Below are 144,179 nucleotides of genomic sequence, written 5' to 3'. Positions count from 1 at the left end.
GACAGGGCCACAGATCTGGAACACTTTACCTGCTGAACTGAAACATCTGACAGATCTGAAAGAGTTTAACCATAAAATTAAACAATGGCTCAAATCGAACCAAACCTGTGAGCACTGATGAACATTTCTTTGTTTTAATGTTTATATTTTTATTAATACTGTATGCGTAATTTTTTGTAAACTTTTGTAGACTTTATTTTCTGTAGTTTGTATGTGTGAGGGACCAGGTCTGCGAATTAGCTGTTAGCTATTGACCTATGAACATGACATCGGTTAATGTAACAATGTTTGTTGTTCTGTCCCTATCAAATAAACAAATAAACAAAAGTCTAAAAACACCTCAGAGGACATTTTTAAAAAGTTTCTTTGAGTGCAGTCTCGATACCAATGAGAAAACTGGCTCTCATGGAGGACCATCCCAGGAAAGAAAAAGAAGAGTTCCCTCTGCTGTAGAGAAGAGCTTCATTAGAGTCTCAACAATTAGCTCAGATTGGAGCCTACATCAATGCTTCCTCTAACTGAAGCAGCAGAAGAACACGTCAGCATCAGCTACCAAGATTCTGTGGCTACCTTGAGGAACAGATGAGGGTATTTACATCCATCCATCATCTATACACCACTCATGAGGGTCGCGAGGGAGTTGAGTCTATCCCAGCTGACTTAGGGTGAAGGCAGGTCTCCTGTCATAGGACATAGAGATGAACAATCACCTCACATTCACACCTACGGACAATTTAGAATTATCAGTTCACCTCAGCATGTTTATGGACTTTGGGAGGAAGTCAGAGAACCTGTAGAAACTCCACACATGCACAGGGAGAACATGCAAACTCCATGCAGAAAGATATGAGCGTGCTTCATAAAGTTAAAAGGTCACAGTAGAAAGATTGTTGTTGCATTATTTTTCAACATTGTCTCCTTTAACTTGGCCCACTGATGTTCAAGCTTTGCCATCCCTTCACGGAAGAAAGTCCCATCTCGAAACCTCCGGCATGCATGACCTTATCACCACTCTGCAAGTGCTGACCACACAAGTGAGATCTCTGTTTGGGAAACAGAAGTCAGACGGTGTAGGTTGGGTGAGTAAGGTGCAACAGGTCAAAGTCACATTTGGCTGCTTCTGCCACACATGCCGTGAGGACAGACACTTTGTCCTGAAGTGACATTAGTCAGCTCCAACCTCCTTTTTTCTTTGATTACTTCTGACACTTGAGTTTTTCTGGACAGTGAGATAAGTGTTTATATTACACAGTTATGCCCCAGAATGTGAGTTGTGCCCCTTGTTGCCAGATGAGGCTGAACTTTTTAAATTATCCTCATATATGAAGCATATTTTATGGTTTGTTTTTAATATTCAGTAAAAACCATTGACTGGGTAGGTGTGGCACTGTATACAAAACTAAATGACACCCCTAACCCCTGCATTGACAGGGCTCTACCTCCTCAGAATAAATACAGTAGTTTGAAGTTTGTTTTCAAAGTAAATAAAGCTTTTAATTGCCTAAACCCTTCGGCAATGCTTCTTAGTCCCAAGTGTCAAACCTTTCCTCTGTAAAGATTAAACAAACGCTTTGAACTCGGTTTAGTTTGGACGGGGAGGTTAGGAGAGAAGACAGATGGACTATGGGACCTTTTAGCTTCTTACCACAGTCCAGCTCTCTTCGAGTCTTCTCACTCCCTCTCTGGCCATATTAAGAAAATCACTCAGATTGGTGGAGAGCAGGGATGACAAATTGAGAGAGACTGAGAGAAACCTGGACCTGTTCCCAGATCTTCAGTTCCTGTTGGGTAATGACTACATGGGGGCCGAGGCAGGATGAGTCTCTGCGTTCATGTAATCAGAACAGGCGCATATTTGAGAGTGAGCTGCAGTAAAAGTAAGATAGATACAGAAATTACACAGGAGTGTCCGGCATCACGACAACACATACACAGTCTTTAAAAGGAGACTAGACTGATCTGAATGAATCACAGTTCAGGAATCTATTACTAGTAGCTAACGGCTATTTTGGCAGGAGATGCATATACACATATCCCACAATCACACAACACCTCTATCATCACTGCACGGACTAGAACGTGATGTAAGTCCAGCTCTGAAGGAGGGTGGTCTCTCTTTATGTGAATCCCATCTGAAGCTCTGTTTCTCCATAAAGTTTCTTAATGCCCCCACCCATGTGTTAATATAGGTTGGGGACATTTAACAGCCTGGACAGTACACACATGAGTACATTTAAACACTCTTGACGCCCTTCTCCATCTACAAACACAGCCTTTTAAGGTAAGCTCTCCCCGTCCTTTCTCTCGCTCTGTCTTTGCCTCCTCGCACTGACTCTGTTTCTACGTCTTTCAGCCTCCACCACCACCACCACCACCACCCCCACCACCCCCTCCCACTGTGTTTCTGCCCTCCATATTTCTCTGGCTCTTTCCCCGAACAAGCATTGCTGGATTCCCTCATGACCGGCAGTGCCTCTCTTGGGTCCTCTGCTCTCTTGAACTCATCTAAACAGGCAGGATTCTTGTGTGCGCCGGCGATCAGGCCAAACAAGCCCAGTGAGGAAAAGAGTAAAGCAAACAAACTTGCAGCGATGCAGAGAGAGATGTCTCTGGATAGCAGGGGGGTATTTTGGTCTTGTACCAGGGTGCAAAAACAGCAAATGCGAGTCTTAAATTTGCCCCGGGGGGGCTTTAAAAGGTGAACAACCCCAAACTGTTTGTAGTTTGGTGGATTTGTGTGTGGTATAGACATGGAGAGATGGGCTCCAGTAGTTTTGTCCATATAAGGGGGGTAGGAATGTGGAGAGAGAGCAGCTATGAATGACTGATCTCTCTCTCACCCTCCCTCTATCTGCCCCCCCTGTTTTTTCCTCTCTTGCGCTAAATCTTCTGCATTTCTGTTGCTGCTTTCGCACATAACGCTCATGCATCAGTGTCTGTTCAGTGTTCGTCTGCATACCGCTCACCTCCGGGTCAGACATAGCTGTGTTTCAGAGGCCGTCTGATCCCGATGACATCATCTTGTGTGTTACATGTGTGTGTTTGAGACGTTTCTTGCTCATCCTGGTGAATTATGTGCATGACGTCACCGCTGCAGAAAAACACAGGTACAATCCGCACACCTGTGTGATTCATCTGCTGTGTGTGTGTCATCCGCATGAAATATAAGGTGACAGCCGTCCCCTTCACCTGCATCTGGACTGGATTCAGTGGAAACAGATGTTGAAAGAAACAAATAATGATGTCACCCCAGATGAGCGGCAGACAGAAGTATTTGAAAATGATGTATTCCTTGTGGACTGTGCGTGCGTGTTACTGCAAGCAACATAGATAAAGTGGGGCGACTGAAATCAGAAACCACTTCAGGGAGAGAAGAAGAAGAAAGCCGAGAGGAGGGGGGGGGGGGGGGGGGGGCTTTTAAAATAAAGTATTTTGGGTGTTTGAGTTGACCCCTGCAATGTGATCCAGAGTTCACCCCTCTGCTTGTTCTTTCCTCTTGACTGTTCAGTTTACTCTTTAGCCATGCTACCACCATGTCTCTGTGTATGGGAATGTTGGTTTGTCAGTTGGTTGGTCCACATCTTTGACTAAGGCTAAAGTTGCTCACCAAGCAAGGATTGGTATAAAATGAAACAGTATTCATGATCCCCAGTGCTGGGCTACACCATCCCTCCATCCATTTTTGTTCATTCAACCTGGGTTGGGTCTTGGTGGCAGTAGGCTAAGCAGGTCATTCCAGACATCTATATTCCCAGTAAGGTTTTCTAGGTACTTGATAGAGATCCTTAGGTGTTCCCAGGCCAGATGAGCTACAGTGCGTATCATAGGTATTCATCCCCTTTGATGTTTTACCCTTTTATTGCTTTCATAAATCAATCATGGTCAATAAAATTTAGCTTTTTTAACAAAAAAATTTATTGAAAAAACTCTTTAATGTCAAAGTGAAAACAGATTTTCATAAAGTAATGTTAATGAAAGAAAATTATATAAATAAAAATAATTGTTTGCATAATTATTCACCCCCTTCAAGTCAGTATTTAGTAGATGCACCTTTGGCTGCAATCACAGCAGTGAGTCTGTGTGGATAGGTCTCAATCAGTCTTTCACATCTGCCCACTGCAATTTTGCTCCATTCTTCTTTGCAAAACTGTTCAAGCTCTGTCAGGTTGCGCGGGTATCGGGCATGAACAGCCCTTTTCAAGTCCAGCCACAAATTCTCTATAGGATTGAGGTCTGGGCTTTGACTCGGCCACTCCAGAACATTTACCTGGTTCTTTTTTGACCATTCCTGTGTAGCTTTTGCAGTATGTTTTGGATCACTGTCTTGCTGGAAAATAAATCTTCTCCCAAGACGTAGTTCTCTTGCAGACTGAAAAAGATTGTCCCCCAGGATTTCAGTGTATTTTGCAGCATTCATTCTGCCCTCTATCTTTACAAGCCTTCCAGGTCCAGTTGCTGAGAAACATCCCCACAGCATGATGCTGCCACCACCATGCTTCACAGTGGGGATGGTGTGTTTTTGGTGATGTGCAGTGTTTGGTTTCCGCCAAACATGACGTCTTGTCTGATGGCCAAAAAGCTCAGTTTTGGTCTCATCAGACCAAAGAATCTTCTTCCACTTGACCATGGAGTCTTCCACATGCTTTTTGGCAAACTCTAGTCGAAAACATCAAAGGGGGTGAATACTTATGATAGGCACTGTAGGTAATCCCTCCTTTCTAGGTCTACCCTGGATTGAGATTGAATGGGGAGATAAGTAGTGGAGACAGACTGATCATGGGACGATTTAGCTACTTACCAAAGTCCAGATCTCTATGAGTCTTCTCACTCCCTTATTGGCCAAATTTACAAAATCAAGGGTCAGGTTGAGGTGGCAGCAGGCTAAGCAGGGCAACAAGACATCCATTTCAACAGCAATGTTTTCCGGTAACTCCTGGTGGATCCTGAGCTGTTCCCATTCCAGATAAGAGATGTACTACCACTGGGTTTCCTCCCAGTTAGACATGCCCAGAAACCCTCCAAAAGAAGGCATCAAGGAGACATTCCAATGCGATACCTGAACCACCTCAGCTGACTTCTTTCAGTGCTAAAGAGCAGCGACTCTACTTTAAACTCCTTCCAGATGTCTGAACTCCACAGCCTAGCTCTAAGGCTGAATCCAGACATCCTACAGAGACTTCCCATTTCAATGTGCACGTTCTAATTTTTCAGTCACTACCCAGAACTCCCCAGGGTTGGAACCAAGACTGACTGGTAATTTGGGAACTTTACCCTCCAGCTTCAGTTCTCTTTACACCACAACACTCTGGTACAAGAGCAACATTAATGTTGATGCTGCATAAATCCATCTGTCGATCTCACGCTCCACTTTCCTGTCCCAAATGACTTCAACTCCTTTGTTTGGGGCAGCAGCTGACCCCAACCCAGAGGGAGTAATCCACAAGTTTCCAGCAGAGAACCACAACCTCAGACTTGGAGATGCTAACTCTTATTTTGGCTGCCTTGCAGTTGATGGCAAGTATGCATTGAAAGTCACTATTCAATGAAGGCGACAAAACCTATATTATCCACAATAAGCCAAGCAATAAGCCGACTTTGAGGTTCCCAAACCAGATATTACCTATGTATCAATCCATCACTAAATTTGAATGTCCTTCTGAAGTTCTGAGGAACTGTTAATTTCAGACTAATGATCTAATAATTGATTGAAATTTAAACAAGATCATGTGTTGTCAAGTCATGGATGGACTGTCATGAAACACATTCAGACATTCATGTTTCCCTCCTGAAAGAAAACTTTGGTGATCTTTGCAGTTTATCCATTTACTATGACACGACCAAATACTTGTAAAACTGACATTCACATCAGCTGTACTTTGAAATAAAAGACAGCTGAGGATTTGATTTGAATTCTAAATTCAGTTAAAGGTCTAGTTTGTGATTCTGGAGAAACATTGCTGGTATTTAGCTAGTTAGCATCTTTAGATAGTTAGCATGTGCTAAATGTTCTGTCCCTCTCATACATACTGTCAGTTATCAAGCAGGTATTAATAATTAGACAGGCCTAAACAACAGTCTCTCAAGCTAGTATAAGTGGACAAACAGGTCCACTGATAATATGAAAATGTCAGCGTAAAGACATTCTCCACAAATATGAAACAAATGAAAATATTAAGTTACATAGTACCATGTACACCTCTCAGACTGTGCAGAATATGTTCACTTAGGGACCATATGTTTTTCCTCTGCAGCCATGTTTCTCCCGACCCATAGGACAGGTGCAGTCTGAATGACTCATCAAATTAATACATTGCAACAAAGAACATAACATTTTTAGCCAAACATTACTTTTAAGGTGGTATATGTTACTCATACTTTAAATAGACATAACCTTTTTTTTAACCTAACCTAACCCCTATAACAACATTTATTAGATGTTTAATCAATTTAAATAAATGTATGAATTCAAACATTAATAAAACTATCCGGGCTGCACAGTGGCTTGGTGGTTAGCTCTTTCACCGTCAGCTAGAAGATCCCCTTTTCATGTCTCCACCTTCCTGGGATCTTTCTGCATGGAGTTTGCATGTTCTCCCTGTTCATGTGTGGATTTTCTCCGGGTACTCCGGCTTCCTCCCACAGTCCAAAAACATGCTGAGGTGACTTAGTAACTCTAAGTTGTCCGTAGTTGTGAATATGAGTGTGATTGTTTTCTCTATATGTAGCCCTGTGATAGACTGCTGACCCGTCCATTTGTCTCCTGCCTTCACTCTAAGTCAGCTGGGATAGGCTCCAGCCCCTGAGACACTAATAAGGATTAAGCAGTGTATAGATAATGTTTAGATAGATCGATAAAATTATCCAGAAAGCAACATTAACTTATATAAAATCTCAACGATAACTGTCTCTCAGACACTTACAAAGCTAACAACCTTTAACTGAGCACTGAGATGCTTTCTAGCTGAGACTGCAGAATCTAATGGAGTAATTGTTCTGAATAAAAATGTTAATGTACGGAAGTCAGTGCCAGGAGGAGACAGACAGAATAGCAGAGTAGACACGATTTTAATAATGCAAAGATTTAAATTATGAGAAGAACAATTAGTGCTGTAGATGGTGTGTTTCTGGTCAGGCCCAGTATAATACAGGCTATATACACATACATATAGAGGTCTAAATGCACTATACCTCATTCTTTACTTCTCCCTGAAATGCTCAAACATACCAGGATTCAGGCAGACTGATTGGAGGGCTGCTCCTGCATGAACTGCATGGCATCATATGATCTCATTACTGAAGCAGCTGAGCCTGACATACAGACCTGCAGAGACACGACGAGCACACAGAGACACAGACAGCTTATGTGATTTAATACGCACAACATAATTATATATGCATTTTTACAGTCTTTGTCTTTACTGTCTTCTGAATTCTATTTAACATCTTGTCTTTTGTCCAATTCCTGTCTTTTTTCTTTTGCAAACACACTCGTCATGCCATTATAAGAAAACAGAAATTGGGGCTGAGGTGGAATGGAATCATGTTCGAGTGCTCAGACAAGCTTCCTTTATAGAGTTTACTTGGAATCATTGCTCAATATATTAAAAAAAAAAAACACCAAGGGAAGCATTACACATGAACAGTATCAGGCCTCAACCTCCTCCTCTGTGATGTCGATTAGTAGGAGGTGAGCTGGAAAACAAATAGAAATAATGATAAGAAAGACTAAGGAGGAATGAGTCACCTGTTTATGTTTTCCTTGCTCTCGGTCTCCATGGCAACCCTTCAATTTCACTTCCCCGTCAACAACGTGGGCACCAAATGCCCATTCAGCAAAAATAAAAATTCCCCTTCTGTTGCACAATCTGACAGAGTTCCAACAGACAAATCTATGTCGTCCTTCAGCCTCCAGGTGCTGCCTCAATGCCGAATAGTCAGCTGACTCTGGGGCTCTTCCCTCTTACGGCAATTGTTATTCTCAACAGACGGCTAAAAAGTCTAAAACCAGTGTTGTGTTAGTCCACTGGCTTTGCTTGTGGCTTCAAGCTTAGTGCACACACTTCAGATTGGGGTGAAATCCTAAAAGCACTCTCTTAACTAGGTGCTGAGAAGTTTGTTTTTTTAAGACATATGGAAATACCATGGGTTAAAAAGTCACATTACAAAGAGATAAAAATGTATCTGCTTACTGTTTTGCAGATGTTTCTTTCATATATAAACAGCTTTCTGGGCCTCATGCAACTGTTTAGATGTAATACCATGAGTGACTACTGGGGTAAAATTGGCAGCAATGCTAACAGGCACCACAATAACCAACAATGACATTGACTTACATTTATTTTGTGAGACTTTTAACCTTAACCATAACCATAACCATACCCATAACCAGTACTTGCCTAAACTTTTCCCTGAGCTCGATCTTTAATGGCCCTGTCACACTCTAGCGTATAGAGCCAGTGTATGAGGAACGTATGGACTTTTGGGCATATGCTGACATACGCTGAAACACGCTAGGGGTATGCTGGAATACGGTTCTAGTACGCCGGGGTACGTCGGGGTACGCTGATGTACGCTGACAGCCAAAAAATTTTTTGAACATGCACAAAAATTTTCAGCGTATGCCGACGTATGAATTTTACACTCCTCATACGTTCCTCATATGCTGAACACGCTAGAGGTACGCTGAAGGTACGTTACTCATACGTCGAGTACGCTTCTCATACGTTGAAATTGAGTGGGTCAGGAAACCTAGCTTCAGAGGAGTGTATAATGAACGTGTGTCTGACGTGTGTAACGAATGGCTAACGTTATGATGGTAGTTCTAACGACAGTCTAACGTACTCAACTTATGCCTAACGTGTTCTGAGCGTACAGCCAACTTATCCCATGCGTATTACATGCGTATTTCCAGCGTATGGGGGGTATATAAAGTCTCACATTTCCAAATCTGTATCAGTTTGTACCAGCAGTTCAGAGATGGAGGTTGCTGTGCTACAACATCACCAAGATTTGTTACAGTTGGCAGTTGAGTATGCTAGACACAGAAGAAGAAGGCGTAGAATGAGACGTGCAATCTGGGTGAAACCTTGGATTGGAAGGCGGCGTCAATTTGGCCTTTATGACCAGCTTATGGTTGAATTGAGAAATGAAGATCAGAGAGCCTTCAGGAACTTCCTACGCATGCCTCCAGAAATGTATGATGAACTGCTTGACAGGGTTGGTCCCAACATCACCAGCTGTGTACGCTCCTCATACGTTAGGCTGACGTTCCGCATACGTTCCGCATATGTTTCTCATACGTTGGAGGTACGCTGATATACGTTACTCATACGTCGGTATACGTCCAAATAGACATCACATCACATACGCTGGCATACGCTATGCGTACGCTACTCATACACTGATGGTACGCTAGGCTCACGTTACTCTAACGGTCATTAACCGAAAATTGACCTCATATGCTGAAAAGTTGTGCATATAAACAATTTTTGGAAATATTCGATACGTTCCTCATACGCTGGCTCTATACGCTAGAGTGTGACAGCGCCATAAGGTCCTATATTGTGTTCTTTTTGTCAGCAAAGTCTCATGTGTGCCTAAAATTTAAATTTTTAGCATAAAACTACTCTAGATGGTTCATTTTATACAAATTACCACATAGAGACCAAAAAGTCACTGCTAAAAGGTGTAAAATCACTGCAAAGACTCAAAAGCCCAACATGTAGACCTAAAAATCAACACAAAAAGAGACAAAATCTCTGCAAAAAGAGCAATATCTACCACAGGATGCAAAGTCCTCACAAAAAGATGCAAAACTACTACAAAAAAGCCTAAAAGTCACCTTAAAAAAGTTTCTCTCTACGGTCACAGTTTCTCGAGCACATAAATTCACCTGTTACTCTGCACAAACACTGCAAAAAAGTTGGACTACTTGAGTAATTCAAGTATACGTTGTCAAACTAGGAACTGATTCTATTGAAGAATAAGGATATAAAAAGCTGCAGATTGTAAAGCTATAGGTCTGGAAACGTGAATCTGTGTTTTTGAGATTGTTGTGGTCAGACGCCATGGGTGTAACTTTAATTTCTGAGGTATGAATGTCGACTATAAAGCCTTATATCACTGTCCACAAAAACTCAGATAGGCACATGGTACCAATGTAGAAAGAAAAGTTTCTAAAAAGGGGTGACTGCTTATTCTTGTTTTATAGAAAAAGGAAATTTAACTGACTAAAATAATCCAACAAATTAAACAAGACGAACTTTCAGCATTATCAGTTATTTCAGTGCGTTTTAACTATACAAAGCCTCAAATCAGCCAGAATACAGTTCATTCTTATGAGAACCTAAATGATCTCCAATGTGTTTGTGAAAAACTGCTCTTTCTTTTTTCTTTTTCTTTTTTCCCCGATGTTGAATAATTGGTCTCGAGTACTTTGAACAATGTCAACTTTTGTATTATGGAGAGATTGGGCTGTGCTAGTAGCATGGGGAAAAAGCTAAATGGCTATTCAGCTCTTTGACTGTGTTGACGTTCTAATTGTGTACAGGGGCTCCTTGACTTATGCTGGAATTTTGTTTCTATGGTGCGATGAAACTCGATTTTTGCTGTAAGTCGGAACTAACATAATATGACGTATGTGGCGTAGAACTGGGGAATATAAACAAAGCCGTCTTCCTTGTATAGCGGCGCGTGACGACGCATTCGTCCGCTCCACTTGCCAATTAGTTTCGTGCAAAATTTGTTTTAACGTCGCAAACACCATATGTAGGAATGATGGAACAAGACTTTATTAATAAATTTAGCAGAAATGGTGACACAACTACGAAATATCGTAGGTTGAGGACGTCGGAAACTGAGGACCTACTGTACATGTAATAAAAAAGAACCTTGTTTAGCTACTTTACCACATGCTAACGGTGTAACAAACAACTGTACAACATTGTCTTGATATGCGAGATTACCCAGAACATGGAGAAGTTAACTGAGAAGTTTTAGTGTGTAAACGTAACCAACCAGTGACTAAAAATGAAACTTAGGTGTTAATTTCATGAGACGTGAAACCCAGTCTCTCAGGTGAAAGTCTTGTGTAGCACCCCCTCTCCAACCTCATGATGCTAATTCTGTAGCTCTTTGAAAGTCCAAAGTTTCCTGCTACCTCATACTGTTACTTTAGAAAACACATTTCATTTAAAATGCCACTGACAATCCAGCTTATTCGTGCAGAAATGGAATTTTGAGGATTTTTAAAAATCACAATCCTACACTCGAGCACTTTTTCACTCTGAGCTCTACTTCAGTGCAGACTTCAAGTGTTGTGCTTTGGGTTCATTCTCTGTCTTTTGCCATCCATACTTCAGGAGGAGAATGAAGACAAATTTTGCTGCAGCTACGATAAACTCGAATTACCTTCGACCCTGTGTTTGGACAGCTCACTCACACAGACACCATGTACGTCCCTGACACACTTCCGCTATGAGAGTAACACACAGGGTGTTAACAACCACACCCTCCTGCATTAGAAACACTGGTCAGCGGGTAGCTGTGTGTGTGTGAAGTTATATTACACAAGCTGTGAAGAGGAAAATCTTTTTAGACATCTTCATTGTGGGATTCTGCCTCCCTACAAGTCCCTGTAATGAAAATTCATACGTTTTAGTATGACGACTTGTTCTAAAAGTTTAGTTAATTATTACATTTTAGTCAAAAGACTGTGTGTGTGTGTGTGTGTGTGTGTGTGTGTGTGTGTGTGTGTGTGTGTGTGTGTGTGTGTGTGTGAGGGTGTGGTTGGCAGAATGAGCAATTCAGTGCTGATAATGTGTTTCTTCAGTGTGGTTGTCAAGCGAGCAGCATGCAGCTGAATAAACCACACAGAAGTCATTGTTTTGACAACAGGATCATTGTTACCATCAGTGTGGTTTGCTCCACATGGGTTCAGCATAAACTGATGCCACTAGTAATTTATTGCCTTTCTCGAGATTTAAATTAATATTTCAACAATTCCTGGAAGTCCTGTAGATGAAAAATAATTGATTACACCCTCATGTCTGGAGATGTGAGCCAGGAAAAGTTAGCATGAAAACAGGAAGCAAGTGAACTTGAAGATGAACGTAGAGAGCTGTGTCATCACATCGGAGCCGCTTAAAGGCCCAGGAGCCTGTGTTGTAATGAAATGTACAAGCTATAACCTGCAACATGAGATCATCCTTTCTCCTGTTCATTTTGACTTTAACCTGTCAAAAGAAATGTCAGCGCTGCAGAGCTCAACAGCTTCATTTGCAATTTGTAAGTGATAGTCGTGAAATGGGATCCTGTTTCTTGTAAAATAGAGACCAGAACATACAGTTGGCATGATCTTTTCCTTAATTAGCTACAACCCTAGAATTAAGAAGCACGCACAGGTATCTTGCACACTCTGAACCCACCAGCAGGCCTTAAAAGCATGCTATCTTTTTAAAAATGCCAAAATGGCCCCTTTTCCACTAAGCTTCCAGTGCTAGTTCGGAGCCAGAATCTGACTTAACACCTGTTCTTTGTGTTTCCACCACCTAAGCTCCGGCTCCAGGCTCCAAAAACTGGTGCTTAGCAAGCACCAGCTCTTTGCTGGGCCACAGTTAAGAAACGTCAGGGGCTGGGGCTGGATTACCAACGATCAACGGAGGAAACACAGAACTGCCATTTTTAAACACCCGAGCAAATAGTGTGTGTAATACAAGCCTAAAAAACTGATTGAAATGTTCAAAATAACACAGTGATGTAATGATGACTTGTAATGTGCATCTGTTTTCAGAATTTCAAGGTAAAATGCTGATTGTTCTTAACGTTTCAGCTTGGCAGATGTGGAAATTCAGTGTATTGATTTTTTATACACAGATGTTTTGGTGGTTTTTAGTGCCTCAAACAAAACAAAGAGTTTAATGCTGTTGCAAATAGGTATTTCTTGTAAAACCCACCAGCAGACCTTAAAAGCATGTCACCTTTTTTAAAATGCCACACCATTTATCAAAGCCAGACACTGTGAAAACAAAAACAACCACCAGATTGTCAGCTTTCCAACAGAACACGCAGTTCAGTTTGGAAAATTGACCAACTCTAAGACTAAAATGTGGTATCTTATCAAAACCCATCCATCAATCCATCCAATATCTATACACCACTTAATTCTCATTAGGGTCACAGGGGGTTGGAGTCTATCCCAGCTGACTTAGGGTGAAGGCAGAGGACACCCAGGACAGGTCACCAGTCTGTCACAGGGATACATACAGTGGGTACGGAAAGTATTCAGACCCCTTGAAATGTTTGCCTCTCTGTGTCATTGCAGCCATTTGCCAAAATCAAAAAAGTTCATTTTATTTCTCATTAATGTACACTCAGCACCCCATCTTGACAGAAAAAAACAGAAATGTAGAATTTTTGCAAATGTATTAAAAAAGAAAAACTGAAATATCACATGGTCAGAAGTATTCAGACCCTGTGCTCAGTATTGAGTAGAAGCACCCTTTTCAGCTCGTACAGCCATGAGTCTTCTTGGGAATGACACAACAAGTTTTTCACGCCTGGATTTGGGGATCCTCTGCCATTCTTCCTTGCAGATCCTCTCCAGTTCTTTCAGGTTGGATGGTGAACGTTGGTGGACAGACATTTTGAGGTCTCTCCAGAGATGCTCAATTGGGTTTAGGTCAGGGCTCTGGCTGGGCCAGTCAAGAACGGTCACAGAGTTGTTCTGAAGCCACTCCTTTATTATTTTAGCTGTGTGCTTAGGGTCATTGTCCTGTTGAAAGGTGAACCTTTGGCCCAGTCTGAGGTCCTGAGCACTCTGGAAGAGGTTTTCCTCCAGGATATCTCTGTACTTGGCCGCATTCATCCTTCCTTCAATTGCAACCAGTCGTCCTGTCCCTGCAGCTGAAAAACACCCCCACAACATGATGCTCCCACCACCATGTTTCACTGTAGGGATTGTATTGGGCAGGTGATGAGCAGTGCCTGCTTTTCTCCACACATACCGCTTCGAATTAACACCAAAAAGTTCAATCTTGGTCTCATCAGACCAGAGAATCTTATTTCTCATAGTCTGGGAGTCCTTCATGTGTTTTTTGGCAAACTCTATGCGGGCTTTCATGTGTCTTGCACTGAGGAGAGGCTTCCGTCGGGTCACTCTGCCATAAAGCCCCGACTGGTGGAGGGCTGCAGTGATAGTTGACTTTGTGGAACTTTCTCCTATCTCCCGACTGCATCTCTGGAGCTCAGCCACAGTGATCTTTGGGTTCTTCTTTACCTCTCTCACCAAGGCTCTTCTCCCACCATTGCTCAGTTTGGCTGGACGGCCAGATCTAGGAAGAGTTGTGGTCGTCCCAAACTTCTTCCATTTGAGGATGATGGAGGCCACTGTGCTCTGAGGAACCTCGAGTGCTGCAGAAATTCTTTTGTAACCTTGTCCAGATCTGTGCCTTGCCACAATTCTGTCTCTGAGCTCCTTGGGCAATTCCTTCCACCTCATGATTCTCATTTGCTCTGACATGCACTGTGAGCTGTAAGGTCTTATATAGACAGGTGTGTGCCTTTCCTAATCAAGTCCAATCAGTTTAATTAAACACAGCTGGACTCCAATAAAGAAGCAAAACCATCTCGAGGAGGATCAGAAGAAATGGACAGCATGTGAGTTAAATATGAATGTCACTGCAAAGGGTCTGAATACTTCTGACCATGTGATATTTCAGTTTTTCTTTTTTAATACATTTGCAAAAATTTCTACATTTCTATTCTTTTCTGTCAAGATGGGGTGCTGAGTGTACATTAATGAGAAATAAAATGAACTTTTTTGATTTTGGCAAATGGCTGCAATGACACAGAGAGTGAAACATTTCAAGGGGTCTGAATACGTTCCGTACCTACTGTATAAAGCTTACCAAAACACCTGAGAGCCTCCAGGACGCTGCAGAAACATCACCTGGAAGGACTTGAAATGATTAAACACTGACTGGGAGCATTTTCATCGACTCATTTCTCGACATGACCTTGATTTCAGTGCAGGCTTCAAGTTTGTGGTTTATTGGTCCGTGCTGCACCTTTGACTCCAAATTTCAGTTTAACTGATGATTAATTTGGGGTTTTAAGACGAGGACGTGAACCGGGGATTTTCTGTCTGCAAGGCGACAATGCTAACCACCATCCAATGTGCAGCTCCTTTGTCACAATCACTTCTCATTTTTAAAAAAATGCCAAAAATAAAACATTACCATGAACTAGACTCAAATAAAGTAGACTAAAACAAAAACTTCAGGGATTTTTCAGAGGACCTGAACTGCAATTGTGCTTACAGAGAACACACAGGAGACGGATGTGAAGGTTCTTTAAAATGAAAGTAGAAAAATATTCTATGAAAAAAATCACTTTTTTTCCAGTATTTGTTACATCTGTGGGCACTTGGGAGAATGTTGTATGTGACGATTCCAGGTTTTATCAAAGAATTTAACTCTTTGCTTTTTTTTTTTTTTTTTTTTGGGGGGGGGGGGGGGGGGTATTATAATTGTTTTACAATCGGAAGATATTTTTGTGTTCATACTAGATCTAGATCCAGGTTGTGCTGTTTCCATAGAGCTACAGGACTTTATATTACAGCGAAAAATAAATCTACAGTAAGTAAAAAAATGTGACAAGAACAACACCCAAATCTAACATTAACTGCTTTAACTATGTTATGCTAACAGATCTGATCAATCAGCTGCAATCATTTCTGAATTAGAGCACCTGAATTTAGCAGCTGACACCATAATGAGCCTTAAAAAATGATTGACTCAGTTTTCATAGAGAGAAATTGATGTTTTTTTTGTGTAGATGTCAATTAAAGCCTAAGATTTTTTTATTTTTTATCAACTGATTAAGGTATTTCTGTATTGATTTCAGCCCTGAGTTGCAGCCAGCTTGGCTCCATCCAAACCTACAAAGTCTGTGTGGAACTAGTTAATAAATAACATCAAGGATTTTGTGAAGTAGACTAAATCCGGCACCCAAGAAGAACACTTTGTCTGGACTGAGATATAAGCTGTTGATAAGTAAGCTTTAAAGGACAAGTGGAGTTTTTTTTCTTTTCTTTTTTTCTGTTTTTGAGCCAGGCTATCCAGCTATTTAACTTTGTCTTCCAGTATTTATGAAGCTAAGCTAACGGCATCGGCATCTATCTTCATGTTAAATGTATATAAAGGGTATTAATCTTCTCATCTAAACTGCAGTAAAACAGTGATTGAGTGTATTTCAGGTCATTATCGACCTTGTTCCTGCTTATTAACAGAACAGAAGTGTGTTTGTTTTGCAGCTTGGATCTAAATGGAAAATTTTGTCCCACTTTTATTTCTGTTGCACTGTGTGTGTGTGTGTGTGTGTGTGTGTGTGTGTGTGTGTGTGTGTGTGTGTGTGTGTGTGTGTGTGTGTGTGTGTGTGTGTGTGTGTGTGTGTGTGTGTGTGTGTGTGTGTGTTGGTGTCTCTAAGTGTCTGTCATTGGTCACCAGAACCAGGCACAAACTCTACGACCATTTTTGGTCCTGGCTCCCTTTCCATCGTCATTCCGTCATTGCTGGTCTTTAGACACAGGAAAAGTCTGGAGAAGATACAAAAGATACTGAGGAACCAGACAAGATAGAGCGCTGCTTTCTGACCTTCATGTGCAGAGATGACAGGGTGGGAGGTTATCCTGACAAATCCCCCTTTTAGACGTGTGCTCCTTTCTGTTAATCTCACAGTACTTGAATGCATCAGCTTCACATCTCAAAGAACACTGCTCGTTTTTCTATGACCGCTGCAATCACACTTGGGTGGATCTAATTAGATTTCCATGTCATTTTCAACACAAGTCCAAACAGCATACATTTACACTTGAAGTTGGAGTCAAGTCAAATGATTTGGCTTTTGTTTTTTAAATTCCAACATCAATGTCCAAAAAACGTAGCAGACAGAAAAAGATGCAGCTTGTGTGCCAAAATAAGATGACTTTACTCTACTATATTTGCATCTACCAGTTAGATTTACATCGCACATCCAAAGAATTTGCAGATTTGTAAACCATACTCTCTATAAAGGTTGTTAGGTATTTGAAGTACTATGTGTCACCTAATGTAGAACAGAACAATCAGAAAACGTTTTTATATGTACAGTAAAAAATGTCCAAGTATAAAATGTAAAAATCTAGCAAAAAAAAAAAATCATATGTGTATTCTATGAAACCAGTGAAATGCTTAACCGGTGTGTTAAGAACTGTAAAAACAGTAGTGTGAGTGATGTTGCACTTCTGGATATTGCACATTGCTGAACATATATGGAAATGTAATGATTTAAAGTAGTGCAAAAAGTACACACAAGGTGCAGCTTAAGTAAACATTTGTAATTTCAGTATATACAATAGTGTTCAAACATTTAGAGTCACCTAGAAATGTCCTTGTTTTGAAAGAAAATACTTTTTTTTTTCAATGATGATAACATTAGATGAATCAGAAATCCAGTCTAGATATTATTATTGTGGTAAATGACTATTCTAGCTGGAAACAGCTGATTTTTAATGGAATATCTCCATAGGGGTACAGAGGAACATTTCCAGCAACCATCACTCCTGTGTTCTAATGCTACATTGTGTTAGCTAATGCTATTGAAAGGCTCATTGATGATTAGAAAACCCTTGTGCAGTTATGTTAGCACATGAATAAAAGTGTGAGTTTTCACGGAAAAACATGAAATTGTCTGGGTGACCCCAAACTTTTGAACAGTAGTGTATGTAAAAGCTGTATAAATACAAGGAGCCAAAGAAACAGAAGGTGCAAAAGGCATAGATACACTATAAATGTAACCATAAGTACAGTTTAATCTCTGAGTGAAGCTGCAATGACCTCTTACATAAAAGTGGCTTCAGTCTAAATGCCATCACTTGAACAGACGAACGAATCCAGCAGTGTTACATATCTCATGTCTGAAAATGGCTTCAGATATCTGCTTTGTGTTTATGTCACCAATGAGTGTCTGTGTTTCACCACTTCAAAGATTCAAAGATGTGTGAAGACACCAAACATGATGCCAGGACCAATGGGACAGAGTAAATCCTCCATGTCCTTCCCTGACTCCCACAGTGTTCAACAGTCTTTGTAATGTTGAGTGATGTCAGACCGAGCCGTAACAACAAAGTCAAGATTCCTCAGCTGGAGAACAACATTTGTTTTGCATTAACTTTAGATATGAGCTCATTGCTCCTTTTTAGGAATTACCAAAGTAGGGCACAGTGCAGCGGTGACTGTGGATGTGTAGTACACTGGTGCCCCCTACAGGCCACTTTGTAGAATGCGTTAACCTGCTGCAGTGATGTGAGCAGCTCCTTAGTAACAAATAAACAGTCAGATGGTTGTGGTTGTATCATAGTTGATGGTGATTTCAATTAATAATAGCTTTGTTAAGTAAGAAAAGGAAATCAACATTAGTCACACAAAATGAGCAACAAAGCCTCAACACTGACATATACAACCAGTCAAAAGTTTGAACACAGCTTCTCCTTTAATGGTTTTTCTTTATTTTCATGACTATTTTCATTGTAGATTCTCACTGAAGGCATCAAAACTATGAATGAACGCATATGGAATTTTGTAGTTAACAAAAAAAGCGTGAAATAAGTAAAAACTTGTTTTATATTTTAGATTCTTCAAAATAGCCACCCTTTGCTTTGTACACTCTTGGTATTCTCTGGATGAGCTTCATGAGGTAGTAATGGTTTTCAGTTCACGGGTGTGCCTTGTCAAGGTTCATTTGTAGAATTTCTTGCCTTCTTAATGGAGTTTGGACCATCCGTTGTGTTGTGCAGAAGTCAGGTTGCTCCACAGTTGACAGCCCTATTGACAACTGTTAGAATCCATATTATGGCAACATCCAATCAGCTGAGTGAAGAGAAACGACAGTCCATCATTACTTTAAGAACTGAAAGTCAGTCAGTCCAGATAATTGCAAAAAGGCAAGAAATTCTACAAATGAATCTTGAGAAGGCACACCTGTGAAGTGAAAACCAGTTCAGGTTCTACCTCATGAAGCTCATCCAGAGAATGGATGGTCCAAACCCCATTAAGAAGGCAAGAAATTCTACAAATGAACCTTGACAAGGCACACCCGTGAACTGAAAACCATTACTACCTCATGAAGCTCATCCAGAGAATGCCAAGAGTGTACAAAGCAGGAATCAAAGCAAAGGATGGCTATTTTGCTTTGAGAAAAGTAGCCACTCAGAATCTAAAATATAAAAACATGTTTTGACTTATTTCACACTTTTCTGTTTACTACATAACTCCATGTGTGTTTACTCATAGCTCTGATGCCTTCATTGAGAATCTACAATGTAAATAGTCATGAAAACAAAAAAACACATTAAATGAGAGGGTGAGTCCAAACTTTTGACTGGAAGTGTCTTTGTGCTACACCACTGATCTGTGCATTAATGTTATTTTCCACATCCAGCTGATTTTCATGTATAATTTCTGAAGATACACACATGGAAGAATCAGTGCTCTTGAATATATTTTATGCATTTTTACTTTCTACTAATGTCTTCTACATGTTTGCATGATCCCCTTTTTTGCTGTAAATCTGCAAATTTACTCACTGTTGGATTAAAACAGGTTTGTCTTGTCTGACTTTATCTGGTCAAAAAACGTTAAGAGATAAGGACTTGTAAATGGAAGTTATGAACTTACCTACCTATTGCAATTGTGAACGAAAGGTTAGCAGCACCATGTAAAGACCACGTATATGTTAGAAGTCATGAGTTTCCAATGACTTCTACAGCTTTTTTTTTTTTTTTTTTTTTAAGGATTGAAACACAAATGTCTTTGTCAAAAAAGCAATAATGCATTTTGGCTACTTCGTAATTTCATATTAGGATTTCTAGAAATAACAAAATCTGCTTAGTGGAAAATAAACATACAACTTGAAGTATATGTTTTGTTGATTTAGAAAGCACTGTTAATCAGATTTTCCTCTCAACACCTTGTGAGTAATTACAATTGACTACAGCTGGTGACTCCCCAGAGCCTGTTTAAATAAGGCCCATTTGATCCACTCACTAGACACAGCTGCAAACAATACAATGGGAAACTCTAAAGCAAATTAATGACCGGAACAAGTCAAGAAAGTCACTTGGAGTCATTTCAAATGAGCTCCAGATCCCAAAATCATTTGTGCAAGCATTATTTGTAAGTATAAAGTGCATAGTCCAGTCATGTCAATGCCACAGTCAGGAAAAACACAAATTATCAGATGCTGCTGAGAGACAATTAGTCAGGATGGTCAAGAATCATCAGAAAGCAGATCTGCAATGAATTAGAAAGTTGCTGGAACACAGCTGTCGGTGTGTTTTACTTGATACACAGTATTATTCTCTGAGATTGCTTTGCTGTAAGTGGAAAAATAGAAGTAGGATTACCACGCTAGTTTTCAGATAAAGAAATGACAAATGTGGCCTGAAAAAATGTTTTAGATTGGTCTCCCTAAAGTCCTGACTTAAACCCCATCAAGAACCATGATGACAAAACAAGTGTTTGTCCGAAAACTCGATATGGAAACCTACAAATCCATGAAAGAGCCAAAATGCATGATTGTGCTTTTGTGTTTTAATCGTGTGTAATAATCACAAGATCATGTGTACAAGAAATAAAAAATACAATAAAGTATATAAATACAACATCCCATATAAAATGGCATCTGAATACATGTACAAAACAAAGCTCAGAGGATAAAAAACGACAGAAATTGGTCAGGATTTCTTGATAGCTATCATCTAAAATTAAAGAATTTTGGTCCTGAATCAGAGAACACGTGTATAAAGTTCAGCACAGATATGATGCTGTGTTTGAGTCTTGAAGTCTGAAAAACTATGGCAGCTGGTGATTATTTCAGTGTTCTTTTTTTCTTAAAGAGAAGAACCGAAGCGAGCACCTCCTATCCATTTAAATAACCCTAATACTACTTTAACTACTCGGCAATCTCATATAAAATCTGAGCTCAAGAGTGTTGTAGGAATCATAAAATGAAAACAATAATAAACTAGAGGAGACCTCAGTAGAGGGCAGAACCACGCCCATGCATGATACTCTGTATCAATTTTGATCATCCTACATATATTCCTTCCTACTTGATCTGCTGACCTCTAACTCCACAACTGAGCAGGGGACCTTAGACCGATCTTCAGTGTCAAGTTTGATCATCCTGACTTCAGCACTTGCAGAGATATCTGAACGGACATACCCACACACATGCATACTTACCCAGCCAGCCAGATGCCGAAGCGAATGCATTAACCCCGCTGACGTACACGTCAGGCGTGGTTAAATATGTGGCCTTTGTGTTTAGCTGTGCTTCAGTCAAAGTTCAAGCAACATCAGTTAAAAAGGGCATGCTATTATTGCACATATGCACCATGTTTGTATTGATGAAAATTAGTCCTGAGGTAAGAGTCCCCCTTTACAGGATTTTAGATGTAGTTTTATAATAAGAAAGTTGGAGTCTGGCATGTATTAATTACCCTCTAAATCTATTCAGCTATATTTTATTCTTATTACCAATACACTTATTTTAAAAGAAACTATATATTGCTCTTTGTGGACTAAATTCTAGGTTAAGGTAGTTGTAACGTGGCTGTAAAGTAGATGTCGCGTAAAACTACATTTCCCAGCATTCAATTGAAGCGTGTCAACGGCCGTTAAATACATTTCATCAACCGTATATTTAAATATTTTTATATATTCCCAAATTTATATCACAAATGGCACATTTTGAATAAAAAATAACGTAGTAATAAATATAAAATATACTAAACCCAGACAGGTCATGTCCATGTGACGAAGCGGAAGCGGCTTCATCTTCCTTTCCTCCATTAGGTGAGTGCGTGGTGGGAGCGCGTTTTCTTCGGCTCTCCATCAAAGTGGCAAATTAAAAGTTATTTTTCTCCAATCCGAGCCCCAATTTAACCAAGTAACGCGTCTTTATTTGTTAATTTACAGATCGCAACCATGGGCCGCCGACCAGCCCGCTGGTAAGTCCTCTTCTTTATGGTTTCAAAGCCGGGCCGAGGGAGCCGCAGTCGGAGGAAAATGGCAGCGGCTCCGGGTCCGCACCATGTGGACTGTATGAGGGCAAACCGGCAGGCCTCTAGACACGCCGTGGTTCAGTTATAGCAGTAAACACTTGGCTTTCTGTTAACTGTTATTGTTAGCTGTAATGAATGGTAATACTCCCCGAAAATGTCATAATGTCACTTCGCTGATAGGTAGTGTTAGCTTGTTGAGGTAACGTTAGCTAGCATTAAGCTAGCAAATAACCTAGCGCTGACACTAAACTCCAGAACCTGCGTGTTTTTTTTTACTCTTTATACGAAAATCTGCGTTACACCTGCGGTTCAGAAAGCTTTGTATCGTCAGGTTAATAGTGATTTTGCTTTCTGTAAGGAAGCTGGTTTAATTTAGCCCTGTAAATGTACTAGCTGTTGCAAGCTAGTCACTTTAAACATCAAAAAGCATTTATAATATTTCTATTACTTCCCATCATCACTCTTGAAAAATACTTCCACTACAGTTTGATTTGTATTTTAGGTCCACAAATGTTATTAAATATTTCTTATGGATGATAGCAGGACTGTGATGTTGGTATATTCGTCCTTAAGATGAATAGACCTCTCAGATTAAAGTTAAGTTTTAATCAAAAGGTTGCTAAAATTGTATATTTTTCGTTCTTGCCATAGAGCTTCACTGCTGATAAAAAAATAAATAAAAAAAAGCGATCAGGGATCCCACTGTAGCACTGAGACACATGTACGTTATATTTACAAAAATGCGCTTTACATCAGTGGTTGTGTCTAAATTGGGGGTTTGATTAAAAAGTAACAATAAAGTAGCCCTCATCTGTTGTCCCATTCTGTGTTAAAGTTGATCAAAACTGTTGCGGATATTATTGAAATGGTAAATTAAGGAGCAGTAACGTGTGTTGGAAAGCTTTCCACTTACATGTAGAACGTGACCTCTTTAAAGTAACTATCTTTTAATAGCAGCTTATGGCCCAGTAATAATAAACACATTTTACTGTTTTATTTTAAGTTGCTTAGACAAAGTCCAAGGCACTAAACGCGATGTGAGTGTGAGCTAATCACAGAAGGAAATTGGGCCTTAATGACCTTAATTTGTGAGAATCAAAGCTCCTCACATTTTATAAAAAACTTTTATTCTGAAATTTCTGTAAAATGATGCAGTTGTCAGATTAAATCCAAACACTGCTGGATCCAATGTGTCAAGATCCTAAAAATGCTGCTGCTGTAGGTCATTTTGACTCAGTTCCTCAAACACTGTCCTGCTGAAATTAGTCCCCAACAAATGCGTAATGTCCTCTTGTTTAACAAATGTTTGTTTAAAAGTACAGTGTCCACTTCTCAGAACGTTTCAAGGCCTGTTTTTAAAAATCAGCTATATTTGCTAGCTGTTTAAACCTAGAATGAATGAGTTTGAGGTTACAGAAAGAAAAGACTCGGACAAGCACTGAGTTTTAAATAGTCTTAAACCATCTAAACCCCAACAAGTAGTGAATTTTATTCTCATCATACTTGTCACTTTAGTTAATTTTTCCACTGCGATATAAAGTCCTGTCCTACATTTATTTTAGTTTTCAAATGAGACATGTCGATTGGAAAGATTTTAAGAAAATGTAATTTTAAGGTGACATGAATTATCCTGACTGAACCTCCAATCACACAAGATTAGTTTAAGGACAATAGGAAAAACTAAAAATCAACAATTGCTTGTTTTTATGTTGTTTTTAAAAATAATGATATGTCATTCTAACTCATCTGTAGGTTTAGTGTTCAGAAGGTTAATTAGATTTACTGACTGAAAGATTCATTCAGATTAAACTGTGATAGTGTCTTCAGCTAATATGTCTAAAAGGTTCCATTTTGTGTCTCCCACAGCTATCGCTACTGCAAGAACAAGCCATACCCCAAGTCCCGTTTCTGCAGGGGTGTGCCAGGTAAGCTATTTGCACTCTTTACTCATCATTAGTGTTGACTTCAAAATGTAGGAAGTCAGCGTTTAGTAGCTGCTTTTTTGGCCCATTAATGAATAATATGATGCTGTTTTGACTTAAAAGTGACCGTGTGGCAGTGGTCTGTTGTTTTTTCCTGCAGTCTATTAAGCCGACCAGTTCTGCTCATGTGCACTTCTGGTGTGCAAAGGCTGCAGACAGCGACTCTTTGGTTGTGTATGTCCTCAGCTGGGAGGTGCTGAGTGCTTTAAGGGACCACTGAGACAAACTATCATTGTTGCTTTTGGATAATCCATCGCCTGCTTCTTATGCTGTTACTGTTGGTCGCAGTGATCTGAATGTCTGAATGTAAATCTTAAGAGTGTAAAGCTTAGATGTGACTGTATAGTTTAAAGAGCTGTTACTAAACTGTTGCCTGTTTGTTTTCTCTGCTCTGTGTAGATCCCAAGATCAGGATCTTCGACTTGGGCAGGAAGAAGGCCAAGGTAGATGAGTTCCCTCTGTGCGGCCACATGGTCTCTGATGAGTACGAGCAGCTGTCTTCAGAAGGTGAGCAGTTGAGGCGTCATGACCAAACTTGCAGATGTACATGCAAACAAAAACTACTACTACTGTCCCCAAAGAGGATGAGCTGCTTTTCTTCATTGTATCATTAGAAATGGAATTGTTGGGGTCTTTTTGAACTTTATAAAACATAAACAGTTCAGAACTTCTCCTGGAGCTTCACAGACTTCCAGGGTGCAGTTTGATTAGTCAGTAAATTGGTAAATGGGATAGAAACAATCTGACGATGAACTGATGATGAAAATAGCCCTTTTTCCTTCCTCTGATGTGATTATGTGTTGGATGTATGTTTTGGGATATGAAGTGTATGGTTTTATATGCAGAAATAGCAGCGTTATGTTTTTAGGAGGTTTCTGCTTTGCATGTAAACACACTCTACGTACATAATGTACAGGATGCATACGAGTGTACAGTACTTCAGGTGTTTAGATGTAATTGTGTGTGTGAGAAACATTTGCATGTGTGTATTAATAAGGTTTTGGTTGTTTAGAGTAGGTTTTCTTCCTGTTTTCCGTATGTAGTTGTTCATTGAGGTGAGCTGTTGTACATTCATTGTGCAGAAATACTAGTGTCCCTTACATTCTACTGTCACCTCTGCAGCTCTGGAGGCTGCCCGTATCTGTGCTAACAAGTACATGGTGAAGACCTGCGGTAAGGACGGTTTCCACATCCGTATGCGTCTGCATCCCTTCCATGTCATCCGTATCAACAAAATGTTATCCTGTGCTGGAGCTGATAGGTGAGAATCTTTCATCTTTGTATAATTCTTGCTAAATGTAATGATTTGAAATTTAGATTCTGTATTCATATGCACGGCACAAATGTAAATGTGTTTAAATTGCCTTTTGTTCCTGGAGTTTTCAGCCAAGTGCTGTGGGATGTTTCGGTAATGTTTTGTTCTTGTGGCTCTCAGGCTCCAGACTGGTATGCGCGGTGCTTTCGGTAAACCCCAGGGCACCGTGGCCCGCGTGCACATCGGTCAGGTGATCATGTCCGTGCGTACCAAGGCCCAGAACAAGGAGCACGTGGTCGAGGCTCTGCGTAGAGCCAAGTTCAAGTTCCCTGGTCGCCAGAAGGTAATGCTCAAACCTTGTTGATTGCGATTTTGTTTTGTTCCAGATGAAAGCTAGCTGAGTTAGCGTGCATCTGTAATGCTATCTGATACAGCTCTGCAGTCTATTAAGCCGACCAGTTCTGCTCATGTGCGCTTCTGGTGTGCAAAGGCTGCAGACAGCGACTCTTTGGTTGTGTATGTCCTCAGCTGGGAGGTGCTGAGTGCTTTAAGGGACCACTGAGACAAAGTTCCCTCAGCCAATTGAAACTGGCCTTAAATTCTGCTAATTCTAAGCCTGGGTTGACTTCTGACTTTGTTCTTACCTTCAGATTCATATTTCTAAGAAGTATGGCTTCACCAAGTTCAACGCCTGCGACTTTGACGACATGATGGCCGAGAAGCGTCTGATTCCTGACGGCTGTGGGGTGAAGTACATCCCCAGCAGAGGCCCTCTGTCCCGCTGGAAGGCCCTGCACGCCAACTAGAGCTGCTGCAAGCTTTCTGTGACCAGACAACCAATAAATGTGGGTTTGATTACAAAAGTGATTGTGGTCATGGCTTTGATTTCCACTTATCAGGATAGATGCACTCCCAAACTGTATCTAGACTGGGATGTTTAGTACGAGGTGTGTTCGGACTTTAAAGGTGAACTCTGCAGTTCTGGAGAAATGGCTTTCATTTAAATGACTGGACATGGATCATTACTGCCAGTGTTCCCTGATTTAATACTTAGATGGCAGCTCTGTGCAACCAGGTAAACAAGGTGGAATGTAATTCAAATCAGTGCACTGTGTTGCAGCCATAAAACAATCTAGTTTCAGTTCAGTGGCATATTATTGATCCAAACCTGTATAAAGGTCACGACACACACAACATGAAGTTGCCGTTCATAGTGCATATATTGGCATATAATAAACACTAAAACAAACTTGTAGCCTAAGAAACAAATTACATACATGAAAAAAGAAATCTAACTTCTGGCGTAGCACCTTGAGATGGTAGCTGGGCTTCTTGAATGGATAGGATACCATCTGAGGTCGCTGCGGTCGGTACGTGGGTACCTGGGGTCGCTGGAGGACCTTGAAGATCTGCAGCACATAGGATTGCTGGGGGTCCTTGGGCCAATTCTAACAGAATACAGCATCTCAAATTGTGCCCAGTGGCCCAACAGATGGAGCTAAACTGAAGTTTGACAGTTCCTGTTAGATGGGTCATTCCAGAATTGGAGGACATGTGAACTTCCAAGATTTTTGATAAATAAATCTTTTACAATTTTCTGCTACATATTTATCAATAATGGGTAATAAACTATCAAAGGCTTGATTGGATCAGCTTACACATCAATGGCACTATTTTTATTCCATGTTTTGTTGTTTGTTAACCCTAATCACAGTAACAGGGTTGCTAATCCATGCTAATGTGATCTTTTTCTCAGCAGTAGAAGCTACATATTTAGCTAGCTGTTACTGCTGACCAAGAGGACAAACTTGACTGATGGAAAAAATAATTAGTCTGACCTGATAATATGAGGTAGAATGAGACATTCAATCAAGGCTGACAATGTTATGAAAATATGAAGAGAGGACGTAGCTTTGCTCTGCCCATTCTTTAAGAAACCAGTTTGATGTTAATTCCAGTGTTTCATGTGATTCACGGTTTTCTTTTACCAGCTAAAAATGTTATGCTAACAGGGTTATTGTGGGACACATGCTCCATGCATGATAATTATTATTATATATTATGTTGATTAAAAAATGTTCCCATAATTACAAGAGACATCAATGGGGAAAATGACCCCAAAAAATGTGATTTCAATTTCATTTTAACAGTTTTATTTGAGATTCAGTTTGATCATCAGTGGAGTGAGACAAGAGAAAAATGGCATTTTAGGGGGAACTCCAGATTTATGTGGTATTTAAAAAAATATTTTCAAACATTCTTTTCTCCTTGTTTTTTTAGATTTGGTCTCAGGACAAGTACATTTACACAACAACTGCATGTTTTACTATTTTGTAAACGGATTACTTGAAATTTAAAGTGGGATGTAAAATGTCTTCAATTCTCTAATGACCCTTATGCTAGTGGACTTCTTTAAAGAAAAGTGACAAAATAAGAATTCTGTTACTCTAAAGATTTAACAACAGCCTCAACCACCACTGGATCCTAGAACAACCTCATAATTGTGGTTGGACTCATAGACACTGTTTCCAACTCCTCAGTAAGGAAAGTGGCTGTTGGCTGTCCTAAAAGTCGTTAGAAGTCGCTAAATGACGTCATCGCCTAATTTGCATATTTCCCGTATGAGAGAGGAATAACGTTGTGGAATAGACCAAAAAATGAGTATAAAACACCCAAAATATGTTTTGTACTAGAGGCTAAATGCTGTGGTTTATTTTAGCATGACAGTGAAGAAACATTTTCGTTTATATGGCTCCGTAAGTCTGGATGGGATCTGTAGTGACTTTGCGCATGCGCGATTCATCTATCGTCTGGCCGCGGAGTGATGTGGGTCTCCCCCTCCCCTCACTGAGACTGCTGTGGGGTTACTGGACTGACAGCCTGTGCTCTGGGAGGGGGAGAAGTTCACAGCAGCACCTGCTGCTTGTTGAAAACCGTAACTGCAGAATGAGCTGAGTTTTCCTATCAGAGTCTCCAAAACGGTAGAAAAAGTCGCTAGATTTGTCGCTAGTCGCTTTTGACCTAAAAAAGTCGCTAGGAGCTTTGAAAAGTCGCTAGATTTAGCGAGAAAGTCGCTAAGTTGGCGACACTGCTCATAGACTGTCTGTAGAGTCTATGATTGGACTGTATTTTAGTGCCCTCTGTTGCCACATGTGAGATACTATCATAATAAATTTCCTCTTACAGTAAAGCGGCTTTTCATTTAAAAAAGCTGAAACTGTGTTTAAATAGTGATGGTAACTCTGCACCTTTTAAGAAATGAATTATTCTGTGAAGAACATCATCTTGTTATTCTGTATCATGTTCTGTGTCACTGCATGTCCTTATATGATCAATTTAACCCTGATTGTTCTGTGTCTGGTCAGAAAATCATATTCATGGAGGTTCACTAGAAGTCCTGCTAAACAGCACCAAGAGAATAAAGTTTTTTTTTTTTTAAATGCCTCAGTCAAACAAGTAACAAAACTTCTAAAATACTGTAATGTGTTTATCTTACTGTGTAAAGTTCCCTGAGATGACGTGTCTGTGCCAATGAATTTTCATTAATAGAGAATTTGACACATGAATACGATACAGTAGATGTTATTAAAGTGTTGATTTTTTTCAGTTGACTGAACAAATCATACAATAATACTGTAGTTCTACATGTAACACTAATTTGAGTTGTCAAGCAAGTTTATTTAATAATAATAATTTACAATTGAATCCTGTAAAACAAAAAACTTTTGCAATTGTGCATTTCCTTGGCAAATGTGTCATTTGACATTAATTTTGGGTTCCTGGAAGTGCAATGCTTAACCTAGTTAACCAGTAAATGATATAGGTGTAAATGTCTGTGTAAAATCTCAGCAATCCAGCTCACAATAATCATAGTAAAAGGAACTAGACTCTTCTCTTGGTTCTTGTAGACATTTCACTTCTCATTCAAGACACTTCCTCAGGTTTAACTGACTGATGAGCACTCTCAGATGTACACCGATCAGCCACAACGTTATGACCACTGACACGTGAAGTGAACAACATTGATCATAATGGTACTATGTGGTGTTCCTTGGATTTTGTCATCCGTGTTGATGAGACATAGGCTACGTTCAGAATGCAGGCTCAAGTGACCCAAATCCGATTTTTTGCTCCTATGCGACCTGTATCTGATCTTTTCATGACAGTCTGAACAACACAGATTTGATTTTTTCAAATGCGACCCATGCCACTTGGATATGTGGTCCTAATTCCGATACGTATTGGATCTTTTGCCATGCGACTTCAGTCTGAATGGCCAGGTCTCATTTATCCAACCTATACGTCATTGGTACACGGCAAACATCTGAAACCCAAATAATCGTCGTCCCAGAACAAGCACACTTACTCATGCATACGGAAATCCCAAATGTCAGTGGCCTACCCCTGCAGGAAAATGCACCCCACCACATCGCAAAAGCATCAAACAATCAGCAATATCTTGGGGAACATGACAATCACCCAGGATGGTAATTTGACCTCCAAACTTCCTAGAGCTCATTCTGATCAATCATCAACAGGATGCAGTGGAACAAATTTGATACTCAAAGGTCCCACTGCCAACGTCCTGGTCCAGACCCCATAAGACACCCTGAGAGGTCCTCATGTCCATGTCCAATGGTTCAGAGTATTTTGGACCACATAAGGGGGAACAACACTATATCAGGCAGGTGGTCATAACGTTATGCCTGATCGGTGTATGTTATCACCTCCAGCTCACATGATCAATGACTTACTGATAACAGAGGACTCACATATCTTGATGAGTGAATGGTTGTGAAACTGCCAGGTCAGAGGTGATTTAAGACATTAATGGTGAAACTTTCTGGGGAAAGATTTCAATTGGTATTGCAGACCCCCTGTCTTGTTTACATAGATTGCTTCCTTTACTCCTCCCTCTAATTATCTCTGTTCTCTGTCCAGACTGGGAACATTGCTGTCATCAAAGGAGTTTAATTTATCTAATGGGTTGTGCTTGTGGAGCCATTGTTTAGTCTTCTGTCCCTGCGTTGGACTGCATATATGCTGCTCAGCTTGTGTTTTGGTGTTTTATACTTGTGTGAACCACTGTTTGTTCACATCAGCCTGTTTGAACTGGAAAAGGCTCTTGGATGGGATGTGAAACGGCTTGAACAACCAAAAGGAGAAGTCCTGCTTTTTACTGAAGCTCTTAGGATATGTGTGAACAAGGGCCATTTAAAATCTGCTCAACAAAAACTAACTGAAAGTCAGAAAACTAGAATTTAATATCTATATTCCTGTTTTATTCATTAAGTGCAACCTATGATATCTGTTTTTCTGATCTTTGGTCCTGCTAAGAGAAGTTCTTGCCCCAACATAACTCGTATGCTGGAGCCTGCAGTTAGACTATCTGTAGTCCCACCCACAGGAAACCAACTGGCTGGGCTAACTTTGACAATCATTAGAAAGGAGGAGCAAGAAACAAACAGACCCTACAAGCTTAAGAAACAACAAAGCGGGTAAGTTGCTGCTGGTTTTCTTTGACTTACTCTAATTCTTTGACTACCGAAGCTAAGGAAAAAAGAATCCTATTGGAGAATGTGACCTGTAATCTGATGCCTGTGTGTTACTGAAAGAGAGTCCATGTGTGTGTTCATGACTGAGGCAGATAAACAGCGAAAGAGAGCTGAAGGAAATACTACAGACTCTACAAGCTAAACATATGTTCAGCTGAGACTTTGTATGTTGCTGATTTGGACATAAAACACAGGAGTGATTCTAACAGAAGCTCACATTTCAGCAGATTTGTAGCTGTCATCTGTCAGTGCTGTTCAAATGGAAACAGATTTCCTGTAAACTAAGACAGACATTTACTGGTGTATAGCTGCCTAAAGCTGTCACATATTTGTTAGTTGGAAAACAGAAGTGTAACTAGGAGTGGTAAACCCCATGTTGAACTTGACCATAATTCTGTTGACATCAGGTTAGTTTGACTCCCGAGCCTGAACAAACTCACCAGATCAGAGCAGCGCTACAAGCCCTTCCTGCTTCTTAATCTGCTACAGGTTTTCAGGAAAAAGTCAATAAACTAAACTAAACAAATAAAAAATAAAATGTCAAACCTTGTGTGACCATAACCAAAAAACCATGACATAAGTAATGTGACTCTGGATATTATTTTTAGGAGATATGAACAGCTGTACCTGTATCAACTCACAAAATAGCTCAACAAGACTCAGCAAGTGTTAATAATTATTTTTTGTTTCAGTAGAACTTGGCTCAAAATAAACTGTGTGACATTTAACTCTCCATGAAAAACAACCTTGTCGCTTTTGCTCATTAATGTATCTATAATTTGTGCTGACTCTAAATAAATAGTGTGACATTTTAAAATATACTCATCTGCTGTCTTGCAAAGTGATAAATGAAAAATTGATAGCAATCGCATGTCTGTGTGTAAAATGCAGAGCTAGGATAGCATACAGCTAAACTACTACCATGTAGCTCTGAGTGAAAAACAAGCCAAAACACCTTTCCATCTCACTCATTAATGTTAATTTAATTTGGTTTGACTCTAACTAGTTATGTCTCATTTAACAAGATATTTATTTAATGTATAGAACCACGACCAACTATCTGTTGGGTCTAAATCAACTGTGTGAAATTTTAAAATACAAGAGAAATTGATAGCATTATCATTTTTGGATGCTAAAGACAGCTTAAAGCTTAACAGCTTTCATGTACCTCTGCATGAAAACCTCCTCATTAGTCCTTTTTACATTTTTGCTCATTAATTTTATTGTAATGTTCTCCAAGGAAATAATATGTCACTTTAAAATACACCTGTTTACTGTTTTGCCAAATAGTGGTGTAAATTAATGCCACATTTCGAATTTGTATTCTAAATGTGAAACTACTTGATTAGCTTACAGCTAGCATGAAACTCCATTCAATTCCCTATATACACCGCTTTATCCTCACTTGGGTCGCAGGGGGTGCTGGAGTCTATCTCAGCTGACTCGGGTGAAGGCAGGGGACACCCTGGACAGGTCACCAGTCTGTCACAGGGCTACATATACAGACAAACAATCACACTCACATTCACACCTACGAGCAATTTAGAGTAACCAATTAACCTCAGCATATTTTTGGACTGTGGAAGGAAGCCGGAGTGCCCGGAGAAAACCCACGCATGCACAGGGAGAACATGCAAACTCCATGCAGAAAGATCCCAGGCCCAGGCCGGGATTTGAACCAGGGATCTTCTTGCTGCAAGGTGAAAGTGCTAACCACTACCCACATTTAGTAGAATTTTTCCAGGCTTGTAATTGGAATGCAGGCTCATAATTCTTTGTACAAATCAGGAAGCTCCACTGTAGGTGCTGAGTCAGTTAGAAAACAGGAAGATTCTGGGACCAAAATATCCATACACAGATGTATTTAAATGCACTAATTGTTTATGCCCAACAAACATGTTTCCATTGATCTGGTATTTCTCGGTTGCATCACCCAGCCTATTTGCAGCCACAAGGTTTTCATTTGTGTACTTGTATTTTTACTAGTTAGTTCGAAACTAAGCTAAATTATAAGCTGAGGTAAATGAATTTGAATTAGGCAGTGGTGACTGGTGCTAAAACTTTTTGAGGAACACAAATGAAACAAATGAAAAATTGCATCATCAGTACTGCAGAAACATCAGATGAGTGTTGTGGAAAAATACAACACGGTTTGATTTGTACAATAGTGCCACAAACTGAATTGGTTGGTAGCTATATGCCCAAATTCCACAAAAGTATAATTCTCTGCCCATGTACTTGTTATAACAGTTTATTTCACACAACTGGTATTTTTTGACTGGCAGAGTATGGTTTTAACTGTTTATCCCACCCAAAGTACTGCTTTCTTTGCAGGTACTTCTCCATGTAAAGGTTTATTCCACACAAATAGTATTTTCTAACTAACGAGGTATAGTTTTAAGGATTTATTCCACACAAAATAATACTTTCTAAAGTCCTTAAGTGTGCCTACATTCCTACATTCTCTCTAGTTTTAAAGGTTTTTTTCAACCCAAATTCTACTTTCTGTCCTGTAATTTCAATTCCTAAGAGATGCATGCTTAGCAAATAGTACAGTTAGGTCATTATCAGGTAAAATAACACTGGAGGCAGTTGCTATGGAGGTTATAGTCACTAGATCTCAAACAGATATCTGAAAGTTTGAAGAAATGCGAGACAGGACCCTTCTTTGGCAAGCTATGGATAACTCTGCTGTCCAACTGAAGGCATCAGAATTGTTTTTAATATTAAACAAATTAAACTTGATTCACATTGTATGTACTATGATTGTTGTCCATCTTGGCCAGAAATGCAGTCCTTGCTTTGATATGTGCCACTTCCTTTGATATCCAGTAGGTGGCACTGTGGTAAATAAAAACAAAGGTCCTAGAAATGCACAAGTGATGATGCCAGCTCATATCCTCGTCAGGGTTTGCTGAAGCAAAGCTGTTTAGCTCAGTTTAGTACTGCTAGAAAGATGCCACCAGTCAATGCAACTGAGTTTGTTTATCATCATCATTGTTAGTTATTCAAAGGCAAAACCTTTTTTTTATCTCTTCGCCTGGTTCCACTTGAACCGGCCTCTCTTTTAGTGCAGCAAAACCAAAAAGTATGCAGTTTTGTAAATGTTTGATAAAGTTTTCACTCCTGATTCTTGTCTCTTGCAGCTCAGGGCCATGAGGTCATCTTCCCTCCTCCTGCTCTTCTTCCTTGCGGATGTGAGCGATGTTCTTGGGGGTTCAGACTTCAGAATCTGCGCCTTCAACCTCCACAGCTTTGGAGAGTCCAAAAGCAAGAACAGCGAAGTTATGCAGACTCTTGCCAGGGTAAGATAAAGATAGAGGTGGATTTGTTGAGCATGTTTTGACATTTGACCTTTGTCTTAAATATCACAGATTATTTAGTTACTATTGTTACTATTGAAACGCCAGCGTATATATCTTTACTTCTTATTCTAATATTGTTGGGTAAAATTATTAAATTATAGGTAAGCAAATAGGCAAAATGGGCTCCAAAATGTTTTTTGGGGGGTTCCAGGGCTTTTTCGATTGTTTGGCAGCACCACATGCAGCTAATATCTGATACATCTATGACTAAACCTCACTAGCACAGTGCTCACTAAGCTATATCAGAACTGGTATCCTCCTGTTGTCCAAGATTTCAGCATCTACTCCTGTGTTACACTGTAAATCACGTTCCTGTGGCTGTGTTGCTTATCTCTTTCAGATCATTACCCGCTATGATGTGTGTTTGCTTCAGGAAGTGAGAGACAGTAAAGGAAAAGCTTTGCCACAGCTGCTCAACAGCCTCCAGAGGTGATTATCCAGTCGCCATCACACTAAAATCCACATTATTGCCTTTCTGTCACTTCAGAGATAAATACACTTGACACTGATTTCCTGGAGACTTATTCAGACATCTAATCTCTACCTTTACCCTAACCTTGAAGTCTTTATACTACATTTTAAGGATTTACATCAAGGAGACTTGTATTTTGTCTTCAGAAGAGAAGGGAGTGTCCACAATGTGATAAAGGTTTATGTCCCCCAAACAATATTTGGCAATATTTGGCAACTAACTCTCTGAACCTCAAGTAGTTTTTGTGCGTTTTTTCCCCTCCCATCATACTTTCACTCAGTTTGATCTTAATTTCTTTTGCTGCAATATAAAGTCCTAAGCCTCTATGGAAACAGAACAATCGTGGCTACCTTAAAACCTTAAAAATGTCTTTTTTCTTGAAGCATAAGAGTTGTAATGCTGAATCCTACAAGAAAGAGAAAAAAATTGATTATTTCTTTTGCAATTTATAAAAAAACATCCAAAAAACGGGAATCAACATGTGCAATGTTTTTCCAAGTGCCCACAGGTGTTACCAGTATGAGAAAACGGTGACTGTATATGCTATAGATCTTTTCACTATAATATTTTTGCATTTTTAATTTGTTTTCATGCTTTCCTCCTCTCTCCTCCTTGTAAACACAGCCTGCAGCTCAGCCCAGATCCAGAATTTTAGTAACACGCAGCTGAGTCACTAATGGGTTTATTGTGGCATTGTGGAGTACAGAATTTAGTGTTTTTTACAGAATCTTTTTAGCGTAAATGGTATATTTTTGGCAATTTTGTTCAACAAGACATGTAGAGTAAAGCCATTTCAATGACGTTACAATTACAAGCTTAGATTTGTTTGAGTTTTCCACTGGATTCAGGCATGTGGGTTCTGTAAAGCGTCTCGAGACAATTTGAATTGTAATTGGCATGATATAAATAAAATTTATTTGAATAGATAGACATGATTAGTTCAAAGAGCAAAATCGAAAATCTCTTGAGTGTTTTACAGTTTGTAGCTGATATCAGAGTCAAAGAGGATGGAAAAGGGTATAACGGTGAAATTAACGTACCAATGAGAGTCTAGCTGATACCATCAGTGTCTTTACAACAAAGTATTTTTGATACTTTGGGATTCAGATGATGCAAAGCAACATTAACGTCATATTTTGTGTTCAGCTATGACACTAAACACAGGTATAGCGCTGTGACCAGCGAGCGACTGGGAAGGTCTGAAACATACCAGGAGCAGTATGTGTTTGTTTACAGGTGAGCTGAAACTGTCTGTGCTGTTTTGTATCTCAGTGCACTAAAATGTTAAGTCACAGATACAGTCGTGAACGATTCTAGGATCTGCAGCTGCTTTGAAATGGCTCCATGTGACCTTCATCTCTTCAAGTCAGTGATTTGCTTTTTCAGACCTTTGCTGACCTCCTCAGACTTAGCCACTGTAATGTTCGTGGCTGAGTCTGATGAGTGGCTCACTTAAATTAGCTCAGAGGAGTCACCAGCTGTAGTCAACCAATGTCACTCACAAGAACTTAAGAGGCCAGGAAACTAAGAAAACTTAATTAATACAACTTTCTACATGACCACAACTGACAATTCAAACCACTGTTTGTATATTTTTGGTGCAACAGATTTTGTTATATTTCCAGAAGACCTAAAATGAAACTATAAAAGACCTGAAATGCATGATTGTAGTGTGACAAAGACCCGTGTTTTAGTGCTTCCATCATAGAAAATTTTGAGTTATAGGAGTCATAACTGCCACAGTTCTTTACAAGTGTACGTAAACCTTTGATCACGACTGTACAGGCAGTAATGTTTCTATTGTAATTTCTGTATCCGTGCAGGACTGACTCTGTGACAGTAACTGGTCAGTATCAGTATCCAGATGATAAACCAGGAGATGTAGATGCATTCTCCAGGGAGCCTTTTGTTGTCCGATTCAAAGCCCCGAAAACAGGTGAGGTTTCTGACACTTAGGATTCCCATTTAAGACAAGAAAAACACTCAGAAAGCGCAGCACTCTGCCAAGGCTGCTATTCTCCAACATGGCTTTGTCAGAAATGCAGCACTTTTAAAAATAAATGCAGCATTTGTTTATTCATTATTGATGATCAGAAATCACAGCAACATAGGATGTGTCCATTTAATATAGATGTACCCACAAACAAAATGACCTTGGAGTAAGCACAGTCATGTGTTATGCATGTGTACGTTACATACGGATTGAGAATTGCATGAAAGTTTTTTGAATTGAGACAAACAGACGGACAAACCAACACCAGTCGTCACATTGTTCCTTGGTGGAGTAATAATGAAAAATGCAGCGAGGTGATGTTTGAACATCTTTTCCCTGCATCCTCTTTCCCTACACCTTCCATTTTTACCTGCAGCTATTAGAGAATTCACCCTCATCCCTCAGCACACGACTCCAAGCAACACCACGAAGGAGCTTGATGCACTTTACGATGTTTTGCAACGTGTGAGACAGATGTGGAGAACCGAGGTAAACTTTCATTTTTAAAGCAACAGTGTTAAAGTTCAGGTAATTTATCTGCTGCAGTCTGACTGTGACTGTTGCTGTGTGGATGTGAGCAGAACGTGATGCTTCTTGGAGACTTCAACGCCGACTGTGGCTACCTGGCTAAGAAGAACAGGAAGTATGTGCGGCTGCTTACAGAAAGCAACCTCTTTTGGCTCATACCTGATGACGTCGACACCACCGTGCGATCGACCACATTCTGCTCCTATGACAGGTGAAAGGACTCATGTTTGGGAACTGTATGAGGACCTAAAACGTTCTTCGGCTGTTTGTGCTCTGCATTTTCACAGCAGCATCAAGATAAGGCAAAGTGTTCTAGTCAAAGGTCATTCTTTGCCCTCAAAATACAAAACAATGATGAATTTAACAACCTGCTCATTGTGTATCACAGTTCTTAGACTGTCACTGGGTGCCTACCTTTGCATTAACTGATGTTCAGCTCAAATGAATCCCAGAAAGCGAGGAGAAAACTTTCCCACAACATTTTCTACCAATATTTACAGGTTCTAATATTGTCTTAAAGAAAACATTTTAATCTAATGTGTAAAGAACATTTTAAGGACATGTATTATTGCAAATAATGTTCCTATAATGTTAAAAGTGAACTAAGAGAAAACATTGTAACACTCAAAGGATGTTTGGAAGATGCTGTCAGATTATGGTTCCTTGATAACAACATAACCAACACTGAGAAAATGTTTTTGAGGCTTGAGATAATTTTTTAGAAAGTATCCCTGTGAGATAACATAATAACAACACACAGAATGTTGTTCCATAAAACTCCCACAGTGTAAGAAGTTCCTGACACTTTATTCTGCCTTTAAGAAGAACATTCAGGAGGCTTAAAAAACACATCCAGCTGCAAACATTTCTAGAACTTTGCAGAACTTTTTGAGAAAGTTATGAGAACAGAACAGAACGAAAACTTTTTCATTTTGTATTGCAGTTTCAGATTTTTTTGAAAGGCTGGGGAAGATGCTAGTTGTCATTCAGCAACCCTGAAAATTCTTGAAATTTTAGGAAATTTCCTTTTTGAAGGTAAAACATAACTTTTGGACTCTGGATCTGGTGGAAATGCAGTTAAACAACAAAAATTTCACATGCTAGAGTGAAGCCAGATGCCAGTCATTTACCCTGGGTGATGGTTGTGAGTGGTCCAATGAACTTGGTTGTAGGAAACAAAAGTTCACACAGTTTATTCTAAAAACATTCTTTACGTATTTATGTCACTGGAATAAATTAGTGTAAATTCCATTGGGCCAAAACACGAAAAATTATCAAAACAAAATTACATTATTTTCAATATCTGTGTTTTGTTTGTCAAAAGGAATCTTTCTTTCAGCCTCAAATCTTGTTTTAAATACTTATTTGACTTCTTCATTCTTTAATTACACATTTCCTTTTTCAGTTCAGGCTTTGTTTTCAAACTCAGGCTGTTCTGTTCAGTTGAATTGTGGCCCTAATTTAACTCCATTCTATGAGTGAGGCTCCCAATTCTGCAAACTCCTTTGAAATGTATGTATTTTGCAGAAAAGGACTTTGTTTTAAAAGATTATGTAAATTCAGCTCTTCAGCATGCTTTCATATTCTGAAAAATTAGCAACATGGGTAAAACGTGTTTTCTTTCTGTATGCTCTGACAGGATCGTTGTGCACGGAGAAACCTTTCACAGAGCAATTGTTCCTTCTTCAGCCAAACCATTTAACTTCCAAGAAGCATATCGACTAACAGAGGACCAGGTAACGTGAAGTCCCGTGTGTCTGTATGTGTGTGAATTTACCTTCTCATACATATTAAATTCCATCAGGATGCAGGTTCTGAAGGAAAAGGTTAGGATCTGGTTCAGTACAGAAAAGCTGCAAGACATACATTCTGTATTAGCATTTGTCTGTCATTCACCTCAACTGAAGTGCTTTTGCTGCCCGAAACTGATCACCGATGGGAGTCTGGATGTTTTTGTGCTTCATACTGTATGTGTATAACATTTACACATATGTCTATGTGATAACCCTCTCCTCCCCCAGACGAAAATAGGAATATTCGGAGCTCGTCTCTTCCCTTCGCCTTCGGCCCACTTCGGCTCATCCCACCGTGTTTGGCTCATCTCGGCTCATCCATTCGTGTTTTTTTACCACCACCCGAATGGCCGGGTGGCTGCCGACTCTGAAGTCACGCTTCACTTCGTTGCATAAACACAAGACAAGATGCGGAAGACCTCCACAGTTTGGGAATTCTTCAGTTTAACTCAAGACTTAACGACGTTACGGGGCGGAACGAATATTCGGATATTCGTCTTTAATAGGGCCCGAATATCCGGAGACCAGAAATCACTATTCGGGCCAGCCCTAGTATTTTCTAAATATATTAATAAATGTGAATCCACTTTGTACTCCTATGCAACTTTATTAGCAGAGTCCTCATAACATCGCCAACAACTTAACATGAGTAGCATCCTCGCTGCCCCCAAACGCTCTCTGGTCACTATGGTGACATTTAAACATTCCTTCACAATAAGCTACACCACAAAAACAAATATAAAGTGTGTGAAAACTATGACTTACCATAAGGCTGAATCAGTGGGAGCCCTGAGCTGGTTTCTCTACCGCTAGATGGCACCGTCTCGTTGCAATGGGCTGAGTGACGGTGTTAGCCAAAAGAGGCACCTGTGCTATCTTTTTAACCGCAGACTCACCTAGAAGTTCACGGCAAATGTCTTTAGTGGCGGGCAGGATCAATTCTTCACCAATAGTGAATGGGTTCTTAATCTTAGTAATACGGTTAGCCACCAAGCATGATGCTCTCAGTGAACTCGCATTTGTTGATGTGGCGACCCTCAGTAATTACTTCTGTCCTTCTTGTTCCCAATTTTTTGTTTCAAAATACTCCAAAGGCTTGTCTTTTAATGCAGAGTGTTTGGTCTCCGAGAGGTGAAACTGTTTTGAAGGGTTTATTGCCTCATTAGAGAGTCAGCCGCCGCATATCATGCAGATCAGGTTTGGTGTGAGGGAATCACCTGTCACAATGGATCCATATTTTAAGTAGGACTGCTGGTGTTGTCTGTTAAATGCAGCTTTCTTTTTCTTGGAAGTCGTAGGCTCTTCTGTCTCCTCACTGGGCCTTTTCCCCTTTGCAAAGAAAATTACCAAAGATGTTTGTTTTTTACTCATCTTGCTAGCTTGTGTGTTTATTTTTAGCGGTAATGTATCACGTGACTGAGACAAATGTCTTGACATGTGTAAAGAGTGAGTCATAGACGGATGTAACAGAGAGAATCCGGTCATTTTTCAAAAATAAAACATCATTCAGACTCAAATAATAAATAAAACAGAAATAATGTAAGTTATCTATTCTTTTTGTGCGGACCGGTACCACATAACCCATGGACCAGTACCGGTCTGCGGCCCAGGGGTTGGGAACCGCTGCTTTAAAGAACATAATTCTGCCATCAATTACGCTGGGAAAACTATTTAGCTGTTAGCGTAAATGCAGTACAAAAAAAAAAAAAAAGAAAAAGAAAAACAGAATTCAGTTTTTTATGTGTGCTGATGCTGACAAACTGTTGTTTCTGTGTTTTCTGTTCAGGCTCTGGATGTCAGCGACCACTACCCTGTGGAGGTCCAGCTGAAGATTGACAACAGTCCCGTGGGTGGCGCAAACAAACCAACAAATCAGAAAATGCTCTTTTCTTTCCTCGTCCATTTTGTCCTTCAAATGTTAACATGGTAGCTGAATAATAAACCGACAGCAATAGAATCTGAGGACAGCTGACTTCATGATTCCTCAACATATGGAGCCAAAAATCTGAATATTCTGAAATATTTAGGCAGAATTTTTATACACTGAATGTCACCTGCAGCATAATCACTGTCTTTATGGCAAACAGTCTGTTGTCATGTAAAATAAACTGCATAAATATCAAATATAAAAATGTTTCTCTGATAAGAAACTTAGCTGTTGTAAATACTCTGGTTGAAATGTTGTTTTGAGCATTATTTATAGTGGATTAAACACAAGGTCAGATCTTAAACTGTGTGGCGACTTTGTCTTTTGTAGACATCTTCAGTTCTAAGAATAAGAAAAGCAAACTGTGTCCATAAACCACAAGACAAATGAGAAATCTCTCTCTTCTTCCTCCAACACAACATTTAAATTTAACACAAAAACCTACTCAGGTGTGTTATCAGGACTTAAAGGGGAACTTTGTTTTTTTTTCAACCTGGGGTCTGTTTTCCTTTGTCATTTCATACATGTGAGTGATGGAGAAATGAATTTTCGACATAGCTCCAGTATTTAGCCAGGCAGGCAGCTTAGCAGCTCAGCTAGCGAAAAGGATGGGGCAACTTACCCCCCCCCCCCCCCCCCCGCGTCAAAGTCCGCCCTAACGTGCTTTTTTTCCCACACTGACCTGCTCGGATAGTCTCAACGAGTGTCCCGCAACATACTAGAGATGAGAAGTGAACGAAAACCTCCACATTACTTGGTGATCGCTATTTGTTGTGGTCTGTATAAAATCTCAGGACGCTAGAAAGCAAATCTCGTTCCGAAATCGGGCGATAGCTCGCGCCAAAACCAGTGTACAGGGAGATGCAGGGAGATGCAGCTTATGGTGAAACTGGAGGTGGCAGGGAGATAAAGATGTGAAGAACATGCAGCAGGTTAGGGTGATTGAGGACAGAGATGGAAATGTACTGACAGGTGCCAGAAGTGTGGTGGGAAGACGGGAAGAGTCTTTTGAAGAGTTGATGAATGAGAGAATTGAAGAGGTGACTGTTGTGGACCAGGAAGTTACAAAGATTAGTAAGGGTGAAATGAGGAAGGCATCAAAGAAGATGAAGAATGGAAAGGCAGTTGGTGCTGATGATATACCTGTGGAGGTATGGAAGTGTCCAGGGGAGGTGGCAGTAGAGCTTCTAACTAGGTTGTTCAACAAGATCTTAGGGAGTGAGAAGATGCTAGTGCCAATTTTAAGAGTTTTTTAGGCAACTACAGAGGAATAAATTGATGAGCCATGCAATGAAGTGATGGGAAAGAGTAGTGGAAGCTGAACAAAAGACAGAAGTGAGCATTTGTGAGCAGCAGTATGGTTTCATACCAAGAAAGAGTGCCACAGATGCAATATTTGCATTGAGGTTGTTGATAGAGAAGTACAGAAGAGGTCAGAGGGAGCTGCAGTGCGTCTTTGTAGATGTAGAGAAAGCAGATAACAGGGTGCCAAGAGAGAAACTGTGGTGTTGCATGAGTATGTTAGACTGGAACAGGATACAGTGGGTACGGAAAGTATTCAGACGCCTTGAAATGTTTCACTCTCTGTCATTGCAACCATTTGCCAGAATCTAAAAAGTTCATTTTATTTCTCATTAATGTACACTCAGCACCCCATCTTGACAGAAAAAACAGAAATGTTGAAATTTTTGCGAAAGGGGGGGGGGGGTCCTCCTCACTGGCTGCAGCATTTGGTCTGCTGCTGGGGGTGTTGCCCACATATCCCTTCACCCCGGCTGGGTGAAGGGACCCGTGTTGACTACCTTTTTGAAGGTAGTCAACTTTAACAAGTAACATTTCAAAAAGAACAAAACATACATAATACTACCATTGGAATGACTACTAATACTTGTATCCCAATTTAAAATACTGAAAAGCAAAAAACGATTTTGACATTACCCATGCCATTTTGAGTAAGAATATCTCAGTAACTACAAATATAACCCTGCTGCTTTTTTGTACAAAGATAGAAGATAGATGGAACTGTCTTGTAGAAAAATTTGGGGTCTCTGGTACCTGTCCCACACTGAGATCTTTGCCACCAAAAATAGCCAATTAAAAATCTCGTCCAACTTTGGGAGCTCATATTTTCCAAACTGAGGCACCTAGAAATCTCCAGTTTGCTAAGTTATCACACAAGTTTGTGTACAATGGAACCCAGGGGTGTTAGAACACTTCTGTGCAGTATTTCTAGTACTTTTAAGGTCCCAAACCCCACTCGTGAGTATGTATCTCTTAAGTTTTAGCATTTTTAGCAAGCCCCCACAGCCTGCAGAGTGTAGGGAAACACCTGGGGATGTTTGTGGGACACTAGCTACATGCAGAGGCCTTGTTTACCAACTCACAGCTCTCTGGTATGTCTGGAGGCTGAGAAATAACCACTTAAAGATGCAAAAAACGCTGGCGAGGCTTTTTATAGCCCAAATTCAGAAAAATTCAGACCCCCACAACTCAGAAACTATTTGAGCTACAGGCCTACAATTTTGCATAGAAAGTACTTTTGTGATCTAATGGCATGCAAATTTAGGACTAATTTGAAAATGGTGCGGCAACCACCATCTGGTGAAACCACACGGAATGACTCATATATCAATAGAAGGATGCTGAAATTTGACCTAGAGGAAGACCAAAGGAGAGATTTATGGAAGTAGTGAAAGACTTGAAGTTAGTTGGTGTGAGAGAAGAGGATGGAGAGGACAGGATTAGATGGAGGCAGATGATTCACTGTGGTGACACCTGAAGGGAAAAGTCGAAAGGGAAAGAAGAAAAAGACGACCTATAACTGTATATTTTTTTCCTGTTAAATTCATAATTGTACGTTATATACCGTAAATTGTCTATATAATTAGACCCTCCAGAAAAACGCGATTATCCGATCGCATGAATTCCCGCATTAATCAACAAAATGCCGCTGATTATGCGGGGGTCAATTATTTCCCAAAAGGCCCCATAATCCCCGCAAAACAGCGCATAATTCCAGCAAGAATCTCACATTTCCACGAAAAAAAGAGAAATATGCGGGTCCCACTTGATTTCACAATTTCCGCATAAAATGAGAAAACTATAACCAATATGAATGGAGTTGTGAGTGAGTTTTTATGTTACGCCCGGCCTGACGTCATCAGTTCGCGCATTCACACACACACTAGAAGCACGAGCTGATGCGGAGCGCGGCGCCAGTGTTGCCAACTTAGCGACTTTCTCGCTAAATCTAGTGACTTTCCAAAGCGTCCTCGCGACTTTTTTTTTGTCAAAAGCGACTAGCCACAAATCTAGCGACTTTTCTGCCGTTTTGGAGACTGACAGGAAAACTCGGATCATTCTGCAGTTACTGTCCTCAACAAGCAGCAGGTGCTGCTGTGAGCTTCTCCCCCTCCCAAAGCACAGGCTGTCAGTCCAGTAACCCCGCAGCAGTCCCAGTGTCTGATTAGAGGACACATCCCTCTGCGGCCAGACGGCAGGTGAATTGCGCATGTTTTTGCATATTTCACAACTATTCGCATACTTTGCAACTTTCCGCAATTTCCCCGCATAAAATGGCATAAAAACCCCGCATATTTATTCACATAATCAAGGATTTTAGCCCCCATAATCAAGGATTTTTACCCGCGTTTTTCTGGAGGGTCTATATAATGTTGTTCTATTTTATTTTCTATGAAATCTAAATTTAAAATACCATATTTATAATTGTGTGTCTAGAATGATAAATTTAATTGAATAAATTTGAGTTGTAACGTTTATTAGTATTAATAAAATAAAAGATGCAGGCAAACAAATACAAAACTTGAACAACAATAACAATAAAATATTCAAAGTTACTGAAATAATTACAAAAAACATATCACTTCTGAATCAACAATTCAGTAAGAAAAGATGTTTTACCTAGCTGACATGTTGGCATCTGCTGTCTTCATCAGAGCGTCATCTGACGCATGATGACGTGATCTGTCATGATCTGACAGAACGGCCACGCCCCCGCGGTCTCTGGAGGACGGAGTCCCCCTCGTCCCGATTCATGGAACAGCTCGCCCGCTAAAAAGAACACGTCATTACACGTCACATGACGCTCTGATGAAGACGACAGATGCTGTCGAAACATGTCAGCAAGGTAAAACATCCCTTCTTACTGAATTGTCGGTTCAAAAGTAACACTATCTTATAATAACAAACGACAAAATGAACATAACCCAACTAGTTACAAAACAAATGAACCCACTAAAGCAGAGCAGCTGGCAGTAAAACAAGAAATGACATTAAACTCTGACTTGATGTAGCCATGACAATGATGCTGCAGAAGCTTTAAGTTGCTTTTCATCTCATTCTAAGTCGCTGATGCACAGAGAGTAGAGCTGGATGTTCCAGACTCAGTAAAAACAACCACCGCCTTCAATGTGATCCAAACATTAGAGCTTGTTAGGGAGGGACACCTGTCTGTGTTGATTTCCTCTAGTCTAGCTATCATAGTCGTGGCTCACAACGTTCATGTTCCAACTTAGACCTTTCAGTCTCTTTCATATTTATACTGTTATTTGAAGCTGTATCTGAGCTGTGACGTTCCACTGTGAACATCAGATATTACAGGAGATATTTACATGGTAAAGCAGCTGGATACAAGTGAGACAAGAAATGCAAAAATACATTAAAGTTAAAAATGAAGATCGAATACAAGTGTTGTTCACTTTCACATGTACAGATGTGGCATGATGGATAAGACACTCAGGAGGACACACACAGGTTGAAGATCCACTCTCAAACTTCTGGTTTTCTTATTTTACTGCGCATGAACTAAAAATAATGTGAGCATGACTCAGTAATCTTGGACTATTCCACTGATAAATGGTGACTATCTGGATGATTAGATAGAAGGTTATTAACTAATACTAGGCAACCTGCTGCTGTATCTTGGTAGCTAATTTAATGACTAAAGATGTCACATTCTACATACATGTAAAGTATGGAAAAAACATCCAGTTATACATCCCCAGGCTGTGATGAGAGCTACTACTCTGAACACATCCACCTGTTTTCTACTGATATTCAGGCCTCAGTATATTATTAATATACTGATCCTCTGTACAAACATCCATCCAGAGCTGCGTTTCTGCTGCAGCGTCATCAAACAGTCGACTCCTTAAACCTGAACTTGTGCTGCTCCAAACTTGGTGAGTTACGTTTAAAATAGTTCAAGGATTCTCAGCAAGAAATCACCACATGGCTGAAAACATAGAAATGTGTTGAAAGAAATAAACCATTCCACCTGTGTTAGCAGTCCCAGACAAATAAAGCTGAAAATATAACATGTAGTTATAATTTAGTGTCATGAAACCGTCAAAGGTTTAACAAATCTTCCACCTTATGACAGCCATTAGTCCATCACACTGCAGAAAAGGACACATTATCTTCTGTTCCAGCAGTTTGTCCTCATTTAAAGTCCAGTTTCAGTCTGAAGTTGTTCCAACTGTGAGCAGAACATCAATGGAGTCAGTGAGTCTTTACATTTATGTTCCATCTGTTGTATTCCAGAGAAACGTGTTTTCTGTACAGTGAGATAAAGATCCAGCAGGAAGCAGGAAACTCACTGTTGTTTTACTTCAGTACACGGCAAAGATGATGTGTCAGCATCCAGATGGATTAAAACTGGACTCTGAAGCACATTTACTCTGCAGGATACTGAGTCCCTGAGTCAGAGTCAGGTTGTCCTGTAGATGGTTTCAGTCTGAGGAGAGAAAAACATTCATTTAAAGCACAAACTTCACTGACCTCATGGATATTTCAGTGACCAACACACTGCTGTCTTACCTGGTGTTGTTGTTATTGTTTTCAGTGGCTCTGATGATTGTTTTTCATTTTTATTTTCCTTCTAAAACAAAATGTGGAAAAACGAATGACATGATTCAATTACACTGATGAATCAGGTGTTAACAGTGAACACACAAGACCGAAACAAACTTACCGTTAAGAAAACACTTGACCTTCTGTTTCTTCCTGCTATGAAACAAAACCAAGAAAAACATCTTAATCAGCATAATCATGACTTGGCAGAAACATTATCCTTCAGCAAAACCATGTTAACATTTTTATTGTTCTCTGTCATCCTCACCTTGTTGCAAACCTGTTTTCTTCTTTCTGAAGTAAAATAAATAAATTAATCCAGCAAGTATTAATAAAAAAAGTAAAACACAGGGGATGGTCACAGCTGCTGAGACATTTGAACTTTTTCTTCTACATTCAGCATCAGTAGAAGCATTTCCTGCTTTTATCAGTTGAAGGTTTATTGATTCACATCTGTAAAGACAGAAGGACATTTTTACAGGAAAATGTTCAGATACAACAGATTCTCTGCTGTTGTTAGAAGTCAGGAGTCTCCATGTGTAATTTAAAGCTTCACTTACTGAAAATGTGGCTGACAAGATGTAAATGTTCCATCTGAAAATGTTCCAGTGGTGCAGTCAGAGCACACAGTGTCTGTGAAGGCTGTTCCTGCACAAACACAAGTCATAGATCTGTAGAAACCACTTCAGAATTACATTATGAAGGACTCAAAGTGTTACATGATGAACGATGAGCAGACGGAACAACAATCCAACAGATTTAATCAGTTAATCATTCTGCTGAGGAGAAGATCAGACTGGAATCAGCAGAACGAAAATATTAAAGGACAAATCAGCAAACATTTATTAATAAAGTCTAGTTTTAGCTGCAAGAACCACAAAGAATCTTTGGTAAAACTGTGTTTTGTGGTTAATGTGAAGACATGGTTGAGGCTGGTTCAACACAAAAAGACAAAGAAAAGATCAGGTGTGTAGATGATGTAGTTTTACCAGCTGTTGGTCAGATCAGATGATTATTTTATCTTCCTTTCATCTAATTCTGGTGCTTCTTCTATCAAATCACAACTTAATGAAACTATAATAAGGTCAGACTCCCTGAAGTTTGTTGTTCTCATTTAAAACTTTACCAGAAATACCAACCTGTTTGGTTGATGTATTGTCCTGGATGACAGATTCTGTGTTTACGTGCTGCTGCACAGTTGTTTCCTATTGGATCAATACAGTAGAACCCCTCCAGTGGTTCACAAACTGTATCTGATGTTGTTGTACATGATGTCTTTACCTTCAGACCCAAATCTGTCAGGAGAGATTGAAGGTACACAGAGAACTTGAAAAAATGAATAATTTGGATTTGATTTAAATCAACTGTACAAATGACTGAGTGGACATTTGTTTTCAGAGGGAAGAAGGAGAGGTCAGTCTGTCTTTACTGCAACTAACAGCAGCTCATCAATGCTTCATTTACAGATAATTATAATATGTACACTGATCAGACATAACATTCTGACCACTGGCAGGTGAAGTGAACAACACTGATTATTTCTTCATCATGGCTCTAGTTAGTGGGTTGGATATATCAGGCAGCATGTGAACATTTTGTCCTCAAAGTTGATGTTAGAAGCAGGAAAAATGTGTAAGTGTAAGATTTGAGCCACTTTGATAAAACGACTGGGTCAGAGCATCTCCAAAACTGCAGCTCCTGTTGGGTTTTCCTGGTCTGCAGTGGTCAGGATCTATCAAAAGTGGTCCAAGGAAGGAACAATGGTGAAGCAGCAACAGGGTCATGGACGGCCAAAGCTCATTTATGCCCGTGGAGAGTGAAGGCTGGTCTGTGTGGTCAGATCCAACAGACCGGCTGCTGTTGCTCAGACTGCTGAAGAAATTAATGCTGGTTCTGATAGAAAGGTGTCAGAACACACAGAGCATCAGTTTGTTGTATATGAAGCTGCATAGCTGTAGATCAGTCAGGGTGTCCATGCTGATCCCTGTACACCACCAAAAGACCAACAATGTGAGCATCATAAATGGACCACAGAGCAATGAAAGAAAGTAGCCTGGTTTGATGAGTCACGTTTTCTTTTACATCATGTGGATGGTGGGGTGTGTGGCTAACCTGAGGAACACATTTAACCAGCATGCATTATGGGAAGAAGGCAAACCAGTGGAGGCAATGTGATGCTTTGGGGAACGTTCTGCTGGAAAACATTGGGTCCTATCATCCATGTGGATGTTACTTTGACACATACCACCTACCTAAGCATTGCTGCAGACCATGAACACCCTTGGATGGAAACAGTATTTCCTGATGGCTGTGGTCTCTTTCAGCAGGATAATGCGCTGTGCTGCAAAGCTAAAATGGTTCAGGAAAGGTTTTGGAGCACAACAGCCAGTTTGAGGTGTTGGCTTGACCTCCAAATTACCCAGATTTAAATCCAATCCAGAATCTGTGGGATGTACTGGACAAACAAGTTTGAACCATGGAGGCCCCAACTCACAACATGCAGGACTTAAAGGATCTCCTGCTAACATCTTGGTGACAGATACCACAGCGGACCTTCAGAGGTCTAGTGGAGTCCATCAAACAGGTCAGGGTTGTTTGACAGCAAAAGGGGAACAAAACAATATTAGACAGGTGGTCCTAATGTTATGTCTGATTGACACATATCATAAATACTTAAAGAATATGAATCTGGTCCCACAGTCTTCTCATGGCTTTGTTCCTGCACCGTCTCTAATTTTTGTCAATAATGTGTAATAAACTGATCAAAATGAGTATCTGTACCTCTGTGATGACTGTTAGATCAATATTCAGCAACTGCTTCAGTTCTTGTAGAACAATAACAGTGGAACAAGCAGTAACCCGCCAAGTTTCCACCAGAACATCTCTGACATATCAACAAAAATCTACCTTCATCACAGTTGGTGCAGGGGAGACATTCCTTCCGTCCAGTGGGTTTATCTATAAAGGTTCCATGGAGGCAGGACAGACATGATGTTGATCTGAACTCTGAACAGTCAGTTTTAACTCGACTTCCTGGAGGTAACAAAATGATTAGTTTAACACAATCCTGCTTCCTTTTAACTAAAATGTGACACAGTTCATGTTGAATGCTCCGCTATCCCAAACACACGAAGCCACATCGTAAAAAAATTTAAATTTTTAAAAAGAACTCTCTTTATTTACACCTACAGCAGTTTTCATTTTTTAATCGTATAGATAGTTAGCCCAAAACTGTAAAATTAAACAGTTTTACAGCAGATTTTAATGAAATTTATTGAAAGTGTCTGATTGGAATAATTTAGAGAAAAAAAATCTGTAAAATAATGTTTCTCTGCAAAATATGTTTAAAATGTCTCTGAATGTATTGTTTATTATTATTATTATTATTATTGTTTATATTGCTGTTGCCTTTGACTGTTTCAAATGATTTTTTACAGTGCAAAGTTCACATAATAAAAAAATATTAATTCTAATCTATATTTACTTTTTTAAACATGTTTATATTTGTCAGATGCATGTTATAGGACAAGATGTCACATATGATGACAAACATCCAGTTAGATCTTACCTGCAGGACACATTGGACAGCATTCGTTCCCTATCGGATATTCTGCTGGATAACATCTTAGAGTGTGACCAGGAAAGATTTTCATCATGATGATCTGTGGAGATAACAAAAGGTTTTTCTGTCTCAGTGAAGCCTTAGTTGAAATTAAGATGGTCAAGTATTAAGAAAGAACGTTTAGTCCAACAGCTACCAAACAGCTACAATGTAATGTCATGGGATTATAACAAGATTACAGGTTTGGTTTTCTATAAACACAAATGTGCATCAAATATATAACAGAAGTCTTGTTATGAAGAGAGATTTGGAAACATTCAGAGTCCAGAAAGTGTAACATGATATCCCCTAAAAGGTGAAAAAAAATCAACTAACTGGTTTCTCCCTTCCAAAATTGGGACACACTGAAACTGTGGTTAGTCGTGCTACAAACACATGAAAACTCTTCTGTCCATACAGAGACCTGCTGCAGAGAGAAAGACTGTAATGGTGTCAGAAAGTTGTTCTGCCATCAGTGCACATGAAAGCATGGCAGGATAACGGCAGAAACAATCACTCAGTGAGACAGTAGTGTTTAAAAATGTCCCAGATTGGATTGCAGCTGTTTGGCTTTTATCTGTCCATTTATTTCTGCCTCCATGAATCATTTACACCCCCCAAAAATTGTTGGAGCCAAAATATGATTTATTTGTTTTGATTATTGTTAGTGTCGATATGACTGTGTGGGTGTGGCTTTAGGAGCCATGGAGTTGTCCTCCGTAGGGAGCAGACAGCATATATACCTGCTAATGAATGAAGGCAGGTGTGTAGTTTGGGGAAAGGATGCCAAACAGTTTTCGACCATGTTCAAACGCCGTGTCAAGCAGGTGAATGTTGTCAGGTTGCATAATATTGGTTTGTTGGAAACTTAATGTTGACTGAATGATAACTTACCTGCAACTGCTGTCAATAAAAGAAACATCAAAGGCAACCGAGCAGAGACACTGTGTTAATTTGAAGATGCACGCGTCAGACTTACAGCCATGGCCATAAGTTTGGACACAACATGACTTACTATGTCTGTTTTGATGTCTATTACAGAACATAACTAATATTTTTTGACAGCACCAGTTTAATTAGTCAACAAATCAACAAGGGATATAATATTATCAATAAATTCCAACAATTAGAACAACTTTGTTCCCAAAACATAATATTAGAGGAAAATAACAAAAAAATGCAGTACTTTCACAACCGAATTTGATAAGAATAACAAAATGACACCAAACTCTTTTGATGTTTTTTTTAAATATGAAACTTAATATAGTTCTCAGGAGTTGTGTATTATCACCCAAACACTTCAGTATTTTGTGGTATTTTCTAAGATTCACATGCGTCATAGTACTTGTATCCAAACTTATGGCCATGGCTCTATGTGGAAAATAAAAGTACTGCATCAAAGTGACAGACAGAAAGAAAAAGTCAGAAAATAAATAAAGTTTCCAGAAATGTTGGAGAGGAGATGAAACCTGATCAATAAATGACTGATTGTCAAATACAAACTTGTTTTACCAAAAATGTTGCAGGCGTCAAAAGTTTTCTTCTCCAGATCATTTTATGGCTGAAAGTTGTAGTTTTTCTTGATCTGAAGACACCACCTCACTGAGAAATGGGATTTGTTGAGTTGTAGCTGCAGGAAAACGTCTGGAAGCAGAAAGAAACCAGATCAAAAGTGTTGTAACCAGCAGTGAAACTTGTTTACTGTGGGGAACAGAATCATTCTTAGCCTGCATAGTACTCAGATTTGTGTATGAAAAGAGTTTAAAGTGTCAACATGCAGCATCAGAGCTGTTTAGAAGAAGATTAAATGTTTTTTTTCTCTTTAGTGCAATAACAGCAATAATAGCAATAACAGATCATAGAATCATGATGAGCTGCTCAAATTTCACTTTATATCAGCTTCATCCGTTTGTTTCCTTTCAAAGTTCCTTTTATAACACTTATACTGTATTTCATCCGTTCCCAGCTAGATGAGGACTTTGCGAATGCTAATGCTAATGCTGTCGGACTCCGACGTTGAACAGCCTGAGGAGCAAGGCTCGAAAGTGCGCTTCATCCAGCGGCCAACGATCAAAATATTTGGATATTCGTCATTAATTGGATCCGAATGTCCAGAGTCCTACTGTTATTCAAGCTCACCAAAAGCAAATCATTATGTGGCTTTGGGTTTCAGAGATTAAAAAGCAAAAAGGAAACAAAAAAATCGACCACTGAATTGTTACAACAGGAAAAAATGGCTTTAATCTGCATTTATATGAAGGAAGGGGCAGAGAACAATAGTGGAAGCTCAGAATCAGGCTTTACAGAGTTACATTTTTGCTGGGTGGAACTCTTACCAGAGAGCCAATAGGAGGTGTCCACTTATGGCACTGTTTCACTAGTTCTACTAGTAAACATTTGGGCATCACTAGTTAACTACGTAATCACATCATTCCTCTATGGAAGTAATGCATTGTTGGAGCGAGTGGCCCTGATCCAAGATGGCGGCCCTGCAGGCACGCCGCTCGAGTGGGCAGCCGCAGTCAATGAGGTGTCTATGTTTATATGTCTATGGCCGCCATGGGGTCGGTTCGACAAACAACCCTTCCTCCCCCTCCTCGCACAGCTCTGGACAAAATATACAATCGCTGTCAAGCACCTACCTTGTAATACGAGCACATTGCCGAGCAGCGGCCTCTCTCACTTACGAGCTCAGCTCAGTTCATGGCTCACACACACTGAGACGAAGAAAGAGAACAACAAAAAAAGTTATGGCGAGCGGTGTGGGGACATTTCGGTTTCCCTGTTGATTATAATGATGAGGGAGAGAAAACAGTGGACAAAAATAAAACTATGTGCAAGCATTGCTCAGCACTAGTCCCCTATGCTAATGGGAACACTTCCAACATGAGTCAGCACCTCAGCCGTCATCACTACAGTAGCCAGAGAGCTAAGAGGCACTTTAACCATTTAAAATGTTTACATTTTAAGTGTTTTATATAAAAATGTCATGCTACTTTATATAAGCTAAATAATAGTTAAGGCTAAGCGGCATTGTCATAATTTAGTTTTCTTAAAAGCAAAATAAAGGGAGTCTTTTGGAAAGTCAAACTTCTTGTTTTTTTTTTTTAATGCAAAACACGAACCGAAACGGTACCAAAACCGTGATCCCAAAACCGAGGTACGAACTGAACCATGGGCTAACTGAACTGTTGCACCCCTAGTGCTGACAAAGACAGAACTAGTGAAGAAAAGTAATGTCTGATATCAAGGATGTGGAATAAATGCTCAAAGCTTTCCGTACACAGGTTTTTCTACAGAGACACGTCAACGGCTGCTGCGTTTCAGGAAGCCATTTCTGCTCTACAGTCAGGAAGTAAATAAAAACACATTCTGCTGCAGTTTTCTTCAAAAACTCGACCACTTAGAAGTTCTACCGACATTATAACAATATACAAGAATATACGGTATACTGTTTATAGATACTTTAACAAATAACATTCAGACATGAGTTCAGGACACTTACCGTCGTGTGATACAACGTCTCCGTCAAGGCGCTGTGAGTAGATCAAGGACCTTTGGAAGCATAACATTTGATTTAAAATAATAATGAAAGCAAGGACGACGGCAGATATCAGCTGTAAACTCCGAGCACTTTGAGTTTCCTCCCAGATCCTTAGTGAGAACCTTCTTGTCTCCGATGGTATCCAAAAAAGGCCACCTGGATGACGACACCACAACTTGTTCAAACAGGACCAAGGGCTGAACTGAAGGGTGGAAATCCTCACTACAGTCCCTCCCACAAATCTGTGTGAAACCATCCATATAAGAGGACTGCCTCAGCTTTATAAAGAACAATGGAGCTTTAACCACAAATAATCCAAACCATCAAACTCTTCATGTATATTTGTTGAGACCTTCTTGTTTTGTTTTGTTTGTTTTAATAAATGATTATGAACAGTCGCATTCAAAATTACAACAGTTTCCATCAGTCTCTTTGAGGTTTGACAACTTCTAATGAAATTATGTTCAAAAAACTACATTCAGTTACAGGAACTCACTTTTCCTCTACAATCAAAATTATGACAGTTTGGATTTAAATATTAAATTGATGCAATCACCAACTTTACTATGTAAATCCAGCTCATCAAAAATAATGTTTACAACCGAGAAAGGTTTGTTCAAATCTGTGAATTGCTTTTTGTTCATCTCACAACCATGTCTTTGAGTAGGTTGCAGCAAGAGATGCCTCTGTTACTGTTACAGGCTGAGGCCTGTTGAAGATTAAAGCAGATACCAGCAGCTGTTGACCTAATTCCAGATTTCTGAGATGTTCTTTTATGGAGGGAGGGAGGGATGGGTTTTCTTGTTTTTATGTTTTTAAATGTTGTAAAGCACTTTGTGTTGCATTTTTAACTGTATGAAAAGTGCTCTATAAATAAAGTTTGATTGATTGATTGGTTCTTTTACCTTCATTTCCTTTTCACTTCACTCATTATGAAACCAGCTTCTGTCTTCAGTCAGTCTCAGTCTTCTCTAACAGCTCAAAGTGTCTGCTGTTAATTACATTGATGATGCTGAATTTAGAACTTTCATGTTTTTTGTTAAAGTGTCCACTGTGTCTCATGTGTGATGTAAAAAAGTAAGAAAACATTTGCTATGAATTTCTGTGTTATGTCCCAAATGTATATAATGTTTTATTGCACTAAAAACTCTGGTGGACATTTGAATTTTGTGAATTTACCATTAGTACACTTTCCACAACAGTTAACACAGATTGTTTGCTAGTAAATTGCTAGTAGATTGTTTTGGGAAAGACTATTAGTACACTTATTTAAAATGTAAAATGTTTGTGCATTATGTTGGATGTAAGGAAAGGAGCTAAGCTCAAATTTAAAAGTATGAATGAATATAAAACTAAACAAATGTATCTTTAAATTATAAGAAAAATTGTTAAATACACACGTGGACAAAATTGTTGGTACCCCTCAGTTAAAGAAGGAAAAACCCACAATTCTCACTGAAATCACTTGAAACTCACAAAAGTAACAATAAATAAAAATTTATTGAAAATTAAATAATCAAAATCAGCCATCACTTTTGAATTGTTGATTAACATAATTATTTAAAAAAACAAACTAATGAAATAGGGCTGGACAAAAATGATGGTACCCATAACTTAATATTTTGTTGCACAACCTTTTGAGGCAATCACTGCAATTAAACGATTTCTGTATTTGTCAATGAGCGTTCTGCAGCTGTCAACAGGTATTTTGGCCCACTCCTCATGAGCAAACAGCTCCAGTTGTCTCAGGTTTGATGGGTGTCTTCTCCAAATGGCATGTTTCAGCTCCTTCCACATATGTTCAATGGGATTCAGATCTGGGCTCATAGAAGGCCACTTTAGAATAGTCCAACGCTTTTCTCTCAGCCATTCTTGGGTGTTTTTGGCTGTGTGTTTTGGATCGTTGTCCTGTTGGAAGACCCATGACCTGCGACTGAGACCAAGCTTTCTGACACTAGGCAGCACATTTCTCTCCAGAATGCCTTGATAGTCTTCAGATTTCATCGTACCTTGCACACTTTCAAGACACCCTGTGCCAGATGCAGCAAAGCAGCCCCAAAACATTACTGAGCCTCCTCCATGTTTCACCGTAGGGACAGTGTTCTTTTCTTCGTATGCTTGGTTTTTGAGTCTATGAACATAGAGTTGATGTGCCTTACCAAAAAGCTCCAGTTTGGTCTCATCTGTCCAAAGGACATTCTCCCAGAAGCTTTGTGGCTTGTCAACATGCATTTTTGCAAATTCCAGTCTCGCTTTTTTATGAGTTTTTTTCAGCAGTGGTGTCCTCCTTGGTCGTCTCCCACGAAGTCCACTTTGGCTCAAACAACGACGAATGGTGCGATCTGACACTGATGTACCTTGGCCTTGGAGTTCAACTTTAATTTCTTTGGAGGTTGCTCTGGGCTCTTTGGATACAATTCCAACGATCCGTCTCTTCAATTTGTCATCAATTTTCCTCTTGCAGCCACGTCCAGGGAGGTTGGCTACTGTCCCGTGGGTCTTGAACTTCTGAATAATATGAGCCACTGTTGTCACAGGAACTTCAAGCTGTTTAGAGATGGTCTTATAGCCTTTACCTTTAAGATGTTTGTCTATAATTTTTTTTCGGATGTCCTGGGACAATTCTCTCCTTCGCTTTCTGTTGTCCATGTTCAGTGTGGTACACACCTTTTCACCAAACAGCAGGGTGACTACTTGTCTCCCTTTAAATAGGCAGACTGACTGATTATGAGTTTGGAAACACCTGTGATGTCAATTAAATGACACACCTGAGTTAATCATGTCACTCTGGTCAAATAGTTTTCAATCTTTTATAGAGGTACCATCATTTTTGTCCAGGCCTGTTTCATTAGTTTGTTTTTTTAAATAATTATGTGAATCAACAATTCAAAAGTAATGGCTGTTTTTGATTATTTAATTTTCAATAAATTTTTATTTATTGTTACTTTTGTGAGTTTCAAGTGATTTCAGTGAGAATTGTGGGTTTTTCCTTCTTTAACTGAGGGGTACCAACAATTTTGTCCACGTGTGTAAATATTATGGACTTAGAATTTTACATAGAGAGCTGCAAGTTTATGATTAGAGATAATTATTGTCTTTTTTACCTAAATTTGCACAGAAGTTTAGAAATGTAAAATTCTGAATTATTTGGAATATTACACACACACACACACACACACACACACACACACACACACACACACACACACACACATATATGTATGTGTGTGTGGTCAGGTGCTGGCTATACTTGTGGGGACCAAATGTCTCCACAACTGTAGGAAAACCGAAAACAATGTCACTTGTGGGGACCTCATTTTGGTCCCCACAAGTTTAAACAGTGTTTTCTTGGCCATGTTGTTGTTACTGAACAAAGTAGAAGTGCAAAAACGTTTCTTTAGGGTTAGGCATTGTTTTGGTGTTGGTTAAGGTTAGGGTTAGGGGTTAGATATGAATGGGAGTCAATGGCAAGTCCCCACCGGTATAGATAAACAAACGTGTGTGTGTGTGTGTGTGTATAATATATATATATATATATATATATATATATATATATATATATATGTATGTATACAGTGGGTACTGAAAGTATTCAGACCCCTTGAAATTTTTCACTCTCTGTGTCATTGCAGCCATTTGCCAAAATTAAAAAAGTTCATTTTATTTCTCATTAATGTACACTCAGCACCCCATACAATCCCTACAGTGAAACATGGTGGTGGGAGCATCATGTTGTGGGGGTGTTTTTCAGCTGCAGGGACAGGACGACTGGTGGCAATTGAAGGAAGGATGAATGCGGCCAAGTACAGAGATATCCAGGAGGAAAACCTCTTCCAGAGTGCTCAGGACCTCAGACTGGGCCAAAGGTTCACCTTTCAACAGGACAATGACCCGAAGCACACAGCTAAAATAACAAAGGAGTGGCTTCAGAACAACTCTGTGACCGTTCTTGACTGGGCCAGCCAGAGCCCTGACCTAAACCCAATTGAGCATCTCTGGAGAGACCTCAAAATGGCTGTCCACCAACGTTCACCATCCAACCTGACAGAACTGGAGAGGATCTGCAAGGAAGAATGGCAGAGGATCCACAAATCCAGGTGTGAAAAACTTGTTGCGTCATTCCCAAGAAGACTCATGGCTGTACTAGCTGAAAAGGGTGCTTCTACTCAATACTGAGCACAGGGTCTGAATACTTCTGACCATGTGATATTTCAGTTTTTCTTTTTTAATAAATTTGCAAAAATTTCTACATTTCTGGTTTTTTTCTGTCAAGATAGGGTGCTGAGTGTACATTAATGAGAAATAAAATGAACTTTTTTTATTTTGGCAAATGGCTGCAATGACACAGAGAGTGAAAAATTTCAAGGGGTCTGAATACTTTCCGTACCCATTGTATGTATGTGTATATATATATGTCAGGGTAGAGACTGCGATTTGGTAGAATTGGAATCTCTACCAGTAGAGATTGCGATCACAATCTCTACTGGTAGAAACTCCAATCCTACCAGTAGAGATTTGTCAGGGCTAAGGTTAGATTTTTAAGGTTAGGGTCAGGGGTCAGGGCAGGGGTCAGATTTAAAGTTCCATCTCTACTGGTAGGATTGGAGTTTCTACTGGTATAGATTACAATCGCAATCTCTACTGGTAGAAACTCCAATTCTACCAAATCGCAGTCTCTACCCTGACATATACACACGTGGACAAAATTGTTGGTACCCCTCAGTTAAAGAAGGAAAAACCCACAATTCTCACTGAAATCACTTGAAACTCACAAAAGTAACAATAAATAAAAATTTATTGAAAATTAAATAATCAAAAACAGCCATTACTTTTGAATTGTTGATTCACATAATTATTTAAAAAAACAAACTAATGAAACAGGCCTGGACAAAAATGATGGTACCTCTATAAAAGATTGAAAACTATTTGACCAGAGTGACATGATTAACTCAGGTGTGTCATTTAATTGACATCACAGGTGTTTCCAAACTCATAATCAGTCAGTCTGCCTATTTAAAGGGAGACAAGTAGTCACCCTGCTGTTTGGTGAAAAGGTGTGTACCACACTGAACATGGACAACAGAAAGCGAAGGAGAGAATTGTCCCAGGACATCCGAAAAAAAATTATAGACAAACATCTTAAAGGTGAAGGCTATAAGACCATCTCTAAACAGCTTGAAGTTCCTGTGACAACAGTGGCTCATATTATTCAGAAGTTCAAGACCCACGGGACAGTAGCCAACCTCCCTGGACGTGGCCGCAAGAGGAAAATTGATGACAAATTGAAGAGACGGATCGTTGGAATTGTATCCAAAGAGCCCAGAGCAACCTCCAAAGAAATTAAAGGTGAACTCCAAGGCCAAGGTACATCAGTGTCAGATCGCACCATTCGTCGTTGTTTGAGCCAAAGTGGACTTCATGGGAGACGACCAAGGAGGACACCACTGCTGAAAAAAACTCATAAAAAAGCCAGACTGGAATTTGCAAAAATGCATGTTGACAAGCCACAAAGCTTCTGGGAGAATGTCCTTTGGACAGATGAGACCAAACTGGAGCTTTTTGGTAAGGCACATCAACTCTATGTTCATAGACTCAAAAACCAAGCATACGAAGAAAAGAACACTGTCCCTACGGTGAAACATGGAGGAGGCTCAGTAATGTTTTGGGGCTGCTTTGCTGCATCTGGCACAGGGTGTCTTGAAAGTGTGCAAGGTACGATGAAATCTGAAGACTATCAAGGCATTCTGGAGAGAAATGTGCTGCCTAGTGTCAGAAAGCTTGGTCTCAGTCGCAGGTCATGGGTCTTCCAACAGGACAACGATCCAAAACACACAGCCAAAAACACCCAAGAATGGCTGAGAGAAAAGCGTTGGACTATTCTAAAGTGGCCTTCTATGAGCCCAGATCTGAATCCCATTGAACATATGTGGAAGGAGCTGAAACATGCCATTTGGAGAAGACACCCATCAAACCCGAGACAACTGGAGCTGTTTGCTCATGAGGAGTGGGCCAAAATACCTGTTGACAGCTGCAGAACGCTCATTGACAAATACAGAAATCGTTTAATTGCAGTGATTGCCTCAAAAGGTTGTGCAACAAAATATTAAGTTATGGGTACCATCATTTTTGTCCAGCCCTATTTCATTAGTTTGTTTTTTAAAATAATTATGTTAATCAACAATTCAAAAGTGATGGCTGATATTGATTATTTAATTTTCAATAATTTTTATTTATTGTTACTTTTGTGAGTTTCAAGTGATTTCAGTGAGAATTGTGGGTTTTTCCTTCTTTAACTGAGGGGTAGCAACAATTTTGTCCACGTGTGTATATATATATTTGTCATATTACTGTATGTCATGTTTTTCCATATCATACAAACAGCTCTGCGATCTTTTTCTGTTCTTATGAGATTTATATTAGAACTGATTGTTTTCATTGTTTCACAGCGGCATGGCTCAGTGGGTAGAGTGGCCGTCTTGTAACTGGAAGGTTGCCGATTCGATCCTTGCCCTGTCGTGCTCATGTTGAGGTGTACCTGAGCAAGGCACTGAACCCCTATTTGCTCCTGGTGGGTCGTGGTTAGCGCCTTGCATGGCAGCTTCAGCCATCAGTGTGTGAATGGGTGAATGTGACGTATCATGTAAAGCGCTTTGGATAAAAACACTATATAAATACAACCATTTAGTTGTAGCACACGTAGACTAAATATTGTTTTATGTATCATTTGTTCAAAATGCAATAAAATACCTGCATTACTTGTTCTGTTAGCATGAACATCTTAATTATTTTTATCAGTGAGACATTAAAATAATGTTTGTGTGGATAATTGGGTGAGTTTTGGTGAATTTAGTCAATAAATCAGTTCACTACATATAAAGAAATATTTACACAGCAATCAAATTCTGATGAAGATTTTTTTAAAGCTGCTGTATGTGGGGTTCTTTCTTTTTTGTTTTCATATAAATGACCAAATTATATTTAATTTCCTCATGTATACTGACAGTCAGTAAAAACTTTGAGACCATATTTTTCAACATAATTTTTATTTTGAAGCCCGAAACTGGATTTTCTTCATATGAATCATTTGTTTAGCATATTGGCATACAGAAACAAAAATCTAAAGTTTTAAGAATGATTTCAAAATAAAGAATTTCACAAAAGAAAACGTCACCTGCCAAACACAAAGTCACAACAGTCAATACCGAGTATGGCCTCCATTTGCTTCGATGCAGGCAGCAGTCCGTAGGCGCATGCTTTGGACCAGGCTTCTGATTGTGGGTTGGGAACAGCCCATACGCCTGGCTACATCACTGTAGCTCAAACCGGCCTCCACCATACCCAGTGCCCGGAGACGTTGTTCATGTGATAGACGCGGCATGATGCTGTTCACTGGACTAACAATGGTGGCCTTTTTTAGGCCTTTATATAGGCCTTCAAAACCCATTCTCAAATTGTGCAGATACTCACTGAGTATTGCTTGGTGTGTATTTGGTTCACTTTTGCAAAGTGACCAGCCCATGTGCAATGAATCATAACAAAATGACAACTCATCATTATCTCAACTACCAGGGCACGAGATCATCAGTAAATCCACAATGAATAATTACAACCCCCCTACAAGTAGAATTCTGCGTACATTTCTACCTCAAAGTTTCTATTGACTGTCAGTATACTAACTAATGTTAGAATGCACACCATGCTGTGTACAATGCTCAAATCTAAAATGATGTTTCTTGTTAATGACAACAGATGATGTCAACTGATAGAAATGATCTAGCTTAAAATAAATGTAGTCATTAGTTTAGTATTGCAAGCCTGCAAAATGGGTTTACATTCCATGAAGTTTTCTGGTCTAACCTGTCCTACAGGTACTGCAACCCCCAACACTTCAGTTGGAGGTTTACTTGTGTTTATTGGTAGCATGCACCATCAGATTACAATGTGACAATGAACACATCACTGAGTATAGACAGAAAGAATTGTTTTTATTATATTCACACACTCAACAATGAAGCTTTCACCTATAAAAAAAACATGTTTGTATTTTCTATTTTTGTGTGTTCGTACCAGTTAAAGAAGGTAGTAGAGGGGACCTGAGAGATGAAATTACCTCAACCTGAATTCGGTTTAAAATGAACTGATGTGGAAATTTGAGTTTAAATTACATCCATCCTCTATACACCACTTTATCCTCACCAGGGTCATGGGGGGTGCTGGAGTCTATCCCAGCTGACTTGGGTGAAGGCAGAGGACATCCTGGACAGGTCACCAGTCTGTCACAGGGCTACATATACAGACACACAATCACACTCACACCTATGGACAATTTAGAGTAATCAATTAACCTCAGCATATTTTTGGACTGTGGGAGGAAGCCGGAGTGCCCGGAGAAAACCCACGCATGCACAGGGAGAACATACAAACTCCATGCAGAAAGATCCCAGGCCGGGATTTGAACTGGGCATCTTCTTGCTGTAAGGCGAAAGTGCTAACCACTACTCCACTGTGCAGCCCTAGTTTAAATTACAAACAGTATTAAGTTGATGCAACAATATTATCTCAACTCTGTCTGTCAAAATGATGTTTGCAACTCGATCTAGATCCTAAAATTTGATTTTTTTTTAATCTTGCAGGCAAATATTTATTTAAGCAATAAAATTCTGACAAAGTATTTTTTGAAGTTGCTGAGTACGTGGGTTTGGGTTTCTTTGTCCCTCATTTTCACATAAATGGAGGAGTTATTCCTGTGTTTCCATCCTGACCCTGGATGATCACATCTCCTCTACTTCTGACAGATTTCACAACTTAGGTAACTGCTGCCCTCAAAACAAAACATGAGACCTGTTTCTGTTCATAAACATTAGCCATGAGAGGAAAGTTAACATCTTTCTCACTAAACCACCAACATTTTTACATTGCATTTACATTCACACACTGAACAATGAAGCTTTCATGTATGAAATAAATAACATTTGTAGTTTCTATGTGTGTATTTTCTGGCATTAAAAACACTAATTATAGAAGGAAGTAGAGGGGACCTAACATATGAAGAAAAATGTAGATATTTACCCAAATTCACTGAGTTACTGCAACCTGAATTCAGTTTAAAGTTGAAAAGCTTATTTAAAAAAACAGATAACTCCATTTTTGTAAATTTTCAGAAAATTTGTTTTTCATTTCTTACTTGAGATGATAATAATGATAATAATAATTATTATTATTTATTTTTTCTCTATTTTGTCATGTATTTTCTACTGAGTCAAATCCACTCAACTTCAGCTTAATTGATAGTATCTCAAGTAAACATTTAAAAAAAAGTTTTTTGAAAATTTATAAAAATGGAGTTATCTGTTTTTGCAAATAAATTCTTAAAATTAACTAATGTGGAAATTTGAGTCTAAATTACAGACAATATTAAATTGATGCAACATTATTATGTCAACTCAGTCCATCAAAATGATGTTTGCAACTTATTTATCTAAATCTTAAAATATTTAAGTAAGTGGTGGTACAGCCCGGTCTCACGGGGATTCGTGAAACTGTCACGTCAGTTTTTGTTTCGGTTTCGTGCGCACCAACACGATGTCGTCATGTTTTTCGTGCCACTCACCACGAGCGAAACCCGCTGTGGTAATCACATCTGAAAGTGGTTTATACCGGCGGATTCATGACGATCTAAGCTGTCCATCGGCGTTTGCGGCCGCCGCTGCGGCCGCCGGACATTCTTTAAGTTCCTATGCAAATTAGACGGATTCATGACGATCTAAGCTGTCCATCGGCGTTTGCGGCGGCCGCCGGACATCCGGCCGCAACAGCGGCCGGATCACATCTGAAAGTGGTTTATACCGGCGGATTCGTGACAATTTAAGCTGTCCATTGGCGTTTGCGGCCGCCGCCGCGGCCACTGCTGCGGCCAGATGTCTGGCCGCAAACGCCGATGGACAGCTTAAATCATCATGAATCCGCCGAATTTGCATAGGAATTTAAAGAATGTCCAGCGGCCAAAACGGCGGCCGCAGTGGCGGCCGCAAACGCCGATGGACAGCTTAGATCGTCATGAATCGGCCGGTATAAACCACTTTCAGATGTGATTACCACAGCGGGTTTCGCTCGTGGTGAGCGGCACGAAAAACATGACGACATCGTGTTGGTGCGCACGAAACCGAAACAAAAACTGACGTGACAGTTTCACGAATCCCCGTGAGACCGTGTTGGGTGGTATGACAATACTAATATGACAATAAAATGTGCTTTTGTTGCTGCTTTAATTGCCACATTTTGGTAGTTATTTCAATAATTAAGTCTTTAATGCATCCGTTTGCACATTAATGTCACTGCTGCAAATATCCTGCAGTGAATAAAATAATAATAAAGAAGTAAAAATGTTGTCACAGAGACATTTCATTTTAGTACATGGTTAAAACTGGACTCCTACGAACAGCTGGACGCAACAAACTATTCTTCAGCTCCTGCTAATAATTTTTTAGGTCTGTGTTTGTCAACTAAAAGCACTTTTTGACTCTGACTGATTCAATCCATAGACTGTATATAAAGATGGACGTAGCACCCGTGACGTCACCCGTTGGTTTCTGCACTGAGAAAATGAAGCCTGGATTTTTGCTACTTCCTGGTTGACATCTTGGGTTTTTGGAGCCAGAGATGAAAAAAAGATTCTCGGAGGGCGGAACCGGAGAGCAGTGATTGGTCAGACTGACTAACCTATGCTGACTGAGAGCCGAGGACTTTCAGTCCCGCCCTCATTTACCGGATCTGCCGCTAACAACGTTAGCCTCCAAAAGTCAAGCAAAACTCTACAGGTAAGTGTAAAAGTCGCCTTATAACTAGTTGTACTGTTCTCTACAACTGGAGAATATCACATATAAAGCAGTGACCTCCGTTACTGTAGCTGAAGTTACTGTAAGTTAACATCAGACCGTAACCTGATGTGCTTAGTTGTGCTGCTTGTGATAATTTTCTCAGGAATGGTCCTTTGAATGGAGTCAGTTATTTCTGCGGTTAGATATTCAAATGCAGCATTAGCATCAGTACAATTGTATATTCTATATCATGGCTTGGCCTGCAGGTCCTCACTCAGACATCGTATGGTTTTTTCATTGAGTATTTTTATTTTTATTTTATGGCGAGTGAGTGAAGGCTTAGCAGGAAGGTCAAGAAATAATACAATAGGGAAATGATCAGAAATCTCAGAGAGTACAGTTCCACATACAACTGAAGAATTTTGAATATTTGTGATGAAGTTATCAATAATTGACTTTGTTGAGTGAGTGACTCTGGTATAAGTATTAATCATGGGGAAGAAGGATGAAGAATGTAATGTATTTATAAAGTCATTCTTGGCTGCATCATCCCTGGAGAGGTCAACATTGAAGTCGCCAGGGAGGATACAACTTTTATTTTTATTGTTTATAGAAAATAATACTTCCTCCAGTTTGGCCCTAAAGATTTCAAGATCAGCGTCTGGGGGACGATAGATCACACCAATGATAAGGTTTTTCTTATTTTTACCACTTATTTCAACAAAGAGGGAGTCACTATGATTGTCTGCTATGACAATGTCAACACAAATATTCACATTGTATGTGGAAGAGATATATAAGCACACGCCACCACCAGATCTGCCACATCTGTTCTTGGTAAACAGCTTATAGCCATTAAAATTTAAGATGTCAGTGTATGACTGTTACGGCCACCAGCATTGGTGTGCCGTTTGTTCTTGAGGTGGTGCTTTGTTGGGCCTTTTGTTTTGGGAGAAGTTTGTGTGTGGGTGCAGCTGTGGCTTGTTGCGGAGTCTTTTGGAGCCCCAGCTGCCAGCCGTTTCAGCTGATGATGAAGCTGATGACGACCTGCACTTCCGTCTGGTTCTCCCCGCCCTCCGGCCGTCCTCACTGGACCACCCTCCAGCAGCTCCTCCTCCGACCAACCAGAGGCAGCCAGGCACCACACCTGGGAGCTATAAAGACCCACCATACCATTAGGCTTGGTGACTGGTGTTTAAACCAGTCCACCCTGGTGCTCTCTCTGTTCTGTGGTCTTTCGGTCTGGAAGCACTTGTGGTTGTGCTCCAGACAACCCTGACCTTTTGTTAGCAGCTTTTGTTTAGTGTGGAGACTGAGGCTCCACTTGTGTAGTTGCTAACTTTGTATAGAAACCACTATGTATGCTGAGCTTTCGTAAACTATGCTCATTATGCACATCGTTCCAGAGGCACCAGTTCTGTTTAGTTTGTTTGTACACCATTTGTATTAGTTTTTGCTCCTGGTGGTGGGTGTTGCTTCTGTAGTTCTGTTTGGCTAGGGAGTTTAGTTGTTTTCTTTGTGTTTAGCTCAGTTTTGAACTCTGTTAGCCGTTATGTTTTATTCTGTTCTTTGTTTTAGCAAGACCCACCAGTTTTGTGTTTCGTTGTCACCTTTTTCGTTCCCTTTTACTACTAAGCAATAAATCCCTTACCTAAACCAATTACATCTGGTTATTTTGTTGCATCCAGCCAGCCCCTAGAGGTTGGATCGTAACAATGACCTATCGTTCAACTAGGTTTCACTACAACCAATTACATCAAAGTTGCAGCCTGTGTTTATAAGGAAAGTAACTAGATCATCATGGTGCCTAGTCAGGCTCCTGATATTTAAATGCAAGAAAGAACAATTGTTTACATTTGTTATATGTTTTAGTTGCTCAGGAATATACTGATTACAGCTTATATTTCTAAGATAATCAATACACTGTGTCACCTCATCTCCTTCATTGACTAATTCATTAAAAACCATGTACAAAGTAACTGGTGTGGTTTACTGAGATCCTGCAACAAAGACAAACACTTAATGACACAGACATGTACATACACTCATCCATTCCGACAACGGCCCGACAGACACATACACATATAGTCACACACTCAGACACACAGACACACTCTGTGGACGTTACAGAGCAGACAATCAAACAAGGAAGGCCTCGTCCTCCCTAGTTAGCCGGTAGTATTATTGCCAATTCCCAAGCCAAAAATGAAAAAACAGATGAGAGGAGAGAAGAAAAAGGAGGGGGAGTGATACGATAGGTGAAAGAGAGAAAGATCATTCACCGTCCTCCAGGTTCAGCGGTTGTTATGACGACAGGGACGCGTTTTCAGCAACGTCATCATCACGCGTCTGTGTTTACAGTTGTAGGGAGGCAGCATGCTGCAGCGTTGACAGACAGTTCCTCTTGGAGTTCAGGAATGATATTTTCATCACCTCCACTCAACCAGTAGGTTGTTCGGGGATTCCTGTACAGTTTACCGTCGATGTAGAGCTTGTCAATGAACAGACGGGCGTTCTTTTTGGCTTTCCTCATCTCGTCCATGATCGGTTGTAGCAGCCTCCGTCTGGTCATGATCTCCGGCGGGAACTGATCGCTGATGGAGTAATTGGAGCCTTTTAGTTCTTTGCCCCTCGACATGACGGCAGACTTCATCTTTGAGTCCACAACTTTAGCCACAATGGGACGGGGCCTCCTCTGTTGGTCAGCTTTGGTCCTCCCGACGCGATGTACCCTGGAGAAGCGAACAGCTCCAGCGTCCTCAGGCTTCATTTTCAATTCGTTGACAAGGAATGTCTTAAGAAGTTCTTCTGATTTCTGGTGAGTTTCGTTTTTTGTTTCTGCAAGTCCGTGTATAATGAAGTTATCCCTCATACTTCGGCACTGTAGATCAAGAATGGAATTTGCCATCTTGATTTTGTCTTTTTGAAGTTCGGCTGTCAAATGTTTGAGGTTATTCACTTCGGTCCGGAGTGACGCATTGTCGGCCTTTAGCACCTCGATGAGTGAGTTGTTAAACTCCACAGAGTGTTTCAGTTCTTTAACATCTATTATCAGTTGCTCGAGTAAATCAAGCTTCTTGAGTTGAAATTTTATAGATGTTATAGACTCGCTGATGCCACAGGATTCCATTTCGCTTGGGTTTTGCTTAGCTCAGGTGTTTATGGCCTCTCCTTTGTTGTTGGTCATAGTGTTTTTGTTGTAAAATGCGTCAATGTAGGCCTCCAAATCCTCTATCGGCTCATCAACAGGCGAATCCAGTTTGATTTAGGTTCAGATCACTGCTCAGACTAGATGTGATGGCATAACTGGGAGTTTTTTTGGCACAGAGTACAGCTCAGCTCTTAGTGCGGTTGGCCATCTCGGTTCCTCACTTCCTGTTGGGTTTGGAATGTGGCTGTCTTGTGTTAGCTAATGGTGTTGAAAGGCTCACTATCATTCAAATATATGTATTTGTTTGTCTGCATCTTTTCTTGTAACACACAATTATAAGTTATTATTTTAAAATTACATTTAATAGAAAATAAAATACAAGAATATTATCTATACAATTATGGTGTGTGATGTACATAATGTAAAACTATGAATTTGTGTTTTAAAATTGTATTTGACAAAAAATAAAATATACAGTTATTTCATAAGTCTTCTTTACCTTTCGACTTTTCCCTTCAGGTGTCACCATAGCCAATCATCTGCCTCCATCTAATCCTGTCCTCTCCATCCTCTTCTCTCACACCAACTAACTTCATGTCTATCACTAAATCCATAAATTTGGTCTTCCTCTAGGCCTCCTGCCTGGCAGTTCAACACTCAGCATCCCTCTACTGATATATCCACTATCCCTCCTCTGTACATGTCCAAACCAGTCTGGTCTCTCTGACTTTACCTCCTTTAATTTTATCTCTGCTGTTGTAGCATAAACACAATATAAAAAGTCCATGTTATTTATTGTAGATATGCAGCATTAAAACATCAACATATTCAGGTCAAGAGCTTTATTATTTCCTTTATTGCACATTTAAAAACTGCATTATTTAATAATTCTGAACTGTAAATATGTGTAAACACATGTAATAAATGGATGAAATAAATAGTATGTTGCTGACAGTGAAGTGTAAAAACTGAACAGTCACAAGACAAGTTGTATTGTGAAGAGAGGAGCTGAATCTGCAGCTTTATTGTTATTACTGGAAGGATGAGGAGGACATCAGTGATGAAGGAGAGAAGACTCTTCAGACAACCACAGCTGGATGTTCATGTTCTCTGTAGCTCTCAGTCCATCAGACCAGATGTGCCCAATGATCTAGACCAAGGCTGGAAGAAAAGGGCACTACCAGTGAGGAAAAGATCTCCAAGGTTCTTTCATTCCAACTGATGGAACATTAAGTGTAACCTCTGATATAAACTTGTTCTAACATCGTGTTTTAAAGTCGTTCTATAAATCTCAATTTATGTTTCCTAACTTTGTATTTACAATGAGGCTAATCCCGGTTAGTCAGTGTTATTTATTAGGTGTAGCTAAGTGTCCTGAAGGTCACAGCTGATCAATCATAATAGATCAGTCATAGGGAAACTGCTGTTTCGAGGCGCAGTTCATTAATGATCAGCAGATAGAAATGAATCTATGTTAACGTTCCTCCACAGAACTCTGATGAATGTTAATCTCTCATTTCAATGAATGAAGAACAGTTCAGTTCTGAGTTAATATATCTGTTCTTTGCTTCAGACTCTATTTAACAGCTTCTGTTCATACAACAGTGTACGGTCAGATAACTGTGGAGCTCATGTTAACGCTAATGATACATTAGAATAAAAATAATAAACTTTATTGTCCATCTAAGGCAGTAAAATACTCTTTGGCCTCAACCAGGAAAACAAACATTTCTATAAGATTAGAAAGTAGGACAAAATACAACACTCTGTTGTGTTTCATTCGTGCCCTGATGTGTTCATTCTGATATTTAAAGTTCCAGCAGTTGGACTGAAAGAACCTTGGAGAGCTTCTTCTCACTGTTTGTGTCTTTTCCTTCCAGCCTTGGTCTGGATCATTGGGAACATCTGATCTGATGGACTGAGAGCTACAGAGAACATGAACATCCAGCTGTGGTTCTCTGAACAGTCTTCTCTCCATCACTGTGAGGAAGAGCAGCACTGATGTCCTCCTCATGCTTCCATTAAGAACAATGATGCTGCAGATTAAGCTCCTCTCTTCATAATACTTGTCTTGTGACTGTTCAATTTTTACACTTCACTGTCAGCAACACATTATTTATTTCATCCATTTATTACGTGTTTACACATCTTTACAGTTCACAATTGTTAAATAATGCAGTTTTTAAATGTGCAATGAAGGAAATAATGAAGCTCTGGAGCTGAATGTGTTGATGTTTTAATGCTGCATATCTGCTATAAATAACATTGTACAGGGTTTCTGCAGATATCAACCAGTCAAATTTAATGCTTTTTAATGCCATTTTTATGCTATACTGTAAAAATTTAATGCCTCGACCATGAACTCAAAATACACGGGTTTGTTTTTTTTTTGTAAAAGATGATTTTTATATGAAAACCCTACATTTGACTATTTCTGAATCTGGGAACCACCCCTGAACACCAACGGGCTGCAGTCATTCTCTGAAATCCACGTTTTTGAGCCATTTTTGCTGGAATTTGTGTTTCCCCATTTCCCAGCCTGGTCCAGTCTGCCAGCCACTTTAAAAACATGCAGTTTTTAGAAATTGTACCCACTCGGCTGGAACAGTTATCTCAGTGCTTCGGCATGTTTACACAGATGCACATACCTGACAAATCGCAGTCTATAAATATATTATTGTCAATTATTTTCTTGAAAACTGCAGAAAGAAATTTTAATGCCACCGAGAATCAAATTTAATGATTTTTAATGCCATTTAAAGCCTTAATTTCTGCAAAATCAACTTAATGACTATTAATGTTCTGCAGAAACCTTGTTGTATTTCTGCTACAGCAGCAGAGATTAAGTTAAAGGTGATAAATAGAATCTGTGAATACTAAGAACAGAGAATAATAAACTGCTGAAAGAGTTGGTCTGTCCTTCTGTCAGTGAAAGCTAAACAGGAAGTGGTTCACTGAGGATGTCGTCCATTCAGTCTCCTTCACAACCAGATGAGGTTTTCCTTCTGTTGGCTTCACTCAGAAGATCCTCACAGTGAACATGAGACACCTGAGATGAAGAGAGATGTCACAGTATCAGCATCAACAGCAGAAGTTCATTTTAAAGTGACCCTGGAAAGATTTCCTATTTCATATAGTTTTCCAAGCACTGAACGACAGAAAGGCCTGCAGTCACTTTAGCTTTAGGAGAGGATTTTATTATCCAGCTTATCTGTGCTGCAGTTTAAATGTATTAACTGTAGTGTTCATCATTATTTTGGACATATTCTGGGAGGTTATTTTTCTAATCTGCACTAAGATGTACTACAACATGTGAATCAGTCATTAAACAATGTTAACGACTAGAGAGTAGATTTACTGTTTTCTCCAGTTTAATTTCAGAGACTCAGCAGATATTTAGGACTACTGACAACACAGAACCTTAACCTTACTGTTTTAATCACATTTAGGTTTTCTAAACGTTACATTAATGTGAACCAGCGTCTCCACACAGTTTTATTAACTAAATGTACCACATTACACTAACACGACACACTTCAGCCTTTTCCATGAAACACAATGCAAACATCGTTAGCTTAATGCTACACTCGGTTTAATCAGGCTACGACTGAGCAGCTCGCTCGGTTAGCATCACTAATTTATATTAAAGCTAATATTTACTGGATGCTGACTCTCTTCTCTTGTCAATACACAAAGAAATAAACTCCACCAACATCTGGACTGCATGGCACACATTATATCTGACACGAAAGTTGCATATGAAGTGCATTAAAAGCGGCACTGATAAGAAAATAAACATTTAGCCTACTTACCGAAGTTTCAGTGTCTGCTGGTAGAATCAGCCGAAGGTAGCAAAATGGTTAAAACAAGCCAACAGGCAGGAAAAGTGTCTGTGGAAAAGGTTCTGCTTCTTCACCGATAAACCACCAGTGACCATATCAGAATTAATCCTCCAGACTGTCAGTCATTCCAGATGAACTGTCAATCAGGTAACCACGCCCCCTTGCGTCGCAAAACTTAATAAATAAAAAAATCGATATTGATTTATTTTAAGATCGGCCACTTCATCTTTCATTTTGATCATGAAAACAAACAACAAAAAAAACCATTTATTTACAGTCTATGCACCGTACTCTGTTTGGCTCCACCCTTGCTGATGACCACTTCCGGTCTCAGAAAACGATAAAACGGACCTTTTTTCGTTTCTGTCTCTTACTTATTTTATTTTTTGTTATCGTAAATAAAAAATGAAAATCAAAGCATTTTTTAAAATTCGTATATCCCTTTTTGATCGTGAAAAGGAAAAACGCCTTGTATTTCAATTTTGATTTTTGCCTTTGAAAACGAAAATCAAATAACCACTCGTTTTTTGTTTTTCAATACCTGCTTTAGAACGGAAAATCCAATTACCAAAATATACACGGACCCAAAAGGGACAAGGTACGTTTTATCCGTTTGATTCCTGGCTGTAAAAGACACAAGCAGAAACAAAAAATCAAGCCGTTTTTTCGTTTTTTCATTTGGAGCAAAAAACAAAAAAAAAACAGAAAACGGTTCGTTTTTTCGTTTTTTCGTTTTGAACAAAAAACAATAAAAGAGGAAACGGTTGGTTTTTTCGTTTTCACCCCCAAAATGAAAATACGACTCCATATTTCGTTTCATTGGTGGGCGGGGTTTCAGAGCCCATCGGTGCACAATAAAGCTCCTGCCCATCACAATAAAGCTCTTGCGCTGGCATTCATAGACAGACTGACTTTCATTGTATTGCCTGCCCCCACTGCACTTCCCCGAACTCTAAATCAAAGCAAGTCGAGTACACAGTAATGACAGTCATAACCAGTGGTGTAGTCTAGTTTTTTCTAGTGGGTATACTCCAACCTCATAAACCAAAGCCAGGTCAGGTTCTCATATATGTGCGCGTGCACTCACACGTCCACGCGTACACACACACACCAGCAGCAGCTCCTTTATTTCAAACTACCAATCAGATACTTATAGACATTATAGCGTCAGCAGCTCCTCCTCCTGCCATCAGGTAGAGCTGATGTTTCCTCTCCATCAGGCTCCCTTTCCTAAACGTTAACCTTAGCTCCAGCTGTAGTGTTCCCTAAAGCGGCAGCATTCACAGGACAAGCAACAGGCTTATTAAAACACTGAAATAGTTTCATTTAGCTTTGCTTTCTTTTTCTCCACTGACTGATGTTGGGTCATTAAAAGATGTTGTCACGTGTTAGCTAGGCAGACCCGAGCCGAGAGCCACTATACCAGAACCGGAGAAGTTGAAAAAGGGTTTTATTGTACAGGGGTGGATATGGCTGGAGTGCAGAGACCGGGATGCAGGAACAGGGATGCTGGTGGAGGGAGGATGTGGCCGGGTGGGTCTGGGGACGGGGATCGGCGGTTGTCCAAGGTCCGGGCGGGACCGGAGCGTCGCAGATGGCTGTGGGGGATCCCTGGCGGCCAGACGTCAAAGGGCTCAGAGTTCGATGGAGGAGGAGGGGTTCGGAGGGAACGAGACGTAGCACTCTGACGATCCGGGGGGCTGAGGTGTTGGACTGGCCGGGCAGAGACGGCGTCTCGCAGGTGATGTTCCGGGAGGAGCTCCGGGAGGCGCTCCGGGAGGCAGGGAGCAGCCGGTTGACTGCTGCAGCTCCAGCGGCCGGGAAGGAAATGGGTCGGGGGTTCCAGGAGGGGGTCCGGGCGGAATGGGGGATCCGAGTGGGGAGGAGACCGGTGCCGAATGGGTTGGGGGGTTCAGGTGAGGGTTTCGGGTGGGTAAGTTCCCGGGCAGCTGGGTCTGGAAGAAGGCAGGAGAGAGATACGCTAGAAAAACGTCAAATTTTCAACAAACTTTCTGGAGGCTATAGAGAGTGAACTGACAGCAAAGTCTATTTCAACAATCTGGCAGGGTGTGGAGTGTTGAGCCGGTACTTATTGCTTGGTGAGTAATCAGGATGATTTCTTCCAGCTGCCCGGGACTCGTGGAGGAGGTTGATTACCTGAGTGGAGACGGCTGTGAAGCCGAACTCCACTCAGGTGCAGTGCTGTGAGGGAAAGCAGAGGAAAAGGGATGGATGGGAGACAGGAGGCAAGACAGGGAGGAAAAGGATAAGGGAGGGGGTTTTGTTTGGGATGCCAGGTGGGGAGGGAATGAGGAGAGGACCCTGACAGTTGTAGACTCATGTCCCTCTTCTGCTAAGCCAGGGGTATTCAGCTAAAATTCAGAGAGGTCCAGTCAGCAAAGGTCCAGAACATCATAATGTCTAACTTGAGTTACTGTGATATATGCTGATGTAACCTGGTAGTTTTATTAGAGTCTGCCTGTAATCAAAAACTGACCGTCAAATAAATTCAGTACGGTTCAAAAACATTTAGACGTTTATTAATAAATAACTTATATATAACTGTATATCTTAAAATAAAGTGCAGAACTTAAAAAAGCATGACTGAACAACCTGAATCAACTTCTATACATCACCAATTATGTAGGAGTTCAGGCATCCCACGTGATGCTACTCAGCCAATGACGTCGCTGAATTGCATCGCCGCTCTGCCTTCAAAAAGCAGCTGAGAGATGAGGGACAGAGAGGACAGTAGTGATGCAAGTTCGGCTCTTTTTTTTAGAGAGCTTTTGGCACTGCTTCCAAAGAAAAGCCGGTTCTTTCGGCTCCCAAATGGTTCCTAATTTATTATTCTTTGTAGTCTCATATTTTATCCTAACCTGGCAAATATGAATCGTTTGTGTTTTGACAAACTCTTTTTCATTCAGTGTTTTTATGAGAAGCCTTATAATTGACTCATTTTGTACATTTGCTCTGTTACAAAAACAGGTATTCTTGCTTTTGTTTATTATTTCAACCAAACTTTTTTGCAGAAAAACAAATGAACAAAACTCTGCACATGAACCCACAGAACCAGAACAGAAACAGAACCAGACTCAGTATTCAAACAGTATAAATGTCCTCAGAGCAGGCTGACATTCAGAAAAATCAGATGGCTGAGCTTGGATGGGCTGATACCATTTCTTCTTTCAGTTAATATCTGCCGTGTTTTTGAGAAGATTCTCTCAGATGGAAGAAATTGTCTCTCCTCCATCACCTTCACCAGGTGGGGCAGACTGAGGCCTTGTCCTGCCTCCAGCTCAGTGGGTCGTCTGCTGGTTAGATGAGGGCTTCCTCTAGATATGATCCTCCATTACCACATCAGCTGTAGGATTTCTCCTGAATCATCTCCTGTAGCTCTTCCATCAAAGAGGCTCCACACAGCAGAAGTTTGAGGTTCCTCCTCCACTTGGTCCTCTAATGGTGGAGGTGTCAGACTGCTGCTGCTGCTCTTATTCTCTGAAGTGTCTCATCAACAGCTCTGTTGTCACTGAAGGCAAGCTTCTTTAATCTAGGATCCAGCAACATGTTTTCTGCGAGGACAGTGTTAAACTCCATACTCCATTAAATACGTTAGGAGTCGGCTCTTCAGATTTACTACAAAGCATCGGCTGTGAGAGTCCTATCTTTTGTGCCTTATACATCTCTAGAGGACAGACTGTGGTCACATGCTGACCATGTTTGGCTCAGCAAACAGCTGTAAGGCAGCTTTCTCAACTATGAACATAATCAAAATATGTTTTGAGAACGGCTCAAACAAGCAGCAGCTCAGTTCTCCCATTAAGCCGCAGAGATATTAGGGGAGTGATATGAGACAGACAAAAATGTAAAAGTGTTCAAATGTTTACATTTATGAGATTTAATTATTGTTAAAGATGTACAGAAGTTGATTCAGGTTGTTCAGTCATGCTTTTTTAAGTTCTGCACTTTATTCTAAGATATACAGTTACATATAAGTTATTTATTAATAAATGTCAAAATGTTTTTGAACCGTACTGAACTTATTTGACGGTCAGTTTTTGATTACAGGCAGACTCTAATAAAACTACCAGGTTACATCAGCATATATCACAGTAACTCAAGTTAGATATTATGATGTTCTGGACCTTTGCTGACTGGACCTCTCTGAATTTTAGCTGAATACCCCTGACTTAGAAGAAGAGGGACATGAGTCTAGAACTTCTAATGACCCAACATCAGTCAGTGGAGAAAAAATAAGAAAAAGAAAGCAAAGCTAAATGAAACTATTTCAGTGTTTTAATAAGCCTGTTGCTTGTCCTGTGAATGCTGCCGCTTTAGGGAACACTACAGCTGGAGCTAAGGTTAACGTTTAGGAAAGGGAGCCTGATGAAGAGGAAACATCAGTTCTACCTGATGAAAAGGAAACATCGGGTCTACCTGATGAAGAGGAAACATCAGGTCTACCTGATGAAGAGGAAACATCAGGTCTACCTGATATAATGTCTATAAGTATCTAATTGGTAGTTTGAAATAAAGGAGCTGCTGCTGGTGTGTGTGTGTGTGTGTGTGTGTGTGTGTGTGTGTGTGTGTGTGTGTGTGTGTGCGCGCGCGCGCGCGCGCGCGCGTGGACATGTGAGTGCACGCGCACATATATGAGAACCTGACCTGGCTTTGGTTTATGAGGTTGGAGTATTCCCACTAGAAAAAACTAGACTACACCACTGGTTATGACTGTCATTACTGTGTACATGACTTGCTTTGATTTCGAGTTCGGGGAAGTGCAGTGGGGGCAGGCAATACAATGAAAGTCAGTCTGTCTATGAATGCCAGCACAAGAGCTTTATTGTGATGGGCAGGAGCTTTATTGTGCACTGGCAGGCTCCGAAGCCCCGCCCACCAATGAAACGGAATATGGAGTCGTATTTTCATTTTGGGGGTGAAAACGAAAAAACGAAAAAACGAACCGTGTCCTGTTTTGTTTGTTTTTTGTTCAAAACGAAAAAACGAAAAAACGAACCGTTTCCTGTTTTTTTGTTTTTTGCTCAAAATGAAAAAACGAAAAAACGGCTTGATTTTTTGTTTCTGCTTGTGTCTTTTATAGCCAGGAAACAAACGGATAAAACGTACCTTGTCCCAAAAGATACATAAATAATCCTAATAATAATAATTTATATGAATACAGTAATTATAGAAATAAACTTACACATATTATCAGAATGAGGAAAAGCAATTATTACGCAGAATTGATAAACGCATCACAGGGTGATTCCAAGAAATCTTGGAGAGTGCTAAACAAGGTCTTAAACAAAGGCCAAAAAACTCCTGTGATCCCTGACCATGAATATAATACAAGCAATGTCACCAGCAATAACAGTCTTGCTAACAAATTCAATGACTACTTTGTTTCCATTGGTAGTAGCATATCCAGCAAAATTAGACAGCCTCAGGATGCCTCTTTTAAAGACTATCTCTCAGGTAACTACCTGGACTCCTTCTTCCTGAATCCAACTACCTGTGATGAGGTCTATAAAATAATCATGAGTATGAAGAGTTCAAACTCAGCCGGAACTGACGGAATTTCTAGTAAAATTCTGAAAAGCATCTCCAACATAATTACTGCACCTCTTACCCACTGTATAAATGTATCTCTACTCTCTGGAGTAGTACCACAAATGGCAAAAAATTGCACAAATTATACCAGTTTTTAAATTTGGGGATAAGAATTATTTGAGCAACTATAGACCAATATCAATCTTACCCACTCTCTCCAAGGTTTTAGAAAGAGTAGTTTATAACAGACTCAACAGCTACCTTGACAAGAAAAACATCATTGTCCCATCCCAGTATGGATTCAGAAAGAAAAACACTACATATATGGCAGTACTTGATTTAACCGATAAAATCTATGATGCAATCGACAAAGGCGACTATGGGATTGGCATTTTTTTGGACCTATCCAAAGCTTTTGAAACCATCCAGATTGATATCTTAATCAGTAAATTAAAACACTATGGCATTAGAGGCTTAGCGCTAGACTGGTTCCGCAGCTACTTGCTCGGAAGACATCAGTACGTTTTCATCAACAACCATAATTCATCATACAAACCCACTAACCATGGTGTTCCCCAGGGTTCCATCTTAGGGCCGCTCCTCTTCATCTTGTATATAAATGACTTTGTTAATTGCTCGTCCATATTACACAAAGTATTATTTGCCGATGATACAAACCTGTTCTTCTCCCACAAAAATCCAAATACACTTGAACTAATCATAAATAGTGAATTAGTGAAAATAAATACATGGTTTAAATGCAACAAACTCTCTCTAAATATTAATAAAACAAATTACATTGTGTTCCGCTCCCATAAAAAAATGATATTAAACAAATTTGCCCAAAAATAAACGGGCAAAACATTGATAGAGTGAGTGCTACGAAATTCTTGGGGATCTATATTGACGAATTCCTTAATTTTAAAAAACATATTGATGAACTGATCACTAAACTGTCCAAATATGCTGCTCTGTTTTTTAAGTTGAGACATTATCTTCCACTGTATAAATCTTTGTTTGAACCTCATCTACAATACTGTAATATCATATGGTGCAATACATTTCCATCTCACTTAAAAAAGCTTCAGATACTCCAAAAAAAAGTCATACGCGCCTTAACATGGTCGGTATTTAACTCCCCCACAAAAACAATCTTCCATCGCCACAATCTCCTGAGGCCCAGTGAATACAACTACTTTCAGAATGCTTGTATAATGTTCCAGACTATCCACAAATTAAATAGTAAACTATGTCACCTCATCCCAGTCTGTGCTCCTACGCACACTTACACCACCAGGAATAAAAACCTAATCACTGGGAAAAAGAGAAGACTAAAATGTACAAGTTTTAGCATCGTGTGCAGAGGACCACAGATCTGGAATGAGCTTGATGAACAATTAAAAATGTCACATTCTGTCTCCATATTCAAGAAAAAACTAAAAACTCAACTACTAGAAATGTATGTTTAATGTGCTGATTGGAAATTGTATTAACACCTGAACCTTGCTTGCACGTGTTAACTCCTCCTTGTCAAAACTACTATTTGGTACTTCAAATTGAATTCAGCGTAACCTGAACATTGAGATTGTCTATTGTTTATCTGTATGTAAATTATTTATTTGTATGTCGTCCATAATTATATGGATATCTGGCCAATATCCTGTATTCATGGTAAACTGGGCCCCTATTTAAAAGCTATAAATAGTTTCCTTGGGGTGACCCTTTTCACACATCTGCCTGTGTAAAATATTGGAAACAAAAATATGTGTTGTATACACCATGTATTGTGTTGTTTTTGATGTGTGAATGAAACTAAACTAAATGATATATACATGTTAAAGCAGCTGGTTATAAGTAAGGCAAGAAATGCAAAAATACATTAAAGTTTAAAATCAAGATTAAATACAGGTTCTTCATCTTACCGTAATTTTCCATTTTAAACAAGACTGGGAAAAAAATAATGACATGATTCAATTTCATTGATAAACCAAGTGTTGTCAACAGTGAACACACAAGACAGAACCAAATTTAATACTATGGAAACTCTCAAACTTCTGTTTCTTCCTGCTATGAAACAAAACCAAGAAAAACATTGTAATTAGCAGAATCATGACTTGGCAGAAATATCATCATCCAAAAAAGCCATGTTAACATTTGGATCATTCTCTGTCATCCTCACCTTGTCTAAAACACATTTCCTTCTTTCTGAATAAAAAAAAAAAAACTATTCCACCACATATTAATAAAAAAGGTAAAACACTGGGGATGCTCACAGCTGCTGAGACATTTGAACTTTTTCTTCCACATTCAGCATCAGTAGAAGCATTTCCTGGTTTTATCAGCTGAAGGTTTATTGATTCACATCTGTAAAGACAGAAGGACATTTTTACAGGAAAATGTTCAGATACAACAGATTCTCTGCTGTTGTTAGAAGTCAGGAGTCTCCATGTGTAATTTAAAGCTTCACTTACTGAAAATGTGGCTGACAAGATGTAAATGTTCCATCTGAAAATGTTCCAGTGCTGCAGTCAGAGCACACAGTGTCTGTGAAGGCTGTTCCTGCACAAACACAAATCATAGATCTGTAGAAACCACTTCAGAATCACATTATGAAGGACTCAAAGTGTTACATGATGAACGATGAGCAGACGGAACAACAATCCAACAGATTTAATCAGTTAATCATTCTGCTGAGGAGAAGATCAGACTGGAACCAGCAGAACGAAAATATTAAAGGACAAATCAGCAAACATTCATTAATAAAGTCTAGTTTTAGCTGCAAGAACCACAAAGAGTCTTTGGTAAAACTATGTTTTGTGGTTAATGTGAAGACATGATTGAGGCTGGTTGAAGACAAAAAGACAAAGAAAAGATCAGGTGTGTAGACGATGTGGTTTTACCAGCTGTTGGTCAGATCAGAGATTATTTTATCTTCCTTTCATCTAATTCTGGTGCTTCTTCTATCAAATCACAACTTAATGAAACTATAATAAGGTCAGACTCCCTGAAGTTTGTTGTTTTCATTTAAAATGTTATTAGAATTACCAACCTGTTTGTTTGATGTATTGTCCTGGATGACAGATTCTGTGTTTACGTGCTGCTGCACAGTTGTTTCCTATTGGATCAATACAGTAGAACCCCTCCAGTGGTTCACAAACTGTATCTGATGTTGTTGTACATGATGTCTTTACCTTCAGACCCAAATCTGTCAGGAAAGATTGAAGGTACACAGAGAACTTGAGAAAATGAATAATTTGGATTTGATTTAAAGCAACTGTACAAATGAATAATTATTTACAGATAATTATAATATATGCACCGATCAGACATAACATTGTGACCACTGGCAGGTGAAGTGAACAACACTGATTATTTCTTCATCATGGCTCTAGTTAGTGGGTTGGATATATCAGGCAGCATGTGAACATTTTGTCCTCAAAGTTGATGTTAGAAGCAGGAAAAATGTGAAAGTGTAAGATTTGAGCCAGTTGGATAAAACGACTGGGTCAGAGCATCTCCAAAACTGCAGCTCTTATGGGGTTCTCCTGGTCTGCAGTGGTCAGGATCTATCAAAAGTGAAAGAATGGGTCGCTGTCAGGAGCTCAGTTAATTCCAGCGTGGGATGCCACCTGTGCAACAGATCCAGTGATGATATTTCCTCGATCCTAAATATTCCATGGTCAGCTGTATTATGAGAAAGTGGAAGTGTGTGGGAATGACAGCAACTCAGCTACCAAGTGGTAGACCACGTAAACTGATGGAGCGGGGTCAGTGGATGCTGAGGCGCATAGTGCCAAGAGATGGCCAACTTTCTGCAGAGTCAATCGCTACAGACCTTCAAACTTCATGTGGCCTTCAGATTAGCTTAAGAACAGTGCTTCAGCAGAGAGCTTCATGGAACGGGTTTCCATGGCCGAGCAGCTGCATCCAAGCCATACATCACCAAGTGCAATGCAAAGCGTGGGATGCAGTGGTGTAAAGTACGCCACCACTGGACTCTAGAGCAGTGGAGACGCCTTCTCTGGAGTGACCAAAACACGCACGCTTCTCCATCTGGCAATCTGATGGACCAGTCTGGGTTTGGAGGTTGCCAGGAGAATGATTCTTGTGGGACTGCATTGTGCCAATTGTAAATTTGGTTGAGGGGGGATTATGGTGTGGGGTTGTCTTTCAGCAGCTGGGCTTGGCCCCTTAGTTCTAGTGAAGGGAACTCTGAATGCTTCAGCATACCAAGACTTTTGGGGCAATTCCATGCTCCCAATTTTGTGGGAACAGTTTGGAGCTGGCCCCTTCCTCTTCCAACATGACTGTGCACCAGTGCACAAAGCAAGGTCCATAAAGACATGGATGACAGAGTCTGGTGTGGATGAACTTGACTGACCTGCACAGAGTCCTGACCTCAACCCCACAGAACACCTTTGGGATGAATTAGAGCGGAGACTGAGAGCCAGGCCTTCTGGTCCAACATCATTGTGTGACCTCACAAATGTGCTTCTGGAAGAATGGTCAAAGATTCCCATAAACACACTCCTAAACCTTGTGGACAGCATTCCCAGAAGAGATGAAGCTGTTATAGCTGCAAAGGGTGGACCAACGTCATACTGAACCCTATGGATTAGGAATGAGATGTCACTTAGATTCATATGCGAGTCAAGGTAGGTGAGCAAATACTTTTAGCAATATAGTTTTTCTGTCTGTAACTGGGCCAAATCTATTCAGTTTAGGATTGTGCATCGCGCCCATATTACACCTGTTCTCAAAAACAAACTAGACCCTAACTCTTCCCCACTGTGCTGGAAATGTAACACTGAGACTGGTGATTATGTGCACTGTTTCTGGTCATGTGCTAAACTACAGCGATATTGGCTTGATATTACAAATGAACTATTATTTTTGGTAAGTCAATACTGCTGGACCCTAAGTGCCTCATACTCGGTCTCCCTGATGTTCATATTTCTAACAGAAAGCATAAAAGACTGTTAAAATTACTGACCTATGCTGCAAGGAAGAACATTCTGGTCTTATGGAGCAAGGACGCCACCCCAACAAAGATATTGTGGCACAGTCTCATAATGGACTGTATCCCCAATGAATACGTTACCTGTATGCTACACTCAACAGTGGATGCTTTTCTTAAAGTCTGGGAACCATATTTAAAACATATTTGACCTACGCTGTCTTCTTCCTTACTACTAGGATTTCCTAAAGTGGCCTAGCCTTCCTATGGAAACTCCTGTCTGATGTAAAATTTGCTATTGTCTTGTCACACCTGAGCTGCTTTTGTTTTGTTTTGTTCTTCATGCTGTGTTTGTGTTTGTTTTCTAAAAACAACTAATAAACATATTATTTAAAAAAAGTGGTCCGACTAAGAAACAGTGGTGAACCAATGACAGGGTCAAGGATGACCAAGGCTCATTGATGCCCGTGGGGAGGAAGGCTGACCCATGTGGTCCAGTCCAACAGACAACTACTGTTGCTCAAATTGCTGAAGAAGTTCATGTTGGTTCTGATAGAAAGGTGTCAGAACACACGGAGCAATAGATTGTTGTATATGAAGCTGCGTAGCTGTAGATCAGTCAGGGTGTCCATGCTGATCCCTGTACACCACCAAAAGACCAACAATGTGAGCATCAGAAATGGACCACAGAGCAATGGAAGAAAGTGGTCTGGTTTGATGAATCATGTTTTCTTTTACATCATGTGGATGTTCTGGGAACTCTTGGAACCAGGATGCACTATGGAAAGAACGTATGCCGGCAGAGGCAGGGTGATGTTTTGGGCAACGTTCTGCTGGAAAACCTTGGGTCCCATCATCCATGTGGATGTTACTTTGACATGAACGACCTACCTAAGCATTGCTGCAGACCATGAACATCCTTTGATGGAAACAGTATTTCCTGATGGCTGTGGCATCTTTCAGCAGGATAATGCACTGTGCCGCAAAGCCAAAATGGTAATATTCAGCAACTGCTTCAGTTCTTATAGAACAATAACAGTGGAACAGTGGAACAAGCAGTAACCCGCCAAGTTTCCACCAGAACATCTCTGACATATCAACAAAAATCTACCTTCATCACAGTTGGTGCAGGGGAAACACTCCTTCAGCCCAGTGGGTTTATCCATGAAGGTTCCATGGAGGCAGGACAGACATGATGTCGATCTGAACTCTGAACAGTCAGTTTTAACTCGACTTCCTGGTGGAAACAAAATGATTAGTTTAACACAATCCTGCTTCCTTTTAACTAAAATGTGATACAGTTCATGTTGAATGCTCCGTTATCCCAAACACATGAAGCCGCACTGTAAAAAAAAATGTATTGTTTAAAAAATAACTCTTACATCTACAGCAGTTTTCCTTTTCTAATTGTATAGATAGGTCTGTAAAATTAGATATTACCTGTTAATTAAGAACAAAACAGCTATTAAATGACAAGAATAATCTCTAATTAAATTAAATGCAGCTCTTGCTACAAAGGTTAATGCTAATGCTATCAATGTAATGCTTTTCTTGCTCATTTTACGCTAAATTTTATTAATTTTATATTTGTCTGAACTTTCATATTCAAACTCTGAAATTCTACTTACAAAACAAACAAACTTTGTTTTGTTGCTTCCAGTTTAATGTTTTATAGTCTACATTTTTTGTGAATAAATGAAATAAAAGTGTTTTAATTCAACAGTTTACTTTCTTTGCCTTTCAAAATAAGACAATCTTGAGCATTTTCATCCATCCATCCATTCCCTATACACCGCTTTATCCTCACTAGGTTCGCTGGAGTCTATCCCAGCTGACTCGGGTGAAGGCAGGGGACACCCTGGACAGGTCACCAGTCTGTCACAGGGCTATATTGAGCATTTTTTAACACTAAATTAAAGGTGTTTGATCGTAATAATTTAGCCCAGAACTGTGAAGTTAAACTGTTTTGCCGCAGATTTTAATTAAATTTTCTGAAGGATTTTGATTGGACTAATTCAGAATAAAATCTGTAAAATAATAATGTCTCTCTGCAAAATCTTGTTAGAAATGTCCCTGAATGTATTGTTTATTATTATTATTTAAATTAATATATTTTGCTGTTTTTGCTGTTGCATTTGACCGTTTTTAAATGTTTATTTTTTTACAGTGCAAAGTCCACATAATAAATGAATATTAATTTCAATCTGTATTTACTTTTTAAACCTGTTATATATATTTGTCAGATGCATGTTAAAGGACAGGACATCACATATGATGACAAACATCCAGTTGGATCTTACCTGCAGGACACATTGGACAGCATTCGTTTCCTATCTGATATTCTGCTGGATAACATCTTAGAGTGTGACCAGGAAAGATTTTCATAATGATGATCTGTGGAGATAACAAAAGGTTTTTCTGTCTCAGCGAAGCCCATCCTTCATACACCGCTTTATCCTCACTAGGGTTGCGGGGGGTGCTGGAGCCTATCCCAGCTGACTCGGGTGAAGGCAGGGGACACCCTGGACAGGTCACCAGTCTGTCACAGGGCTACATATACAGACACACAATCACACTCATATTCACACCTACAGACAATTCAGAGTTATCAATTAACCTCAGCATATTTTTGGACTGTGGGAGGAAGCCGGAGTACCCGGAGAAAACCCACGCATGCACAGGGAGAACATGCAAACTCCATGCAGAAAGATCCCAGGTCAAGACCGGGATTTGAACCTGGGATCTTCTTGATGCAAGGCAGAAGTGCTAAGCAGTACACCACTGTGCAGCCCTGTCTCAGCAAAGTCTTTGTTGAAATTGAGACGGTCAAGTATTATGAAAGAACGTTTAGTCCAACAGCTACCAAACAGCTACAATGTAATGTCATGGGTCATTATGTTTGTGTCAGAGTTGAAGTGCTTGTTTCTGCCATCAACAGGCTCAGATTGTGATTATAGGAACATTACAGGTTTGGTTTTCTATAAACACAAATGTGCATCAAATATATAACAGAAGTCTTCTTCTGAAATCTTGTGGGAAGAGAGAGTTGGAATCATCCAGAGTCCAGAAATGTAACATGATGTCTCCTGAAAGACAAAAAAAAATCAACTGTTTGTGCCCTTCCAAAATTGGGCCAATCAAATGACTTTGCAAAGCTTTCACAGACTCCTTCAGGGGTTGGAGACTGAGACTGTGGTTGTGCTACAAACACATGAAAACTCTTCTGTCCATACAGAGACCATCATGTTTGCAGAGACCAGCTGCAGAGAGAATGACTGTAACGGTGTCACAAAGTTGTTCTGTCATCAGTGCACATGAAAGCATGGCAGGATAACGGCAGAAACAATCACTGAGTGAGACAGTAGTGTTTAAAAATGTCCCAGATTAGATTGCAGCTGTTTGGCTTTTATCTGTCCATTTATTTCTGCCTCCATGAATCATTTACACCCAAAAACATGGTCCACCAGAGGACAAGTTAGGAAACACTGGCGTTATCCTTGAAGTCAACACAGACACACAGCAAGACCAACACAGTGGATTTACTGAGGGGAAATCAAATGATATTTAGATTACATGTTGTCTTCAGTCAGTCTGGTGGATTCAGCTCTCTGGACCCTGAAAACTCCTCCTTGGTTCAATCACAACAGCTTGACAACATCATTAATGCACCAATGATGCAGATCAAATAAACAGGACTCGTCCAGCAGTACTGATTATTTTAAGAGAGAGAGAGAGAGCTTTTTATAATTGAGAAACTGCTGTTTATTGTCACAATTGAAATGAATCAACTCAGTTGAATGGATGAACTCAAAAGTCAGAACAATGAAATAAAATGTCTGGTTTGATGAACCCCTTAAGTGAAAGGTTAGTTTAGAGCCTGAAAACATCAGATTCAGTGAGAAACAGCTGCACAACTGTGAGTGAAAACTGAACAACTTTATGGAACAGAGACATTAGAGAGAATTTAAAAATATGATCAGTTTCTGTGTCTCCATCAGCAGAACAGACTGAGATCTAAAGAGAGTGAAGGACTGATTCTAATAAATGTGAAGCAGCAGAAATGAGGCAGAACAATACTGAGATTATTCTAGAGACAGCAGGGATTCAGTGGATGTATCACACTGGTAACAAGGAACACTGGCACCATTTGTTTCAGTTGTTTCTAAGTAACAGAAAGAATGTTAGTGCTGATAAACAGGCTTGTTCAGTTGAGGAGGAAGTTTGGAAAGTTCTGTTAAACTGTAATCAGGAAAATGTTTCTCTTTCCATTTTACAAGTTTTTAAGTTTGATAATTGCTCCGTCTGACACCAGCTCTACTCTACTGTACAGCATAGATGTAATTATAGTTGTATATAATGATATAAGAATGATAAGAGTGAAGTTACTGCATGAATAAATACAGACAGTTGTCAGTGTGGCTCTGTTAGGGAGGAGTGATACCAGAGTTTACAATTTACTGAACTCATCTGGACCTCAAAGATCAAACAGGTTAAAGTCAGACGTTCTCCTACTTTATTGCACTGCCAGAGATATTTGTGGATCTCAGTCTAACATCACCTTCACCAAACTGTCTCGTCCGAGCTCACATGATGAACACTGTAGCGGTACTACGTTATGATTTATAACTCTCGTTATTAATAATTGGGGCACCACCCGAGATTCCTAGGGAAAAATATTAATTTTAATAAAAAAATTAATATTCAAAAAAATTTTGATCAATCTCATATCAAAAAGTCTTGAATCCTCGGTTAAATTGACCACATTCTACACAAAGAAACACTTAAGACTGTAGTTTGATCTAAAATGAAGTATTTATTAACTATTCTATGAAAATAATGACAAGTGAACTATGTACAATGTAGATATGGTGTGTGTGTGTGTGTGTGTGTGTGTGTGTGTGTGTGTGTGTGTGTGTGTGTGTGTGTGTGTGTGTGTGTGTGTGCATGCAGGACTACATGTGTGTGTGTGCATGCATGTGTGGAATGTGGGAGTGTGTGTGTGAGAGAAGGAAATATGGTGAGGATTAGCCAGAGCTAACCTGACGAGGTAACCGGTAATTTGGATTAAGAATTCTAATGATTTGTAAAAGAATAAATTGATTAAATGAATTAATTGACCAAGCGGTTAGTACATCACCCATAGAATGGAATCAGAGCAAACTCAGCTGGAGTTATTGAAGTGAACCGTCATGGGGCTGGGACTTGCGGGGCCTTCAGATTATGCACACGGTCTGGACTTGCAGGTTCGGAGCGGTGCGTCGTCGTTATGGCCGCCTGGATGTCCTGCCGCGGGTTGATCGGTTCTATGCAAGTGGACCTGGTCCAACAGGTCTCCGGAGTTCTCAGCTGAGTGTTGCTTGGCTTAAAAATGATGGTTCTCAGGCTTTAGCCAAGAAAAACGGGTGTTGATGAAAAACTGTCCAATTAAGAAAAATAAATGCTGGTTCTGAATCGGTTCTCCAGATTAAACGAATAAAATTCGGCTTAACGTGAGCAAAATGTCTCCTTAAGTTACAAAAATATTAAGAGGTAAATAGTTAAACTTAGATGGTGAGGGAATTTCAAAGATAGGAAAAAACGCGCTTTAGGTAAGAAAATAATGGGAATCTCTGTTATGGATTCCTCAGGTAATAGAGAGTAAGAGAGGGGTAAGAGAGAGATGATGTGGGCTACGACTGACTTTATCTGTGGGTCCAGCTAAGGGGAGGACCTGGGCGGAGAGAGAGAACTTTTTGGCGCGAGTCTGGTGGAATTTGGAATCTCTTTGTTCTCACAGAGTAGAGAAGAAAGAGGAGTCCAGAATGGATTAAAATATGATATTACACGCGCAAAACACGATCTGTCTATCCCACCATATTCAGTTGTGTGAAAGTGAAATGTGTAGATTAATACATATGTTCATATGATGTGAATCATTTCATTCATAACTATATGTTTATGTTTATGACATTGAAAATATGTATCACAGTGAAAATATAACAACAAGTCAGAGATTTGGTAACAGGTAAATACAATTGTCATCATTCAACCTAAATGGAGTAATAAAGAAGGAATCAGATTAAACATCACAAATTAATAAATCAGCTTCTGTGAAAGATAGAATCTTGATTTTCGGATATGTTAACGATGAATGATTTCCATTGACGTTGGTAATTCTGTAAACACAAAATACATTCCAGAAATATTAATTTGGCAAGGTTTTTAAGTTCAGTTCCAGTCTCTTTGTTTCAGTCAAAGAGAGGGAGAGGGTGACTCCAGCCTTCAGCCATAAAGTTTTACGACTTGTTATCTGATCTGTGGAATGCAGAGACGTCTCCGGCTGAGGGTCTCCTAAAGCTGAAAAGGGATTTTAGCATGAAAATTCATTAAACAAACATCCATAGCATATAATTGAAAGTCATTGTCTTTTAAAAAGAAGAAGTTATTCCAGGGGTTTAAATGTTCACAGGAGCTCCATCCTTCTGTGAATGAAAACCTACAGAAATACAAATGTCTCAATCTTCCTATAGAGATGGGTGTTGGTCAGTGCTGAAGAGAGAGAGCGCTTATCTGAGTTTTGATCAGCTCAGGAATTCCAGGGCCTTTGCAGTATTGCTACAACACAACAACAGCTTCAGTTTCTGATTTTGTTCATGTATGTGGAAAATGAAAGTACTGCATCAAAGTGACAGAAAGAAAATGTCAGAAAATAAATAAAGTTTCCAGAAATGTTGGAGAGGAGATGAAACCTGATCAATAAATGACTGATTGCAAAATACAAACTTGTTTTACCACAAATGTTGCAGGCGTCAAAAGTTTTCTTCTCCAGATCATTTTATGGCTGAAAGTTGTAGTTTTTCTTGATCTGAAGACACCACCTCACTGAGAAATGGGATTTGATGAGTTGTAGCTGCAGGAAAACGTCTGGAAGCAGAAAGAAACCAGATCAAAAGTGTTGTAACCAGCAGTGAAACCTGTTTACTGTGGGGAACAGAATCATTATCATCTTGCTTAGTACCAGATTTGTGCATGAAAAGAGTTTAAAGTGTCAACATGCAGCATCAGAGCTGTTTAGAAGCAGATTAAATGTTTTTTTTCTCTTTAGTGAGCATTAACAAAGATCACTAAATCAAGACGAGCTGCTCAAAGTTCAATTTATTTCAACTTCATCTGTTTGTTTCCTTCCAAAGTTCCTTTTATAACAATGATAGATGTTCAGATGAGCCTGATTCAGGAATAAATCTGAATGTTTGTGGTCACAGAGCAGCATGTGATTATCAGACTGATCACTAACCTCTGATCTTATGATGGCTGGTGCTACAATACTGAATGAGGACCAGAGGTCACAAGATCAGTTAATCTGAATACAGTTTAACAGAACTTTCCAAACTTCCTCCTCAACTGAACAAGCCTGTTTCCCAGCACTAACATTCTTTCTGTTACTTAGAAACAACTGAAACAAATGCTGCCAGTGTTCCTTGTTACCATCGTGATACATCCACTGAATCCCTGCTGTCTCTAGAATAATCTCAGTATTGTTCTGCCTCATTTCTGCTGCTTCACATTTATTAGAATCAGTCCTTCACGCTCTTTAGATCTCAGTCTGTTCTGCTGATGGAGACACAGAAACTGATCATATTTTTAAATTCTCTCTGATGTCTCTGATCCATAAAGTTGTTCAGTTTTCACTCACAGTTGTGCAGCTGTTTCTCATTGAATCTGATGTTTTCAGGCTCTAAACTAACCTTTCACTTAAGGGGTTCATCAAACCAGTATGCGTACATATATATTAATACAACAGACATCTAAACTGGAACCAGAAAGTTGGAGTCTCAGATCAGAGTAAAGTTTCTCTGTCTACCATCATTTACTGTTTATTTCTGTTAAAAGATTATTTTCTTGGTTCGTTGCTGCATTAGAATCAGCTCAACTCTGCAGGTTACAGAGTAAAACAGTCATGTGCTGAAGTTTTCTCCAGTTATTCTACAGAAACATGTTAACAGCTGCTATGTTTTAGGAAATAATTTCTGTTCTAAAGTCTGAACACAGGAAGTAAATAAACCACATTCTGCTGCAGTTTTCTGCACAAACTGGAACACTGAGAAGTTCTTCAGATATTATGACAATATGCAGAATATACAATATACTGATTCTAGATACTTTAACAAATAACATTCAGACATAAATTCAGGACACTCACCATTGATGTGATAAAACATTTCCATCACGGTGCTGTGAGTAGATCAAGGATCATCAGATACATGACATCCGATTTAAAATAATGATATAATGACAGCAACACAACATGTTCAAACGGGACCAAGAGTTGAACTGAAGGGTGGAAATCTGCACTACGTCTACAGTCACTCCCACAGGTCTGTGAGAATCCAGTCATATAAAAGAGGCGTGTCTCAGCTTTATAAAGAACAATGGAGCCTTAACCATCAAACTCTTCATTTATGTTTGTTGAGACCTTTTTGTTTTGTTTGTCTTAATAAATTACTTTTTAGAAAGATATTTTTGGCCTTTATTTCACAGTTATTAGTAGATAGGCAGACAGGAAAGTAGGGAGAAAATTGGTGGGACGACCTGCAGTAAAGGGCTGCTGCGTTGAGGACTATAGTCCTCGTTCATGGGTCGCCCACTCAACTTGTTGAGCTATCTGGATGCCCAAATAAATGACCTTTGACAGTTGCATTCAAAATTCCAACAGTTTGATCAGTCTCTTTGACGTTTGACAACCTCTAATGAAATTATGTTCAACCAACAAACTACATTCAGTTACAGGAATTAACTTCCTGTACAATCACATGTATTTCCTGTTTCCTGTCTAAACCACCTGAAGCTGTCCAGGTTTGTTCAGTTAAAGGAGGAGACTTAAAATCCTTTAGTCAAAGTGAAGAGAAATGAAGTTTGATTTAAGTTGGAAATCACAGCAGTTTGAATTTAAACATTAAGTTGATGTAATCACCAACTTTACTATGTGAATCCAGCTCATCAGAATAATGTTTACAATCTAGAAGGGTTTGTTAAAACCTGTGAATTATTTTTGTTGATCTCACTGTAGAGGGAGGGCCAGTTGCCCCTCTACGTAGGATTTATGTCTAACCTGATCACTCAATGTAATAACACTTGTAATTTAATTCTAAGTTCTAGGTCTCAGAAATCTAAGTCTCACCATAGAATCATCAAAGGAATTCCAGGAGCCAAGTCTTCAGATGCCAAGAAGAAGAGTGTTTATTCTTGTACAGACACAAGTCAAACACATGAGAATGATCCCGGGAACCTTCTGACCTCTGATCAAATCGCTCAATCTTTTATACAGTATGGGCCAGGTTTGGTCACTCCCCTGGCCCTTCCTTCCTTTACTGTGCCAGCTTTCATTTTACACAGTTAATACATAGGGTTAATTTTTAATGGTGTCTGGAACATCCCTAACTTTCCAAAAAATAATAAGACTGAGCTGGCAATCCCTCAAAGGGAGAGACCCTCCCTTTGGCTTCATGTCAGCACAGTCCCATGCCTTCTTTATTTTTAACTTCGTTGTTTTCAGGTACAACTAGGTACTTGCCAGGTGCATAAGTGCAATACAGGTCACGCTGACAGTGCATCAGATTCAAACACCAAGTTCATAAGCGCAGCACAGGTCACTCTGACATTACATCAGATTCAAACACACACAGCTCTAAATTTGTAACAGCAGTAGAGCAATTTATTACACAACATCACCACCATGTATTTAGGTAGGTTGCAAGAAGAGACAGGCTCTAGTTAAAGATTAAACCACATACCAGCAGTTGTTGGCCTGATTTCAGGGGCATTGTGAGCTGCTCTTTTATTTTCACTCTACTGTACATTTTTTATGTGAGGCCATAAAATTTATAAATCTGTGAACTTAGGTCTGAGGGACATTTTTGTGACTTTACCATTAGTAAGCTTTCCACAACAGTTAACACCTGCTCTAGATTGATTTTTTTTTTTTGTGGGGTGGGGGGGTGGGGGTGGGGGACTCTATCACAACGCTTATTTGCTTTTTTTAAAAATCCAAAAAAGTTTATGCATTATGTTGGATGTAAGGAAAGAAGCAAAGTTTGAATTTAAAAGTATGACCAAATATAAAACAGAAGTTAAGAAAGCAGGAAAAAATACTATATAAATGAAGCAATATATTTTTTAAAAATATAAATTATTTTTAAAAGAGAGAGAAGCACAAATAAATGGAGTTTGGGATTGTTGTAATAACACAAAAAACTATTTGTTTGCTTGTTAATTTATAGAGAATGTCTGTACATTCACAGACTTTTCTTTGCAGTTTTAAAAATAAAAGAAAACAATTGTAAAATTCAGAATTATTTTTCATTAAACTACCCTTATATTGTTGTCATAATAATGTATGTCACGTTTTTCCAAATCATGCAAGCATCTCTGTGATCTCCTTCTGCTCTTATGACGTTTATATTAGTACTGATTCTTTTCATGTAGTAGCACATGTAGACTAAATATTTTATATATTGTTTGTTCAAAATCCAATAAAATACCTGCATTACTTGTTCTATTAACATGAACGCCGTTATTTATTTTTGAGACATTAAAATAATCTTTGTGTGGTATAACTGGAGACTTTTGGTTCATTCAGTCAATGTATGTGAATTAATCAACTACATGTAAAGAAATATTTACACAGCAATCAAATTCTGACAGACTTTTTAAAGTTGCTGTACATGGGTTTCTTTTGACATAAATAACCAAGTTATATTTCTGTTAGGATCTGCCCCAGCCCTTTTGTCATTTCCCACTTTTCCTCCATTCTCCTTCCCTTCCTCATTATTGCCCTTCTGTGGGTCTTTTGGCTTGCGGGTTTCTGTCTCCCTCTGTCTGTTGTCCTTCCCTCTTGTCTCTCTCTCCTGATCTGCCAGCTGATTGCCCTCAATTGGCTTCAGCTGCAGTTCATCAGTCAATTTCACTCACCTGTTCCCTCAGCCATTTAAGCCCTTTATTTCCCCTCTGCATTTGCCGGTTCATTGTTTTCCATCTCCACATGCTGCCACAGCCTCTGTTTCCCACCTGGACTATGCATGTTTTTGGACCCTTGCTGCTTTTTCCCTTTCATGGATTTTCCCCTTGGATTACCTCCGTTTGTGTTTGCTCCTTTGTTTGAGTCGTCTGTTGTGTGAGTACTTCCCCTCTGCTTTGATGGTATTGAGCCTTGTAGCACCATAACCTTAGTTAATTAGGTTTTTGCCCTGCGGTCCCAGATCTAGTCGCTGTAGTTGCGTTTTGGAGTTTTGTTAAATAAAACCTTTTTTCATTACCTCCTTTTGCCTGTGCTTGGGTTCTCCACCCCCCCCCCCCCCCCCCCCCCCCCAAAATCCTAACAATTTCATTCCTTCATTTTCCTATACTAACTATTGTTTAAATGTGCACCAAGCTGTCCACAATGATCAAATCTAAAGTGATGTTTCTTGTTCATGACAACAGATGATGTCAACAGATAAAAATGATACAACCTAAAATAAATGTAGATAACATCTGAAGTAGCAAGTTGCTTATCTGTAATGTTGACATCATTTCCTTAGAACACATTGGCACAGAGTTCTGTTTTTCCATCCTGGCCCTGGATGATCAGAACCCTTTTAACTCTGACAGGCTCCACAACTTAGGTAACTGCTGCCCACAAAACACGAGACCTGTTTCTGTTTATAGCGATGAGAGGAAAGTTAACATCTTTCTCACTAAACCACCAACATTTTTACTTTACATTCGCACACTGAACAATGAAGTGTTCATGTATGAAATAAATGTTTGTATTTTCTATTTATGTGTATTTTGACATTTAAAAATAGTTATAGAAAGTGGTACAGGGGACCTGACAGATGAAGAAAAATGCTGTTATTTAGCCAATTTCATTCAGTTACCTCAACCTGAATTCAGTTTGAAATGAACTAATGTGGAAAATTGAGTCCAAATTACAGACAATATTAAGTTGATGCAACATTATGTCAACTCAGTCCATCAAAATGATGTTTGCAAGAGGTGAGGATGCATATGCAAAACTCACCACCCTCTCCCAGATATAACTTGGCGACGCTGCCCAGTAATCAAGGTGCAATAAGATGATTGCTCCCAGCCCAGCTGCATTCAATGACCGGGGAGCAATTGAAAACTACACCTGATCCAATACACTTAACATAAGTGGAGACGGACTGGGTTGTGCCTATGAATTCCCAATTTTCTTTGTTCCAATTTCCCCCCTGGCCCCCGGTCCTCCTCTCCTCTGTCATGGTGCCGTCTGCACCGCTTCCTGCTTGTGCTGAATGCTGCGGTCGCTTGGCCAATCACGTCGCTCGCTTGTTCCGAATTCTTCTGTCGAGTTTTTGGCAACCAATGGGAGAGCCCCGATTGTTCCAATTTGGTCACATGACTCGGGATTTCCCTAACACCACCGCAGCAGTTCAAATCGGCCCGCTGACGCTACTTTACCCGTTTAAACTCATTTATTTCTCTCTTTTAAAGGAAATAACGGCGCAGAATCAAAGTTTATGACAGACAACAGTCAGAATGACTTTCCTGCTGTGTTTTTAACCCGCTGTGATGAATTAATGGAGTAAAGATGCAAAAATGTTAAAAATCCCAGTGGCATTAATAAATTAATATTAATTACACTTTTATTAACGTGCCAACGTACAATAATATACATAAACACTGTATTGTTTAAACCAGATGGATTAAAGCTATTAAACACTTTAATTCAGCGTCTGATTACATCTTAATGCACCACATGACATTAATATTATTATTAATATTAATACTTGTATACTTTCTGATCAGGATCAGTTCATGTGCAGCTAAAAACCTGATCACTGATCTATTGATCTGTCTTCTTCTGCTTTAATTAAATTGCTGGTGTCAAAATATGCTGTGCTTTATTATTAGAACTGATTTTATGTGTATTTACTATGAAGCACTTCAAGCAGATGTTCTGCTGGGTCCATCAGAACATCCAGAAATCACTGATGCATCCAGTAGTTGAATTCTTGTTGATATCACTGCATTCCTTCTGGTTGTGTCCCAGTATAAAGATCTCCATGAAGCTGCTGGAACCTTCTGGATTAAAACCAGCCTGTTGGCCTTTCAGTTCAGATGTTGAAGGCTGAAGACAGATTCTGATTGATGACAGTTTGTTGTTTGGTTCTTCTGTCTGACATGATCATGAATGGGGAAAAAAAACTCTGCATCTTTAGCAGCTTAGTAAAACATGTTAACACAGAGGTCAGCCTGATCATCAGGATCTATCAGCTGGATCCTGAGGTCTGAAGGTCAGCGTAGAACATGTTGGACAGGTCCCAGTTCTGGTTCCAGCAGGAATAAATCAAAAACACTGCATGAAATAGAAGAAAGAAGAAATAGAATAATAGAAGAAAGAAATTAATGAAATCAGAATCAACTCTACAGGCCCAGTTTTACACAAAAATGACAAATGTGACTCTGGTGAGTCTCAGCTCTGAGTGCAGTAATCGGAGAAATAAACTAAGAACTACAAGTAAATCAGAAAAGAAAGTACAACGATATAAACGCATAAACAGCAGCATTTACGGTGTCTGTGTAAAGTGGGTTACTGAGAGAGGAGTGGTACATTTAAAGTAGTATTAATAGTACTGGTAGCAGTAGTAGTGAAAGTTAAAAATAAGTATTATAACTGAGGAGAAGGTGAGGACATCAGACTGTATAAATGTAAAAGTTAAATTTCTGACATGGAATAAGAGTTCTAGTAAAAGCTGATGTTCACTGAGAGGCAGCTGGAGTCCAGAGGTTCTGGTTCTGCACAGTCTCCTGGAGGGAAACAGTCAGTTAATAGAGTAATAAATCAGAATACTTGCACATTGCTGCACAGTACATGTATATCAGTATATACAGAGTACATGCATGATTTATATTTAGTTTTAACAGTTTGTGCACAAAGCATAACATCATGTACAGTGTAACAGTATTTTGAACGCGCCGCCGCCGCACGCACGTAACGGTACCGTTGCGCGTGTGTGACGGTATTTCACACCCACTTCCGTACCCACACAGTCTCTCTCGGCACCTCACCAGACCTCGTCCGGTGAATACTCCCTGCCTCTGTCAGATCCCCAGAGGCAGCGCTCCTCGTCTCCCACTCCACAGCAACTCAACGGTAAGCAACCTCCACGGTCTCTCACTCCACAGCAGCTCGCCCGTAAGCAGCCTCAACTGTCTCTCACTCCACAGCAGCTCGTGTTCTGTCTCCGTTCCTCCTCTCGTCCGTCTCTTCTCTGTCCACCCATCTTTTATGCAGACTGCTACTGCGGAGGTAATCAGGTCAGCCAATTATTACCACCTGTGCCAATTACCTTGATGATGCTTCCACGCACTCCTCCGCACCTCTCTCCCCTGCAGCTGAGCTCTCCCACGCCCGTCGCCACATATCCCCACCGCCCGACTTAGGCCGGGGAGCCATCCGGCCTAATCAACTCCCCCCACCGGCTCCGAGGAGCAGGAGAGGAAGTCAGCCATGGCCATCTGCGCCCCCGGCCTATGAATCACTGTGAACTTAAAAGGCTATAGAGCCAGTTACCACCGTGTGGTTCGGGCGTTGGTATCCTTCATGCGATGGAGCCATTGGAGAGGGGCGTGGTTCGAACAGAGGGTGAATGGGCGTCCCAGGAGGTAGTAGCGCGGGTCCCCGACCGCCCACCTGATTGCCAGGCACTCCTTCTCCACTGTGCTGTAGCGAGCCTCCCTCTCAGAAAACTTATGGCTGATGTATACTACTGGGTGGTCAACATCCCGCACCTGCTGGGACAAAATGGCCCCCAGCCCTCTGTTCAACGCATCAGTCTGCAGGTTAAAAGGGAGAGAGAAGTTAGGTGTGTAGAGGAGCGGCTCCCCACAGAGGGCCTGTTTTATCCTCTCAAACGCCCGCTGGCACTGCTCCGTCCACTGGATCCGATCTGAGGCACTCTTCCGAGTCAGTTCGGTCAAGGGGCTGGCCAGGTCCGAGAATTTAGGGATGAACCACTGACAGTAGCCCGCCAGCCCCAGGAACCGCCGTACCTCTTTTTTGGACTTGGGCCGCGGACAGGCTGCGATTGCTGCTGTCTTGTCCACCTGTGGGCGCACCTGCCCGCCGCACAAGTGGTGACCCAGGTACCTCCCTCCGTCCAACCGTGCACTTCTTCGGGTTGGCCGTCAGCCCCACCTGTCTCAAGGACTCCAGCACCGCGGCCACCAGCCGCACATGCTCCGCCCAGCTGTTACTATGGATGATAACATCATCCAGGTAGGCGGCCGCATATGCTGCATGTGGCCGCAGCGCCTTGTCCGTGAGACGCTGGAACGTGGCTCCGAACTACCCGAACGGAAGTGTCACGAATTGGTATGGAGTGGAGAAGGCCGTTTTTTCCCTGGACTCCGGTGACAGGGGAATCTGCCAGTAGCCCTTGGTCAAATCCAGTGTGGTGAAAAAACGCACAGTGCCCTGCCAATCCAGGAGCTTGTCGACCCTGGGCATTGGATAGGCATCAAACCGTGACATGTCATTCACCCTGCGGTAGTCCACACAGAACCGTATAGACCCAGCCTTCTTGACAACCAGAACAATGGGGCTACACCAGGCGCTGTTGGACTCTTCTATCACTCCCATCACTAGCATTGCTTTCAATTCCTTCTGAACCAGTTTTCTCTTATGTTCAGGCAGCCTGTAAGGTCGTGAAAAAACCCTCACGCCTCGGGGGGTCTCGATGTGGTGCTGTATGAGGTCTGTACACCCTGGCAGGGGAGAAAACACAGAGTAGCAGCAAACCGCTCCTGCAACATGGCAATGTCGGCTTTTTGGGACTGCGAGAGGTGGTTTTCAAAGGGGAGTGAGGTGGAACTGCCCAGCTTTGGAACCTCAGGCCCTAACTCATCCCTCTCTTCAACCACAGTCACCAAAGAAGCCGACTCCGCCTCTCTCTATGCTTTTAGGAGGTTGAGGTGGTAAATCTGTGCTGCTTCTCCCCTGTCAGAGCGTGCCACCTCATAATCCACCTCCCCTACTTGTCGTGTGACCACGAAGGGTCCTTGCCACTTGGCGAGTAATTTCGAGCTAGAAGACGGAAGTAATACAAGCACTTTGTCTCCCGGTGAAAATTGTCCGAGTTTTGCCCCTCTGTTGTACAGGTGTTGTTGCCGTTCCTGGGCCTTGAGCAAATTCTCCCGTGAAAGCTGCCCCAGTGACACGAGTCACTCTGTATAATCTGTCTCGGATCAATGAAAAATGTGGATATGCAAGTGCTGTGCCCAGGGGCACCAACTGACCATCAATCTTTATCACTTGGTCGAAAGCTGAGCGCAGAGTATCATCTCGAGACTGTTCCAGAGGAAAATCTTCCATGGGGTGTAGGACAGGAACCCACGGAGCCTCTTGACGAGGCCCCTCAGAATCCCCCTCCCCGTCTGCAGTGTCGGACAACCTCTCATCACCACTGAGCACAGCACACATATCACACGTCCCTACCTCTCGTGAATGCACTCCCACACATTTCCTCACTGCCCGCTGGAACCCAGGCCAATCCGTGCCCAAAATAAGGGAGTGCGTAAGGCGGGAGCTAACTGCGGCCTTTATAATATGCTTTTTTCCCTTGAATCTAATTTCCACTGGCACTATAGGATATTTGTGAACATCCCCATGCACACACCTTATCCTCACCCAGGATGCCTCCACCAATGCCCTGGGTCAAACCAGGTTTTGGTGAATCAGGGACTGTCCACAGCCCGAATCCACCATAGCCCGATGTACACCCCCCTGGATCCTTACTGGAACGCTGTATGTCCCTCCTGGACCGGGGGAGGGTGCTGGCACGCCGGCAACCCGAACCACACCTGGCCGACCTCCATGAGCGAACACTCTCATCAGAAGTGGCCAGGCTGCCCACACTGCCAGCACTCCTGTCCTGACGTTTGAGGAGCCCCCGGTGGGTTGGAAACAGCGTCAGTAGCAGCCGGAGCCTGGTGGGGAGGGGAAGCAAAGGCGAGGTTAGTACGGGGCGCCGGAACCGGAGACGTCGGTGCACGTGGCGCCGTTGTCAGCGGAGCCAGGGTTTTCCTGCATGGCGCTGGTGTCGGTCGCATCGCCGGAGGCGCCAGTCCTTGGCCCCTTGACTGGACCGCCAGATGATCGTCGGCCAGCGTCACCACTGCCCCCAGATCCGCCGGGCGATGACACCTCACCCAGTTGCTCGTCTCCCCTGGCAACCCCTTGATGAACTGCTCCACCACGATCTTCAACAGCCGACTCTCCCCCGCAGTCTCCCCCAGCAGCAGCCACCTGGTCACCGCATCCTTCACCTGCTGAGCAAAAACAAACTGGCGGTCGCCCGCCCCCAGCCGAGCGCCCCGGAAACGGCGCCTGTGGTCCTCAGGCGAGAGGCCCGTCCTGTCCAGCACCGCCTTCCTGATGTCAGCAAAGTTCCTCTGGGCCGCTGCTGGCAGGCTGATCGCCGCCGTCTGGGCCTCCCCCGTCAGTAGGGGAGGCAGCCGCACCGCCCACTCTGCCTTCGGCCATCCACACGCCACCGCCGTGGCCTGAAATATGTCCAGAAGCGACTGCGGGTCATCTGCCGCCGTCATCTTCTGCAGAGACAGCCCGGAGATGGAGGAGGAGGAGCCCGGCGATCCTCCTGGTTGAGACAGCAGCTGCTCCAAGACACGGGTCTGCCTCTCCATCTGCTGGTGCAGCGCCTCAAGGTGCTCCCGATTCGCCACCGCCTGTTCGGCGTGAATCGCCGCCAAGTCCCAGAGCATCTGGGCCAGCGCAGCCACGGGCTGCACCGGCTCCGCTGGAGGCGTAGACATCACAGTGTATTGAGTGCCGGTTGGGCACCAATGTGACAAGTCTGCTGTCCGCGGGTCCACTCAATACACACCACGTCAGATTGTCGGAGTAACACAGTTTATTTCACACCCACTTCCATACCCACACAGTCTCTCTCTCGGCACCTTACCAGACCTTGTCCGGTGAATACTCCCTGCCTCTATCAGATCCCGTGAGGCAGCACTCCTCGTCTCCCACTCCACAGCAGCTCACCTTAAGCAATCTCCACTGTCTCTCACTCCACAGCAGCTCGCCTGTAAGCAGCCGCAACTGTCTCTCACTCCACAGCAGCTCGTGTTCTGTCTCCGTTCCTCCTCTCGTCCGTCTCTTCTCTGCCCACCCGTCTTTTATGCTCCGCTCCAGACTGCTACTGCGGAGGTAATCAGGTCAGCCAATTATTACCACCTGTGCCAATTACCTTGACGCTGCTTCCACGCACTCCTCCACACCTCTCTCCCCTGCAGCTGAGCTCTCCCACGCCCGTCGCCACAGGCTGCTTTACAATGTAAAACATGATCAACATGAAGTACCTCCATGAAATAATGCCGAGGTCTGACCTGTTTGAACAATGTTTTTATATTTCATCTTAAGCTGCTGCCACGTGCGCTTCTCCCACGTGGGATTTCACCTAAATGAACTAACTTAATATTCTACCATTCAGACAGTTTTTCCCTGTAATATTATTATGATTACAAAGGACTACATTTAAACTTACGCATTGATCCGGGCAGCAGTGTTCTCAAAGCCGTCTCCCTCTGTTTTGCAGCTGCAGCGGTGTTGCACTTCTTTCTTAAAACGTGTTCAAACTCGCCATATGAGCGCGTTAAAAATGTCCAGTTCAAAAACGAAGCCTTTCGCTTTCCCGTTGCCATGGTGACTCGTCGAATCGGGGCTCTATTGATGCTGTCTTTTCAGAGTTGCGGTGCACGCGCTTAACTCCGAGTGAAACTACTCCGAGTTGATTAAACCAACTCAAATCAGCCGTTGTGAAACCGAAAACTCAGAGTTTCCTGTCTCAGAGTAGATCAAATCAGAGTTGAGGATTAAACTCAGTTTGTTAAACCTGCTTTGTGAAATAGGCCCCAGGTCACAGTTTACTTTGATCTATTTTAGCTTTTAAACCGGAAATTGCATTTAAACAGTTAAGAACTGTGAAGCTGAAGAAAATGCTTTTGATTAATAAATATTGGACACAAATACTTGTCTTTCTTCAATGTACCAGATTTTATTGTTTTTTCATACTAATTTTATAAAGTAATTTAGACTTTCAAAACATGCAAAATATATTTTTTTAAATCAATAAGATTGAGTGTATGACATCATCTTACTTTAATTTATTAAGTATGATGTCATTAACAACTGACTGTTTTTTTTAAGTTGGTTCAACTCAACTTTTTTGCTTTTTCTTCAAGGCTATACTCAAAACTTTTAACTTAGTGAAATACAAATTTTTGAGTTTTCCTAAATCAAAAAAGAGAGAAGTTCACTAAACTACTGAAAAATGCTTGGAAAATGTTTAAACATTTTTTTGAGTAGGATCTAAGCAACAGTTTTTACAGTGTGCAATGAGATATGTTTGTCACTTCTAACCCTCTTAACACTACTGTGCTTAAAAGGCATGCTTTCTTTGAAAAAAAATTTCCAAAATACAAATGTTTTTTTAGAGCCACAAACTGTAAAAATGGAAAGAATGGTTCAGCTTTCCGACTGTTTGTAATAAATACCATCAGTTTTGTGTGGTTACACTGAGAAAAAATATTGAAAATAAGCTTCAAATTTTTAGATTTCATTGTAGTCACTTTATTTAAAATGTCAAATTCAAAAATTCACCAAAAATAATGAACGTTTTTAAAAAAAAAAAAAACCCAAAAGATTCTCTGCTCTGCACGGCAACTGAGAAGCCATGACTGACTCAGGCCAGTTTGAGCAACAACCATGTGACCAAAATCCAGACACTTTTTGGGTGAAGCTTTCAATTCAGTTTCAATAAATTTTATTTACAGTTCAAATGTGTCATGTCAAGACATTTCAATGAGAAAAATAAAGACAAAATTATAGAGAGAAACCCAACAAATCCAAAATTTCCTTTGGATTCCCGTCTGAGCAAGCACTTGGCGACAGTGGGGAGGTAAAACTCCCTTTTTCAGGAAGAACCCTCCGGCAGAACCAGGCTCAGACAGGGCGGCCATCTGCCTCGACCGGTTGGGGTGAGGGTAAAGGAGAGAGAGAACAGGACAGTAGATAGAACTTTAAGGTAGGTGAGGCCAGAAACCGCAGCTCCATAATGTCAGCTCCATAACACCGTTCTGTACAATGTGACGTCTCTTCATCACGGCCAATCACCTGCGAGAATACGTGGTAAAAATCAGAAAATAAATTAGTCATATCTGCCCTGTAATCAACATTTTAAAAGTTGACTTGAGACAAAATGTTTTTTGAATATACTTTCGCACTATCTATGCTAAAGAGAAGCACGTGTCATTTCCCTTTGATTTCATCCATCCATCCATCCTCAATACACCGCTTTATCCTCATTAGGGTTGTGGGAGCCTATCCCAGCTGACTCGGGTGAAGGCAGGGGACACCCAGGACAGGTCGCCAGTCTGTCGCAGGGCTACATATACAGACGAACAATCGCACTCGCATTCACACCTACGGGCAATTTAGAGTAATCAATTAACCTCAGCATATTTTTGGACTGTGGGAGGAAGCCGGAGTACCCGGAGAAAACCCACGCATGCACAGGGAGAACATGCAAACTCCATGCAGAAAGATCTCAGGCTCACCCTGGGATTTGAACCAGCGATCTTCTTGCTGCAAGGCGAAAGTGCTAACCACTACGCCGCTGAGCAGCCCTCCCTTTGATTTATTTTTAGATTTTTTTGGTCCATGTGTTTTAAATCTAAGTATTTTTATGATTGTTCTTTTATTACTTTTTTAAAATCCTTTTATATCTTTAATGTAGCACTTTGAGATTTTGCTTAAATGAAAAGTGCATTACAAATAAAATGTATTATTATTATTAATAATAATAATAATAAATCATTTTAGCTTTTTGAATTGAACTCTGTTAGCAAGTGAGTTATGTTATTTGGAGTAAGCCTTCTGTCTGACTTTACACGTACACAATACACAAACTGTGTATTGTGTAGCCTGCATATTATATTTACAAATAACATACTTGCATTTTTTAATAAAATAATATTATATATGTATAATTATTCTTCTGATCTATTTGTGCTTTGCACTATTTAAGTACATAATATTTAACACTACTGTCCTAATTTACATACTGTCAGTTCATAACAGATGTCTCAAGTCACTTTACATGATAAAATGAGGACTAGTCCATTTAAAATTAATTACAGACAGAATCCCAACAAATCCTTTGGATTCCCGTCTGAGCAAGCACTTGGGACACTTGGGAGGAACAACTCACTTGAAATGGGAAGAAACCTCCGGCAGAACCAGGCTCTGAGAGGGCGGCCTTCTGCCTGCACCGGTTGGAGTGAGGGTAAAGGAGAGAGAGAGCAGGATATTAGAGAGAAAACAGATCAAAACACAAGAGAACAATAAACCCAGAGAAGGATACTGAGGTCAGACCTGTGAGACTGAAATGTGACTGCAGGCCATTGGTGCTGCTCAGTCCATCACATCAGACACACAGCAGCAGCAGAACGTCTTCTTCATCCGAGACAAGATGCGTTGGAAGCAGTTCTTCTTCTTCTTTTTCTTCTTGCTTTGCTCCTTCTCGCTGTCTTCAGTGTACTGATGGTTCTGCTCGACCTTCCTGAACTGATCATCTTTGCTAACGTTGTTGGTGTCACCGTTTTCACCGTCCTCAATGTCTTTAGCAGCTTTAGAATCAACACTATCCTCACTGTGCTCATCCTTGCTGCTCTTCTTGTGCTCCCGGTCTTTGTCCTCATCAGGCAAGCCTGTCAGGTCAGTTCTGTTTTCAGGGTCTGCAGGCTTAACCATGATGAACACGCTGGTGGAGGGTTTAGGTTCATCGCTAAAAAAAGGAAACACACACTGTTGGGTTTACATCCGACAAGCAGAGAATGTAAACATGGAAATCAGCAAAAGTCCATATCAGTGTTTTGTCACTTGCTGGGCTGTTAATACCTCACAACCCGTGTACAAAGTAAATAGAAGCACACTTACCAACTGCTGATGGGGGAGCTGCTGTTGAGGTAGCTTTTAGTGATAAAAGGATGGTTGAGGATACCACTGGGGGTGATTCTGTCCTTCTCATCCCACTGAACCATCGCCTTCAACAGCTCGATACACTCCCTCCTCTCATCAGCCTCTGCTGGGTTGTCCGGCTCAGAATACACCTGGTGCAGAAAACGTTTGGAAAGTACAACAGTGGTCAAGTCACCTTCAACCTGAAATATGAATACAATAAATGAACGTCACTCTTCAGCAACTAGCTGCTGCTTCCTAAACTACCTACCCTCTTCATTTCATCCAGAGAGCCGAACCTGTGATGTGTGGGGATGGCGTACATGGCCAAGATCCCAAAATGCTCTCCTGGTGTCTGAAAGAAGAAAACAAAGATGCTTACTAAAGCCTTCATCTTATTGAGTGAGTAGAGGTCAGTGGTAAAATCACAGTAGGAGTATCGTACCTTCACCCGCCACACACCACCACTTATTTCCTTAAAAAACAATCGTGATCTCGGACCAGCTTCGATGAGGTGTTGCGGTGGCGGACCCAGCAGACTGATCATTTGTCGGAGCTGCAGACAGAACACAACACCACGTTAGACCTGAAGCTAATCGTGCGACGGCTTCTAATGCGTTTCAGCTACAGTAATTTACTCACTATCCAGTATTCTGAGTGTGTTCCGAAGAGAGCAATACGAGCCACCATCCTGGCCATCACGCAGCCTAACGACCAAACGTCGATGGCCTCTGAATACGGCAGGCCCAGGATGATTTCTGGAGCTCTGAATGTGGAAAAAACATCAAATGAAGATGTGACACAGTAGACAGTAAGGAGACAGTGCTGAATTAAAGGTTTCTCAATGTTGAAAACTTATCAGTATTATCATACCTATATCTAAGTATTTGGACTAGATCTCCTGCTTTGGCCTCAGACCTGTACTTGGCCAAACCAAAGTCAATAAGTTTGACCTTGAAGGGCTGCTTCACACGATCCACCATCATGATGTTATCCATTTTCACATCAGTGTGGATTATGCCAGCACTCTTGGTCGTATTCAAAGCCACGGCCAGCTGTAAGAAAAAACATTTATCAGGAGTTTGTTCAAGAAATCTGTCACATGACAATAAAAGTAGAGGTTGTAAAGATTCCTGAACCACTGATGCTGATTATAGCACCACTGTAGGAGGTAAATATAAGGAGACAATAGAAGGTCATACCTGTTGAATAACTGTACGGACGTGTTCCAGTCGCATTGGTCCTCTTAATCCATGTACATAGTCCCACAGGGTGATGTCCAGTTTTTCCAACACCAGGAGCCGCGTACTTTTTACAAAGACTTCTCCCTTGTACTTGATGATGTTGGACTCGTCTGAGTTGTGGCTCATGAGCTTTTCCAAGATTTCCGCCTGTGGAGACATAATATGTTTGCTGAGCCACATAGTCCAATCAGTTCTTCTCAACAACTATGAAGTACATTAGATGACCAGTGGCACTACTCAGAATCTTATAGTGGTACTGCCATCGTTTTAAAAATGTCTTTTTGTGTCACTCTTCAGCTGAAATCCCATGTTGAGTATATGAGTGTCTTACCTCACGGTCTAGATTGTTCTTTTCGGGCATCTTTATAGCCACGTGCTCTTCAGTGCTGTCTTCCACACATTCCAGCACTGTTCCATAGCTTCCATGTCCCAGGTTTTTCGCCAGCGTGTAGCCTTTTGGGACTTTGGTTCTCCCATCAGAGGAAGACGGTGAGGATGATCTTTGAATGTTCATTTTTATGTTGTCACAGAAGACTGAAAGTGAAACAGACACAAAAGAGAGCCATAATCTATGGATGTCTTGTTAAACCGTTGGTAATCTACCACACTGTTGTGATCTCAGTTTTTAATCAAATTTGCTAAATATTGAACCAATTGTCACAAAACAACAGCACTGAGTGTTACACCCTGTTCTGAATTGTGTTATAAGGCATATTGGACAGCAGCAAAATTACATGGATGCTTCCTCAGAAACTCCAAAGGGTTCACTTCAATAAACAGAAGAGTGGAGTTACTTACCTCACAAAAGTTTGGTTATCTGGATTTTGTTGAAATATGGATGTCTCTGAGGTTGGTTTTACTAAACTACTCAATAAACTAATAAATAACTCAGTAAAATAAAGTGAAATGGTGTGTCCACTCAGAGTTTGTGTTTAAAATGAATTCTAGAATGAATTTAAAAACAATTAGAAAGTTCTCAGCATTGTTTACTTTTGAAAATGTCATGTTAAATGATCAAACTGCCGTTGTTTTTCTCATCTATCTGCATTTGTTAGAACATTTTCTGATCAACTGTGTCTCATTGGAGAGATTTTTTCGAGCATAAAACATATTTTAAATATATTAAAAATACAAATATTTTTGAATGTTTTTGGATTTCTTATTTACAAATCCAGATATTTGAGATGTTTTTTAAAGCCTGTTTATCCACTTCCAGCACATTTTTTACATATTACAGGCATCTGAGGTAATGTTTAAATGACAATATCTCAGGAACTAATACAGATAAAACATGAATTTTTCACCGTCTTTTCATGTTTCAACTACAGGACAAGTAGATGAAATAATCTCTGAAATAATCTCTTTACAGGAGTACTGGCTGGTTTTAGTTATCCAGTTAAGATAAACCTGAACACATCATTTACCTACCGAACTGCTGAAATCTTAGATTTGAATAAATGATGTTAAAAATTACACGACAAGCACAAAACTGAGTGTTACATCCTGTTCTGGCTCACAGATTTCATTACAAACTGGACAGAGTTGTAGAAAAACAGATTTTAAAACTTCCTTCTGAATGTTTCCTCTGGTGTTTGCTTCATCAAACAGAACAGTGAAGTCACTTACCTCAAAAATGTTCACTTCTTTGGATTTTGTTGAAAGGTTGATGCTGAATCTAATCTCGATGTCCTGCTAGTTTCAGTGTAGTCCTGTTGTCCTCCTGAAATCTGTAAGACACTGTCCAGAGCTGACTCCACACTGGGATTTAAATGTGGTTTGAATTCTAGAAAGTCCATGATGTCACATTCTGACAGCAGTCTCAGCACTACTTGGTTTAAACGTAAACAAATGCAATGGAGCAAATATGTAGTGTTGTTATTGTTTGAACTGTCATACTGACAGTTAAAAAAGCACACTGTGGGTCTGGGTTAATGTGAAACGCTGAAACACTGGTGTAGTCTTTGGATACGAGGAATATGGCTTTCAAAATAAAGTTTCCTTGTTTCAACTTTATTTTGAAAGCCATTTCCTTGTTTCAACTTCTGGTTAATTGAGCCTTTGGATAAAATATGTTGTGGTAAATTGTGCCATCAACTATGTTGAAGTAAAATAGAAACTTTTATACCTCATATAATGTAAGATCTGTCTCCATTTGTTCATCTCAGACCTGGTGGGCAGATCCTGTTCTCTTGAATCCTGTTCTGGTTCCTTATCTAATGTACATAATGTAATTATTTACCAATAATAAATGAAATTACTTTTGCTGAAGCTAAATTTGTGTTGACCTACGAAGCAATCAAAACAATTAACAAATAAATAACAAACTGATTTAATATTTCTTTTTAAATCAAACAATTAAACATGGAAACTACAGAACCTGTTTTAACAGTGAAATATTTCATCTCATCAACGCATTTAATCTACAGAAAGGAACTCCCTCCACATTCAACTTAAAGTACACAAATACGTTATTGAGGCTTAAAAACATTCCTTTGGGTGCCTCAGATAACATGGTTCAAACCTTTAAAATGTTGATTTTGCATCTCTTTGAAGACATGAACTGCAACCAAGTCTTCATCCAGTTTGCTCCACAACTGTTAGGATTAGGATCAGTGGCGGCCGGTGAAGTTTTCTCTTGGGGGGGGCGCACTTAATTTACCAAACCAAACAGCAGAGTCGACAACACCCGAATGCAAGACTTGATGTAAATTATGTTCTCAGCCATTTGATGTGCTATTACTATGCACCACTAGGAGGGTACACCTAAGCACTACTGCTGAGTCAAACAGACAATTAAATGCACGTAAATGTTACCAGCTAGTGAATTTGAATTTATCTCCCCAGTGTTTGATATGATTTGCTCCAGATAAGGTGTAATTGGTACACAGACCCTTAAAATCTCCTTTTCTATAATTAAACAAATTAAGAATGTATAAATATGCAAATCTATTTTTTACTTCAAAAGTAAAAAAAAAGAAACAATTCATTTTTCCAGCTTCAAAGAGTGCCAAGTGCTTCTTCTGTCCAGCAAAATCTTTGGGACAACATATTTATATTTACATACTCAAATAAACAAAAACAAATCCATACCTGTGAAACCAACAAACATTGGACATTTTGTTAAAAAAAACCCTAACTATAAGGCTTAAAGCAGACAGTGCTTCTGTGAGCTAACTTTTACATGAACAACCTTACATGACAATGAGAAAACAGTAAATCTGCATATTTAAGATCAAAGCAATAAAAATGTGTCACTTTGACTGAAAACAAAAACACTGAAACCATTAGGCATTATACTCTGTATAACTGTGCATGTGACAAATAAAACCTTCTTATCTTATCTTAGGCTTTGAGCCCAAAGTGCTTCTGTCAACTAACATTAAATATTTACAATGAAAATAAAGAAAAACAGTAATTCCTCAGATTTCAGAACATATGAAAATCAACAGGCTTTCAGTCTAAAGTGCCACTTGTGTCAACTAACATTTCTATTTACATTATTAAATGACAAAAAAGTAAATCCTCACATTTTAGAGATTAAAGCCAGCACCTCTACATCTGTGTTATTTTTTGTATGCAAGTTTTGCTCTTCTGTCTTTGACACATGCAAATTTCTCAATGACTCTATGGTTAAAATCTGGGGTCTCCCTGACAAGTTTCTTTTCCACAGAGAGCATGGCCAGTGCATTAAGACGATCCTGCCACATCGTGTTCCTGAGGAAGGTCTTGATTCTTTTTAGTGTTGAGAAGCGCCTCTCAGATTCAGCTGTCGTCATTGGAGTCGTGATGAGGATCTTCAGGAGAGACACAGTCTGAGAAGGTGTCCTGAAGATTGTTGCTCATGAAGAGCTGGTACAGAGCCACAGCACCATTGCAACTCCTGAACTCTGTGTTGCTGAAGATGAGCGACAGTTCAGTTTTCAGCTTGCCCTTGTTCAGCATTGGATAGGCCTCCATGGTGGTGCTGAGCGCTGCTTCAGGGAACTGGCTGTCGTACTCCTGGAATCTGTCTCCTTGAAGCAGTGTAGCACTGATTAGGTGTTTGGTGAAGGCAAACCTCTCTTTTTCATGGCCCAGGATTGTGTCACAAATCTATAAAGAAAGACGCACATTATATCACACAGAACCTACATTAAAGTGTCTTGTCCAGTTGTTCACATAACAGCTTACTATGACTATAACACTGTAAAAGACCATACAACACACTCAGGTCATGTCCATATTATTGAATCTTATTTGGAAAATGTTCATCTCCAACAGAATAGCATATACTTTATTGGAGAAATTGGAGGTTTGGGAATATGGCTGTGGACACCCTCATGTCCCTCTTTAATTTAGCAGCTTTCAAACATGTTACTTTACAGAGGAAAATAACAGACTTCAGCCTTGAATACCAGTGTTAATTCAACACAGATAATCAATTATTGTTGCTGACAGATGTGTATGCACTAGCAGCTGTTGTACAGTTGAATTCTGTGTTTCATAAACGCCCTGCTATCTACATGTGACAGTTTGTCCAGCAGGTTTATCAGCGCTACATGGAGCCATGTTGTTCAGATTGCTAAGGCCAGGAGGAACCGCTGCCAGTTGATATTAGATTTATTTATGAAGCTGTGTGTCCTGATGAGTGGTGAGAAAAGTTTGGATTGTTCAGGTCACCACTCATCAACTTCAGGGAGAGACGACGTCCACATATATATAGAAAGGAATAACAACAGGAAGGACACCAGTCACAGACATATGGTAGGATACTAAGTTACCAGAGCCTCAGCTTTGATCTCACCTCTGTAGCTATCCTCTGTAGTTCATCTGGTCCCAGTGTGCGGCGCTTCTTGGCCAGCTGCTGCTGAGGCACACAGCTGTGATGTTCTTCACTGACAGTAGGGAGGGAGTCTCTGAGCAGCCCCAGAAGAGAAAAAAATGAAACTTTAGTTGCCAGAAAACAGAAAGAAATTAAGCACATTAAGTATCAGAAATAATGACTTATTATGGTTAACATCAATCAGAAGTTTTTTTATTACAGTCATGTGATGCGCACATGACTGAGTGTGAGTTTTTCATTTCACACAAATTATCCACAAATAAATAATGATGGAAACAAAATCATTGTCAAAATCAATCATTGTTACTCATCACTAATACATCCAAGACTGCATTAGTTTTAAATATTTCCTTTAGCATTAAGTGTTTGGGTAAAAGGGCTGCTCGGTGGATTGTGGTTCGCACTTTCGCCTTGCAGCAAGAAGATCCCTGGTTCAAATCCCGGCCTGGGCCTGGGATCTTTCTGCATGGAGTTTGCATGTTCTCCCTGTGCATGCGTGGGTTTTCTCCGGGTACTCCGGCTTCCTCCCACAGTCCAAAAATATGCTGAGGTTAATTGGTTACTCTAAATTGCTCATGGGTGTGATTGTTTGTCTGTATATGTAGCCCTATGACAGACTGGTGACCTGTCCAGGGTGTCCCCTGCCTTCACCCGAGTCAGTTGGGATAGACTCCAGCACCCCCCGCGACCCTAGTGAGGATAAAGTGGTGTATAGAGAATGGATGGATGGATGGGTAAAACTCAGTTTATTTTTTCACACTAAACAATAGTGATTTAATGTAAATGAACTGGGAATTAAAGGTAATAAAGAAAATGTTAATACTCTGAAAATGATCAGTTCAATCAAAACTTTTATTATCTGGACTGATGGTTTAAAAATCTAACTATGTAAGAGGAAAATGATATTATTATATAATAATTTTTTTACAGTTTTTGACTTGGACATTTTTGTCCCATAGTACTGCGTATGACACTTTTAGTGAGAGGATGCATAAGGGTTTAATATGGTTACATACAAATGTATTTACCTGATCATCTGCACGTTGTCGGTGAAATGCTGCGTCACTCTGTGGACAAAGACCGAATCCATGGACCTCTTCTGGCGTTGGCTGTAGAGCATGTCCACATGAGGCATGATGCGGTGGAAAAGCTCCAGGAAGAAGCAGAAGGTAGCATCCTCCAGGAGTCTCACAAAACCTCCATCTTCATGGACAGTGGTAGGATCAAAGTCACCTGAGTCCCTGATGGTTTGAAGCACTGAAGGAGGTCGTCTTTGTGCTCAAACACAGTGTTGACAGCACGGCTGTGGAAGTTCCACCTTACTGTGCTTGCTCTTGGAAGCCTGTGTGCCACCACTCTGTCAAGCACACTGTTTGTAAGGGTAAAGTGCATGGTACGGTTATGTTGCTGCCACGAACAGTAAACAAACACAAAGAAGAGAACAACAAATTGGTCAGGATGATCAAGAGTCAACCAAGAATGATGAAAAAACAGGTCTGAATGAATGAGAAGCTGCTGGAACACAGCTGTCAGTGTCCACAGGGTTTTACATCAACAGGAGCTGAGAGGATCCATGAAGAAGGAAGTTCTTCCTCCAGAAGCAGAACCTTAAAGCTCCATTTAAGTCTGCTGCTGATCACATGGACAAAGAAAAGACCTTCTGGAGGAAAGTTCTGTTGTCAGATGGAAGAAAAACTGATCAGAAATCTGTTTGAAGGAGAGACGGCGAGGCCTTTATCCCCAAGAACACCAAACCTACCATCAAGCATGGTGGTGGAGGTATCATGCTCTGGGGCTTACTGGACTGGTTTCAGACTGTATGTTGGACTGGTTCTGGACTTTCTTGGAACTGGTTAATGTTTGGTTTTAGTCTTGATTTTTCTCGTTTTTCATGTGATTAAAAGTTGGTTTAGGATTTATTTTACACTGAATCTGGTCCTGGCTGAGGAGTGGATTTAGATTGTATTGGGCTGGTCTTGGATTTTGTCAAGAGTCGTTTTAGGTTGGTTTTGGTCCTGGTTTTGTATTAGTTTTTGACTTTTAGGACTCATTTTGAAGTGTTTCTAAAACTAGTTTTGGTTTTGGACTGGGTTCAGACTGTATTCTGACTGGTTCTGAACATTGTTTGGACTGGTTTAGATTTGATTTTGGTCCTGGTTTCAGACCTTTTTAATACTGTTTTCAGACTGTCTTTGGCAGGTCTTTTTTTAACCCCAAGAACACCAAACCTACATCGAGGATGGTGGTGGCAGCATCATGCTCTGTGGAACTGGAGCTTTACACAAAGAAAATTACGGTGGCCCTGAAGTGCAAACCACAACAGCAAATAACTAAACACTTTGGAAAATAACTAAACACAACAGCAAATTAAAAAACACAACAGCAAATTAAAAAACACATTGGCAAATAAAAAACACATTGGCAAATAACTAAACACAACAGCAAATTAAAAAACACTTTGGAAAATAACTAAACACAACAGCAAATTAAAAAACACATTGGCAAATAAAAAAACACATTGGCAAATAACTAAACACAACGGCAAATAACTAAACACAACGGCAAATCGCTCTGTATACCGGAAGAGGTAGGTACTTGTGGTGGTATTAATCGTCCGTGATTGGACGAGAGAGAGAGAAGGAGAACTTGCTTGATTGGACGAAAGCACCGTTTAACCTTTGACCAGGAAGTTATTGTGCATTTGGTGTGGTTTAAACATTAGCGTTACCGGCATATCTATGGTTACCACCCTGTGAGCGATATTTTTTTTTCGTAGGATAGATCCGGGAATCTCATAAATATTAATGAGCCGGCTGATGAAGGCGCCTCGTGATTGGCTGGTAATGCGAGTGATGAAGGCGCTTCCCTGAATCTGTGCGGAGCCTGTCATGTCAGTCATCTGCTGTTCTCTTTTCTATTATGCATAATGTCATATAAATATGTGGGTTCGTGGAATTTGAACATCAGTATTTAATGATGTAAACGCATTATATAACACTGTATTAATAAATGTCAGTGTACCGCCGGCGGTACACCTACTAATTTGCATAGGAATTTAAAGAATGTCCGAAGGCTGCAAACCCGATTATACAAATATTATACACCGATGGAAAGCTTAGATTCTCATGAATCCGCCGGTATAAACCACTTTCAGATGTGATTACCACAGCGGGTAATATGAACACATTTGTCCGACAAACAACGAATATCCATCCATCCTTTCTCTGTACACGGCTTCAATGTACTCAGCGCGACTCACATTTCCGGGTTCATTATTACACACAGATGAAAATATTCCACAAAAAACGGCCATAATCCAACCTTTTACATCCAGACGACAAAAGCCAGTAAACTATTTTGTCCAAAACATGTCCTGAAGTCGGTATAAAATCCACGAATAGGTTGTTTTCAAGGAAATGCACCGCGATGCGCGTCCAATATTCCCCGTATTTCTCGTCATATTTTTTATTTACAAATAGAATATTAGCGATTTTTTGTACTGAAAATGGCTGGAATTGACTGCAGATGAATAAATGTATTTTGTGTATTAACAGTGTATTAAAGTCCATTCATTCAAGAACCTTTTATCAAGTTCTAATAAAGTTACAAGAAATATTTTACAATCAGTGTGCTGGGGTCATCGTTGTCTGTGGAAAAGTCAAACATCACTATGTGATTTGTCACAGACAACGATTTGGGGGTTGAAATCAGCACTACTATTACAAATAGCAAAACTTTTTATTCACGTGACCCTGTTCTAATAAAGCTTTAACAAACATTTTACACAACATATTAATAACAGTGCATTAAAATAAACAAACCTTTAATGAATTAAACACAGCTAAACTAGTGTCTTCCACCTAGTGACATGTTCTCCTGCACACAGTGGGCAAGACAGTGAGGAGCACTCCTCTTTCTCCCTGTTTTGTAATATCTGCAGCCGCCGCCGCAGCCCCGTGTCCCCCCGACGAGCCGCGGCCGTGATGCGGGCTGTCGCCGCTCATCAGCTCCGCGTCAGGGGCCACGGAGCTCACCGCTAACCCGCCGTGGAGGCTGCCGATGCCGTCCATTGTCATGTCCGTGTTCATGGCGTAAGCGTCCAGGTCCTTGGCCAGGCATCGATAGGCGTGATGCCTGGCCAATCAAGCAAGTTCTCCTTCTCTCTCTCTCTCTCTCTCTCTCTCTCGTCCAATCACGGACGATTAATACCGCCACATGTACCTACCTCTTCCGGTATACAGAGCTATTTGCCGTTGTGTTTAGTCATTTGCCGTTGTGTTTAGTTATTTGCCAATATGTTTTTTAATTTACCGTTGTGTTTAGTTATTTGCCAATGTGTTTAGTTATTTGCAGTTGTGTTTAGTTATTTGCTAATGCGTTTCTTAATTTGCTGTTGTGTTTAGTTATTTGCCGTTGTGTTTAGTTATTTACCGTTGTGTTTAGTTATTTGCCGTTGTGTTTAGTTATTTACCGTTGTGTTTAGTTATTTGCCAATGTGTTTTTTTAATTTGCTGTTGTGTTTAGTCATTTGCCAATGTGTTTAGTTATTTACCGTTGTGTTTAGTTATTTACCGTTGTGTTTAGTTATTTGCCAATGTGTTTAGTTATTTGCAGTTGTGTTTAGTTATTTGCTAATGCGTTTCTTAATTTGCTGTTGTGTTTAGTTATTTGCCGTTGTGTTTAGTTATTTGCTAATGCGTTTCTTAATTTGCTGTTGTGTTTAGTTATTTACCGTTGTGTTTAGTTATTTGCCGTTGTGTTTAGTTATTTACCGTTGTGTTTAGTTATTTGCCGTTGTGTTTAGTTATTTACCGTTGTGTTTAGTTATTTGCCAATGTGTTTAGTTATTTGCCGTTGTGTTTAGTTATTTACCGTTGTGTTTAGTTATTTGCCAATGTGTTTTTTTAATTTGCTGTTGTGTTTAGTTATTTACCGTTGTGTTTAGTCATTTGCCAATGTGTTTAGTTATTTGCTGTTGTGTTTAGTTATTTGCTAATGCGTTTCTTAATTTGCTGTTGTGTTTAGTTATTTGCCGTTGTGTTTAGTTATTTACCGTTGTGTTTAGTTATTTGCCGTTGTGTTTAGTTATTTACCGTTGTGTTTAGTTATTTGCCAATGTGTTTTTTAATTTGCTGTTGTGTTTAGTCATTTGCCAATGTGTTTAGTTATTTGCTGTTGTGGTTTGCACTTCAGGGCCACCGTAGAAAATGGAAGAATGAAGGAGGAGGATTAAAATCTAAAACCATCAGCAGAAGGTTGATCTTGGACACAGTTGGATGTTTCAGCAAGACAATGAGCCCAAACACACATCAGACGTGGTAAAGAAATGGTTCAATCAGGCTAGAATGAAGGTTCTAGACTGATCTCTACAAAGTCCTGACTTAAACCCATCAAGAACCTGTGAACTGATGAAGAAACAAGTCGGAATCAGAAAGACAACAAATTTTGTTGAACTGTATCAATTCTGTCCAGAGGAGTCAAAGACAAACCAGAAGACTGGATGGAAACCAGAAGAACAAAAATGAAGTGGAAATCCAACCAAATATTAGCATTTCTGTATGTATATTTTTCCATATACTCAGAGAAGTCAGAAGCTGTAGTCAATCGCAATAACTAAGCAGAAGTTAAGAGGCAATGAAAGCAAGAAAATTCGATGAACAAAATTTACTGCATCATCAAAATTGATAGTTCAAGTTGCTGTATGTGTATTTCTGACCCAGCAAAATTTGTCATATTTCCAGAAGATCTTTAATAAATCTATGAATAAAGATTCATGTCTTTTAGTGATTCCATTCAAGAAAAATGTAGACTTTTAGGAGTCATTGGAAACTCTAAAACAGAGTTATAAACACTTACATGCTCCTGTAAAGACCATATATGCCAGCCTTCTGTTTATATCTGTTACTAATTCAGCGTCTATATGTACTACTTGAATGCGCAGGTCATTTTTACACCTTTTTCAACCACCAACTTAAACTTTAATGAAATGCTTGAATGAGGTCAAGTTACGCAAATTTTTTCCCCAATCCTTCAAAGAGGTGTGAGTCGCTGCGCTAAATATTTATAGTGAAGGGCGTGTGATTTATGAGCTACGGTAATGAAGTGTAAAGAGCAGAGACCTAACTCAGGACGACCTGCTGACGGCGGTGGAATTTACCGTGTTTCATTCAGGGGAGTTTCATTCCTGCATGTTGTCTGTGTTGAAGTTTTACAACTGAAGAAATATAAGATTTGGATAAAAGCTCAGGTATTGTTGCTCAAATAGGTTCTTGATTCATGTTGGACTCATAAAGCACAGTTTTCACACCGTTATTATTAAAAGCCGGAGGGGTTGAGGACTTTGTTCAATAGAAAGAAGTCAAACGCTGCCATCTGGTGACGCTGAACACATAATCTGCTAAAAGGAATAAAGTCTGCAGATCTGATTTTATATCTACAGTATATCAAAGAAATGTCTTCTCACTAGACACTTCTCAGCTCCTTTTACAGACTCTTCGTCAAACAGTCATCAGGGTTATTCTGGTTTGATCTCTAAGTCGACACCTCGGTCTGGATTCTTCACATTCTACATGTTAACATCCCACCTTGTAAAACAAACATCACTTGAACTGAGAGCTGACATCACTCTTCAGGACCTTTATGTGTTTTTTTTTAACTCCTGTAATGATTTTGTGAATCCAAAACGTGGCCGAGAAAGACAAATAAAGGCACTTTTGGCACCTTTTTTTCACAAGGCTGTTTAAACGACAATATCTGAGGAACATTTTAAGATAAAAACCTGAATTTTTCATTGTTATTTCTCATCATGTCATCAATTCAGAATCTGTAATATTGTACACAGGTAGATCAAATAATCTCTAATTATGGATGAATTGAAAGAGGAAAAAACTACGTGAAACCAACATGAAAAGTTCCATCTTGGAGCCCAAATGAACAAAAAAGTCGATAAGACAAATGTCAGCAAGTGATTGTCTGAGCATTCTGCTTTTTAAAATGCTCACAATTAGAGGCACAGATACAAAGATTAGACACAGAGAATGCAAAGCAACCATCGATTCAGCTACACAGTAAAATATCTGCTCTTAAGTACCAACTCAATAAAATTCTCTCAGAAAAAATATCTAGGACATTTATGTATGTTACACAGACATGTTTTGAATTTGGTGACAAACCACACAAATTATTGACCAGACAATTGAGAAAAATGGAGAGTGAGAAGATGATTCATACTATCAGATCAACTTCTGGGTCATTGGTGAACTCCCATAACAAGATTAATGAAGCGTTTACAGATTCTTATAAAGAATTGTATACTTCTAAATGTAATGCGCCTGAAAAAATGCAAATGTTTTTAAACCATTGCAAATTACCGACACTTTCACAGAAAGATCGAACATTATTAGATACAGCTTTAACTAGAACTAGGCAATAGTATACGCTCTCTAAAAAATGGAAAAAGCCCTGGACTGGATGGCCTATGTAATGAATTTTATAAAAGGTTTAGTGATTTACTAACCCCTTATTTGTTAAAAATGTTTAATAAGGCTTTAGAAGAAGGCAGGCTGATAGAAACCTTAAATGAAGCAACAGTGATACTTATCCCCAAAAAAGACAAAGATTTAGAACAGGTTGGCTCTTATAGACCAGTCTCTTTATTGAATTCGGACCAGAAAATTTTGGCGAAATCTTTAGCCAATAGATTAAGTACTCACATGGTTAAACTTGTACACCCAGATCAAACTGGGTTTATTTCGACAAGACATTCAACTCATAATTTCAGATTCCTTTTTAATATAATTTACACCCTTAAGAGTCCAGAAGAAGATTTATTTATATTGAGCCTAGATGCAGAAAAGGCTTTTGATTGTGTTGAATGGCCTTATTTATATGCAGTGTTGGAAAAATGTGGTATTGGTAAAACATTTTTTTCTTGGGTACAGCTGTTGTATAGTAACCCATGTGCCAGGATTCTTACCAACAGGACACTATCAGAACCTTTAAAGTTATTTCGTGGTACACGGCAGGATGTGCGTTGAGTGCTCTGCTCTTTGTTCTTGCCTTAGAGCCTTTGGCTGAAACGATTAGAAGACATGAAAACATACATGGTTACAATACGAAATATACTTCTAATAAAATCCCGTTATATGCCGATGATATACTAATGGACATAACTAAACCGTTGGACTCAATCCCCAAGGTGCTTGAAACTATAGATCTTTTTAGTTCCTTTTCAGGATATAAAATAAATTGGAGGAAAAGTGAGCTGATGCCAGTTAAATGTAGTAATCCCAGCTCACTGAATAATATGCCATTTAAGGTGACTTCAGATAAAATAACATATTTAGGAATTAAAATGACAAAAATTTATAAGTTCTTATATGAATCCAACTTTATAAACATGTTAGAGGTGTTTAAAAATAAGACTGAATTTTGGAAATCACTTCCACTCTCTTTAATTGGTAGGGTGAATGCTATTAAAATGGTTTGTCTTCCTCAACTTTTATACTTGTTTCAAAATATTCCCATATATCTTAAAGGGTCATTTAAAAAAACAACAACAACTAGACTCAATCTTTATCCCATTTATTTGGAACTATAAAAGCCACAGAATAAAGAAGAATCATCTTTGCAAAATGAAAACTAATGGTGGATTAGCATTACCAAACTTTAAGTACTACTACTTTGCAACTAATATAAAATATCTTGTTCACTGGTTAGACGATACGGCTATAGTGGGGAGTTGGCTTGATATAGAGCGAGAAGACTGTGTACCCTATACCCTAGGTGCAATTGCAATGTCCCCCATCTGTCTTAAAACAACATATTATAATAACAATCCTGTAATTCACAATACGGTTCAAATTTGGAGACAAACGATAAAGGAATTTAAATTGAGAACTTTATCTTTTGTTACTCCTATAGCTGCTAACCCATCATTTACACCGTCCATTATCGATGGCTCATTCGACCGTTGGAAAGAGATGGGTTTACAAAAAGTAGGGGATCTTTATTTTCAGGGTAACTCAACTCAAACAGAAGTTTAATTTGGCAGCCAGTGACTTTTTTAGATACCTGCAAGTAAGGAACTATGTCAGATCTCATATGAATGTATTTGAAACCGCAACACCAGACAAATTAGATCAATGTTTAGAGGAATGTGTGGCAGGGAAAAATACAATTTCTTTCATATATAAGACATTATTAGCACTTCTACAAACTGACATGTTTAAAATAAAATCTGCTTGGGAAAAGGAAATAGGCATAGAAATTCAGGACGACATTTGGACCAAAGGCCTTAACTATGTTAATTTATGTTTGATAAATGCACGGCACTGTTTAATTCAATTTAAAATACTACACAGATTACACTACTCAAAAGCACGACTACACAAGATATTTCCTCAAGTATCATCAATCTGTGATAAATGCGAATGTGAGGAAGCAGATTTATTACACAGTTTTGTAACATGTAACAAATTGCAAGGCTTCTGGATGTCTCTGTTTTTGTTTTTTTCACAACTCTTTAAGGTAAAGCTGGAACCTGATCCTGTTTGGATCATAATTGGATTTTCAGAGCAGTCTAAAATAATTAAAAGGACACAAGCACGTCTCATGTCATATGGTCTGATGTCCGCAAAGAGGCTGATTCTCCTATTGTGGAAGGGAAAAGAGGTTCCTTCATTTAAGGCCTGGATTTCTGTGATGACAGACACTCTCCATTTAGAGAGAATCCGTTACAGTCTAAGAGATAAACTGGACGACTTTCAGCATTTCTTTTCTACAAAAAATGGACCAGTCATTTGAGTATTGATGGATAGCACAGTGGGGGTAGGGATAGGTGTGGGAAGGATTTATTTTTGATGCATGTATGTGTATATGTGTGTATGTAAATATATATGTGTGTGTGTGTGTGTGTGTGTGTGTGTGTGTGTGTGTGTGTGTGTGTATGTATGTATATATATATATATATATATTTAAGTTATAAATATGTGTATTGTATCTTGTGTGTTTTTGGTGTTATATGTGAAAATGAAGCAATGTTGATTGTTCAAAAACCGGATAACATTTAAATAGCTGCTTCTCAATAAAAATATTTGAAAAAAAAATTTTCAACTGTGTTCAAAAAATGAATTGAATTGTTGAAGCCAGAATTAAATTCTGCTCTAATCAGACTTGGTTGATCAGATGCTGCTGATGTTTGGAAAGGTTTCTGTTTTATTCCCTGACAGGCAGAAGAAGAGCTCACCTGTAGGAGCTCACCTGAAGGAGCTCACCTGAAGGAGCTCACCTGTAGGAGCTCACCTGTAGGAGCTCACCTGAAGGACCTCACCTGTAGGAGCTCACCTGAAGGAGCTCACCTGAAGGAGCTCACCTGAAGGACCTCACCTGTAGGAGCTCACCTGAAGGAGCTCACCTGAAGGAGCTCACCTGTAGGAGCTCACCTGAAGGAGCTCACCTGAAGGAGCTCACCTGAAGGAGCCCACCTGTAGGAGCCCACCTGTAGGAGCTCACCTGAAGGAGCTCACCTGAAGGAGCTCACCTGTAGGAGCTCACCTGTAGGAGCTCACCTGAAGGAGCCCACCTGAAGGAGCTCACCTGTAGGAGCTCACCTGTAGGAGCCCACCTGTAGGAGCTCACCTGAAGGAGCTCACCTGAAGGAGCTCACCTGTAGGAGCTCACCTGTAGGAGCCCACCTGTAGGAGCCCACCTGAAGGAGCTCACCTGAAGGAGCTCACCTGTAGGAGCTCACCTGTAGGAGCCCACCTGTAGGAGCCCACCTGTAGGAGCCCACCTGTAGGAGCCCACCTGAAGGAGCTCACCTGAAGGAGCTCACCTGTAGGAGATCACCTGAAGGAGCTCACCTGAAGGAGCTCACCTGTAGGAGCTCACCTGAAGGAGCTCACCTGAAGGAGCTCACCTGTAGGAGCCCACCTGTAGGAGCTCACCTGAAGGAGCTCACCTGTAGGAGCTCACCTGTAGGAGCCCACCTGTAGGAGCCCACCTGTAGGAGCCCACCTGAAGGAGCCCACCTGAAGGAGCTCACCTGTAGGAGATCACCTGAAGGAGCTCACCTGAAGGAGATCACCTGAAGGAGCTCACCTGTAGGAGCTCACCTGAAGGAGCTCACCTGAAGGAGCTCACCTGTAGGAGCTCACCTGAAGGAGATCACCTGAAGGAGCCCACCTGAAGGAGATCACCTGTAGGAGCTCACCTGAAGGAGCTCACCTGTAGGAGCTCACCTGAAGGAGCCCACCTGAAGGAGATCACCTGAAGGAGCCCACCTGTAGGAGCTCACCTGAAGGAGCTCACCTGAAGGAGCTCACCTGAAGGAGCTCACCTGTAGGAGCTCACCTGAAGGAGATCACCTGAAGGAGCCCACCTGAAGGAGATCACCTGTAGGAGCTCACCTGAAGGAGCCCACCTGAAGGAGCCCACCTGAAGGAGATCACCTGTAGGAGCTCACCTGAAGGAGCTCACCTGAAGGAGATCACCTGAAGGAGATCACCTGTAGGAGCTCACCTGAAGGAGCTCACCTGAAGGAGCCCCCCTGTAGGAGCTCACCTGAAGGAGCCCACCTGAAGGAGATCACCTGAAGGAGATCACCTGAAGGAGCCCACCTGTAGGAGCCCACCTGTAGGAGCCCACCTGTAAGAGCTCACCTGTAGGAGCTCACCTGAAGGAGCTCACCTGAAGGAGCTCACCTGTAGGAGCTCACCTGTAGGAGCCCACCTGAAGGAGCTCACCTGAAGGAGCTCACCTGTAGGAGCTCACCTGAAGGAGCTCACCTGAAGGAGCTCACCTGTAGGAGCTCACCTGAAGGAGCTCACCTGAAGGAGCTCACCTGAAGGAGCCCACCTGTAGGAGCCCACCTGTAGGAGCCCACCTGAAGGAGCCCACCTGAAGGAGCTCACCTGAAGGAGCTCACCTGAAGGAGCTCACCTGTAGGAGCTCACCTGTAGGAGCCCACCTGTAGGAGCCCACCTGAAGGAGCCCACCTGAAGGAGCTCACCTGAAGGAGCCCACCTGTAGGAGCTCACCTGAAGGAGCTCACCTGTAGGAGCTCACCTGTAGGAGCCCACCTGTAGGAGCCCACCTGTAGGAGCCCACCTGAAGGAGCTCACCTGAAGGAGCTCACCTGTAGGAGATCACCTGAAGGAGCTCACCTGAAGGAGCTCACCTGTAGGAGCTCACCTGAAGGAGCTCACCTGAAGGAGCTCACCTGAAGGAGCTCACCTGTAGGAGCTCACCTGAAGGAGCTCACCTGAAGGAGCTCACCTGTAGGAGCTCACCTGAAGGAGCCCACCTGAAGGAGATCACCTGAAGGAGCTCACCTGTAGGAGCTCACCTGAAGGAGCTCCCCTGAAGGAGCTCACCTGAAGGAGCTCACCTGTAGGAGCTCACCTGAAGGAGATCACCTGAAGGAGCCCACCTGAAGGAGATCACCTGTAGGAGCTCACCTGAAGGAGCCCACCTGAAGGAGCCCACCTGAAGGAGATCACCTGTAGGAGCTCACCTGAAGGAGCTCACCTGAAGGAGATCACCTGAAGGAGATCACCTGTAGGAGCTCACCTGAAGGAGCTCACCTGAAGGAGCCCACCTGTAGGAGCTCACCTGAAGGAGCCCACCTGAAGGAGATCACCTGAAGGAGATCACCTGAAGGAGCCCACCTGTAGGAGCCCACCTGTAGGAGCCCACCTGTAAGAGCTCACCTGTAGGAGCTCACCTGTAGGAGCTCACCTGTAGGAGATCACCTGAAGGAGCTCACCTGTAGGAGATCACCTGTAGGAGCTCACCTGTAGGAGATCACCTGAAGGAGCTCACCTGTAGGAGATCACCTGTAGGAGCTCACCTGTAGGAGCTCACCTGAAGGAGCTCACCTGAAGGAGCTCACCTGTAGGAGCTCACCTGAAGGAGCTCACCTGTAGGAGATCACCTGTAGGAGCTCACCTGTGTTCAGGTTTTGAGTACAGTAGTTGACATGAACTCTCCTCTCATTAATCACTGATGATATTCCGCATCCAGAGCTCCTGGTGATCACATTAAAGTGTAGTAATGTTTGTTTATCTGTCAGACTATAAACCTCTGGATGTTGGAGGACAAACAGCAGCTCTGGATGTAAAATGTAGACTAATGTATTTTATCGCTGTTAATAATAAAACAGTAAACCATCCATCGTGTTTATGAGGTGTCCTCCTCAAGGTTTCATAGTTTTCAGTGATCAGTTTCTGAAGAGTTTAAGTGGATCCACTGATAGAACTGAGAATGAGATGGTTCAGTTCATCACCAACTACAGCTGTTAATAAATCAGCAGTTCTAAAACATAAAAAAATATATTTGTAATGATCTTACAAGCGTGAATATACCTACACAATAACAGTTTTAATATTAAAATGTGAACACACAGGGCTGTGCTATTATTTCTGACTCCATTTGGTTGTTTTTCACTGTAAAAATAACTGGAGCAGGTGAACCGAGGCAGTGACGTCATCAAGTACGCTGGTGTTCCAAATGCACGTGAACCGGGATGCGTTCTTGGGAGTCCGGACTTCAGAGTTGTACTTGCAAGTCTGGACTCGCCAAGAACGCGAGTCCAGACTTTGGTTAAATAATTTGGTAAATAATTAACATAAATTACTCATAAAACACAACTTAGCAGATGTTATTTTGTTCCAGCTCTTCATGTTGCACAAATTGTGGCACATCATCAATCACCACTCAAGAAGTAGAAAAGGAACAAAAACTAATGTAAAGCTATCAGTTTCAAGACTTAAATACACTGATAAAGGCAAAGTATGATGAGCATAAATGTTTATTAAACTTTAATTCACTCCTTAAATGTCTGCCTGCCGACTTACATCACTTGATTTCTTTTTAAAATCTTATTATTCTTCTCTTAATTTCTTTCTTTTCAGCGTTTACTGTGATGCACGAAATCGCAGCATCCACTTTTGATGTTCAAACCTGCTTGGTCATAAAACTGGTTTACCAGCAGCTTGCTTTTACACAGACTGAACACAAGGTGGCGGTAAAGCCAAAGGAATTCTCCACATTTAGCAGAATCACACCAGAGGAACTGCAGAGTTTAAATCAGGTAACACGCAGCCTCACACAGCGATCAGTCAGAACATTAAAACCACCAAATAAAATCGATCATCTCGTCATAGTTCAACATTCTGCTGGGAAATTTGACGTGTAAATTCCACCTGAACAACGATCACAGTGTTCTGACAGCATGAGGACGACCTGTGTGATATTTAACAGGCGGTTTTAATGTTGTGGCTCATTGGCTGTGGTGATGTTGTCTAGCAACAGGGATGATTTTATGGAATTAGATTTGTGCCAAAAATAATTAAACAAAAATAAATAAATTGCAAACAAAAAATAAAAATTTGAGAGATATAATCTTACTCAAGCAAAAAATAATACTTGCAATCAAAATATTTGTGTGACTGTGTAAATATTTAGCCGGGGGGCAAGGGATGTCTGACACCACCACCCTATCATCTTGGTCACCATCAGTGCTGCAATCCTGGAGAAGAAGCTCCATACGCTGAAAGACAGTGAAGTTAAATTACACTAGTGCAAACTGTTCAAACATACCTAGGCTTGAAGCCAGGGTTAAAACACAGGGAGCCAGAGAAATGAGTAAGCTGTTTCCTTTTTCTAAGAGTACCGAGCTGTTTAACATATGCCCCTCCACCCCACCCCCACCGCTTGATAACATTAGCAAGTTCTGTTAGCCAACGTGTAGCTGCTAAATTGTTGTTGATATACTGTAGCTGGCTGTGCTTCCAACATGTTATTAGCATGATGCTACAACATCAAAACGGCTACTTCAACACAGACAACACATATGACAGATACTTACACTTCTTTACGTTAAAGTAGCTTACCACAGTACATCCCATACATCCGAATTCACCCGCTGTACAGAACAACATCCGGGGCACGGGGTGTCACTCAAAAACTATTCAGCCAATGAGTACGCATTCCTCACAAGGCCCGCCCACCCGAGAGGTTTGTGCCAAAAATCACAAGCAAAATGTCAGGCAGCGCAAATGAGAAAGCTGGCATTGAAAACAAAAGTCTGATCAGTGAGGGAAAAAAGACAGAACTGTAAACAAAAGAAGTGATGATTGGAAAAGTAAAAGGCTAAATATTTACACAGTCACACAAATATTTTGATTGCAAGTATTATTTTTTTGCTTGAGTAAGATTATATCTCTCAAATTTTTATTTTTTGTTTGCAATTTATTTATTTTTGTTTAATTATTTTTGGCACAAATCTAATTCCATATGATTTAGGCTCCACCCATAGATGGCAAAATCTCACTGAGGAACCCAAAAGACCTCAAAATGTCCACAACTCATCCAGTTAAGGTTTGAAGAGAATATAATGAACAGTTGTTGAGATATTTGAAGAAACAGGCAGATATTCCTTCATTTATTGATGATCTGAATGTAGCTTATTACCATTTTATCTCATTGCTGCTGAACCCAACAAGCAGCGAACGTTCTCACAACATCGTCTGACATTACCTACAAGTTCTAATAATGTTTGACAGAAAACATTTAAATCAGAGAACATTTTAAGGATATTTATCATTTCTAATAATCTCCTTTTGAGGTCAAAAGTGAACTAAGACGGAATGTTTTAACATTCAGAGGATGTTTGGAGGATGTTGTCAGATTATGTTCAATGATAACTAAAGAAGAACGTTCTCAAACCAACATTTAAACAATGTTTTTTGGATGTTGTCGAGGCCTCAGAAGACAGAATGCGGTTTTATAAAAAAGTTCCTGTAATTTAAAATATTAAAAAAGATGTTCTGAGGATGTTTTGGGGATGTTGCTGGTGAGAACGTTGTTTGATAAAACGTTACCACAATGTTACATGACAACAGAGGAATGTAGCATTAATGTAGAATTTGGAACATGGTTTAAGAACATTTTTAGAGCGTCTTCAGACAACTTTATTCTGCCTTGAGATACAAAAACCAAAAAGAAAATGGCCCCCTGAAAACATTACTAGAACTTTTTCAGAACGTATTTAGTACAGGAAGGTTCCAGCTAGGAAACGTTCCCACATTACCCAACATTAACCCACAAGTTAATCTAATGTTCAAAGAACAATTTAAGGATGTTTCACGTTTCAAATAATGTTGTTTTGACGTTACAAATGAAGTAAGACAGAACATTTTAACATTCAGAGGATGTTTGGAGGATGTTGTCAGATTATATTCCAGAATAACTAAAGAAGAACGTTCTCAAGCCAACATTTAAAAAATGTTGAATGATTTTAAATATGAAGAAAGGTGGAACATTTTTCCTGCAGTTTTCTGAGGATGTTTTGGGGATGTTGCACTTGAAAAGGTTCTTCTATTAAACGTTCCCACAATGTGAAAACACAGGAAGAATGTTCTCGAACGAACATTTTTAGAGCATCTTTAGAGAGCTTTATCTGGCTTTAAGTAGAAAATAATGAGAACTGAAAGAAAACTTCCTGCTTGAAACATTACGAGAACTTTCTCAGAAGGTTTTTAGAACACAGTATTCCTAGGTATTTTAACAACATTATATACAGTAGGATAGTTTGGTCCAGAGGTTCTAAGCTTAGGGGTCGACTCCTTCTAGCAGCTCAAGATAAATATCACCAACCAATAAGCAGCTCAGACATTTTGTAACAATCAAACAAATGACTGCTGTCAGATATGGTTTATGTTAAAAGAGTAATTTATAAAACTGACGTTCTTGAAGGTTAATCCTCTGAACAGTTTATTACAGAAAGTCTAGAACCATGAGAAGGCTTGAGTGTCAGTTTGCAGAGAGGATGTCAACTGTTGCTATGGTTACCTGCTGATTATTATGAATGCATTAAAGTGTAAAGTGTTCATGTACACTGCGCTGATACCAAAAGTCAATCTACATCCTAATTAGAATCTAGAACTTCAGTGCAACTTAGCAACACTTTGCACTTTGATATCGTCTGATTCTGGAGGCTTAAAACCAGGAGCTGCTGTTATTCTGAACGCCTCCTGTTTTTGTTTCTCTTCCAGATTAGCAGTCCTTGGTGCTGACTTGTCAGAGCGACACATTCCAGTCAGCGGTCGGGGTCATCGAGCAGGAATGAGGGTCACTGTCAGCGAGTTCTGTCAGCACCACAGAACCTCCCACAGGAAACTCTCCAGAAAAATACCCCCGTGATCTGTTTCCAGAAGCTGTTGTCCCGGGAGGAGGGAGAACGTAAGGTTATGAAACCTGGCAGTCCGGCTTGTTTACATTCATTGGATGACTTAGTCTTTGTCACGAGATTATTATAGAACACTCAAACCAAAAGTGACTCCGAGTGGCTGATTTTACTTTTACTTTGAGTGTTTACAACATAAGTGCATGGTCGTTTTATTAGTTATGTGCAAGTTAAACAAAAGGTTGCACTGATATTGGAGATAAAGTCGATTCAAACTGAAACAGAGGACAAAAAGAGTTTGTTGACAGGAAATTCTACAGTATATTAATCATCTGTAGACTATTATAGGACATTCAAACCAATACTAAATAGGTTTTACTTTTACTTTTGTTATTGCAGGTGTTTGTGTTCATTTTATTAGCTGTTTACGTGCAAGTCAAGCAAAGGATCCTGCAAGGATCAGCTGCATATGCACTGATCTTGCTAGAAGACAACAAAAAGAGGAAGGCAGCATCACTTCACTCTTCTTTACCTGCTGCCAGTATCAAGGAAATGACCTCAAATTGCAAAAATTTAAAGTGTTTACCAGGAAAAGTGATTAAAAACTAGATTTTTTTAAAGCCATTTTTACATTGAAAAGTATAAACAAAATTCTACAAAGGAAGCCACTGCACTAAAATTAAGAAAAAAGGGAAATTCTTTGAATTTAATAGATAACAAAGGGTAAGGGTATGATTTCTTTATACCAATATGGCGGCCATGTTGACCATTGATGCACATATTTACCTTATCTAAGGAGTTATAATAACAGAGGAACAAGGACCCTACACAGTATTAATTCAAACCAATGCTGACTCAAGTGCCTGATTTTACTTTTACTTTAAGTGTTTCAAGAGTTTGTTGTCAGGTTATTAGCTGTTGGTGTCAAGTTGAACAAAAAATTCCTTCAAAGATCAGCTGCATATGCATTGATTTTGCAGATAAGGTCAATTGAAACACAAAAAGATGACAAAAAGAAGAAGGTTCATCCCGTGTTTGCTGTCAACAAGGAAATGGGCTCAAAATGTAATGAAGATAATTGTTTACCAGGAAAAGTGGTTTGAAATGGATTTTTTTTTAGTGATTTATGATGCACGTCTTTAGTTTATTGAAGAGGTTATAATAACAGAAATGGTGTTGTGTTGGATAGACAGGGAACTCTACGCAATATTAATTATCTGTAGGTTAATATTGGAAATTCAAACCAATGCTGACTCGAGCGCCTTTTACTCTGGGTGTTTGCAACATGATTAAAAGAGTTTGTGGTCATTTATGTGCAAATTCAGCAAAAGGTTGCACTAATATTGCAGATAGTCGAGTAAAGCCCAAAAAGACAACAAAAAGAGAAGTCACTTCGGCCTCCTCAACCTGCTGCTGACACCAAGAAAGTGACCTCAAATTGTAAAAATGGAAATTGTTTACCAGTAAAAGTGATTCAAAACTGGATTTTTTAAGGCATTTTTCACGTTGAAAGGTATAAACAGAATTCTAAAATTCAGTGAAAAAGGAAATATTTTGAATTCTAATTGATATCAAAGGGTAAAGGTATGATTTCCTTGCACCAATATGGTGGCCATGTTGACCATTGATGCATATATTTGCTTTATCTACGGAGTTATAGTAACAGGAACCCTACACAATATTAGTTATCAGGAGATGAGTTTTGGAAATTCAAACCAATGCTGACTCGAGTGCCTGATTTTACTTTTACTCTGAGTGTTTGCAACATGATTGAAAGAGTTTGTGGTCATTTATGTGCAAGTTCAGCAAAAGGTGGCCCTGATTTTGCAGATAAACTCAATTGAAACCCAAAGACGACAAAAAGACGAAGGCAGCATCACTTCGGTCTTCTTAACCTGCTGCCGACACCAAGAAAGCGACCTCAGAATGCCTCCTGTGAGTGTTTACAGCATGAATGTGTGGTCCTTTTATTAGCTGTTTATGTGCACGCTAAGCAGAAGCTTCCCAGCTAAAACCCCTGCCGTGTTTTCTGTTTAAATCCCAGCAGCTCCAACCGCAGCTGCAGACCAAAACACTCGCGGCGTAATAAAGCCAGTTACACAAGCGCTGGCCCAGTTAGCCGCTGACCTCTTCCCTCCCTTAAGTGTGTGGATTAGCAGCGCTGCAGAGGACGGGGATGTGAGTCAGGATGTGGGTCACATCAGGACGGAAGCGGGTCGCAGTCACCCTGCTCCTCGCTTAAAGAGGAAGATTGCTCAGCGACGGTGTCAGCGAGACATCCGAGTGGACTGATCAATAACAGATTCTTGTGTGTTGCTTATCCTGTGAGGAGACAACCAATAGCCCCTTTATGCTGCATCCTACGAACAAGAATAGCTGGAAGTAAAGGCAGAGGTTGGAACATGTGCCCCCCGGCTCTCATTGTACCAACGGTGTCCTGTTGTGGTATCGGCGTTGACTGTTCCTCTGCATCTATGAATAAAACCGACATTTACCTTTATTACCCTCCATGCAGGAAGACGAAGCAGCATCCTTCTCATAATGGCCCTAAAATAAGCCAGTAGAACAAACGAGCTTCCTTCGAGGGATTGTGCGCTAAAATTAAATTGAAACGAGGAAATCCTGCTCGAAAATAAAAAGCGTTTTTAGTCAAGCTAGCGGGAAGTTAGTGCGATGATCAGGCAAACAGTTGACCAGTCTGGATGCTAAGGAGTTCATGGTTTTTGTAAATCAACAAGAGACAGATGGTGAAACTGAAGGAGTCAGGTTTTTATAGATGATAAACTAACATGGAAATGCATGAAATGTTTCAAAATCCGCCTAAATCTCAGAATATAGTAGGCCTTGAGCATATTTTATTGCTCATTTATACTCCTTTAAACGTGTTACTGTGTGGATTTGTGGATACCAGCCTTTAACAGATTCAGTAACAAAACAAAGCCACATAATATGAAATTGAATAAAACTGAACATAATTGATGTTCAAAGCAAAGCTGAAAAAAACTTTTTGCTCAGTGAAATAACTGCCATTATTTTGCTGAAGTGGCAAGATGTCTTGGATTGCATTGGACGGATATGAACATATTTATGCAACAACGAGTTCATGAGTGACTCAAACAAGAACTATGGGTGTGTAGATGGAGGCTGAGCTGTAACTGTGATCAAATATGATGCAAATTTGTTTTTTTTAAAACTTCTCACTGACTCTAAATCTTACAGAAAAGGAAGTAGGATTCTTGGAAAGGTCAAGTTGTTCAGTTTCATTCTGAAACGCGCAACAAAATCATTCACAGAAATTCAACTGAGAGGAAGGGGTGTGAATTTGGGATCTAAACGTTACATGTAGGAGAATTTAGACTGGAACTATTGCATATAAAGTTCATTTATTTGTTTTTTAATATTGTATTTGTTGCCAAAATCTGTTGCAAATTAGTAGTTTAAGGAGTTTTCCCCCCATGAACAGATTAGGTAGAGTATCTTTTTATTTAGTTTGTTTGGATTATTTGGGTATTTTGTTGAAATTTGAAAACAAGAAGATGAAGATTCCCACCACTCTCAGCTTTTTAGTGCTAAGAAATGTGAATAAAACAAAGCAATATAGTAAACATTATATATTCTAATGATCAGTTTGTTGACATCATCACTGTGGACATGATAACGTACTGACTTAAACATTTACTTAAAGCTCACAGCAAGACTTTGGACTCTTATGAAGATCCAGATTGTATCCAGATCATTTTTTTAATGTCTGAACAGCAAAAAAGAAAATGGAAAAGCAAAATAATATAAAGCTGCAAGCAGCATTGAATGGATCCTCTCACACCCATATATGTCAAAACGTGGCAGAAATTTCAAGGTACTGAGACATAGCTGAGCAATGTCAAGAATTATATGCAAGTTTCTAGCAAGAAATGTGCTAATAAAATGGCTACAACTTCCTGTTGCCAATAGGCGGCGCTATGACTGTGAATGTATTTTGGCAAATGGATGTCATCGGTTCAGGACTCTGATCAAACATGGAAAGTTTGAGGCAGATTGGAACATGTACAGAGGAGTTTAACAGCACTTCCTGTTTCATGGTGAAGCATCAAACTTGAGGGGGCCGCCATGGCCAGTGGCTGGAAAGATTTAGAGTTTTTGTTGTAACTAACTGTAAATCTTTACTGTGTCAAAATCTTCCGTAGCAACCCTTTGAGTGTTTTTGATAACTTTTCCTGGACCAATCTGAGGTGCTTTGATGTTACCCCCTATGAAGAGTTTGCTCTTGAATATGATTTTAAAAAAAATGTCCAAAAATCTCATAGTTCATTCAAAATGGCGGACTTCCTGTTGGGCTTAGGGTATGCGTGCCACTGACTTTTTTGTTTGTCCTGACATGCTAGATATGGCTACCAATTTTAATAGATGTAGTTGAAACATCCTGCCTGTAGTAATGTTGCAGAGGGCGCTATGGAGCCATTTCTCTCATAAAATATCACATTTTTCACCAGTTCTGATGCGTGTGTGCAAATTTCCAGGAGTGTTTGAGCATGTTTAGGCCTCAAAAATGCAAAAAAAAAAAAAAAAATTCCTTGCATTCCAGTGAGGTCATATACTCTCTTTCAGTGCACGGGCCTTAATAAACCAAACACATGAAACACAGCTGGACTGGGTTTGAAATGTGATTCCAGTCAGAGTTGTAAAGCTGTATCTCAGTCCTGGTCATTCGAATATCATGTCAAAGCCTTTTGCGTCACTCGCAGTGCATCACAAAACGACAGCGTCAAATCCAGCGTGACAGAAGTGCTGAGAAGAACTAATGCAGCAACTCTGAGTGTTTCTGTCCAGGAAGAGATAAAAGGAACAAACTGTAACTGTAACCAATGCAGAGAGAGTTCTGACGTCTGGACACACAGTCTGTCCCTAAGATCTGAGATTTGAGAAATGAATCTGATTCACCTGATCAAAGTCTATGTCGTGTTTAAACAGCATTCAGCTCCACTGGACTACAGCTAATGATTGCACACAAATACGTCCTTATGATGCTGAACCTTGAGCTGCTACATCTGAAGATACACATGTTGTACCTGCAGAGAAAAACATGAAACACAAAGTCAGAATCAGAAACAGTTTTATTGCCAACAGAAGAGGAATTTTGACTATTGGTGCATTAACACCAAATCCGTATTGGGAATGAAAGGAAATCATTAAATCGGAGTAATTAAAGGTATGTGCAGCTCTTATTAGCCTTAACTCTGTAAAACCCACTGTTGCAAAAATATCACATTAGTCTTATTTCTTTCTTTTTTTTTTTGAGTATTTGTGCAATACTTCTGCTGCTGAAATCAGAAATGCTCTTTTAACATTCGTTTTACACTGCATTTTTTGAACAAAGTTTCCTTTTTAATGTTAAATTCAATGTTGTTAATTGTTCCCCTTGTGGTTATTGTAGTTTAAATCCAGAACAGAACTTACAGCCTGTCATGTTTGGATTTGTACAAAGTGGTTTTAATCGAGACAAAACAATAAATAATGCAAGAAAAGCACTCAACAAGGCCTCAACATGCAGCTCCACCTAAAGCTGGCACCACTGATCTTAAGATGATTTCAGAAACTAAAAATCTGTTAGAAAATATGATAAACTGAAAGCTGGTTTTGATAAATTCAGGCGTTTTACCAACTTAAATAAAGTCGAAATAAATAAAATTCTCTGCCAAAAAATCATGAATAAAATGAAACTGAAACTGAATAAATTCTGAGATTTTAAGATGAGTTATGAATGTGTGGCATCTGTAACCATGGTAACCAAGATGATTTTTTTCTATATTTGGATTTTACAGGATAAAATAAAAGTACAAACCCCTTTGTGGAAACGGCCCAAAATATTAAATTTCAACCTACAGTGCAAAAGTGAATAAAATTTTTCTAAAAATACCTGTAATTTTTTGAACATTTTACTATTATTTCAGATTGTTTTTTTAATCACAGAAAGATAGACCAAAGCTGTAATGTCCACATCAAAAATACATATTTTTTAAGAATGGTGTTTGGTTCTTTTGCAGTGTATGGCCATGGAGTTACATAAAACATAAAATATCATTATTTTAAAATAATATTGTTTGAGAGAAAATGTATGTACAACAGGGACTGAAAATGGTAAAAAAAATGTAACAGTTTTGTTTTTTTCAGGATACCCTACAAATTAAATTAAACTCTTTTTTAATCAATAATTTAACAAAATCTGTAAAAACAAAAAAACAACAAACAAAAACAACTTTTAATCCCTATTGCACATACATTTTCTGTTAAACAATATTATTTTACAGGTTTAAAATAATGATTTTTTATTTTTTCTATGTAACTCCATGGCCAAGCAGTGCAAAAGAACAAAAACTATTCTTAAAAAATACACACTTTTGATGTGTTTATTTTCCATTACAGTTTTGGTCTATTTCAGTTATGTGGAAATTAAGTCTTTTCAGTGATTTCATTAGTTTTCTGTAAAAACAATCTGCAATGAGAGTAAAATGTTCAAAAAATTACAGTTATTTTTAAAAATACATATTTATTTTTGCAGTGTAGCAAAATTACAGTTAAAAAAATTGTAATTTACAGGGTATCCTGAAAAAAATGTTAAAAAGTCCATATCAAAGAAGCAAGTGTGTCAAATAAAAGACGTTGTAAGTCATAAAAAGAAGCAGAAATATTTCCCAGTATGCAGAAATGTGCAGAATAATTGCCTGAGAATGTACAAAGTTAAGTAATCAGCGATGCAAACATCCTGAAGTGTGCAAAATTCGGTCAGTTATGGTTCATTTAGAGTGAAAAATCCTTACAAAGCATATAACATGCAAAACATAATGCAGAACATGACTTACATTTTACTGCTGTTTTCACATTTGACCCTGATGTGTGACGCAGGTGTGTCAGACAAATGATAAAACAAGCATGTGATCCGCATGAAAAGAGAATGTAATCTGCATTTTTGTTCTGCTCCTGTTATGTTCATTTGACAGGAACAGCAATAACATTCCTGGGTCATGATTAATTATCCAAAAGTGTCAGAAACTAAAAGTAAAACATTGTTTACATCCCATTATTATCTCCATTACAAACCATTTCTACCGATATTTAGTGCCATGGTGTTCTTTAGCTCTCACACATCATGGTTCAATGAGGGTAATTCACTAGTTGAACAAAAAACATGTTTAAATTTTTTATTTTTTTTTTAACTGTACATTAGTTTTGGATGGGGCTGCACAGTGGTGTACTGCTTAGCACTTTCGCCTTGCAGCAAGAAGATCCCCGGTTCAAATCCCGGGCTGGGCCTGGGATCTTTCTGCATGGAGTTTGCATGTTCTCCCTGTGCATGCGTGGGTTTTCTCCAGGTACTCCGGCTTCCTCCCACAGTCCAAAAACATGCTGAGGTTAATTGGTTATTCTAAATTGCCCGTAGGTGTGAATGTGAGTGTGATTGTTTGTCTGTATATGTAGCCCTGTGACAGACTGGTGACCTGTCCAGGGTGTCCCCTGCCTTCACCCGAGTCAGTTGGGATAGACTCCAGCACCCCCCGCAACCCTGGTGAGGATAAAGCGGTGTAAAGAGGATGGATGGATAGTTTTGGATGACACTGATTTTCAATTTTTTGTTTTTTAACATTTTGATTTTTTTCTTTTAATGGAGTGATGTTGGTACACTGTAAAAATTGTTCTTATGGTAAAATTCCAGCAGCTTTGGTTGCCAGAATGCTGCTGGAAAACATTTTCTACATTTACAGTCAAGAAATGTGTTGATATTGTTGATTTTAGGGTTAAAATGTGTTTCATTCCATATTTTACTGCAAAAATAAAAGTTTCAACCTTTAAAAATTTGAAAATGCACAAAAATATTACAGCATTTTTCCATTAATAGCACAACATTAAGTGTATTTAACATTTAATATGTGCATTTTTAGCAAAAAGTAATGTAGTTAAAGCTGTCATAAATATTAAGGTATATGTCCATTATTAACACAAAAGTATATCAATTTCATCGATAACAAACTGTATTCTTTGCACGTAAAAAAGGCAGAAATTGCCCTGTTACTTGTTATACATACTGTAGCATGTTTCCGTTATCACTACACCAATATGCACATTTAACTGGGAAAAACTGTATTCTTTTCGAGAATTAAATGCAAAAATTAGAGTATTATTACACATACTATGGCATTTTCCCCTTAAAAACTGTGCAGGAGTTGGGAAATGTATTTTTTCAAAAGAAAAATAATCTAAAAAACACAGTTTCCTCCTGATTCACCTGTTTATGGTGATTCAGTGCTACTTAAACTACATCAAACTGTTTCAGAGGTTGCAGATTTTTACCTTCATGGTTTGACAGTTTTTACCGTAAAATATCCAAACATTTTTTACAGTGTAAATTAATGCGAGGCACTTTTCTGTTCAGGGTCTAACTGATCTAAAAGTAAGATATATGAATCATGAGGATTTGTATTGAGCACAAATTTTATACAACCCCTTGACACCTGAATTTATTTACAATTAAATAAATAATAATTTTTTGTGTTTTTGCTTTCCAGTTGATGCTAAAACAAGTGCAGATTGTTAATGTATCTATTGCACATAGAACATGGATATATAATATTAATAACAGATTTATAATAATTAGGTCCCACTTTGACTGGTCCTATGAGAAACTTGTACTTGCAAAAGGTTCTGAGGTACCGACTGAATCTGCACAAACTGGCCTTGGAGGAATGGATACGTATCTCAGCTGCAGTCTGAATGAAAGCAGTATGATGCAAATTCACGACAAAAGGCGTCAAGGGGTTGTTTTTGAACCCGGCTGCACAGTGGCTTGGTGGTTAGCATTTTCGCCTTCACTGCCTTCTCAGGATCTTTCTGCTTGGAGTCTACATGTTCTCCCTGGTTTTCTCCGGGTTCTCCGGCTTCCTCCCACAGTTCAAAAACATGCTGAGGTTAACTGGTGATTCTAAATTGTCCGTAGGTGTGAATGTGAGTGTGATTGTTTACTCTATATGTCGTCCCCTGCATTCACCCTAAGTCAGCTGGGATAGACTCCAGCCTCCCACGACCCTAATGAGGATTAAGGAGTGTATAGATGATGGATGGATGGATGTTCTTGAATCAGAAATATGTGAAATGAACCATTAATGAATGTTAAATACACTCATGAAGCCAAGCAGAAGAAGTTTCATACTGAAATAAACACTTTCACTGAGTTTTTTTTTTAACTTTAAACATGGGTCAACATAACAGGAGAATAAACCGACTCGGCTCAACTTTCGATCAGGATAAGAGTCTCGCTATCGCTGCAATCTGACGGATCACATTTTTACTGTTAATATCCTCACCAGACCTGTTTGCAGCTTCATTATCGCCCTCTGTTCTGTCGCTGTGGTGATAATATCCTGTCAGAGAGGCCACTGACAGACAGTTTCAACACGCTGGAGCTCCCAGCACTGATTTGTACATTCCAGCTACAGCACTCACTCTGAGCTGTTTTTCTACCTGTGGTGGCTCAGAGGAAGCAAAAACGTCCATTTACACGCACAAACAGCCAGCAGGAAGAGTCGAGGTCAGTTCCTGTTTTTGTACCTTTTTCCAGTTCTTCATTACAGTAAACTGTGGACCACATAATCCCCCAGTTTCCTCTGCTAATAATGACCGACCAGCTAACGGCCCAATGAGGGTTCAGCGGAGGACAGCGAGGAAAGCTTTATATAACTGATGCTCCCTACTCAGCAGTTATCATCAGTCTGGCTGGAGCCGGCAAAAATGCCTGCGAGCGGGAAATTCATTGTATTATTTTATTCTCTCTGCTGGAAAATGAGTAGCGGGGAACAAAGGGTATTTAGAACATACTTAGTCATACAGCTCAGTCATCTGGTATGTGTGGGGAAAAACAAAGCAGGTAAAATTCACAACAAATTACTTTCAGGATTTCCAGGCTGCTGTGCAACATAGAGAGGTTTTGTGGCTCTGATCCAGGTTCTAGATCCTTGCTTGTGTTGTATCGACTCACAGATCAACACTATCATTCAAACGTTTGGGGTCGTCCAGATAATTTCACGTTTTCCATGAAAATTCACACTTTTATTCTTATGCCAACATAATTGCACAAGGGTTTTCTAATCATCAATGAGCCTTTCAACAGCATTAGCTAACACAATGTAGCATTAGAACACAGGAGTGATGGTTGCTGGAAATGTTCCTCTGTACCCCTATGGAGATATTCCATTAAAAATCAGCTGTTTCCAGGAAGAATAGTCATTTAAAAATGTCTGGACTGTTTCTGATTCATTTAATGTTACCTTCATTGAAAATATGCTTTTCTCTTAAAAATAAGGATATTTGTAAGGCATTAGAAAGGATATTTTTAAACAGTGGTGTATGTTGCATTGGATAAAACCCATCCATCCATCCATCCATCCATCCATCCATCCATCCATCCATCCATCCATCCATCCATCATTTTCTTCCACTTATTCGGGGTTGGGTTGTGGAGGCAGCAGATTAAACCATAGACTGTATATATAGTGGACGTAGCATCTGGCTCCAAAATTGAAGCCCACCCGGAAGTGTCAAAAACTTGCAATATCACGCCGTCCGCTAAGGTTGGCTCCAAAAAGCTTTTTCTCCATAGACCCCAATTCATTTTTGGAAAAAATAAAATTTGATAGACTGATTTTCTACAGCTCAGGATTTTTTTCCCGTTAGTTTTCATGGTCAAAATGAGAGATCAGGTGGCCGATCTTAAAATAAATCAATACTGAATTTTAAATAAATCGTTAAAGTCCCATTGACTGGTCCTGCCCCGAGTTGCTCTCCGGTCCAGCCTGTCTGATGACGCTTTTTACGTCACTGGCTCCAAAAAATCCAAAATGACGACCAGGAAGTAGCAAAATCCGGGCTTCATTTTCTCGGCGTTGAAACCAACTGGTGAAGTCGTGGTTAGTTTACGCCTGGATTAAACAGGTCTTTCCAGATGTCCCTCCTCCCAGTGATGCTTTCCTGCTCTCCTTGGGGGATCCCAAGGTATTCCCACGCCAGATGAGATGTATAATCCCTCCAGTGGGTTCAGGGTCGACCCCGAGGTCTCCTCCCAGTCGGATGTGTTCAGAAAACCTCCAAAGGAGGTCTCCCTGGAAGCATCTGAATCAGATGTCCAAACCACCTCAACTGGCTCCTTTCAAGGCGAAGGAGGCCAACATGCCTCCAAGTTCCCTCCTGCTGTCCAAGCTTCTCATCCTATCTCTAAGGCTGAGCCCAGCCACCTGGAGGAAGCTCATTTCAGCTGCTTTGTACCCACAATCTCATTCTTTTCGTCACTACAAAGAGCTCATGACCATAGGTGAGGGTTAGAATATAGATGGGCTGGCAAACTGAAAGTTTCACCCTGGGGCTCAGCTCCTCTTCACCACAACGGTTCGCCCGCATTACTGCTGACACTGCACCAAGCCACCTGTCCATCATGCACTCCATTTTCCCATCACTTGTCAACAAGATCCTGAGATACTTTAACACATTCGCTTGGGGAAGCATTAGACGAAACATCTTCTGAATGAAACTGTAAAAACTGTAGGTTCCCTAAACACCTTTTGGGGAAAAAAAACATCGACAAAATGAATGTCCAGCTCTCAAATGGGCATAAATAATGTGATAAACCATGTCAACATGGAGCAGAATCTAAAAAAAATTCCACAATGGAAACCACTGTATAACAAAGTAGAAAAGGAAATAATAAGAGTTGAAATGATAACATAGAGTAAGGGTATGGTTTCTTTCCACCAATATGGCGACCATGTTGACCATTGATGCACGTTTACTTTATCTAAGGAGTTATAACAACAGAAACTCAGACTGTGCTGCGTTTAATAGTCTACAGAGTCTGTAGTACACATTTTGGTGTGATAATAACGTGTTGACTTTATTTCCTTATAAAAACGTGCCATCTAACATCAGCAGCTCATTAATTTGTCGATTCCTGACTTGTCTTTTGTGACGCCTTTTTGTACGTTTATGGATCCAAACCACATCACAGCAACTGCATTATTTTTTTAGCAGGTGTAAAGAGAAAGTAAAGCTCCCACGGGGTGGAAGATTACATTCCTGCCTCCCTGTGTTTTCCTCTCATGCATTGCAGTAAAACCTGTTTACATCTCCTCCTGTTCTCTGATCATAAATCATCACTCACAAACAGTTGACAGCCCGACAACAACAACAACAACAACAACAGCAACACGTTTGAGAAGCGGAATCAAGCTCAGAGCTCCCCTGCAGCCGGCAGCAGCCTGAGCGTTGCCACATCACTGTTCTTTATTGGTTTTTCAGGAATGAGGAAGTGCGTGAGGCAGCATCTTTTACGGGAAGCCGGCCAGTGAGGAGGGAGGGGCGAATGGGAATGCACGTGGGCGGGGTGGTTATGGCAAATATTTGTTAAGACAGACAAGAAGAGCGGGACGAGGGAGAGAAGAAAAGGCAAAGTGCAAAGGTGGAAAACTTTAATTACATTTGTGGCGGGGTAATCGCATTTCTCATCTTACTCACGCTGCGGTCGGTTGCCTCGGACCCGCCCAGCCTTCAGATCGTAGCCGCTCCTCTGTTCACACTTGCAGCCTCTTGGCAAACCGATGGTTATTGTGAAAGGCGTGTTGTTTGGCAAAAGGATGGATTATTCTGTAAGAGACTTATTGTAGCTCAGGGCCATGATACGCTATGTTCTCTTTCACAATGTCATCAAAAGGAATTATGTTCCAGTTTTTTTATGAGTTGACAGGAAACACAACATCACGGGTCACACAGGGCTGTGCACCAGCTTACTGATGTTGTGCATGAAAATAATCAGCTCACTTAGGTGCCATTGAGCTGTACTTTTAGGTCCAGATCTGCCCTTGCTTTGTGTGTTCTCTCACCGGCTGACCTTTTCCCTTAAAGGACGTGGCAGCAGCCGGCACCATGTGTAATGTGGTGAGTCAGCCCGACAGGAATGCAGCACTCCCCCAGCATCTCTTGGAAACCTCGCTCAGGTTCTCACACTGCCATGGAGGGTTTGGAGGGAGGAATGACCCTCCAGCTGCTCCCACTAACCTGTATTTCTCCTCCTTAATCCCAAGTGGTTACGTCTTATTTGCTCATGAAAGTCTGGTTTTGCTCTGTTCGTGTGAAAAATCCTCCTTTTGTCTTTTGCAGATCAGCAATCATCCAAAACCAACAGGCAGCTTTTGTGCTTCAACTGTATCCTGATCAGACACCAGGTCAACACTGATCAGTTATTTGCCATGTTTAGCCCCTTTAGCTACAGACAAATGTTTAAGTTTTTGTTGACACTGATCGGATGCGTTATAGTTTACAGTTATGCCCCTAAATGCAAGTTACGTCCCTTGTTTCTAGGTGAACTTTTTGAAGTACCCTTGTATATATACTACCATTCAAAAGTCTGGGGTCACTCAAACAATTTCATGTTTTCCATGAAAACTCACACTTTAATTCATGTGCTAACATAACTGCACAATGGTTTTCTAATCATCAGTTAGCCTTTCAACACCATTAGCATAGTCATTAGAATGGTCATTTACCACATTAACAATGTCTACACTGTATTTCTGATTCATTTACTGTTATCTTCATTGAAAAAAAAAACTGCTTTTCTTTCCAAAATAAGGACATTTCTAAGTGACTCCAAACTTTTGAACAGTAGTGTATGTTTTTCTGTATGAGGATCAATACATCCGTCCACAAAATGAAGAGGGAAATTCAGCCAATATTCTGCTTCAGAGGCATAAGCTGCCAAAATATTGACAATTAAGCAAACATACCTAAACAATAGGAATAAACCTGAGGCTTTTGGAACCCCGTGAGGTCTGGGTGTGTAGTTTAAGCTAAAATATATGAAATAGTTATCTCAATCAGGTGCAAACTGGTTAAAATCAGGCTTAGTCAGTCCAATGTCTTTCTGACTCAATGAAGAAAGATACAGACAGGCAATTATCAGCTTAACTTAGACTGCATACTAGAAAATAAGTGAATTCAATCCCTTCGATGCTCATTAATCAACACGTTATATCTCATTTAAAAAGAACAAACTGCCAGCTTTCAGAGGAAGTTTCGTGCTGTAACATTTTCTTGGCACACAGTTGTGTGACAGACTTTCTGGAGTTTCCACTGGTTGAATGGGCACAACTTCCAACTTCTTTTTTCTTCTGATAGAACACAGAAACAAGACACAATGTGCATATTAATAAGATTTAGATGAGTGTCTTTTTCGATTTTCCCATTTACATGCTTAACTTTCTACTCAGATATGAGGGTGGTATTGATTTTCTCATGTAGGATTTTTCATTTAAAGCCCCAGTGTAGAGTGACCAGACATTTATCAGGGCAAAAAAATGGCAGAGATGTTGCCGGTCACGACATGAACTCCAACACTCCCCACCGTGAATGCAGAGCAGGACCGTTTTGGTGATTTCATCCGGAACCATTCTTCCGAGCTTCCTAAACCTCCCCTTCCCATAACCTTTCAGATTGAAGGATCCACCGCCTCCCCCTCCTGCAGCCTATCAGCTGCTCAGGGAATTAGCCGGAGAGAAAGTCAGGGTCACCCCTGGCTCAGACGTTCTACTCCCACTACCCTGGAAACCCAACAGGCATCCTGGAGACAAACACTGAGTCCACTGAGCTGCCACACTGAGTTCCTGGACTCCCACAGTTCCCAGCCAGGCCTGGGAAAAACACTCACAGAAAATGTTTTAACGGAGACAAATAAAAGAGGAGCTGTTTGAGTGTGTTTGGTGAGAAGTTCTGACCGACCCATATTAACTCACAAGTCTTAATTTCTTCCCGGGCTTGAATGTCCTGTCTGTTGTCTTGATCTGGCAGACAGTGAAGGAAAGCTGAGCTCATCTTTTGTTGCTGGAATGCTTGTGTCCGTCTGGCTCGGATCCAAATGAATCTTTTCCTGTAACCTGAATGCCAAACCGCCCGTCAAGTGTGTTAAACCTGCAGTGTTTGCTCATTAATGTCGTGTCAGACAACTACGTGTTTACTGTATGAGCTGGCATTTATTGTCATGAACTCAGTGAGAATGTAAATCCGGTTCAGTGGTCACAGTCGGAGCAGTTTGGCATCTTTTAGTTCACTGTTTCTGTTTCAAGATTGGAACTTTATGTTGTGATTCACTCTGACTCATTGGTGAATATTGGATTTATATTAAAGACAAATCGTCTGATAAATGCTAACTTTGCTTTCTATCTGCTAACACAGGCTGCAACAAAGATGTTTAAAAGGTACTTACAGTTTATTCTAAGCTTTTGCCTTAGATTTGTGCAATAATAACGCTACACTCACCAAGCTTTCAGCAGTGTCGTATTTAGAGTATTCAGGCATTGCCAGGTCATCCTGCAGAACAGAGTAGTCCACTATAGGGGGAAAATAATGCTCTGGTTTACTAGTGTTTCTTTAGACCAATCACAGTCATCTTGGGTGTGACTAAGCCCAGGATGCAGCAACAGTGTCCCTTTAACCCTTACATACTGACCTGTTTTGACATTTGTCCGTAGTAACAAACACCCTAAACGTCTTTCTTTTTGACTGAAATCTGCCAACTTTTCCTGAAGTGACACAAAGTGCACAAAACCGAAAATCTTTTAAAATTTTCAGATCTCTACTGATTCCAGCCCCTCTAGTGAAGAACATAAGGGCTGGTTTCCTACAATTGCTCTGAACACAGATTAGTTCATAAGAAGCATTTGATGATTACATGTTTTGTGTTCTACATGGTAGATGTTGGCTTAATATTGATAATTATGATTTCTTATGCTATGGCGGTAAGGACAGCGTTTAATGGTTGCACTGGCTAAACATATTCTGAATTACAAAAATTCCAGAAATGTTTGTGCCATTGACAGATTCAATAAAACAAGCTAGCAGCCGCACGTGCAGATCATTTCAATCATTATGGCTTTTATGTTTTCATAGAAAACAGGACATGATACTGTGTAATAGTAGGTGTTTTTCTCCAAAAATGAGTGCTGTAAACTTAAAAAATACACTATTCCTGCTCTCGGAAACATTTACTGAAACATTGATCATCCATTTATTAATGTGACATAGGCTATTTAGACATATTAAATAGATCTGGAGTTTAAAAGTTGGTATAGACATGGACTCGGAGGGAATTTTTTGTCCAGGTTAAAATTGTTGGTAAAAGTGGGTATAGACATTAACTAGTTGGTATAAAAGTTGGTATAGATGTGGACTAGGAGGAGATTCTTGGTCCAGATCGAAATTGTCGGTAAAAGTTGGTAGAAAAGTTGGTATCGTCACTGACTAGTTGGTATAAAAGTTGGTGTACATGCTGACTAGTTGGTATAAAAGCTGATTTAGATGATGACTAGGAGGGAATTCTCTGTCCGAGTCAAAATTGAGCGTCTATACCAACTTTTACTGTGAAGTCATACAGTATGAACCGTATGTAAGGGTTAAATAGCGACGAGGACGAGTTGTTGAATGGATCATTCACCAAAAAACTAGCACAACCACCTCATTTTACAATCTAATCCTCTGGAAAACTTTAAAAAT

At 40.2% G+C, this 144,179-nt stretch overlaps 4 protein-coding genes and 2 non-coding genes across 10 annotated transcripts; 4 read left to right on the top strand and 2 right to left on the bottom strand.

The window, feature by feature from the left end:
• The first annotated feature begins 21,923 nt into the window (after window positions 1-21,923).
• rpl10 (ribosomal protein L10) lies at window positions 21,924-26,206 on the top strand. Its single transcript, XM_022219556.2, has 6 exons — window positions 21,924-22,048; window positions 23,969-24,027; window positions 24,484-24,591; window positions 25,207-25,345; window positions 25,520-25,682; window positions 25,990-26,206. The coding sequence occupies exons 1-6, from the start codon at window positions 22,026-22,028 to the stop codon at window positions 26,143-26,145; spliced, it is 648 nt and encodes a 215-aa protein (XP_022075248.1). The 5' UTR covers window positions 21,924-22,025; the 3' UTR covers window positions 26,146-26,206.
• On the top strand, window positions 24,179-24,311 carry LOC127534603 (small nucleolar RNA SNORA70). The gene has a single exon (XR_007942846.1). It is a non-coding gene; the product is annotated as a small nucleolar RNA SNORA70 (small nucleolar RNA).
• Window positions 25,776-25,908, top strand: LOC127534604 (small nucleolar RNA SNORA70). The gene has a single exon (XR_007942847.1). It is a non-coding gene; the product is annotated as a small nucleolar RNA SNORA70 (small nucleolar RNA).
• A 4,514-nt stretch (window positions 26,207-30,720) lies between the features above and the next one.
• dnase1l1 (deoxyribonuclease I-like 1) lies at window positions 30,721-41,276 on the top strand. Of its 2 annotated transcripts, XM_051950153.1 has the most exons (10): window positions 30,752-30,837; window positions 32,481-32,594; window positions 34,041-34,199; window positions 34,600-34,688; window positions 35,878-35,967; window positions 36,555-36,667; window positions 37,101-37,213; window positions 37,306-37,463; window positions 38,892-38,988; window positions 40,832-41,276. In XM_051950153.1, the coding sequence occupies exons 2-10, from the start codon at window positions 32,511-32,513 to the stop codon at window positions 40,973-40,975; spliced, it is 1,047 nt and encodes a 348-aa protein (XP_051806113.1). In that variant the 5' UTR covers window positions 30,752-30,837; window positions 32,481-32,510; the 3' UTR covers window positions 40,976-41,276. The 2 variants fall into 2 exon arrangements, with proteins under 2 accessions (XP_051806114.1, XP_051806113.1); XM_051950154.1 differs by lacking the exon at window positions 32,481-32,594 and having other exon boundaries at window positions 30,721-30,837.
• Window positions 41,277-44,924: 3,648 nt separating this feature from the next.
• On the bottom strand, window positions 44,925-89,621 carry LOC127534481 (tumor necrosis factor receptor superfamily member 14-like). Its single transcript, XM_051949721.1, has 8 exons — window positions 89,579-89,621; window positions 51,957-52,088; window positions 50,412-50,505; window positions 49,751-49,876; window positions 47,983-48,138; window positions 47,404-47,491; window positions 47,112-47,296; window positions 44,925-45,043 (listed from the first exon to the last, which is right to left on the bottom strand). Exons 2-8 carry the CDS (start codon window positions 51,996-51,998, stop codon window positions 44,925-44,927), a joined length of 810 nt encoding a protein of 269 aa, XP_051805681.1. The 5' UTR covers window positions 51,999-52,088; window positions 89,579-89,621.
• LOC110972515 (tumor necrosis factor receptor superfamily member 14-like) lies at window positions 75,779-90,650 on the bottom strand. 4 transcript variants are annotated; one of them, XM_051949827.1, is made up of 8 exons: window positions 90,485-90,646; window positions 89,077-89,208; window positions 84,606-84,699; window positions 83,417-83,542; window positions 83,197-83,280; window positions 80,398-80,553; window positions 79,820-79,907; window positions 75,779-79,712 (listed from the first exon to the last, which is right to left on the bottom strand). In XM_051949827.1, the coding sequence occupies exons 2-8, from the start codon at window positions 89,116-89,118 to the stop codon at window positions 79,508-79,510; spliced, it is 795 nt and encodes a 264-aa protein (XP_051805787.1). In that variant the 5' UTR covers window positions 89,119-89,208; window positions 90,485-90,646; the 3' UTR covers window positions 75,779-79,507. The 4 variants fall into 4 exon arrangements, with proteins under 4 accessions (XP_051805787.1, XP_051805788.1, XP_051805789.1 ...); XM_051949828.1 differs by lacking the exon at window positions 89,077-89,208 and having other exon boundaries at window positions 90,485-90,647; XM_051949829.1 differs by lacking the exon at window positions 83,197-83,280 and having other exon boundaries at window positions 90,485-90,641.
• Between the last annotated feature and the right edge of the window lie 53,529 nt (window positions 90,651-144,179).

The sequence above is a fragment of the Acanthochromis polyacanthus genome, chromosome 6 (genome assembly GCF_021347895.1).
Source record: "Acanthochromis polyacanthus isolate Apoly-LR-REF ecotype Palm Island chromosome 6, KAUST_Apoly_ChrSc, whole genome shotgun sequence".
Lineage (NCBI taxonomy): Eukaryota > Metazoa > Chordata > Actinopteri > Pomacentridae > Acanthochromis > Acanthochromis polyacanthus.
Note: the sequence above shows the minus strand (reverse complement) of the source record. Positions and strands in the feature narration are given on the sequence as shown.

Bases quoted from the DNA above. Each gene is read 5' to 3' on its own strand.
- rpl10 (XM_022219556.2), top strand. From the start codon at position 22,026: ATGGGCCGCCGACCAGCCCGCTG. The intron at 24,028-24,483 runs GTAAGCTATTTG...TGCTCTGTGTAG, and splicing joins TTTCTGCAGGGGTGTGCCAG to ATCCCAAGATCAGGATCTTC. The intron at 25,346-25,519 runs GTGAGAATCTTT...TGTGGCTCTCAG, and splicing joins TCCTGTGCTGGAGCTGATAG to GCTCCAGACTGGTATGCGCG.
- LOC110972515 (XM_051949827.1), bottom strand. From the start codon at position 89,118: ATGATCTGGAGAAGAAAACTTTTGACGCCTGCAACATTTGTG. The intron at 84,700-89,076 runs GTAAAACAAGTT...TTATCTCCACAG, and splicing joins TGACGCCTGCAACATTTGTG to ATCATCATTATGAAAATCTT. The intron at 83,543-84,605 runs GTAAGATCCAAC...TGTTTCCACCAG, and splicing joins CTGTCCAATGTGTCCTGCAG to GAAGTCGAGTTAAAACTGAC.
- dnase1l1 (XM_051950153.1), top strand. From the start codon at position 32,511: ATGCACAGGGAGAACATGCAAACTCCATGCAGAAAGATCCCAGGCCCA. The intron at 34,200-34,599 runs GTAAGATAAAGA...TATCTCTTTCAG, and splicing joins TTATGCAGACTCTTGCCAGG to ATCATTACCCGCTATGATGT. The intron at 36,668-37,100 runs GTGAGGTTTCTG...TTTTACCTGCAG, and splicing joins ATTCAAAGCCCCGAAAACAG to CTATTAGAGAATTCACCCTC.
- LOC127534481 (XM_051949721.1), bottom strand. From the start codon at position 51,998: ATGATCTGGAGAAGAAAACTTTTGACGCCTGCAACATTTTTG. The intron at 50,506-51,956 runs GTAAAACAAGTT...TTATCTCCACAG, and splicing joins TGACGCCTGCAACATTTTTG to ATCATCATGATGAAAATCTT. The intron at 48,139-49,750 runs GTAGATTTTTGT...CTCTCCTGACAG, and splicing joins CTGCACCAACTGTGATGAAG to ATTTGGGTCTGAAGGTAAAG.